The sequence below is a fragment of the Polypterus senegalus genome, chromosome 4 (genome assembly GCF_016835505.1).
Source record: "Polypterus senegalus isolate Bchr_013 chromosome 4, ASM1683550v1, whole genome shotgun sequence".
Lineage (NCBI taxonomy): Eukaryota > Metazoa > Chordata > Cladistia > Polypteriformes > Polypteridae > Polypterus > Polypterus senegalus.
This window is the reverse complement of record NC_053157.1, coordinates 40,385,190-40,529,368: the sequence shown is the minus strand read 5'-3', so window position 1 is coordinate 40,529,368 and position 144,179 is coordinate 40,385,190. Positions and strand designations below refer to the sequence as shown.

Sequence of the window (144,179 nt, the reverse complement as noted above, 5' to 3'; positions counted from 1 at the left end):
TTGGGTGGCTGGCATGCCCCCGTAGAATTGTCACAGCAGAAACTTGTTATGTTTAATGTATGTGCATCCACACCATACTAAAACTGAATACAGCGCCTTTTCAGTCAGCTAATGGCTTTCACAGTACAGTAGGCACAACAGAGTGGAGGACTTAACAATAGTTAGCTAATATAAACTGTCGAAAAACCAAAAAATGTAATTTACTGAAAATGTGTAGCATTGGCCATCTTAAGAGACACATGATAATGAATCAGTGATATAAATTATTATATGAGTGAGTGGTCATTTAGGCAGATTGGTGGCTAGGGATCTGCACTGGCAATTGGAAGGTTGCCGGTTCGATTCCCGTAAATGTCAAAAGGGACTCTGCTCTGTTGGGCCCTTTAGCAAGGCCCTTAACCTACAATTGCTGAGCACTTTGAGTAGTGAGAAAAGCTACATAAATGTAAAGAATTATTATTTAGCTGGTTTGACTGCATTTGGCTGTTTCATCAATGGTGTTGTCATTTCCCAGTTTCTCTGAAATGTTGCATAAGTATGTGTCAGTGTTGTTGTAAATAAACACTTGTTCTTCCTTCAAGTTTTCATTTATAAATCCTGATGTTTGCAGGGCAAGTTGCGTTCGCATATTTCAAGACTCTTTTTTTATAAATGAGGCCCCTGAAGATAGTGGCACGACATTCCTGCCTACCCTCCTGTACTGGGTAGTAGCAGTTTAAAATGAAAAGGGAATCAGGAGAAGTCAAAATAACCAGTCAAAGGTCAAAACTGAAGACATGACATAAATGAAGAAAGCTCAGAACATGAATCAAACATCAAAGTTGGGATATAGCACATGATTTTGAACCAATTGGGGACCAAAAACTAGAACCAAATTGACCAGACACTAAATGATTTCAAGGAATAGAAGAAGGCTTTTTAATGGGGATCAACTAACAAGAAATATCTATAAAGGATTTTTTTGGAGGACTCTGAAATCTCAGACGATCAGGGAGTTCACCCCAATTTTTATACATTCCCATTGCTGACATCAAGCATCTCACACTCCTGATTATTTGCAATTCCTCGGGTGCCTGCAACCTTGGGCCTCTTCTGTCTAATGGGACATTGAGGACACAGCAGATATTGTGCAAAAGTGCATTTATTCAAATCAACAAAATGGCAAACAGCGTCCAAAATGATGTGCTAATGCTATGCTAATGCCCACAGAGAGTAATTAAAAAATTAATAAATACATAAAACCAAGGATAGAAATCACAGTCTGAATTAGCTCTTCTGTTTCTTCTCCATTCCCCAGTGTTCTGTCTTGCTTTAGTCTATCCTGCTAACCCATCAGCCTGCTTAGCAGGGTTGAGACCCCAGCAAATATGGGCCTCCAACTGCCTTTAGTGACTGTTGGAACACACACCGAGCCCGACTCCCTCATCCTACCATGTCTGTCGGTACTCACTGGATCCCTGGTTGCCCATGATCTTCCATTCTCCAACCACTCACCAAGAGCACCGCGCATCTCACTCCATCATGGGGCATCCGTGATCACTTGTCTCATTTAACCTACACCAGCTTGACTGCCCAGTTCTGCTTTCTTGATCTCTTTCCTTTTTCAATTTTCCTTCCACTGCTCCTTCTCCCTTGTTTCTTCCACTCATACTTTTTTTATAGCCCTATGAATGAAGGTGCTTTCCTAACAAGCCACAGAACACCAGTGAGGAATGTCCATGTTGATTGAGCTCATGCACGTGAACCAACAATCAGCCAATTCCCTATTAAGCATTCTGCAGCCATATGGCTTTTGCATTGCACAGCTGTACCCATGAAGTCTGAGCCACACTATTCTTTTTAAAAATCCTTCATCTGTTCTGCCCTGTAAATCATACCATGGACCACATGATCACATGATTTTGCCTGATAATTTCATAGCAACAACCAACAGAAATGATGAACCCATAAAAAAACAAATCTTCTCCATGGGAGACTTTTCAGCACTTTTAACAACATTTTAAAAATAGATATAACCAATGGATTTCTTGCTCTTCGAAACCTTGAAAAAAATGTAAAAGGCCACAGTACAGACAGAAACAATGTAAGTTGCCAGCCAAATCATGACAAAGTCTACTTGCACCGCCCTCATTGATATTTGCCAATTAAACTAATCCTTGAAATAAAAAAATTCTGCCAAAGAAGAGTGAAAACATGTTCTCAGAACAATTTGGAAACTTATTAAAAATTAAAAACCAAAATCTCTGATTCATATAAGTATTCACACTCTTAATTCAGTACTTTGAAGTAGCTACCTTTGGCTGCAATTACAGCTTCGAGTCTTCCTGGGTAAGTCTCTAAAAGATTTGTTCATCGGGATTTGGAAAGTGTATCCCATTTTTGCTAATTGATCATCTCAATGTCCATTAGATTGGATTGGAAGTATCCGTAAACAGCCATCTTCAGGTCTCCCCATAGATGTTCAATAGTTTAAGTTTTGGCTTTTCCAGGGCTGCCCAAGGACAGTCAGAGACTTGTTCAAAAGCAAATCTGATGGTGGTATGCTATGGGTCACTGTCATGCAGAAAGGTAAAATGTCACCCTAGTCTGAGGTTGCATGTGCTCTGCAGCAGGTTTTTTAAGGTACCTCACTGTATTTGGCTTCATTCAAAATACCCTCAGTTCTGAACAGTCGAACTCCACTTACTGCTAAGAAGTACAAAAATAGCATGAGACTACCACTCTCATGCTCCACTGCAAGAGTGGTATTAGGTAGGTGATGAGCAGTACCTGGTCTTTACCAGACATAGTGCTGGGAGTTCTGCCCAAACAGTTAAATTTTTGTCTCATCAGTCCAGAGAACCTATTTTCCTCCTGCTGTCAAAGTTCTTTAGATGTAACATGACAAACTCCAAGAGGGCTGTCTTATCCCTGTGACAGAAGCGTGGCTTCCATCTGATTGATGAAGTGCTGCCAAGATGGGAGAACTTGGTGGAAGGATGACAATCTCAACAGCACTTCTGAAGCACCATTAGAGTGACAATTACCTTCTTGGTCATCTCCTTGACCAAGGCCTCTCTTCCCTGTTTACTCAGCTTGGCCAGATGGTATCCTGGTGGTTCCAATCTCCTACCATTTTATAATTATAATGGTTTTATACCCTTTGCCTTATCTGTGCCTCACCACAGTTTGATTGCAGAGGTCTACAAAGAGTTTTTGTCCTGCCATGCACTATTAATTGTGGAACCATCTATACCTGGGTGTGCGCCTTTCTAAGTGATGTCCAAGCAATTCAACTTGCCACAGGTGGACCCCCAACCAAGTTCTAGACATATATCAAGGACAATTAGAGCAAACAGGAATGCCACAGCATTACATAAGTGGACCCAAAGGGGAAAGAGAAGAGAAGCATACCTGTTGAAAGTTTCTGTGAAGAAGACAACTTACAAAAATTAGAGATTTCAGTTTTTGATTTTTAATAAATTTGCAAACTTTTTAGAAAACATGTTTACACTATTGAGTACTGAGTTTAGATCGATGGGCAAAAATGACAAATTTATCAATTTAAATTTTAATCTTCAACATGCTGTAGTACAGTGTGCAGAAAGTAGGCATCTGAATATTTTCTGTAACCACTGCACTGCTTTTCTGAACCTTTCTAAACTAGCTACCTTGTTGGGTGGCATAAAGAAATGAGTCACCTCTAAATCAGACTTAAAGATCTTACACACACTTTTGTCCCATCCATCTCCTTACTCCCCCCCTCTCTTTAGAGCTTTAGAGTTTTTCCTTGACCTCCTGCCTCTGCACTTGCTCGGCCTACATGCTCCTTCTCAGACTCGTTTCTGTCTGACTCCTAATTGTGGTAAACCTGTGTCTTAATATTATTAGAATTGTTTTGTTTTTAATTTGTTTGAAATTTATTTTGCAATTGCAATGTTTCTTTTTTTTTGGCTTTGGAGTGGTCACTGCTAATTGGTGCCTTTCCTTCTACAATGGTGGCCATATTATTTCCTATTGCTATGTTGGCTTCAGGATACATGTCAAAGAAGTCACATAACTTCAGATGACCAAGTTTTTGATTCATTATTGATTGACAACCATTTCTAGGTAAAATGAAGTGAAAGGGTTTTAAAATTAGAATTGGTACTTTATCTGCTACAGATTTTCTGACTATGACTTCAGTTTTGTGTTTTGCTTTAATAATCAGCTGTGTTTATTTCCTTTAGTATTCTGACCTCAGCCTGTTTAAAGACCATGATTTATGGCTGCCTCCTTTTGTAATTTCCATCTGCTGGTCATTTTTTTTTCCGGTCCTAATTCCTCCCGGACATCTCCAAGGTGGTCATAACACTAAGTTTACTCCCAGGGTTGGGGCAGCTTTTTAGTTGTCTGTGTACTCAGGAGCATAAATTTGGCTTTCACGGGCTAGGCCTGCACATTAGTTCACTAGTTGACTGGACTGTCGGAGGAACAGCATTATCCAATATATTCACAAATGGGAACAGCATAGTTTCATAAATGCCGAGTTGGGACCTGACCCTATTTAGTAAGAGAGTGTTAGGTATCCCTGCTGGATATTAAGATGTTTGCACCTAGTGACCCACAGACGCCTAACATGCACTCTGCATCCTAACCCCTAACCCTAAGCCTAACCCCTGCTTGTTGCCCTCCTGAGGCATGCATCTCACGTGTACATTATACTCTCCTAAGGTGCTGCCCTTCTTTCCTGTCAGCATATTTTTATTCCACACCCTCACTATCTCACTTTGTTACGCACCTGCCATTTATAGTGTCGTCCTGCTTGCAAATCAGCCATTTCCCTTTGCACTGCTCAACTTGTTGAGAAAACAAAAGTTCCTAGAGGCCACTGGTTAAATTATACCAGAAGGACTGCCAAATATATGATATAAACAAATAGCCTGGGGATATTTTGAAATGCACTCTCATAACATGCGTGGGACACAATTTATGGGCTCAAATAGTGTTGTTTCTCAGTTGGACCGGGGGTTGGCGCTGTCATCTGATCCTTTCTCCTCTTCCTCTTTTCCCTCTGAAGACCAGCTCTCTCAATGATATCATCGCTGTCCCACCCAACTGATGATGTCACTTTCTGCACCCTCTGATGACATCACCTCTGGTACCCAAAACCCACTTACAGATGACATCACTTCCTGTTCCAGCCTCCCTAATCCCACTTCTTGCTGTTTCTGCCATATTTATAGACCAGTTGGTGTTCCAGGTCATCCCAAAGGTGTTGAGCTCAGGGCTCTGTGCCAGGCCACTTGATGTCCCTCTATGTCTTTATGGACCTGGCCTTGTCCATGTGAGCACAGTCATTCTGGAACAGGAAAGGGCCTTCTCAAAATATTTGCCACAAAGTTGGAAGAACACAATTGTCTAAAATATCTATATGCTGTAGCAGTGACAATGCCCATCATTGGAAACTAAGGGCCTAGCATAAACACTGAAAAACAGCCCCAGACCATTATCCTACCTGTAGTACATTTTACAGTAGAGCACTATCCAGTCTGAAAGGTAGTGCTGTCTTGATAGCCTCCAAACCAGGTTTGTCCATCAGACTGCCAGGTAGTGAAGTACAACTCATCACTCCAGAGAATATGTTTCCACTGCTCCAGATGGCCACGTGCTTTACCTCACTCTAGCCGACACTTGGCATTGCACATAGTGATCTTAGGCTTATTGTGCAGCTGCTTGGCCATGGACACCCTTTTCATGAAGCACTCAATGTACAGTTCCTGGGCTAATATTTCTTCCAGAGGCAGTTTGGTAATCTGTTGCAAGTCATACCACAGACGATAGGCAGCACCGTGTATTTCAGAACTAATAGTCTACCATTTTGTGGCCGAGCTGTTGATGCTCCTAGGTGCCTCCACGTCACAACTTTAGCAGGACAGATCTAGCAGGGTAGACGTTTCATGTACTGACTTGTGGCAAAGGAGGCATCCTAATACGGTGCCACTTTTAAAGTCACAGCTTTTGTGTATGACCCGTTCTACTGCCTATGTTTATTAAGAGACTGCATACCTAGGTGTTTGATTTTATGTATCTGTCAACTACGGGTGTAGCTGAAACACCTGAACTCAATAATTTGGAGGGTTGTCCACATACATACGACCATATAGTGCCAAAAGTATTGCCATATATCTGCACAGCATTCACAGAGTCATCATTTTTTGTTTTCAAGTCACTTCTTAGGACTTCGAGCAATCCTTCAAATTGCTAAGGCTCCATTGGAGACATTGTGGTTCAATGTCATGTGTCGAGGACATGAATATAGTTTTGTTGGCAATAATTTGATTATGCAAGTCAGCATACACTTACTAGAGCAACAGTCCCTTCTGGCAGGAGCCATGCATGGATGGGGTAGCTGTTTATTATGGATTACACTCACTCACCTTCATTTATAATTGGCCAACTTGGAGTTGCCAGTCAACTTAGCATGCATGTCTTTGAGTCATGAAAGGAAACTACAGTACATGGAGAAAATTCAATAAAGACATAAAGAGAACATACAGACTCCATAGAAATTATACCTGGATCATGACTTGATTCTGGGACTGTAACTGCTATGCCATTGTAACACCTGCTCTCATTTATGAAATGTGACATTCTGGGCCATTAACCAAAATGAAGAAGTGAAAAGGTCCCTTCAACACATTGAAGGACCTATTCAAATGAGCAATACCATAACTAGTGGTCTAGATAAAGTCTCATTATGATAAAATTCAAGTAGTTGTTCAGAATGTTTATTTGTAAAGTTGTACAATTACATTAAATATCATCCTTAACAAGTTCAAAGGGAACATTCAATAGTCAGATTATCACAGATCACAGCTGCTATCATTTTATCCTAGTGTAATTTTAGATTGCACAATGAATGAAGATTTACATACTGCCTTAGAAAAAGGAAGTTAGTAAACAATAACATGTTCACAGTCTGAATAAAAATGTACAGCATTATTTAGAAATGAAAGAAAAACTACTATTTCATGTAATTTTGACATACAAATATAGAACATTTCATGGATGGGATATACTGCATAGCTCTTGATATATTTTATTACTGAAATTTCAAACGTACACTTTACAAAAATATATTTGGCTTTTGTCTGAGTTGTAAACAGGCATAATGGTAAGCTCAGAACATGTGTCATGATGAGTTTCAGTTTTCAGCTTCCATCTTTTTTCACAACTAAAGGGGAAGGAAATGTTAATATTTTAAAGAAGTCTCATGTAATCCCTATTCTAAAGAAACTCACTCTCAACCCATCTGCTATTGAAAACTACCACCTTGTCTTCCTTCTGCCACTCCAGTCCAAAACCCTAGAGTGCATAGTCCGTAAACAACTCTCTTCATTTCCCTCTGATAATAATCTACTAGATCCACTACAATCTGTATTCTTCAAGCATCACTCTACTGAGAATGCACTTCTTTCAGTCACTAATGCCCTTAGATCTGTTCGAGCTGCTCCTCTCTATTCTGTCCTAATCCTCCTTGACTTTTCATCAGCCTTTGATATTGTTAATCACTCTCTGCTTATCTCTTCCCTCATAAATCTACTACCAGAATCTTTCTACAGGTATGCTTCTCTTCTCTTTCCCCTTTGGGTCCACTTCTCTTTTCTCTGTATATTCATTATTCACACAATTTCATATCTTCTCCATGCTTCTCCTACCGCCTCTGTGCTCATGATGCACAAATCTTCCTCTCATTTCTTTCTTAAAGTCTAAAGGTTTAAGCCCACATATTTGGTTGTCTCTCTGTCATCTCTTCATGAGAATGATCACCACCTTAAACTTAACCTTTCAAACTCATGCATCTTGTACTTGTCCTCTGATTCTTCTTCCTGGACTATTGGAACTCTCTGGAGGGACTTCCTTCAGGTTCAATCAGAATTCTTGAGCTCCTCCAGAATGCAACTGTTTGGCTGGTGTACTCTGTTCCTCTATACACCCCTCCTACTCTATGTCCGGTCACTATTCAATGAGTGGATGTAGAGTTGGTCCACTTCTCTAAGTACTAGGGGGTCCACATTAATGACAGGTTAGAATTGGACTCTGAACACAGAGGAACTATATAAGAGAAAGCAGAGCAAGTTTTTTATTTAGAAGTCTGTGTTCCTTTAATGTGAGAAGTGACACTGAGTACTTTCAGACAACAAACGATTCAGCAGAAGTGTGTTAAGAAACACTACTGGGGCTCATTTATACCAACAGAAATATGTCTGTATAATGCCTCACTGTGTCTGTGACAGCCAAACCAGAACCATTCTTTCTTTTGAATTTTCTTCCTTTATAGTCATTCTACTATCTATCTATCCCTCTCCTTTAGTCTCCCCAATTAGCTTTCTGTTGCTGCAAGATGCAGTTGAAAACTTGTCTTAACATACATGTTTTGTCTTGGTAGAGTATTACTCTACTTTACCCTTTTGTATTATTAATATGTAGCCTTTGATAGACAAAACATCCAAAAACAGGAAAATCAATACTTACAGTAATACAATACAATACAGTTTATTTTTATATATTTATGTATAGCCCAAAATCACACAGGATGTGCCGCAATGGGCTTTAACAGGCCCTGCCTCTTGACAGCCCCCCAGCCTTGACTCTCTGAGAAGACAAGGAAAAACTCCCAAAAAAACCTTGTAGGGAAAAATGGAAGAAACCTTGGGAAAGGCAGTTCAAAGAGAGACCACTTTCCAGGTAAGGTTGGGCGTGCAGTGGGTGTCAAAAGAAGGGGGTCAATACAATACAATACACAGAACAGAACAAATCCTTAATACAGCATAAAAATAAAAATTTTAGAAGTACGGAGCAGAATTTAACAGTAGATGATATCACATAATAAGATTTGGATATTTTAGAGTCCTGGAGACCTCATCCATCAAGCTGCCTCCCCCATTTGGCCATTCCACGGCTGAAACGTTGCTTGGCCAGCCAATCCGATGAAAGGACCCCTCTTTCCCATGATTCCTGTGATCCTCCATCAGGGATGACTTTACCATAGGCAGGCAAACAACTTGGCAGGTGGGCCGTGGCACCAATTGCCACATTTGAGTACCGAGAACAGAAACAGAATAGGTATGGGTTAGTATTCAATTATAACTATCATGTTACTTATGTTTTAGTGCTTTTAATTAACAACAGAGATGCAGTCTGTACAGTTAATCAGCAGCTCTAGTCAGGGTATGCTAAACTGAAGTAGTGAGTCTTCAGCCGGGATTTAAAGGCTGGGACCGAAGGGGCATCTCTTATAGAAGCAGGAAGACCATTCCACAGTTTAGGGGCCCTGTAACTAAAAGCTTGACCTCCCACTGTTATTTTATTAATCCTTGGAATCCTAAGCAGACCGGCATCTTGAACTCTTAATGTGCGCTCAGGTTTGTAAGTCATGATAAGTTCAGACAAGTAAGCCAGACCTTGGCCATTTAATTGTTTATATGTTAAAAGGAGGATTTTGAAATTTGCCCTAAACTTAACCGGGAGCCAGTGTAAGGATTTAAGAACTGGAGTTATGTGTTCATATTTTCTTGTTCTTGTAATAATTCTTGCAGCCGCATTTTGGATTAACTGGAGGCTGTATAGAGAACAGTTTGAACAGCCAGTGAACACGCGTAAATTAGTTTCTCAGAATCCTGTTTATTTAGAAAGCGCCTTAATTTCCTAACATTTTTAAGATGGAAGAAACATGTTTTGGACAACTTTGTAATATGTGCTTTAAATGGCATGCTAGAGTCAAAGATAACTCCTAGATTGCGGGCTGATTCAGTAAAATTAATTGGCATTCCAACTGAGTTAAATGATGACAAAATATTGCTGTGATCAGCGTCATTCCCTCCAACAATTAACATCTCTGTTTTATCTGTATTTAAAGACAATTAGTTATCATTCATCCACTCCTTTAATTCGCTAACACAACTAATTAAAGACAACATCGGAGAAACTTCATTTGATTTAAGTGAAAGGTATAACTGGGTGTCATCTGCATACGAGTGAAAATTAACATTATGTTTCCTAATAAGAGTAATAATAATGCACTCTCTGAACATCAGTGACCCATCAAAGGAACTCCTTAGTCTCAAATATATACAGTACACTAAGGGCAGTCTGAAAAAACACTGAGTCTAAGTCTAAGTCTTAGTCTCAAATATATACACTGAAGGCTACCCCCAAAACACAAGGAATATAGGAGAACAACAACAAAATACACAAAAAATTAATTTTAACTACAAGAATATTAACAATATTTACATAATTATTGAAAGTACATAAACATAATACATCAGAAAAAACGGAAAAGGCCAAAAATAATGAAAATAAAAATAAGCCATAGAGCAGTCTGTTTACTTTGACATCACCAGGCATTTTAACCATCGGATCAAGAAATTTACAGTATGAAATCAAATTGCACGTTATTTGCACAACTTGCTATATATTAAATAAATTGCTGTGCCAGCACATTTTATCTTGTATTTTTGTGTTTGATCAATGTAGGTGATCAGACAGCAGTTTCTGTAGAAATAATAACTAACATGGGCTGTCATTTTGCCTGCTTTGGTAGGTATGTGTTTTTCAAGCATGCCATGGCCCTTAATCTCTTTACTGACAACTTTATGAAATCATAAGTGTGTTTTTAAGCTTACCAGGTTCTTTCCCCTTTAAATGAGTTTCACAAACCTAAACGTCATGTTATTATTTCTGCTGTGGTTCTTGTTTCCGTTATTGCCATAGCAGTGGGTCCATGTTCAAAAACGTGTTCTGTCTAAGCAAGGCAGTTAGCAACTGTCATGCTCATGAGTCTACACAGATTTATAGGGCATAGCCGATTAGTGAAAAGTGCCGGCCAGTCAACAGCAATGTTCTCTATAGGGAAGAATGGTGTGAGAAAAAAATGACCTGTGAGCAGTACTTACTATAATACAATTCAAATGTAACTTTTTACAGCCTCAAGTCAGGATTTGTACCTAGGTCACTAGAAATATGCACCATACTTTGCTTTTTCTATCTTTTATAAATTTCAAACATCCAGAGCCATTTCCTTTCTATTTATAATATCATTTAAGTAATAATTATCTGATAATGATATTATCTGCAGAGAATTATAGACTGTAACTTACTAAAAAAATTGAAGTACTTTAATGAATTAAAATGTTTGTTGGGTGCCCTGACATTCTGGGTTACAGTATGATAGGACACATTAAGGGTCTAGACTATATGTTTCTTCTGTGTAGTATAAAAAAATAAAATTCACTAAAAGATGATTTTGGTATACCTTCATTGATTACAGAAACATACTGTATGGATGGTAAGAATGATGTCTGCAGTTAATCGTATGTTTTCCACTGCAACAGTGAGGTGTGAGTGATGTAACATGTCATGCCACAAAATGTACTTCCTACACTCCATAACTTTACAGATTTTTTTCTCTGAAGTTGTGCTAACAACTGCCAGATGGCTCTTCTTGGTTAAATTAAACAGATACTAGACTAAGGCGTTATGGAACTGTCAGAGCTTATTGCTCATGCCATTTTGCTTCCTAAATGTTACAACATGAACCTGTTCTAAAATGGATACTGTAAGTGCAATAGGACTTGATTTTAATGTCCACCATGAGTCATTTCCCAACTTGGCTTGGAATCCAGCCATCATGCTTAGAGCTATACAGTGGAGTGGAAGCACAATCAGCCAAACCTGGCTGAGATAAAGAAGATCACCCGTTGCCTGCAGCCACAGCCTATTCTACCAGCATTATGAGCAAAGCAGGAGCCATCCATCCCTGGGTGAGGCAACACAACACTATGAAAATATAAATGATTATGTTTTTTTGGAAACTGGAAATATTTTTGTCATTAAGAAATCTCTATAGAGCTAGCATTTTAAACATAATGCCTTACAAAACAAATTCAACAGTGCAAATTTATGGAATGCCCAAAAACTTTCAAACACTTTATGTACTTCAATCCATCTTTACAGAAAAGGCCCTGCACCATATTCTGCCATCCATCCATTTTCTTAACCTACTTATTCAAGGCAGGGTGGTGGGACAGATGGAGATTGTTATCGTCCACAAGGCAGGAACAACACCTGGAGAAGGTGCCAGTCCATCGCAGATTCTGTAACATGTTCTTTTGTTAATCAGAAATATAGCAGAACAACCTGTTTCCTAATGCATGTGAAGCTATGGTGTGTGTTTCAAACAACAGGCTGTTTACTGAATTTATTATGACAGAAGAGGGATCTGCAACAAACAATTTTAGGCTGTAGGAAAAAAATTGTGTTTGGGGAAAAAATTGTTCCACCTAAGAGATGCCATTCATTGGAAATGATTTCTCAGTGAGAGCAAGGTTGCTGAGGAAGTGGTTGAAGTGAAGGTATGGCTGCAAGCTGAGAATTCAGTGGGGTATCAGAACAGGATACTTGCTTTTAGTTGTCATTGGGACAATCCTGTTGAAGTAAACGGTTATATAGAAAATTAGAGTGGTAAGTACATTTGCTTTAAGGTTTTTAACAGTTGAGAGTAAATTACAAGTATTCAGAACATTGTGCTACAAAACTGTAGATTGTGTTGAATATGTAAATGGTGGGCTTGTGATGGGATTGCATTTTAATTGCTTTGGTAACTGCAGATTTCAGTATTAAAGCTAAATGCAATCTTGTTTTGTAATGATACATCTTGTTTGTACTTTGTACTTGGTTTTTTGCTACCAGTTCACTTTTACCTGCCTGGCGGTTTATTTTCATTATGTTTGTCATCATCCTATGAAAAGGTGATATAAAAAATCTGGAGTTATTATTAAAGAGCCAGTTATTAATATTTTATTGTATTCTAGCTGTACCCCATGGCTGCACCCATATAGTAATGAAACAGGACAAACTTTAAAAATCAATAGACATTGGCACTATATCTGATCATGTTCAGCTCTGACGGGAGAGCGTTCCCCCGTAGTGTGAAAAGCACATGGCCATGATATCTCTGGCAATCAGCAGCTACCCTCTAAAACACATTTAGCTCTAATCTCTTTCTCAAAAATGTCAAAGGTTACTCCTTAACAATCTGTAGATGATAATGTATGTTGAACAAACTGGTATTGCTAGCTAAGCGGAGGCAAGGTGCACTCCAACACGTGGCGAGACGTAGACTAACTTGAACAGAGGCTGGCGCATGAATGAGGAAGGCTTCGCCCCCCTGATCTCTGCCCATGGCCACTCTGTTGGATTTGCATAAATACATCGGTACTGCAAGCGAACTATGGTACTTAGTGCGATGAGAGAAGTCGCGAAATCAACCGGAAAGTTCAAGCAAATTATGGAAAACAACCAGATTTAATTCTCTCGTTAAAAGCGGACAGACATAAAGCAAATGGACATACAGACAGAATTCGCTTGGACCACGAAATTTTTAAAACCATTTCTTAGCAATCACCTATGGGCCATGGGTAACCTACATTCCAAATTTCATGTCCCAAATCCTCATGGCTCGGGAGATTTTGTGATGAGTTTTGTGATGGGCTTTTATATATACAGATTGGATACTACTACTGATGTTTGCTTCAGCCAGAGTGATTCTATTCTCTTGCTTATGTGCATTTTCCCATTTTGTGCCTTCTTTGTGTATTTCACGTTCTTATTTTTTATTATGTTTATTGTAATTATGTATTTTAGGTAATATTTTTCTGTTTATTTATTGTCTATGTGTACTGTGTTGTTCTCCTATGGTGCTAATGCTCTGTGGGTGGTACCCTAACAGACAAGCCACCCTGACATCACCACTCTTGAGACCTTCTCCTAATTATTTCATTCCTAGAGAAAATGATTTCAGGAGAGGCGCATTGAAGTTTAGTATGTATGTATTTCTTCCCATTTGATTTTCTGGTTTCTTGATTATTTTTCTGCTCTGGTTCTTGAATTTTGCTTTAGATTGTGATTTCACTGCGGTGGGTTGGCACCCTGCCCGGGATTGGTTCCTGCCTTGTGCCCTGTGTTGGCTGGGATTGGCTCCAGCAGACCCCCGTGGCCCTGTATTCAGATTCAGCGGGTTAGAAAATGGATGGATGGATGGATTGTGATTTCAGATTTGCTGTCTGTGGATTGCCTTTCAGGCAATTCCTTTTTGCTCTTGTGAACATTTTTGCTGTTGTTTCTATTTTTTTGTAAATAGATTTACTCATTTATAACTTCCTCTTTTGATGCATTTATGACATTTTTGGACTTTAAAATATATTTTGAAGTTTAAAAGTCAATTTCAAATTTTTGTGGCCTGCTTAGGCTGTGTACTATCTCCATGGAAATAGGACATTTGAACAACGGGACCGGGAAAATAACATGGTCAGAAAACAAAGCTGAGGTCAAAATAACCAAGGAACTGGTTATTGAGTTTCATCACACCAAAGAGCCTCTGTGTCCTGTCAATATTCAGGGAGTGGGTGTAGAGGGTGGTACATTCCTACAAGTACTTGGGGTCCATATTAAATGCAGGTTGGACTGGTCTCCCAACACAGAGGAACAATTAAAGAAAGGACAAAGCATGCTCTTCTTTCTTAGGAGACTGTGTACATTTAATATGAGCAGTGGCATCCTTCACATCTTCTACAACACAGTGATGGCCAGTGCAGTTTTTTATGCTGTGGTGTGCTGGGGTTGGTAACATTACTTCAAGTGAGGCCCACCAAATTAACAAGCTAATTAAAAGGGCAAGCTCAGTTATAGGACAGGCTCTGGACCCCCTGGAGGTTGTAGCAAAGGAGAGAATTAAAACAAAACTGAATGCCATTATGAATAATGCTGCACATCCTCTCTTTGACACACTAATACTGAGGACTATCAGCCTACAAATCATTCAGCAGAAGTGTTAAGAAATTATTTTGGGGCTCCTTTATACCAACAGCAATACGTCTGCATAATGTCTCACTCGAACTGGGACAGCCAAGTCAGAAGTTTTTCTCTCTCTTTAGTTTTTTTCTTGTTCTTTGGTCACTCTGATGTGTGTGTTCAGACTATAGTGTGTCTCTGTAGATATGTTTATTTCTTTAAAGAGTTTCTATAAAAAGCCAGATTTCCCACTGGGGCAAATAAATTTCTAAAACCAGAAGTCAAGTCAAAACCAGTAATGCAAAGCTAAAATTGTGAGTCTTATTTCAGTAGGGATCAAATGCCAAAATTGGCAATAAGTTTATTCAATCTTAGATACTTTGGGGCTTACAAGAAGCAACTTTTTATGCCATCACTCTGGATCATGCCCAGAAGTTCAAATAAGGTGACATTAAAAATAACATTATTGAATTAACAACCTTTAAATAAAGTTTCCAAACACAAAAAAAATGAACCTCATAAATTGATTCACTGGTTAAGAAAACCGCAGAATATATGTAAAGAATTATTTTAACTTAAGGAAAACTCCAGAAAAATTCATAAAAAGTCCATCTAAACAAGGTAACACCTGAAATTGGGGAGCTAGCTAGTTTAGGATGAGGCTATTTTGGATAGGCCAGTTTAGATTGTGGCCTGCTCTGGTGGGCTTATGTGAAGCCCTCACAGCCTTTTCACTATGGTCCTGACTTTGAATTACAACAGCTACACACTGTAAGACTTTTGGAGTAAGTTTTTCAAGTTAGTTTCTGTTACCTAGTGTTGTGGAGCGGCAATATAAAAACATGGCAGAAGAAAGGAGTCAGAGGAGTTTGTCTAAAAAGGAAGCTCAGAGCAAAGTCCCAATATAATATCTAATAATCAAAGATCAAATACAGAAACAAATAAGTCAAGAAACCAAGGAAACATTACTCGCAAAAATCACACACTTCAAACTTCAATAAACCACTAAAGAAGTATTTCCCACCCTTTCTGATGTCACAACCAACTTTTTTCCATGAAAGTGTCTTTGCAACCTACTAAGTGGGGAAAGAGACTGAGTGCTATTTTTGGAGCAACAGACTTCCATTATAAACAGTAGCAACTTGTAACCCACTCTCGGCAGTGGGTAGTGATCCAGTGATTGACAAGCGCTGTGCTAAAGCAGCGTTAATATGGAGGCTAAAAACAGTCCTTCAGCAGTGATGTCAGGGTGCTCCTGCCTCTTAGGGTTCCACCCACAAGGAACTTAAGTACACAATACACAAACACTAAATAATAAACAAATATAAATTACTGAAAGACATGAAAAATAATAATTCAAAAATAACAATTAAAGAGAAAATAAATCATAAATTCCGACTGTAACATAACACCTACAATAGTGGCACAGAAGTTTTAGGAAGATGGCTTCAAACCCTGGCTTACTTATTGTCAGAGCAGAGTATTCTGTTCTCTGCACGTCCACATGTGCCTTCTTTAGGGACACCACTATGTCACTTAGGTACACAACCTCAGTTGACTGGTGACTATGCATTTTCCATATATGGTTAGTGCTCTGCAATGTACCCTCACCAGAATTGATTCATACCCTGCAAAACAATGTAGCTTTCCATAACTGTTATGCCCCTCATGCTGTTAGATGTTACTGTTATTTGTTGAACCGTGCTCCCTCTTTGTCTTGTCATTTATTAACACACCTGTCAGTCACGTCCCACACTAACAGTGGTGTTATAAATGTCTATGAAACTCACGTAAAGCATGTAGGTCCCATAATAAATATTTAAATACAATACACCCCATGTGTCTCACGTAGGCACCCCTTTATCTCTTGTTTCGGTCACGTCCGAAATGTATCTCTAAGGTATATAAACACCTGGGTCTGGTTAGTTGTGGTACGCAGCAATTTGGACCTCTGTCTCTGTCCAACTCTGTCTTGATTCGACTGTGGAACTCACTCACCACGTAAGTGTCTTTTAAAGCTTTATTGTTTAATGTATACTGTCTATATGTATTGCTTTGAAAATCATTATTTATTGTCTTTGGTTCTACACTTTTAAATACCCATTTGTTTCTTTACAATGAGGTACGTACAGTAAAAGCCTTAAAGAAAGCTCACCCTTGTCATTTTTATGTGGATGTGCCAAGTTGTTTAAGCTCTTGGCAGGCGCACTGCAGAAACAGTGCGGAGTGAGGCAGAAAAATAACACATTCTTGAAATGGATGTATCTGTTCATGACATGTCATTTCACTCTCTGCTATGTTTTATGTATATTCTTAAGACTAATAAAACAATATTCTGAATTTGTAAAATAGCTAACTCATTGCTTTCTAAGACGTTTGTGACATGTTGCAATATATAAAAATTTTAAAGCACACATTGCAAGGTAAAACACTTTGTAAAGTGAGGTGTAATTACATGTTTTATTGCAAGTTCAGAATCAAGCTTTAACTTAATTTTTTATGAAACCTACAGTAAGTGTAATTTTTCAGGGCTGTCACTAAGTCCTCTAATGTGCTACTGGTGTGAGACAGCTGTGCAGTAAATCAAAATACGGAGTTTTAGAGTATGGCAAGCCTTGACAGGCTCCTGTTTTTGTGTATTTACAACTTGCCATATGCATTAACGGACAAAACATTATAACCCAGCTACTGAGTAAAATGTATGCGATCATTTTATTTTGGGAACATATGATATAATACCTCAGCAAATTCTTTACAAAATGACATGTAAATACATTGCTCTTATGGTATAATACAGAGATACAGGCCCTATCTTATACCCCTCACACAGTCATTAATATCTCTTAGAGTTATATCGGACATCTGTATCTTTATTTCAAACTTTAACAAGTAAATTCATAATCAGAAGATTTCAAAAGATTTTTGGAGGTTTCCCTTTTTATATTGAGTGTTATCTTGGTACTATAGTTTCCTTTCACATCACCAATTTACCAAGCACACTTTGTGAGGAGACTTAAAAGACGTGTTTCAGAAATGGTGGTGTGCAACACTGGGGAACTTCAGTGGACCATCCTGTCTCTCTTCCTGTTTACCCTCTACAATAATGAATGTCCATCTTCAGAGGGTCTCAGATGACTCCTTCATCGTCATTAGTTATATTGATAATGAAGATGAGTTGGAATGCAGAAGGCTGGTAGAGAAGAACTACCTGCAAATTATCATGAACGGCGCTGACAAAACAATGGCTCTCTATAAGAAGGGCCAGAGTAGACTGTACTTCCTGGCTAGACTCCGGCCTTTTGATGTGTTGACCAAGCCGCTGGAAATGTTCTATCAGTCCACTGTAGCCAGTGTGTTATTCTATGTGCTGGTCTCCTGGGGAAGCAACCTGAGTTCAATGAACAAACTTATCAGTAAGATAAGATAAGATTCATCATGGGAATGACTCTGGACACACTGGATGCTGTTGTGAAAAAGAATGATCTTTTTTGGAATACTTTTAGCCACAGGCTTATACCTCCATGGTGTAATAAGAAGCACCTATGATTATCTTTTTTGCCTACTGCCATTAGGCTTTCTCACAACATCCCTTCCTTCAGTCCAGCCAGAAGCCTTTGGAAAACTGAATAAACTTCAATTACTTTTTTATCATGATATTTATTGTCTGTTGTATATTCCACTTTGAGACACTGTTACAGTATTTTTGGTTTTATGCTTTTTATTTTGCTTCGCTATACATTTGAATTTCCCCTGTGGATTTAATAAAGATATCTAATCGAATCGAATAAGAATGTGCAACGATGTACTGATATCTTAGGTTTTCTTTTGCAAGTAAATATTTGTAAAATCAGGATCAAAAACTGAATGGAAGTATGCTGACACAATTACAAAGGTATAATTTAAAACCAATTTAGCTATATATACTGTATATATATATATATATATATATATATATATATATATACAGTATATATATACATTGTATATATATATATATATACTGCATATGTGATGCTTTATTTGTCCTCAAGGGGAAATTAAAACTCTGCATAAGATTCAACAAAATACAAGTATTATAACAAACCACAGTCCCGCCAAACACACAAAAGAACTTCTACCTTGGATAATAAGAGAGCTATTCCCATTTGAAATCAACCTTGTATAATAGAGTAAGATGTAGTTTAAACTATCCAGTTGTATCACATGTTTACATTTAAAGACAATAACAGTTGGATAGAGCAGGTCAAGCTTATTGTGTCCAGAAATGGAACATGCTGATAAAGGTTTGTTCCATCCAATGTTCCCCTGGTTAAAATCACCAGGATTCTAGGTTCAGAATGATCATCATTAGGGTGTAAGTAACAGTGAATCATTTCTCTTGCTAAGAATAATAAACATTAGCAAGGATGATGTAGCCCATATCCCTAGGAAATAACGTGAACAAATGCAATAAGTGTTTGAATTTATGGATTGTATATTTTAATTGTAATTGTAATGTGCTTTCCTTTTCACCCTTGCTTATTCACATAGATGTCCAGTCCCCCTTTCCATTCAGACGAAGCCCAACCAGCATTAAAACAGAATCTGAAATAAAAAGTTTATGTTGGTTTTCCACCATACCCAAAATGCCACAGTACATGAATAAGCCACGACTCACTATGAGACGTAACAGTTCATACAACTTCTTTAAAGGCGATTGGACATTCCTCAGTTACTTTTACTGCACTGTGATAAATCTCTGCTATGTGATACAGTATTACTAGTGGAAGGAATACAGTGAACACTTTTCTTAATTTGCTACCTTTAATTCTATAATATGTGGAATTTCCCTGGCCAATTTATTAAATGTATCTTTCCTTTGAATGGTATTCGAATGCTGATTTATTACAGTAAGATGATCGGTAGACACAGCCTGATATCAGAATTATGAGTGTGCAATTCAGAAGTAGAATTGGCGATATTCACATGATTTTGAACACACAGTTCATCACACGGTACACTTGCACAAAATCAGCTCATCTCATATGGGGCCACGTACAAATTGCCAACTAAGCTAATAAACATCTTTGGAATGTGAAACGAAAAAATGGAGCAACTATGGAAAGTCCCTGCAGGTATGACGCACTTTCCAAATAATAAACAGTCTTTGAAAAGAAACAGAAGTCTAAGGAAATCAGTTCTGATACATTTATATGCAGTATGTTATACAAAGTACTTTATAGTATGAGACTGGAATGAGAACTGTGAGCTCAAAAATGAAGAGTTACTATCTTGTAATATTTAGTATTTACTTGATCAATTAAAGGCTATAATAAATTGGTCAAAAAAATCAATAATGCTAAAGCTAAGTAAAATATAGGCCTAAATAGCAAGACAGTAATCAGGAAAAGTCCATGAAATCTAAAGGTCAAAATATCAAAAATGCAAAAATGATGAAAAAGCCAAGAAATACAAAAGGCCAAAATACAAAATAGGCCAATATACAAAGATACTGTAATGAGTAAAAGAACATACAATGAGAAATACTATTTGTTTTGCAGTATGGCTCAAAATTAAATAAAAAAAAAAACTTCTGTTACACAAAACTGTTCAATAACTGGAATAATTTACCATACATAGGCAAGTGCTTGTTATAACTGTTTTGAATGAGAAATTAATCACCATGTTATTTATGCTTTATAGAAAAATAATACGCTTGAACGAAATACTTAAAATTATAATATGTAGTTAATTTCTGTAAAAAATTGTAACCATGTAATTAATTGCGATTCAACTTTTTTAATTGAAGAGCAGCCCTAATTTTAATACGTAAGACTTATTGCATTAGGGGTTGGCTGCCTGGCATGAGGCCTGTTTATGGGGCTCAGATCTAGTGAGTCTTTGGTCAGGCTTGTGATACTTTAAGGTCTGCTCACCTGGGGCCTCATGCATAAACAGTGCGTACTCACAGAAATGTTGTGTAAGAACGTTTCCACGTTCAAATCGCGATGTATAAAACCTACACTGGCGTAAATCCACGCACATTTTCACGGTACCTCATACCCTGTCGTACGCAAGTTCTCCGCTCAGTTTTGCAGACTGGCGGCACCCAGCGTCAAAGCAGTGCTACTGTTTCTGTGTGGTTACTCTTTATTTTCCTGATGCGGCTTTATAAATACACTGAAACTAACCGCATATTGTTTATTAGTGTAATGCATCTGATTGTAATTAACTTGTAACAATATAATGGTCCAGGGAATAGCCATAGTATTCCAAATACCATAACTGCTTTAGCATTGTTACTCTCACTGCACCTTTTTTCCCTTCTATCAGCTGCTCTCGTTAGGTGTTGCCACATCTTTTTCCTTATTACTTACTCTCTGTGCACCACTCAGAGTATTTACATCACTGTATCTGAGTGGGGAATCACAGCAGCAGTTGATCGGAACGAGAATTATCGGTATACAGCATCAAGCACATGCTGCCTCAGCCACGGCAAAACACTTCAGAGACTTTCCTGTACGGACCTCGCAGTTCAGAAACAGTTTCATCCCAAGAACTTTAAACAATCAATCAGTCCATCAAGTGGCCCTTCCTTATAGAACTGTTTGTACTTATAAGTACAATCACCTCACTGTAAACTTGCACTACCGTTATAATATTGCACAACCTGCACCACTTTTAAAGCGCGTATTTACATATGATAACGATATAATTTTTAAGATGAAATACAGCAAAATATGTTGATTATATTATATAGATAAAATTTAACTTCATTTAAATAATCTGTATTGTTAATAATTAAACATGTGAGGACACGGTTACGCAGCACTAGCTAGTTTACGGATTGATCCTACCTTGTGCTGTATTCTTTCTGGGGCTGACGTGACACTGGAAGGATAGATGGATAGAATAATTAAACATGTACTACAAAGATATTTCAATGTTCCTTAAGATGTTTTGAAGAATCGTTGTATGGCTTAACGTTTATTACAGAGCTGATTGTGTGGCGATTAGGTATTTGGAGAAAGAAAAGTAAGGACAGGAATTGAAGATTAGTATGTTTGAAAGAGACAGTACTGCTACAATAATTTCATTGAAGGTGGCACACAATCACGCACCGTGTTCCCCTGTTTAATGACATGCTTTAACTCCTATCATCATGAAAAAGATATCACATATACATCTCAGTATTTTAATTATTCAGAGCGCTGTAATATCACGAATGTAATGGATTCTGTGTCCAGTCAGAGAAAGAGAAAGCGGAAGCATGTAGTGATTCACACACATAGAGCAAAAGATCAAATACAAAACAAAGCATTTAACGTGCTACTTTAGTTATGATGGGATTTGAGAAACTACTAAATTAAACGAGTTTAAGATTAAGTTTGTGATGTTTTACTTTAATGACAAAATAAACTATGTGATTAAAGTGGAAATTTCAAGATTGAAGTTAACATTTCGTGCTTTTTTCCTACTTTGTGCCTTTTTTTTTCTGTACCCTAATAAGCTTTCATATGACACTGAGATGGTGGGCTACGTCTCACCTTTTCACGGCGACTTTGATATGTGACAACTTCTTTTTTATGCCGGGCACTGTGCGACTTTGTGAACTGGAGCTTTCAAGTTTCTCCAACACGCTATGTCACTCGATCAACTTCCTTTTGTTGATTATAACATTGTTTAAACCAACAAATAGTACGTTTTTCTTTGCCTCCACTTAGTATTCGCTGAAATTCTTATATTTTTCCCTCTTGCTTCTACCATTGCCTTTTCACAGAACGCTGAGCTTAAGGGCTATTTATATTGATTTGCATATTCAAAGAGGCATAATTCTGGGAGGAGATGGGGTGGGACAGAAGGCGCGTTCACGTGCGTTACTTTTCACGCTGATCGGGATTTATAGAGCGGAAGAACGTGGAAATGGGCGAACACACAGATTTATGCATTTGGATTTTTCTGTGCGTAAGCACATTTTGGCTTTTATGCTTATGTCATGTTATAGTGCGAATTCTACGCACGGCCTTATGCATGAGGCTCCTGTTTAGTTAATTTTGTGTTGCATTATCACAGCAACATGTTATTTCTAAACATTCCCAAAGTGTTCCTGCATATAACTTTGGAGATAAACTAAATTCTGCAAAAACATCAATTTGTGTAGACATAAATGTAATTAAATCTTCATCTGCTAGTATCAGCAGTATTAATGAAGCATATTGAGGTGAGTTTCAGTATAAGAGAAACATGGTAAGAGAGAATAATAGCATCACTCTTTTTAGATTACATAAAAGCTCATTTAAAAAGCTCAGCTCATAAGTAACTGTGACAAGAAAAAAGGGATATTGTCTTAAACCTGAAAATTGTATGGCTGACCTAGCACATCGATCCCCAAAGGACATGTGACAAGACCATTTTTCCATTGGGAATGAATAAAATATAATAAAAAGTAAAAATATGAATTGAGGAAACTCAATGTATCTGAGAGGCTGTGACTCTTGATAAAACATCAAATTAGCAAGACAGTTTTTAGGTTTGTAGTTGCATGCTGGTCACCTATCTAAACTGGGATTTTGTACAAAATGAAAAACTTTTGCCTTTATAAGTTTATGAAAGCTCATATTTGGAATTACATTTTCACATTAAAATCTTAAGCAGATATATGTTGGCTACATTTAATTTGTATTGTCTTCTTACCAGAATTACAGAGACAAACTTTGCCAACTCATTATGTTTCCAACCAAACAAATAGGATGAATATTGATATGAGGAGATGAGAATAATAAAGTTCATTTATATAGCTCCTTTCCCCTGCTTAACAAGCTACACACCAAGTCCAGAAACATCAAGAGAAATCCAGTCCAGCTGTCAAGAGTCCTAGTCCTGACAAGAAAATACTGTATCAGAAACACACTCATACCCCCACACAGCACATTGTGAAAAACCTGAAATGTCCTATGAAATCCAATGTGAAAAAAAAGATTACGTGCAAACTACATACAAATGGTAACTGGCCCAGGGTTTTCTAGAACTGCAAGACAGTAGGGCTGCCGCCAAATTGTCTTTTGTCTTAAAATGATGCAATTCTTAACACTTCTACTGAAAAATATAATCACCATAAATAAATGAAAGCATAATTAAAAATTATTGTATTAATGATGCAATTCAATATATAATGTCAATTCCAAAAAAGTTGGGACAGTAAGAAAAATGTAACATAAAAAGTGATATATACAAATTTACTTTGACTTGTACTCAAACAAAAACAGTATAAAAACAAGGTATTTCATTTTTACCTAATCAACTGCAATGTTTTTTGAAGATATAAGCTAACTGACTGCAACACATTCCAAAAAGGTTGAAAAAGTGACATTTAAGGACTAAAAATGATGTGACAGTTGAAATAATAAGGTGATGTGAGACACGTGATGTTAAACAGGTAGAGCAATCGTATTATTGTATATAAGGAGCCTCCACTAAAGGCCTTGTCCTTCAAGAGCAAGGATGGGTCTAGACTCATTCCTAGATAAATCAGTAGGAATTTTGGCGTTTCAGTCTGTATAGAGCACAATAGAATTAAGGGATTTAAGGAATCCAGCCATATCTTGGTGAGTAAAGGGCAAGTCCAAAAATCACTTCTGGGTGCATGTGATCTCCAATCCCTCAAATGTTGCTGTCGTAAAAAAATGCCATGCGTTTGTAATAGATATCATGACATGGGCTGGTGGATGCTTCCTTTGCTGGCAAACCTTTGTCAGTCAACAACATTCACTGCTGCATCTACAGATGCAAATGAAGGCTTTACTATGCCAAGCAGAAGCCAAACATCAACACTGTCCAAAAGAGCCACTGACTTCTCTGGCCTTGGTCTTAGAGATGGGAAGCAGCACAACTAAATCATATTTTTTAGTAAAACGATTCAACATTTCAAATAGTTTTTGGGAAAAAAAGTCATTATGTTCTCCAGGACAAAGAGGAAAAGGACCATCCAAGCAAGTCAACAAGTCAAGATCTGTCATGGCATGGGCAATTTACACATTTGTGAGGGCACTACTAATACAGAAATATATGTACAAATTTTTCAGAAACATATACTACCATCCAGACTCCATCTTTTCCAGGGAAATCCCTGCATTTGCAACAGGACAACACCAAACCAAATTCGGCCCCAATTACAAGTGCAGGAGATTGGCCTGCCTGCAGTCCTGACTGGTCTCCGCAGGAGAAGGTGGCAATAATTCCCAGTACAATTGTGCAGCTGAAAAAAGGAAATTTTTCCTGCTAAACTTAACCAACTTGTATCTTCGGTACCCAAAAACAATTAAGTGTTGTTAAAAGAAATGGCGATGTCACACAATGGTAACCACTCGAATGTCCCAACTCTTTTTGGAGCATTTTATAGTCATCAGATTTAACATGATTGAAGTTTACGAAAAAAGCAATTAAATTCACAGGGTACAACATCATGTGTTGATATACCATGTTCAGTATAGTACAGAATGAACTGAGTTTGCAATCACTCCTTTTTGTTTCTATTAGCATTTTCCAGCTTTTTTTCAAATTTGGGGTTGCATTTATAATATAAATATTACAAATGTATGTAGGTTTCTGACAAGGTTATATTTTCAACTAGTTCCCTTTAAATGTTTTTGAGGGCAAATACATTTGCACTAACTCATACAACTTGGTATTCAAACCAAGTCTGCGGTAACGGAAGTGGGATGTGTTAATACCGCAGGGGGTAATAACACATACCAGTATAATCAGTGCTCTAGACCATTAACAAACGAGCTCAAAGCCTCTAGGGTTAAAAAGGTGAAGTTAGAATTGTAACAGAATTTAAAATCTGTTAGCATTTACAATATAATACAACACGGGGGGTTTGCCATATAAAAATTTAATAGCCAGCCTAATTGGACCTACAGTACAATAGTCTCAGAACACAAAGTAATGGTACTGTAGCTTTAACACACTTGCAACTCTTATTTTCAATGTGGGCACGCACTGGGATAAGTAAGGATTTGCAAGAAAAAGAAAAGATGTTAAAAAAAAAGAATACGTGCTATCCAAACAAAGAACTGTTTTTTGAGAATCTTAATATCTGAGGTAGAGGTGCACCTATATTATTGACTTGTAACAACTAATGTCTTTAAGCATAGGGTCTGCAATGCATATACTGTATTGTTTAATCTTATTTCATCTCTCTGAAGTGGTTGTGTTTTACTATTTTAAATAGCACTGGATAATAAAATGCGTCTGCTTCAAAGTCACAAGAATAAAAGGAAGTAATGCCTAATTCATATGAGCACATTCGTTAGGCAGCCGATAAACTTAATTGTATTATATTTTAAAATTTCAATATCCATGTTTGGAGTTAATACCGTAAATTTAAGGACAGCCAGAATTTGCATTACCATGTACACAATACTACAAACAAGTAGGGTATGGAATAACTATATTTTACATTTTTAATGATTTTCTTTAGTTGAGATTGGTGAAAATATCACAACACAAATCAAAGAGGTGCTAGTCATGGCAAAAGAAAACATTGACTTCTCACTTGTTTTTATCCTTTTAAGTTCAATTCTACAGTTGACAAAATGCGTGTGTACCATACTCTTCTAATAATATACACACCAACTGGAAGACACCTTGATTCAATACCAAATAAATTATTTATGTTAACTGTGGAATAGCTGAAAATAAGGCAACAAAGTATTTCATACTGTAGCTAAACCTATACAGGATGGCGAAGTGTCAAGGCAGGAAGAGCTGCCGACTCGTAGCTCCACCAATCCACGTTCAATCCCTAGTACAGTTACTGTCTGTAATAATTTGAACCTTCTGTTTTACAGTTCTTTTTTTTTTGAGGTACACTGGTTTCCTCTCAAATGAGGGGCTATTTGGCAACACTGAACTGAAGTGTGGGTGTATGCACTGCAAAGGACTGCCATGCCAGGAAAAGCGTAAGTAGAAGCCAAAACATCAGGCTTGTATATATCTAATGGCCCTGTCATAGGGTATGAAGTATGAAATGGACGAGAATATCACAGATACTTGAATTTCTGAGAAAGTTAAGTTAGTAAAGAAATAGTATTTAAAAAAACATTCATATTTATACAAATGGAATAGAACATGTCATAATATTAATTTTGTTCTATTTTGATTTTATTAATGGCACACCAGAAGTTGGAGTAAAAAGGAAAACACTTTCTCTCTGTAGGCCTATAAATAGCCAAACAAAAGAATACAATATTTGGAAATAATTTTGCCAAAATGATAAACATAAAAATGCAGAAATGGAAAAATGAAGCTAAACAATAAATAGAGAGATAAAAAAGGACTGTTTCCAGCCATGTACATTATGCTGCTGGGATTGCCTCCCATCCCTACATCCACACTTTGAAATTAGTGGGCTTGGGAAATGAATGAATGCTAATTTTGAAGTTAATTGAAGTTATGCTTTACTGTCATATTTAGTTTTTAACAAATAAGCAGTTTATATGCATATAGTGTGTGTATATATATATATATATAGTGGACTGTACCCGGCAGTTTATTCCGGCCATGTCCCCCAAGCCGCCAGATGGAGCCCTCCCTGCAGTATGGAGGTGCCCCGAAGACCAGCAGGGAGTCATGGACATTGTAGTTTTTATCCTCAGCCCTGCGGGATACCACAGGGGCCGCAAGAGGGAGCTGCAGGGAGGGCCAAAGACTTCCAAGTACTTCCAAGTCACATGAGAGGGATGATGTACTTCCGGGGTGAAAAAAAGGACTTTTATCTGACCCAGAAGTGATAGGGAATTATGGACTGAAGGATGAGAAACACTTCCGGGTCAGGAACTATAAAAGGATTGTGGGAGCTCCCAGACGGCAAGCTGAGCTGGGTGGAAGGGTGGAAACGCGTCTGGGAGTGGAGGATTGTGATTATTGATTGTTGGTATTATTGTGTATTGATTTATGAATAGTGTGGAGTGGAGGGTGCTTAGTGCGCATTATTATAATAAAAAGAATAATTGTAGCACTTTTACCAGGTGTTTGGCGTGGTATCTGAGGGTTCAAGGAAGCGCTACTGCCCCCTACTGCAACAAAAAAAATATATATATATATATATATATATATATATATATATATATATACATACACTGCTCAAAAGAATTAAAGGAACACTTTTTAATCAGAGTATAGCATAAAGTCAATGAAACTTATGGGATATTAATCTGGTCAGTTAAGTAGCAGAGGGGTTGTTAATCAGTTTCAGCTGCTGTGGTGTTAATGAAATTAACAACAGATGCACTAGAGGGGCAACAATGAGATGACCCCCAAAACAGGAATGGTTTAACAGGTGGAGGCTACTGACATTTTTCCCTCCTCATCTTTTCTGACGGTGTCTTCACTAGTTTTGCATTTGGCTACAGTCAGTGTCACTACTGGTAGCATGAGGCGATACCTGGACCCTACAGAGGTTGCACAGGTAGTCCAACTTCTCCAGGATGGCACATCAATACGTGTCATTGCCAGAAGGTTTGCTGTGTCTCCCTGCACAGTCTCAAGGGCATGGAGGAGATTCTAGGAGACAAGCAGTTACTCTAGGAGAGCTGGAGAGGGCCATAGAAGGTCAATAACCCATCAGCAGGACCAGTATCTGCTCCTTTGGGCAAGGAGGAACAGGATGAGCACTGCCAGAGCCCTACAAAATGACCTCCAGTAGGCCACTGGTGTGAATGTCTCTGACCAAACAACCAGAAAGACTTCATGAGGGTGACCCAAGGGCCCCATGTCCTCTAATGGGCCCTGAGCTCACTGCCCAGCAGCATGCAGCTCGATTGGCATTCGCCATAGAATACCAGAATTGGCAGATGCACCACTGGTGCCCTGTGCTTTTTACAGATGAGAGCAGGTTCACCCTGAGCACGTGACAGAAGTGAAAGGGTCTGGAGAAGCCATGGAGAACATTATGCTGCCTGTAACATCATTCAGCATGAGCACTTTGGTGGTGGGTGGGTGGGGAGGCATATCCATGGAGGGTCACACAGACTGCTACAGGCTTGACAAAGGTACCTTGGCTGCCATTAGGTAATAGAATGAAATCCTTGGACCCATTGTCAGACCCTATGCTGGTACAGTGGCTCCTGGTGCACGACAATTCCTGGCCTCATGTGGTGAGAGTATGCAGGCAGTTCCTGGAGGATGAAGGAATTGATACCATTGACTGGCCACCACACTTTCCTGACCTAAATCCAATAGAACACCTCTGGGACATTATGTTTTGGTCCATCCAATGCCACCAGGTTGCACCTCAGACTGTCCAGGAGCTCAGTGATGCCCTGGTCCAGATCTGGGAGGAGATCCCCCACAACACCATCTGTTATCTTATTAGAAGCATGCACCGATGTTGTCAGGCATGTATACAAGAACACAGGGGCCATACAAAGTTCTGCATACAATTTTGAGTTGCTGCAATTAAATTATGGCAAAATGGACTAGCCTGCCACATAATTTTTTCACTCTGATTTTTGGGGCGTCTTTGAATTCAGGGCTCTGTAGGTTGATCATTTTCATTTCCATCAAACGATGTGGCATCCTTTCGTTCCTAACACATTACCCAGTCTATATCAGTATAGATATCCAGGAGGATTTCTTTTTCCCATTGAGATCTGATGTGTTTTCAAAGTGTTCCTTTAATTTTTTTGAGCAGTTTATATATATATATATATATTGTCAGGGATGCCAGGGGCCACGACCTGGCCGGGACGCCATGAGGGACCGGATGTGGGTCTGCGCCCACCCTGGATCATGTGGGGGCCACCTTCCTAGTTGTTTTGGGGGCCACGGGTTGAGGGCATGGAAGCCCCTCCCTGTAGGGGCCCGTGGTCACCACCAGGAGGCGCCCCAATGGCTTGGGGACCTGTTACCTCAGCACTTCCGCCACACCAGGAAGTGCTGGGAGGAAGACTAAAAAGGACACCCGGAGAGCTGCCAGGAGAACAGCCGGCACTTCTGCCACACTGGGGCGTGGCCAACGGGGGAGTGTCGGAAACACCTGGAGCTCATCCGGGGAGTCCGGTGGAAGGAGGACAAGGCAAGAGAGGAGAGTGGAGGCGGCCCGAAGAAGTGGCATTTGTGGCCAGGACTGTGTTGGGGTTTGTGCACTGATTTTGGACTGGGTCTGAGTGACCATTTAACTGTAAATATATTTGTAAATAAACACGTGTGGTGGTGACAAACAACATGTCCGCCTGTCTGTGTCCGGGTCAAGTCCACAATATATACATATATATATTATGGACTGTGCCCGGCAGTTTGTCCCGGCCAAGACCCCCAAGCCGCCAGATGGAGCCCTCCCTGCAATGTGGAGATGCCCTGAATTCCAGCAGGGCATCATGGACTTTGGAGTTGTAATACACAGCCCTGCTGGATAACGTTGGGGCTGCCAGGGGACGCTGCAGGGAGGCACAGAGACATTTGGTGTTCCTACAGCCCGAAAGATGAGAACGGAAGGAATAAAGTGCTTCCAGGCTGAAGAAGAAAGAAGAGTTTTGATTTGACCTGGAAGTGCTAGGAAGTCACATGGACTGCAGGTAAAGGAGCACTTCCGGGTCGTGTACTATAAAAGGACTGTGGGAGCTCCCAGACGGCGAGCTGAGCTGGGTGGTAGGAGGGCAACGCGTCTGGGAGTGGAGGATTGTGATTTATTGTTTAGAATTGTTTATTTGTGAGTATAGTGTGAAGTGGTGGTGCTTGGTGCACTTTATTATTATAATAAATAATAATTATTGATTTTTACCTGGTGTTTGGAGTGGTACCTGAGGGTTCGAGGGAGCGATAGCGCCCCCTACTGCCACTATATATATATATATATATATATTTTTTTTAATGAATTTCCCAAAGGGATTAGTAAAGTCTAATCTAATACAATAGAGTGTGGTGTACCAAAAATAGTTTGCACTAAGTCAGTTATTTATTTATTAATTGTATTTATACTCTGAATCTGTAAGAAACAATGAAAAAAGAAATTAATCCAGCACACTGTTCTCTTTCAAACTCTTGACCGGACATGTAAGTACATTAAAAATGATGTCTTAAAGTGAACTGACCATGATGATAGATACTTTAGAAAGAAACTTGCCAAGCTGAGCTAACGATGAAGAATATGTTCCTGGCAGTCTTTAAAGTAATAATTCAACTACACTCAAGACAACACTGTCATTTAAAGAAAGAAGGCAAGCCACAAATTTTTCCACAAAAGTGTTCCAGCTTTTGCTAAGGATTCTCATTACTACTTGCAAAATTCAGGACTTAGTGATTTGTAATCTTCTGTTTCATTACTCAGCTCTACCCACCATTTACAGTATCTTTCCCTTCTCTCCAGCACCCTGCGCTACCCCTTTGAAAGCAGGGTCCTCCATAAGAGTGAAAGACTCAGCTGTGCCTAAACTTGAGACAGAGAAGCTGGTAAAATTATTAAGGGATAGATTCAGACTAGTGAAACAGGCAGACACATGACAAAGAAGTTTGGTTGAAAACGAAGAACAGTGAGAATACTGACATCAAATTAAAAATCCAAAACACAATTCAAATTGTCAAGCAAAGCCAAGGTATTTAGCAAAGAGTCATAAAACCAAGTCTAGAAAATCATGGTGTTTATTTCTTTGAAGAAGGCAATGTTTAATGTTAAAACTATGCATTGCCATGGACCCGAAACACATTATCCTTAGTTAAAAACAGTAAAAGGTACTGAATCAGTGTCATGATTTTTGTATTTTGTTTAAATCTTTTTAAAAATAATTACTCACTCATAAATAACAACCATAAAAATCACATGCTGACGTGTTCATATCCACACCTGGCAACAAATGCAGACCACCTGTGTATAACTGCAACAAGTGACCCTTAAAAGAACAAACAGTAAACAAGTAAATGGTAAAGTGAATTTGTCAAATTCTGACATACTCGTACCTGTCCTGGCTCTGTCTTTGGGTAACTTCCTTACAGATTATTTCATTATCTGTTTACAGTATACCTTTAAAGCTACTTTGTATACCTTCATTTTGTTATACAGTAGGTCTTATAGGAGTAATAGAGGATGAAACACTTTTGTTCATGAGTGTTTTGACCTTAGTTACTGTTAACTGAAAGCTTACAGTATTATCATTCTCAGTTTGAAGAATCTGACTAGGACCCTGAACTGTCTGGCAAGCAGACAGCTGAGAAGTTGTGAAAAGGACCATAAGATGGAAAAACTCTGCACAAAGTTTAGAGACTGGACAGGGTTAAGTACCAGGAAGCCAAAATAATAGTGCACCTAAATCAATTTGTTAACCAAAATCAAAGTTCAGAATATAATTCTCTAGAACAGGGATCGCCAAATCCAGTCCTGGAGGGCCCCATTGGCTGCAGGTTTTTCATTTTAACCCTTTTCTTAATAAGTGACCTGATTTTGCTGCTAATTAACTTTTTGTGAATTCTCTTAAATTGAATTGCTTTTTTGAGATCTCTTCATCGTTCCTCTGAATTGCTTCCTATTTTCCCTTAAATGGCACCCAAACAGAAATGGAATGGAATTACTATTGCTTTTCCATATCAAAAGGAGCCAGCTGAGATGGTTTCAACATGTTAATATAATTCTGCGTGCCTCCCATGAAGCGTACAAGGCATGGCCCACAGGGAGAAGACTGAAGGGGAGGACATTCTGAAGAGTTATATTTCTCGACTGTCCCGTGTGAGGATGGGTATTTCTGTGGAAGGGCTGGAGGAATTTTGTGTGGTTAGGAAAGGAATGGGCACTCCATGACAGGGTGTTGCTACCACTTATCCACACCAAAACAGCAAAATGAAAATGTATTTGATGATAATGAATTAATTTGTGAATTAAAGAAACTCACTTATGTTTTTTTTGTTAGTTGTTTGTTTACAGTGATGAATTAATTTGTGAATTATAAAGAGCACATTTGAAGCTTTCCCAAAAACAGAATAGGGTTCAAGGCTAAGGAGGTGGATGTATTAAATATAAAATATTTATTTAAACAAAATAAGATGAAGAAATGAAGGAGCAAAAGTAATATTGATAACAGACAAAATGCCCAGCAGTCTATCTTGGCTTTTCTTCCTTAACAGCTGGAGAGACTTTTGTACTTAACATCAACACATCCTTAAGTACAGCCCTGACCATTCTCCCACTTGAAAATCTAGTGACTATCTAGACCAAACAACAACTGCTCAGCTCATGACAATTTTTGGTGGAAAGACAGGAGGCTGAGGCACATAAATGTAGTATTTCAGCAGCTGGCACAAACGTCACAGAGTACAGGCTACCTGACACAATATAACACTACTTTATAGATGTGAGTCTATATATAGTACATTATGCTGTCCTTTCATTTACTGTGTTTGTTTTTTGTGCAAAACATAAGAAGGTGATGAAATACTAACAGGTAAGGGTTGAATATGAAAGTTAAAATCAATAATAAAACTGTCAACCAACAATAATTTAGGCAAAATGATTATAAAGTACTTCATTTCATTTACTAACATGTGCTATGTATTCAGTACTAAAGCAAAATAGTGCTAAAAATTTGTTATAAGCATGAACAGATGGCCAAACAAAGATTTAATGCTCCTAGAAAATTGATTTATTTTGTGCAGATTTATTGTGCAGGTTTTGTTATCATCTCTACTGACACTCCAATCATGGCTTTCCTCATCATTAAAAGGTTACTATATATATCTAAAACATTTCCATTTAAATCAGGAAAAAAATAAAATATGCAGGGCAATTAAAAATATAATGTAGCCAAACAAATATGGTGATTTTATGCAACAGCTAAATTTACTCTAGTAAAGTTTTAAAAGTGGAAAAAGTTGAAAATAAAAAGAATTCATTGATAACAGATAATGCAGTCTACCATACAAATGAATCATATGGTGAACTGCAAAAAAAAGCATTATAACAATTTTGACCAAAATTGGGCCATTCAAACTAACAACCTCTTCAATTGTATTCACTAAAATCCACCAAAATAACATCAAGTCGAGTTTTTAAAATCCCCAAAATACTACTGTCTATAACACTACTTTGATATAGTGGATTCTTCTAAATGATTACCGAGTCCCATATGTGCCATCTGGTAAATTGTACCCAAGATGCAATGTGAAGCTTTTTAACAGTGTCTTTATCTTTGCCACCCCATAAAAATGTGACTGGTGAAGCACCTGCACAACAGTTGGTGTTCGCACAGTCTCTCTCCAGTCTCAGCCGCTGCAGCTCGTAACTCCTTCCGAGTTCTTGTAGGTCTCTTGGTAGCCTCTAACACTGGTCTTCTTCTTGCAGGATCACTCAGCCTTTGTGGACAGCCTGCTCCAGGCAGATTCACATCTGTGCTATACTCTTTCTATTTCTTAATAATGGTTTTAACTGAAATTCAAGGGATATTCAGTGATTTGATATTTTCTTGTCTCTATCCTCCTACTTTAGTCCTGGGTATGACGTTAAACTGCAGAGGGGACTGGGCGGTCTCTTGGTCTGGAATCCCTACAGATTTTTTTTTTTTTCTCCAGCCTCTGGAGTTTTTTTTATTTTTTCTGTCACCCTGGCCATCGGACCTTACTTATTCTATGTTAATTAATGTTGACTTATTTTTATTTTTTATTGTGTCTTCTATTTTTCTATTATTCTTTTTGTAAAGCACTTTGAGCTACATTTTTTTGTATGAAAATGTGCGATATAAATAAATGTTGTTGTTGTTGTTGTTGTTGTTATCTGGCGCTGCAAGTGGTCCTCCAACTTGCAGGGAAATCATGGGGGTTGGTGGCAGGATTGGCACTCCAGCCACTGTAAAATAAACTTCACAAAGCTCCGAGACTACACAAAGGACTCCTTTTTTGGTCACCGTTGGAGTAGCTCTGCTGCAGCCGCTCATAGGAACGCTTTTTGCATCATGAAGAGGATGGGGGAAAGCCCTCGGGAGCCACATCCCCGGAAGAGTCGAAACCTTTGGAGATCCAATAGGGTCAGGTCTGTTGGGGATCGGAACTGGTGTGGTGCTGGGGCGTCACCCGCTGGATGGCACAATCGGGTCCCAATTTAAGGAGGCCCATATAGATAGATTGATAGATAGATACTTTATTAATCCCAAGGGGAAATTCACATAATCCAGGAGCAGTATACTGATACAAAGAAACAATATTAAATTAAATAGTAATAAAAATGAAAAAAATTTAAATAAAATTAATGTTAGCATTTACTCCCCCGGGTGGAATTGAAGAGTCGCATAGTGTGGGGGAGGAACGATCTCCTCAGTCTGTCAGTGAAGCAAGACAGTGACAAAAGTCTGTCACTGAAGCTACTCCTCTGCCTGGAGATGACACTGTTAAGTGGATGTAGTGGATTATTCATGATTGACAGGAGTTTGCTTAGTGCCCGTCGCTCTGCCACAGATGTTAAACTGTCCAACTTTACTCCTACAATAGAGCCTGCCTTCTTAACAAGTTTGTTAAGGTGTGAGGCATCTTTCATCTTTATGCTGCCACCCCAGCACACCACCGTGTAGAAGAGGGCACTCGCCACAACCGTCTGGTAGAATATCTGCAGCATCTTACTGCAGATGTTGAAGGATGCCAACCTTCTCAGAAAGTATAGTCTGCTCTGACCTTTCTTACATAGAGCATCAGTATTGGCAGTCCAGTCCAATTTGTCATCCAGCTGCACTCCCAGATATTTAAAGGTCTGCACCCTCTGCACACATTCACCTCTAATGATCACAGGGTCCATGAGGGGCCTAGGCCTCCTAAAATCCACCACCAGCTCCTTGGTCTTGTTTGTGTTAAGGTGTAAGTGGTTTGAGTCGCACCATTTAACAAAGTCCTCCTCCTGCCCACACATGATGCAGCCCACCATGTGGGTGGGCGCATGGAACGTCCTGTCACTCCAGCAAGATAATCATCTTCCTCTGCTGTCGGAGGAGCTGCGTAAACTCCGCATTTCAGTGGCGGCACTCTCTGAGGTGCGCAGGCCGGGGACTGGCCAGATCTCTGTAGGTGGATACACCTTTTATTGGTCTGGTCGCTCTGATGGCTGTCATACTCAGGGAGTAGCGGATTGGCTTCTTCCGATGGTGTCCGATGTCACTCCTTTTAACAAGCATATTATGAGACTCAGATTACGGCACTCCCATTTTAGTCGCAGCTTCGCTCGGTGGTTGATGGATGCCCATGAGGTGACACTCCTCTGGTCATGGGTGACTTCAATGCAGCCACTGGCACTGACAGGGCTGGCTGTGAGGATTGTCTCAGTCCCCATGGGTCTAGTGACCGTGGTGAAAGTATGTTCCTTGACTTTGCAAAAGGTCAGGGGCTGCAAATTGCTGGATCCTGGTTCCAGCGTCCTGAACTGCATCGTTGTACTTGGTACTCCAGTACTGGTGGTTTGGTGAAGGAGATCAATCACATCCTCGTGGGCAGACGCTGGAGGCTCTTGCAAAACTGCAGGGTCTACAGAAGTGCCCAGTTTGTGAATTCTGACCACAGACTTGTTGTTGGTACTTTTAGGATCCAGCTTACAGTAGGTCCAGTAGGTTACCACCTACTAGGAAAATGAGCATGGACTTGGCCAGACTCCAAGACCAAACTGTTTCTAATGAGTTTACACGCAGTTTGTGTGAGGAACTTGCAGATTTGGCTATGACTGCCAATCCTAATGTGATGTGGGATACCTTCTGTGACAAGACCCTGACGGTTGCTGAGGGTTGTGTTGGTGCTACCGGTGTTCCCAGAAGAAGATGTTTCATCTCGCAGGGCACCCTGAATATCATCGCGAAAAGTTGCAGCGCACGGCTCAGTGGCAACTCTGGTCTGTACCGGGAACTGAAAAGGACAGCTGCGAGGGCTCTGAGGGCAGATAAAGATGCATTTGTTAGAGGAATCTGTGAGCAGGTGACACATCATCTGTGGTCTAACGACCCACGTTCCTACTTACAGAGGAATCGAAGCATTAAGCACATCTGAATCTGTTCCTCGGAGAGTCACAGTCAGGGCGGTTGATGGAACGGTCCTTAAGGATGACACTAGCTACTTTGCAGATTGCACAGGTGGTGAACCAGCTGAGGGGGGAAAGGCTTCAGGGATCTGTGGTATCTGGGGTGAACTTCTCCAGGCTGGTGGTAAGGCTGTCATCCTGGCATTGCAAAGCAATCTTTGTTTCCATTTGGGAGACTGGCATCCTCCCAACTGACTGGAAAACGGGACTTGTCGTCCCTATCTGGAAAGGGAAGGGTGATTGCCTGGATTGCAGCAACTACAGGGGGATAACACTGCTCTCGGTGCTGGGTAAGGTCCTTGCTAGGGTCATCCTCAAAAGGATCGATGATCACTTGCTCACCTACCAGCCACCAGAACAGTCTGCTTTTATGCCTAAGAAGTCTACCATCGACCACATCCTGGCACTCAGGGTTCTTATGGAGAGCAAACGCTATTATCACCAGAGTTTCTTCAGAGCCTTTGTCGATTTTCGCAAAGCGTTCGACTCAGTTAATCGAGCTGCCCTGTGGGAGATCCTAAGGGTTCGCGGGATCCCCTCAAGGTTGCTGGATATCATGGTCGGCCTGTACACTGGTACTGTGAGTGCTGTGCAGAGTGGAGGCAGGACCTCTGCGTTTTTACTAGTTGATTCTAGGGTTTTTCAGGGGTGTGTTCTTTCTCCTACTCTGCTCAATGCTTGTATGGACTGGGTGTTGGGCAAGGTCGTGGGGTCCAGTGACTGTGGGGCATCTGTTGGTGAAGAAAGATTTACGGATCTTGACTTTGCTGACGATGCTGTGATCTTTGCGGAGTCAATGGAGGCTGTGTTCAGGGCGCTCAAGAGACTGAGTGAGGAGTCTGAGTGTCTGGGCTTGCGAGTGTCCTGGATAAAAAATAAGATCCAGGCCTTTAATGATCTCTTGGGCACAGCCATTAGCAGTGTGTCTGTCTGCGGAGAGAGTGTCAACCTTGTCGAGAGGTTTACTTACCTTAGCAGTGATGTTCGTGGCTCTGGTGACTCTTCCTATGAAGTCAGTAGACGGATTGGGAGAGCATGGGGGGGTTATGAGGTCGCTGGAAAGGGGTGTGTGCCGCTCCCGATATCTATGCAAAAGGACGAAGGTCCAAGTCTTTAGAGTCCTGGTGCTTCTTGTCTTGCTAAATGGTTGAGAGACATGGACGCTATCCAGTGACCTGAGGCGAAGACTGGACTCCTTTGGTACTTTGTCTTTCTGGAAAATCCTTGGGTACCGTCGGTTTGACTTTATGTCAAATGACCAGTTGTTCATGGAGTCCCGAAAGAGGCACATTACCTGCATTGTGAGGGAGCATCAGTTACAGCACTACAGCCATGTGGCGCGTTTCCCCGAGGGTGATCTGGCTCGTAAGATCCTCATTGTTGGGGACCCAAGGCCAAGGGGCCACCCACATAATACCTGGCTGCGGCAGATAGAGGGTCATTTCCGGTGGGTGGGACTGGACTGCGTGTCTGCCTGGGGGGTTACAAACTGGGATCGTCGTGTAGTGGGTGCGGCAACACACTGTACCAGTGCATGCTCCCCAACTTGACTTAATCCCCCAACTTGTGATTTTAAATCAACTTAAGTGTTTTTTGTCTTTATTGTATAGGTTAGCTCATGATACTGACTCACCATAAGCTGGACCTTCCACGCACAAGTACATTTATAGTATACAGGGTGGTCCAGATCTAATTATGCAATTTTCATTACGGTATAACTTATTAAGTTTATTACTCCGAGCCTGTATCCAACTGAATGGAGGACAAGTGGGACATTACATGGAAAATAAGTGAATTAATTCAATGTTACGTCCATTTTCGTTTATTACAAGATATTTCAAACAATTCTTTTGTCTTGTATTGTTTCCTGCATTGTATTAAAAGTTGCATAATTAGATCTGGACCACCCTATACAGCAATCACCTGAAACCCTTTTTCCAGGAGATAATTTAAGTATGTCATATGAAAGGGGGCGAATAGTTTTGCGATCAACTATTTTGTGTTTTACATTTGCAATTATGTAATTGAGACCACTTTGCAGAGATCTATTTTCACGTTGACATTTTTTTTTCTGTGATTCAGTGTTGTTTACCAATAAAATGTGAAAACTTTCAAGGGGGTGAATACTTTTTTAGGCACTGTGTGTAATTGTCTTTGTAAATTCTATAGAGCTGTTTGTTCAAAATTAATATAAGCTTTTTGTAGCCAAAGCCTACAGCAAATGGAAGGAGGTTTTTCTATCGGCAGTTTAAGTACTTTGTAATCAGTCACACAAGATTTGCCATTTGGAAATCTGTTCATTTAGGGTGAAGGGAAATTGGGACCAGAAAAGTGTATTTTTGATAAGCTGCTATTACAGTGTATTATACTCAACTTTAGATAGATAGATAGATAGATAGATAGATAGATAGATAGATAGATAGATAGATAGATAGATAGATAGATAGATACTTTATTAATCCCAAGGGGAAATTCACAAATTTTCTTTATTCAAGAAAAATAGCACAACATATACTCCAGTATGAAAAATACCTACATATATCAATTCTTTTTTTTTACTTTAATGTCAATGCATTTCTGTGCTTAAAAGATTAAACAATGTACACCTGTATTTTTTGCAGGTTGGCACACATACAGCTTACACTCAGAAGGTAGACTAGAATGCAAGAACCAGATAATAAACACTGACTTCATTGAGATTTGGGTCGTAACAAAAATTTATACTTAAAGATAAATGTTAAAAATGGTTTGTGGCATGACAGTAGAAATTGTACTTTGAAAACATCTCTTCTCAATTTTTTCATGACTTTATTATGCGGAAAAAAAAATCTTGGCAGATTTATTACTTAAACAAAATCACACTGTAAAACATTCTGTCTGTCACGCCATTTTACAGAGGACTTATTTAAATGAGGTAATTTTCCGTGTGGTTACATCTGGTAGGACATATTCAAACCTTTCATCCAGTTTTCCATCAGATATATTATGTATGCTTTAATATTACAGCATGCATTTTTTATATATTGGCAAAGAAGGACAGAACACTTATGCAAATGACAAATGTTGTAAAGTAAAAAATCTTGTTTATATTCAGTTGCCAGGCAGTTCTTTGTGACTCCTAATAAAAAAATGAAAAATTGCATGATTCGAGGTGGTACGACTGAACAACTGAGATTATGGCTGCAGTAAGAAGTGCATATTTATTATTTAAAATTAATATTTTTTTAACCTTTTAGATATATAAAGACAAAATGATTTTATTGGTATTAAACTGGCTACAAGTACACAATTCTTGTCTTTGCCATTTTTTGCTATATCCTCAACGTATGGTTTTTTGGCACCTTCATGTGCAGTAAATTGTTGGAAAGAAGACACTGTCAAGGCATAAAAAAGTATTTCAGACTTTTTATGTCCAAATTTATTATTGTACTAGGCTGACCCGCCTTTTAAGGTGACCAACTTTTAAGTTGACCACTTCTTAAGGCAATTCAATATGTAGATCAATTTGATATTTTATACAAACTCATTAATTTGGTTATATTGCATTTGAGCGGTATTACTTTAATACTCGTAGTTTCTGTTATTTTTTTGATTAAATTTAAACTTGTTTTCTATACTGAGGTCTCCCTTTTGAACCCCCCTGATATTTACTACGCGGTGAGGCATTTGTACTCCATCAACATTAATTATTTCCAGAGACATAATTTTGTCTATTTTTCCAGCGCATCGCGCACAAAAGCAAGGGAACGATGGGAGCACCAGAACTCTGCTCACATCATGTCGCTTCGTACCGCAAGCTGCAAGTAGTAAGTCTGTGATAAGCGGAATACCGCTACGCTTTCCACTCACGGGACAGAAGGACAATCCCGACCGCTTTTATATAGTAAGAAAGAAGAAGAAGATATTGCACAGTCTGCGGTAGAAAATCATCTTTTACCTGGAAAAACGAAACTACAAATCCCATCGTGCATTGCAAAATGGACGGGGTGTGTGTGAAACTCCGCGCCTGCGTAGCACTCACGGGACGGAAGGACAATCCCGACCACTTTTATATAGAAGGATTTCTGTCTAAAATTTTGCTTAACTTCTCCGACTTTAGTCTTCTTTCTCTCACAGTAAATCTCCCAGTTCATGAAACTGAGATCTTTGTGCTCAGAAATTATTTTTTAGACTGGATTGGGCAAATACAGCCTCTGGGGGGTATTTCCCATATGTGTCTTAAATCATCCAAGATCAGATGCCTGAAACTAATCTGGGATAAGTCAGCTGTGTAGTAGATTAGTCTAACTGGATCTAATCATCCGAGATGACTATTCACTGCACTGATTGAAAAGCCCATATATATTGAGTCTAGAAAACATGATCAGCAAGTCTTTGATAGGCTGCAACAAAATGATGAAAGAACGGGCGCATTTTTTCACACAAGCGGAGCAGGACCTTTTTTTCTAAGGATATGAAGAATTTCAAGATTTAATATGCACAAGGGGTAACACCGCAAAAGCAGCCCAACCAGAAAAGACGGCTGGCAAAAAGTGGGCGACAAATTAAATGCGTAAGTAGTGTGCATTGTATTTACTGATTGCAGCGTTTCATTTCCTATGTGTCAAATTAATTATTATTTAATATGTCATAATCCCAGATTAAATGTGAGCACAAGAAGAACATGGGGACAGGTTAAAGTGAAGTACCTGTACCAGAATATACTTCAAACTGGTAAATATTGGTATATAACTATTTAAAGAATTATTAACATAAAGAATCATATATAATATAAAAAACATTAATTTTAAAGCTAATAAGAAGGCAGACAATCAAAAAACAGGTGGAGGTCCACGTAGTCCAGGCCTAACCCCTGCAGAAGAGTTGGTTCCCCGGCAAAATGCCCATCACCCTGTTTCTGAGGGCATTCCAGGGGTTAGCTCCTCCTCAGAACCAGTGGCAGGATGCAATGGTCACTTCATTTCAGGTAACGAATGGTCATTGCATATATTTGTCCTCAGTGTGTGCCATAGGTATGTTCCATATAGTCCTCTTTTTTGTTGGATCAGTTGCAGGAAATGTCATTTCCCTAGAACCTGTGTCTGATCAACGAGATATTGATGAAGGTCAAATATTTGATGAAGACACTGTGTCTGATTATTCATCAGAAGGAGAAGTAAATTTTCCAAATAATGGTTGATCAAACTCCACTCTGCTCAGTCCCATGTGCCCCAATCATTGGGAAATCCTGGGTAATGAGAATGTTAGGCTGATTATGAGATTCTTTATGGAACTGTGGGTGTTTTTGCCTGTGTATTACCTACCTGCAAGTGCATGAAATGCCTCTTTTATTGTCTGCACATGCAGGTATCCAGGAAACACTATGAAAACCTGAAGGAAATATTTCAGAGCCAAACAGACTTTACGAATTGCCTGGCAAACTGTACTTTTGAATAGATTTTCCACATCGCCGACAGTATATAAAAAAACTGCTGCTTGCAAAAAACCTCAAAGCAATGCATACTGTCTGTGTGGGTGTGAGAGCACGATTTCGCTTAGTTTGACTTCAAATATAAGGTGCTAATAAATCAGAGGTACAATATTCCCCCCTGGCTAAAGCAGTATCTTTCAAAAAGAATTTCCTCCGGGAGCAATAAAGGATCTTGCAGATCGAGCAAAACCCTCTCTATATGAAATTCTCTTCTTATAATTTGCGCACCGATATCAATTGGTCGCTCATTCTTGAACGGCGAAGGCATGACTGAATTAATTCCATGCACGGACACTGATTAAGTGTGTGACCTAATCCATGTTTACATAGAACAAACCTGCACCGAGCAGGTTTGAGGATTTGGATGTGCTGCTATGACAACACATCTTGCAAGAGTTTTGAAAAACCGACAGATCCAGGATCATGCCAAATCGTCAACAATTAAATCTGGCTAAATGAGTAATCCACGTACGAAAAATACCCCCTCTAACTGATTCATTGGATATCTTCTGGGAATGGTTGTGTTATGAACTGCATCACACAGGATGGTGAAAGGAGATTCAATCCAAAAATCAATGAAAAGACTAGACCTGGGTCCTCATGTATAAACGGTGCATACGCACAAAAATGTTGCATAAGCCCGTTTCCACGCTCACATCACAATGTATAAAACCTAAACTTGGTGTAAAGCCATGCACATTCTCAAGCCTCCTTGAACCATTGTGTATGCAAGTTGTCTGCTCGGTTTTGCAAACTGCCAGAACCCAAAGTCAAACTAGTGCTACTGTTCCTGTGAGGTTTCCCTTTGTTTTTTAGATTCACATCCCTGAAGTGGCTTTATCAAATACACTGAAATTAACCACATATTGTTTATTAGTTTAAAGCATCTGATTGTAATTAACCTGTAAAAATATAATGGCCCACAGAATGGCCAAACCATTCCAAATACCATAGCTGCTACCCTGGATGGATAGATGGATGGAATAATTAAACATATACAACAAAAATATTTCAAAGTTCCTTAAATGTTTTGAATTTTTAGCATCTAAGCTTACAGATGGCTTGACATTTATTACAAAGCTGATTTTGAGGCAACTGGTTACTTGGAGAAAGAAAAGGAAGGACAGGAATTGGGGGGGTTAGTAAATTTGAAAGAGATAGTACTGTTGCAATAAAGTATTTAATCGCGGGTCGCGCACAGAGCAGAAAGCATCTTGCAGGAGGCAGGAACAATCTCTGGATGGGGTTCTAGCTTGTCACTACCCCTACGCCACCATGCCTTCAATTTTTTAATACATGCTTTAATTCCTATCATCATGAAAATGATATCAAGTGTACATCTTAATATTCAAATTGTTCAGAGAGCTGTAACATCATGAATGTAATGTATTTTGTGTCCTGTCGGCATAAGAGAAAGCCCATTTAATAAGCATGTACTGATTCACATACATTGAGCACATAGAAAAACACATACGTGGAATAAGAAGCATTTAACGTACTACTTTAGTTACGATGGGATCAGAGAAACTCTAGTAAATTAAGCATTGATTTTAAGATTGAGTTTACGATGTTCTACTTTAATGACAAAATAAACTGTGAGATTGAAGTGGACATTTTTACCTTTTTTTCACTGTGTTCCCACTTTTTTTTTCTTTGCACTTTATCCTAATACGCTTCTGTATGACACTCAGACAGTGGGTAACAACGCGCCTTTTTTATTTTGGGCACTGTGCGACTTTCTGAACTTAAACTTTCGAGTTTCTCTGCACTCTGTATCACTCAATCGACTTCCTTTGGTGGATTATACCACTGCTTAAGGCAACATATAGTGTGTTTTCCTTGCCTCAACTTCACATTCGCTGAAGTTCTTTTTTTAATGTGCTTTTTCCATTGTCTTTTAACCAAATGCTGAACGCAAAGGGAGTGGCATGGTGGCAGAGTGATGCCTCGCAGTTAGGAGGCTTGGGTTCCTCCCTGTGTGGAGTTTGCATGTTCTCCCCGTGTCTTCGTGGGTTTCCTCCAGGTGTTCCTGTTTCCTCCCACGGTCCAAAGACATGCAGTTTAGGTGCATTGGTGATCCTAAATTGTCCCTAGTGTGTCGGTGTGTGTGTGCCCTGCGGTGGGCTGGAGCTATGCCCGGGGATTTGTTCCTGCCTTGCACCCTGTGCTGGCTTGGATTGGCTCCAGCAGACGCCCGTGACCCTGTGTTGGGATATAGCAGGTTGGAAAATGACTGACTGACTGAAAGGAAAGGGCTATTTTTATTGATTTGCATATTAAAAAATGCTAAATTCTGGGAGTAATCGGGATGGAGCTTACTTTTCACTCTGACCAGAATTTATGTAGCAGAAGTGCCTGAAGATTGGCTTAAGCACTGTTTTGTGCAACTGAATTTTTTGTGTGTATGCACATTTCCACTTTTGTCCATTCGCCATGATTTAGTATGAATTCTGCTTGCGGCATTATGCATAAGGCCTCTAGACCTCACTAGTCTGCCCCAAAATAAGATTCACCCCTGGCAGTCTGACCCCAAACTCAGCTGGCAGATTGCAAGGCCTGCACAGGCCCAATATGGGGTCTAGGCATTTACACTTCAAATATATACCTTAAATGTACCAAATATGCAAAAAGTCACATCAAGTGACATGAATGTGTAAAGCCTCTGGGTTAACAGAACAAAGGAAAACAAAGAATCTTTATAAATATTCAATTAATTAAAATGAATTAAAAATGAAAGAAAAGGCAGACGATAAACACAAAAGGTATTCCTAAGAAAGCAACCCATAAAAATTAAATCCAAATACAAAATCAATTGAACAATCACAAGAATATAGCAATGACAAAAAACATGAATGATACCAAAATACACAAAACAATATTTAAAAAAAGCATAAAATAACACATCAAATAAAAAAATGACATTAGCCATCCACAACATTTATTTCTATAGCACATTTTCATATGAAGTATGTAGCTCAAAGTGCTTTAGAAGATGTCAGAGAAATAGTTGCATGCAAAGAAAAACAAATTAAAATTAGACGAGAATATAAATAAATGAATGACATACCAAAAACTGTAAACAGTAAATCAATACACACTTAAATAATACAGATTATACAAGAATCGTTATTTATAGATTATACAAGCAATAGATAGAAATCCAACTAATTAATGGTATGATGGCTGGGGATGACAAAAGAATAATGAAGCTCCAGGATTGAGATGCTGCAGGGAAAAACTAAATCTGCAGGGGTTCCAAGTCCAAAAGACCACCTAAATCTATATATGCTATAGAAACAATGAACTTATGCTAGCAGATTTACAACAGAGCCAAGCTGTATTATGTTAAATATTCTTTGTGCATTCTGCTGGGACATGGAGGTATATATACTCTGTATAGTCTGTCATATCTGAAATGAATTAGGTGTACATGAAAATCCTCAAATCATGTTCATATTTTACATGCTTTCCTAAAAATGAAAAGTGCATTTTTAAGATAAACTGAGGAATTTGTACAGCTCTGAATCTAGTTAGAACTTTTGCCATGACTAATCATATTAAGTGAAACCTTTCCTAGTTGAATTTGATCTCAGTCCTTTTGCTTGTTATACAGTATAGTATTATTTGAAAAAATATTGAACGTTTGATGAAGCACAATTACAAAGAAAATCTCCTTCCTTCTTTTCTCTTCTCTTCTGTCTCCATTCACCTCCCTCTAGTGAGTGTTGCCTTCATTCTTTCTGAATCTGACTCAACTGGACGAGGCTGCATGGCTTCCTTTTATGTTAATAATAATAATAACAATAATAATAATAATAATAATATATTTTATTTATATAGCACCTTTCTTATGCTCAAGGTGCTTCACAGACTCTCAGAAAGCAGATCAGTGTATATGTAACATTGCATACAAATACAAATATTGTCATGCATAGATCCCTAAACAGATAAATTCAGGATATACAAAGCATTAAATAGAACAAAAGAAAAAATAAACCAGAGTAAAACACTAAGTTCAATACTAAAATGTCAGAGCAAATAACATAATGTATGATATAACACACACACAAATTATCCTCTGCGGTGGGCTGGCCCCCTGCCCGGGGTTTGTTTCCTGCCTTGTGCCCTGTGTTGGCTGGGATTGGCTCCAGCAGACCCCCGTGATGGATGGATGGACAAATTATCCTGAGCATCTGAACAGAGAAGTAAACTGAAAGAAGCATCAGAATGTTAATTTGCATTAAAAGCCTTCCTGAACAGTTGAGTTTTAAGTTGTTTTATCAAAGAATAAATGGGGTCAAGCTGATCTTATTAATTTAAGGAGGTTATTCCAAACTCTGGATGCTATAAAATTGAAGGCCCTGTCACTCACAGAATCCAGGTTACTGTAGGGCAAAATAAGCCAGAGCCAGAGGACCTTAGCGAGCGAACAGGACTATAGTAATGGAGAAGGTCACTGATGTAGTCCTATGCGAGGGCATTTAAATCCTTATAGATTATTAATAGACTTATATTCAATCCTGTAAGACACAAGAAGCCTATGAAGGTGAAGCAGGATGGGTATTATGTGCTCACCATTTTTGGTTTGTGTAAGGACTCATGCAGCAGAGTGTGGAAACAGCTAGAGCTGTGATATAAGATTCGAAGGGGCACCTTCCAGCAGTGAGTTACAATAATCAATGCGGGATATGATAAAAGTATGGCAAGTTTCTCAGCATGAGAAAAAGAGAGGAATAAGCGAACACAGGATATGTTACGAAGATGAAAGTAACAAAGTTTCTTAATGTGGTTTATGTGGGCGCTATAAGAAAGGGAGGAATCAAAAATGACACCAAGGTTCCTTGCATCAGAAGAAGGTCTAATGAGATCACCGTCAAAAGTGACTAAAAAGGTACTCTTTTTGTGCACTTTAGTACCAATTTAATTTTAAAGAGTTCTGCTACATCAAGGTTTTAGTTTGACTGAGGCAATGTGTAAGTTGAGAAAGCTCTGATGAAATTTTGTTTTTACATTGAAATAGAGTTGAGTATCATCTGCATACAAATGATAACCAAAGCGACAAATAATATGACCAGGGGGATTGATACAGAAGAGGAGAGGGCCGAGGACAGAGCTCTGGGTAGCTCCTTGTGTGACTGGTGGTGATCTGGATCTGCTGTTGTCAAGACTAACAAACTCTTGCCTATCAGACAGACAGGACTTAATGCAGTGGAGGGCAGCGCCAGACATACCCAGAATGTTCTCCATGTGCATAGCCCGATGGAAACACATCAGGGCCAAGCGGAAGTCCTGAAGAACTGGGATCATGAATCCCAAAGCACCCCCTGGCGACACCCATGGGACCCAGCAGAGCAGACTCACGGCACTCCAACTCCCATCATGCCCTGCAATCCTAGGATGATGTCATCTAGGAGATGGGGATTAACCTTATTCCAAAACAGGAGTCTTCCTCCACTGCTCTGTTGTTTTGTCTTCCTGTCCAGGTAATATGCATATACAGTAATCCCTCCTCGATCGCGGGGGTTGCATTCCAGAACCCCCCGCGATAGATGAAAATCCGCGAAGTAGAAACCATATGTTTGTATGGTTATTTTTATATATTTTAAGCCCTTATAAACTCTCCCACACTGTTAACATTATTAGAGCCCTCTAGACATGAAATAACACCCTTTAGTCAAAAGTTTAAACTGTGCTCCATGACAAGACAGAGATGACAGTTCTTTCTCACAATTAAAAGAATGCAAACATATCTTCCTCTTCAAAGAATGCGTGTCAGGAGCAGAGAATGTCAGAGAGAGAGAGAGAAAAGCAAACAATCAAAAAATCAATACCTGCTTTTGGGCTTTTAAGTATGCGAAGCACTGTGATAAAGCAGCATTTTTTAGAGGAGCGTCCGGATCCTCTAGGCAACCAGCCTCTGTGCAAACAGCCCCTCTGCTCACACCCCCTCCGTCAGGCGCACAGAATGTCAGAGAGGGTGAGAGAGACAGAAAAGCAAACAATCAAGCACTGCACAGGAAGCATATCTTATATCATTGAGGAGTTTTAGTTAATATGTAATACATGCTCTGATTGGGTAGCTTCTAAGCCATCCGCCAATAGCGTCCCTTGTATGAAATCAACTGGGCAAACAAATTAAGGAAGCATGTACTATACACTAAAAGACCCATTGTCCGCAGAAATCCGCGAACCAGTGAAAAATCCATGATATATATTTAGATATGCTTACATTTAAAATCCGCGATAGAGTGAAGCCGCGAAAGTCGAAGCGCGATATAACGAGAGATTACTGTATGTTGTAAAAGAAGCCCGGACCACAGACAGACACACAGACCAACAATGTCCAAAAAGCATGCTCAATTTATTATTTTCTTCTGCACACACAGCACACAGTGTACCAACCCACAATAATTGCTCAGCCTTTTACTTTCCTCTTTCTCTTAAGTCTTCTGCCGCCTCTACTCCTCTCCTCTTCCACCTGACTCTGGCTCCCTGAATGGAGTGAGGCAGCTCCAGGTACTTCCCAATTAACTTCCAGCAGCACTTCCGGGTGTGGCGGAACTGCTGCAGACCTTTTTTTTTAGCTGTCCAGGCACCCCCTGGTGGTGGCCATAGACCCAAACAGGTTTGAGCTTCTAAGCCCCAAGCCCATGGCCATGATGCAACCCAGGGGGGCTGCCTTCTCATGTCCCGGGCTATAAATTGCTCTTCTCCTGGTCCCCTGCTCCTCCAGGTCTCCCAATAGGGCATGATCCCCAGCCATCCGTCACAATGTATATGTAATATATGTATATGTATGACTAGAATGTTAAATTATAAATATATATACATATAATATTGAAGTAAAGGAAATAGATACATCTTATATTTTTTAGTTTTATTATTCAGATGTTCATTTAAACAAGAAAAACAGCAAAATCAATAATAAGCATACAATCACTCAGTTAGTCAGTCATTTCCAAACCTGCTATATCCTAACACAGGGTCACGGGGGTCTGCTGGAGCCAATCCCAGCCAACACAGGGCGCATGGCAGGAACAAACCCGGGCAGGGCACCAGCCTATTGCAGTAACAAGCATACATTTAGTTTAAAAATTAAATTGTTGACGAAGACTCAAAGAAAACCTAATTTTGTTTGCCACAAATTTGACATTTTTTGTGTGAAAGACGTTTGTCAATGTCAGGGGTATGCTTTTGTGATGATGTAATTTTCACTATAGATGATAAGTGTTTAGCTATCAGTCTTTCTGAAGCTTTATTTGCTTTCAGGACAGAAAATAGATTGCTAAGATTCTTGCAATAAATATACTCATTTCAAAAAAGTGGTTTGACAAGTAAGAATAAAAATCAGGAATCCCAGTGTCACCAAATTTTTCTTCAATACTGTGTCACTTTGCTTTCTCAACATCAAAATAAAACGGAATGCTAAATAAGGAGAAATCATCTTCAGAAGGACTGAAATCCTCAAATTGGCTTTCAAAGTCAAAACGTATCTCAGTTTCATTGGAAGAATCATGGCAAAAATTTGAAGCACTGGTATGACTGTTAATAATTCTGACATGTAGGAAAATTAGTCAATTTACAACTTTTCAGCTGCCTTTCTCAAAGGCTGTAGTTTACTTTAAAAGCCATAACACAGTCGTGCAATATTGCCACAATCTGATCTCACCTCTGAAGTTTTAAATTCAAGTCGTTTAAATGTCCCTTAATGTTTATTATGAGTTCCAAATCCTGAAGCCAGCAACTGTCATCAAGTTTATCTAGTGACCTTCCTTTCAGTTCTAAAAAACACTTTAATTTTTTGATGTAGTAGCCAAAACCACTTCAGAACATTATTACAAGAAATCCAACAGGCTCTGTGTGTTATGGCAAACCTTCAAATTCAATTCTCATTTCAAGAAGTAAAGAATAAAATTGATGTTTATTCAATCCATGTAAATATATGAAATTTACTCTTTTTTTTAAAAAAAAAGTGAGCACACGCCCCATTTTTACAGCTTTTGAGCACAACACTTCTTGTTGTATAATATGGCAAACATGGTGGAACTTACAGTCAGGAGCAATTTCACTCTGCTTAGCCCAGTTACAGATCCAATAGTCTTTCTCCTCACTCCAAGAACTCTAACCCTATATATTCATTTTGACAATGAAAAATTTTCCAGTAGCTCACTTACTTTTTTGAGAATGTCTTCACCTGTCGTTTTTATGAAGAGTAAGAAGATCAAGCATGTTTTCAGTCATCTTAAGATTTCCATCACATGCACAAATAAAGACAGTTTACTGAGCCAAACCACTTACATCAGTAATTGAGTCAGCTGCAATGGAAAATGTGAAGCAATTTTGAAGTTTTTCAATTACTTGTCCAGTTATGTCAGCTGCCATTTCATCAATCATTTCAGTGACAGTGATTCTTGACAAAGAAATATTCTGAAAAAATGTAACTTTATCAAGGCAAAGAATTTCAGCACATTTTACCATGCACTTCTTTGTGAAGTCACCTTCAGCAAAGCATGTCAAGTGTTTGGCTACTAGTTCTGCAACGATATACAGTTTGGCCACTGCCTCACTGTCTTAATGAACTTTGATGGTTATTAAATGTAAATTTAAAATCTACTCATATTTTACCTGAGTACTGCTCATATTTAGAATGGTGCAGTTCTTAAAGTATATTCCTTTTCAACGCTAATATTCTGTATACGGTTTACATGCTGAATCTTGTTTGCTTCACAACACAAGTAATGTAGCTCCTATTTCTTCTGAAAGACTTTGTGTTCAACTCCGGCAGACCTTTTCCTACTACTGTATGCCTTAGAAAGCAACATAGTCATTTTTTTAGTATGGTAATTATGTTTACCAAATAAATAGGTTAATTAATAACTTCCTTGCATTACACTTATAATAATAAAAACCATCAAATTTATAGGTTGCATGTGTGTATCTGTCCTTCAAAAGTATCATTTGTTGATTACAGTCACTCTCATACCACGCCACTACAAGTCTTACTGCTCAGTGATGCAGGTGGTGATGGACGATTTGTGCCCGATGTGGATGCCCTGTTAGTAAATCCAATGCATCAAAATAGTATGCCGCCAGGGGCTGTAGGTGTTTTCAGCTGCACAGAAAAACATTTTAATTCAAATTAATATATAAATTTCAGGGCGGCACGGAAGTACAGTGGTAGCGCTGCTGCCTCTTTCCTACATTTACGACGTGTGTATCTGTTGTGTAATAGAAACCACTGCATAGAGAAAAGTGTGTGCATTGCAACAGGAAGACACGTAGTAAATGTAGGAAAGACGGTTCTTGCAGCACAAAGAAATCGACAAATATATGGGACACTGGGTATAAATTTATAGTACTTGTAAAAGTTAGCTTTTTTCAGTTTTATTCCCTCAATGACGATCACGCTCTAACACCCCTCCCCCCCCCGCCTCTCCTGTTCTGACTGTAACAGCGGCAGCGTAAATTCACACTCAATCTGATGCTGTTTGTTTTCAAATAATATTGTATTTGTGCAATGATGTTTTCTGATTGGTACTATTCATGTCATAAAATGGTTTCTTCAAAATATCATATATACCTACGTCTGTGTTTTTTTTTTTTGACATCATACACCATAAGGTGCATACTAATTCTGTGTGAGCAGGAATACTCAATAAAACTAAATAACAAAAAATCAAGTGATGGCGAGATACGAAGAAGGCAGATTCACCAGCATTTGTGTGTCAGCTTTTATCCCTCCAGATCAGAGAATGTCCAGTTCCATTGCCTCAAAACACCACTCACATCTACAGTTATTCCCAGTTTCAAATAAAAACTAACAGCGTCAGATCCCTAGGGTGGTAGTATGCATCGTGATCGTGACTGAGAGAATAAAAGTGAAAAAAAGGTAACTTTTACAAGTACAGTACTATAAATGTACACGGTCTGTTACAGACGCGAACCAAATGTATGTTTGTACTGTATAATTTTAACAATAAGAGCAGCTAACTATTGAAAGTGGTAAATACAGGAGGCAGTGAGTATTGAACCAGTGGCCTCTTGATTACAAGTCAGCAAATCTTACCACTACACCACAGAAGCTGTTGTATTGGCATTGATCCTTTTGTGAAAGTGTTCATTTGATCTTTGGACTTCAGGTTTTGCACATTCCATAGTTTATGTCTACATTTTGTAACTTTTATTACTAAATTATGAAAAAGTTTCTGTTTTAACAATGTGTTTACAGATTACTGTAGAAACGGAATACATATGAAATGTTGTATATGTGTTCCAAATAGCGATCTATTATTTCCATTCTAAAACTCCAGCTGTACACTCCCAGATAATAAAACAAGGCATGAGCTGGTAGAACTTTGTGAATGGTCTGTGATGGTGGGGGGATGGAATAGCCAGCAGCTTACTGCTTGTCTTAATTGGCACATTTACAGGACAAAAGACGCTGACGGAGAGGTGCGAATGGATTTAAGGTGGGCCGGATTTGCAAGTTTTCTCGTAGGCTCTGGTAATTCTAGTGTTAAGCTAACCAATGTCAATATCCTTATTTGTCATATTCACACTCCCTGAATATGTCATAACTACTGTTCCTTTGATCCTATGAAAATAGATTTATCAGAATGACACAGGTAATGTATGAAGGTTTATTTAATTGATTTTATATGACTTTCTTGTTATAATATTTGGTTATTTTATGGTTATTTGTTTTTGGATGTTGCCTTTCTGCGTTTTGGTTTGTCCGAGTGCCACCATTTAGAGTTTCTGTATTTTATTGATGCTGCCATTTTGCTGTTGTGATGCTGCATGGTTTCATGTGATGCAATGCAATGTGACCCATGACATCACGGTGACCATATTAATGGAGACAGATGAATGATTAAAATAGTATTTGAAATTTGTTTAATAATAAAAGCAAAAACTGAGAAGAAAACATTTGTTTTTAAGTAGTATTTTAGCTAGACTCTTCTGGTTATGAATATAGTTTCTGTAACATCTTTAGCTTTTCTAATTTCCCCTAAAATGTTTTGCCAGAAGGAATGAGGTTAGCAAATAATTTAGAATGAAATCAGAAGATAAGATTAAATAAGTTGCAAAAATAATTCGAATTTAGTAAACAAGTTTTACATTAAAATTGAAAGAAAACGTCATGTGTAACTTCTCTTCTGTAATGCCCATAAAGAAATCTTTGGCCCTCTGAAATAACTACCAGTCTACAGAATCAAAGCACTTCTTCTTACCTTCCAGAATTCCTTTTCCACAGAAGCACTTTTTTCTCCACACTATATACACCAGTGTTTATCCCCCTCTCCTGATCTTAAACTCCAGGGTTAAATCAGTTTATTCTTGCAAATGCTTTGAGCACAACTGCAAGCTCCTGTGAAGCATTTCTGTGACAAGCTTGATCCTTCAGAGAATTCAGCAAACATTGCATTTCCCAGAAACCATTGAAGCTGAGCAATGTTGCTTCCCTCTATCAGTATGGGTACTTTCAGAGCACATGCCCAGCTGAGTGATGGGTTATGTTGTATCACATTTGGGATGTGTAAACCATGTAGTTCACTCAGCATACTGATTTCCTCTACCAATCCTTTAGAGCAGTGTTTTTCAACCTTTTTTGGGCAAAGGCACACTTGTTTCATGAAAAAAATCACGAGGCACACCACCATTAGAAAATGTTAAAAAATTTAACTCTGTGCCTATATTGACTATATATAAAGTAATTCTCTTGAATAGGAATCAAATAAACACAAAGAAAGTATTTTATAATTACTTTATTATGAAATATTAAGTAAACAAAATAGTGAAAAATTATAAAATTCAGTGCGCAACCTGGGCCTGTTTGGCTGAACACAAAGCTGATATTCTGGCTGGAATCGAAGAAAGACACACACGTAGCTCTTCGTCAACAGCTCTCAGTCTCTCTCTGTATTTGGTTTTTATAGCAATCATGCTTGAAAAGCTAATCTCACACAGATATGTAGTGGAAAATGGGAGCAATGTCAAAATAATTTTATTTGCCAGAAAGGGGAACTCCTTGGCGGTATCCAACCAAAAACTGTCCAAAGGTAGATCAGCAAATCTTAGCTTGAAACCACGATTTTGTCTCAGTTCAGTTAGTTCCTCCTGCTCCTGTAAAGTCATGTCCTTTCCACCAACTGATGCTGAGCTATAAGGGTCCCTAACCCAGTCAAGGCATTCAGTGGAGACTGAAGAGAAATAAAATGACAACTTCTCCTCAAGAGTTTTTAAATGTTTAACTATTATCTCACACAGTGCAGCAGTGTGAACACCTTGCCATTGCTTGGTGAGTGTGAACATTTCAAGATTGCCACTTTCCACGTGTTGATGCCAGAGTTGCACCTTTGAACGGAATCCATTTATTTTATCTGTACTTGTAAGCAGGTTTTCACTTGCCTTGCATTCGTGTGTTCAGTTCATTCAGATGATAAAATATATCTGCCAGGTATGCCAGCCTTACACACCACTCATCACTTGCAAGCTGCTTTGCGTAATCTGACCTCTCATTTGTCAGAAACACTTTAAGTTCCTCCAGCTCATACACACGAACCAAGACCTTGCCACGCGACAACCACCGGACCTCCGTATGCAACAGCAAGGTTTTATGCTTCGCTCCCATCTCCTCACACAAAGCTAAAAATATGCGACTTTTCATGGGTCGTGACTTTATAAAGTTTACCATGCGCACAACATCATCCAACACATGAACTAGGGCTGCTGGTAAAGTCTTGGCTACGAGGGCCTTGCGGTGTAAAAAACAATGCGTAACAATCACATCTGGATTTCTTTCCTTCACTCTGCTTACAAAGCCTTTGGTGCGCCCGACCATGGCTGCAGCTCCATCGGTGCAGACACTTGTGCAGTATTCCCACTTAAGTCCTCCTTGTTCAAGGTATTCTGATGTGACCCGAAAAATTTCTTCTCCTGTTGTTTTGTCTGGCAATGCCTTGCAAAAGAAGTTTTCTCTAATTGCATCACCATCAACAAAACGCACATTGGCCAAGAGTTGAGCATGTCCACTGATATCAGTAGACTCGTCAAGTTGCAATGCAAATTTCTCACTGATACGGATCTTTTCCAAAACCACACTTTCGATGTCTGCAGACATGTCATTAATACGTCTGGAAATTGTGTTGTCTGAGAGAGGGACTTTGGCTATTTCCTTAGCTGCTTCAGGTCCGAGCATCTCCTCTACAATAGCTTTGCAGGCAGGAAGTATTAATGTCTCTGCCACAGTGTGCGACTTTTTTGACTTGGCTATAAGTTCAGCAACTTGATAGCTAGCTTTAAGAGCTCTTTCCTTTGTGGTTTTTCTCATGAAAGTTGCCTGTTTCTCCATGTTGTCACGCAGGCGAATAAAATAGTCCGCATTCTTGTTTTGAAGCAAAGGATGTTTCGTTTAGAGATGGTGTTTAAGTTTGCTTGGGACCATAGCACTGTTAGCTAGCTTTTCACCACACACCACGCACAGTGGAGTTGGTTTGTTTGTATCTCCAGTGCAAGTAAATCCAACTGAAATATAGCTTTCACTATATTGCCTTGCGCCAGAGAATTTGCTTGCGTTAACCATCTTTGCTTTCTTTTGACCCCCACTCATACTTGGGCTCTCATCTGCCTCCAAATTTTGTTCAGAGTCCAGTTCTTTCCTTTTCAAAAACTTGTCCATCACTGCAGTATCTCACTGTCACTGACAGCTCCAGATGACAGCTCTGTCTGTGCATGGGCCTGGCCCCTGGTGGATCTGGTCTGTCGGGGCAGGGCCTGGGCAGTTGCTCCCCCCGGTCGGGTTGTGCCAGGGCAAGATAGTGCTGCCTCTCCTCTCTGGTTGCTACGCCCTCCTGGATCCGATGCCGGATGACGTCACAGGCAGTGACGATTTCCGGGCATCAGGGAGCCAGGAAGTGGAAGGTGTCCCAGAGGGGACCGGGGGAGTCTAGGTGTGAATTTCAAAAAACACAAAAAAAACACAGTCTGTGTCAGTGTCTTGTCTTGTCTGCACCTACGGCACACTAGGCAACTCGCTGCTTTAGAGTAATGGTTCCCAAACTCAGTCCTGGAGACCCACTGTGGCTGCAGGTTTTTGTTCCAACCAACTTTTGTTTTTAATTGGACTCCTGTCCCAATTAAGTGAGTTGTTATTTCCCAGTTTCTGTGGTTTGGAGTCAATAGACAAATTATAAGACTAAGTAAATTTTTATTAAAATGTATTGAGCACTAGGGATAGATTTTTTTTGCTTTTTAACAATGTTCAGCCTGATTTTCATTCTGCTTTTCCATGTGTTCTGTTTGTTTGATTTATTATCTAATAATTAGTGGGTCTGATACTGAAGTTATTGCCGCCTTTCATCATTCATTGTTGTTTACCTGGTTGTTAGCTCTGTTTGTTTTTAATTATCATTATTAAGATACAATGAAAAATACAAACTGCACAAAAATGACAAAACAAAGAGAGGTAAGTGTTTAAAACAAAAGTAGAAATATTTCTAAATGTCTTATAAATGCGAAAATCACACTACTTTACTTTTCTAAAGGCAGAATAAGAGAAGGGATAAAACCATCTAAATATATGAAATCAGTTATTATCATTAATTGTAAATTTGGCTGGAACAAATACCTGCAGCCACAGTGGTACCTGCAGCCTTTAGAGGAACCAAAACATCAATGTAAATCACAATCCAATATTCTGTGTGGAATATTAAACTAGAAGTTGCAGGAAAGGTCTTAACTCTACCATATAGATTATTGTGTGAAGTTCATATTGGTCAGATGTCACTTTCTTATTCGCTGAAGACAATGTTCAGTCAAGTTTTCAAAATTTTTATTATGAAAATCTTGCATGGACCTTAATGCTGAATTCAATATGCAAAATTATATGTAGACATCAATGTATGACTGTGCATTCTGTACTAATGTAATTCCCTATTTTTTTATATTATTTGTTTGAACATAATGTTAGTTTCTGCTTGATTATTTTAAAGCATCAACAATGAGATACTTCAATTGTTAGCTATAGTAAAGACATTAATAAATTGCAACAAATTAAAACCAAGAATATTAAAGCATATTAAAGTGCATCTGAGGGAGAATAAACATCTCTCCAAAGATTACAAAATCTGCTTGCTCCTATTTGTAATTTATTCTTGGCAATTCCTTCTGAAAGGAAGATTGAACAACTTTTCAAAAGTTAATAAAATCTGCTTTCTCTTACTTGTAAACCATGATTGATATTTCTTAATAAATGAAACATCTAACTGTGTGGCTCCTACCCTTGTCAGCAGTTCCACATCTTTTAATACATTTGAGAAATACAGTACAATTATTACTGGCTTGAAATGTTGACTTTTTAAATGTGAGTGCTTGGGCAGTTTAAATGGGTCTAATGATGTGACAGATCTCAGATGTTTTGATTTAATTCCAGAAATAAGCTTTTTCTTTTTCAGACAGCTTAGTATTTTAAACAATAATTTTATGTTTATTTTATTACTTTGTTTGTCTTTTTGATCTCATACAATGTTCATGATTTGGTTCCAGATCACATTAATTTAATAAAGAGGGGAACATTCTTTGTCTTTATGCAAACAAATACATTTTATCAGAAAAAACACGTTTTTTAATAATATGTCTATTGAATATAGACCCTCAAAGTATACTCAATGACTGAATAAACGACAAACTTGGCCACATTTGTTTTTAATTAAACTTGCAGATAGCCCACTCACCATATGCAAAAGATTATGGAAATCTTGCAAAATGTTGGTGGGGTGAGGGGGTTAAGGACTGGGAAGCCACATCCTGGTACACTTTTAGGGTACTTTTGACAATATTACTATTTTATATTTTGGTTTGAAATTACATTTTACGCAACAACATCAACAACACTGATAATAATATGGATTCCACCCAAAAGAAAAATGAAAATGGGCACATGTGTTTTGTAATTTATATTTAGAAGTTTGTACTGTAAGTGACGTAATGTTTATTTCATCTTGTGGTTTGCTATAAAAAGTGCATTACATTTTTTAAACTTTTAACAAACAACTGGAATTTCACACCGTGAAAGAATGTGTAGATATAAGTAATAATGTTTTTTGTCTAGAAATAACAAAGATTAGCTTATTTCTAATCGTGGTAAAAGTATTTTTTTGCAAGTGCCTTAAATCATATGTAGTTAAGAGTATTATATACAGAATAATATGTAAATGTGTTAATACATAACATTTCTATTAGCTAAAGCAAATTGTGCAAAAAATGTTCACATGCTAAATGCAAATGTTCAAATGTTCAGTCTTCATGGGTCTTTTGCTGCACAAAATGGAACAAACTACTGTGAAATTCACAACATATGCTGCACAGACATCTCTCTCTCTCCTTCCTCATCTAACTCCATCCATCTTCTTCACTTCATTTTGTTTTTGCTTTACCACAATCAAGGCTGTGATGGTAACATACCGACCTGAACAAGCTGACCATGCTATCCTCAGTTACCTTTAACCTTCTGGTGAATTCCCAGAGGCTTCTGGGACAGTCACGTGATGTAATCCTTTGTCATAGATGCACATTCCAGGTTCCTACCAGGTGTGCGTTTCCACCACAAACCAAGAGAGGGTGCTGCCGCTAACTATCTTCTCTTCTTCAGTTTTCTTCCACAGTGCAGAGAAACCGCCCAATAAGGGCAACTATGGTCCCTGCGCCATAAAAGCGAGACTGCCCAGAAGGTGGCGTCACTTCTTGTTCAAGCGACCTATGCAGAGAAGCTCCACAGCATAATAATCAAGAAAGTCATTCAGGTTAACCTCACCAGAGTGTTACGGTGACAATAGTTTTGTTTATCTTTGAATACCATCGTGCATTGTTTTTGTTAAAGCATTTCAGTAAACTGGGACAGCCAGATTGACGCCCCAAAAAATCCATTCCCTTGGATGACAACACCTTCTTGTGAGTCGTGGGTCTGCCTTAGTAGGCTGTGGCTGGTTCATAACGATATACCCTAACCTTTTTAAATGATTTGTCACCCTATCTACCATTCTTCAGTTCCTGCCCACAGTGTAAACTGGCTCATCTCTTTACTCATGAAGCCACTTGATGCATGTCCACAGAGGCCCTCTCTTTCTCACACAAACGTTCTCACACACACATACTCATCTGTATATCTTTCTCATTTAAATGCAGTCACCCTGCAATGTAACACAACCACCTACGTCAATATTTTTTGTGGTACTCTCTTTTTGAACAACATCTTTCTAAACTACACAGCAATAATCATTTAGGAGCTAATATTCACTTAGGCCATATCTAAGAACATTACACTCATGTAAAATCTAATATGCGTAAGGGTCTTGGGAGTGTCCCGTATGCATCCCCTATGCATGTCAAAAACCTTTGTAGCAGTAAGAGACAAACATCACTGTTAATACTTTATATCCATTTAATAATTGTGATTTTGCTGCTCTTACATTCTATCCATGGCATAGTTTTCTGAAAATGGAACCTTTGACAGGGGACCCTTTTCTCTGTTATGACACATAAGGTAGAAAGTTTGTTACTTTGCAATACAAAGTTTGCACATTCAATGTGCACACTCTACACAAAACTGAAGAAAAGTCTTTATTTACTAAAAAAAAGAGCAGACTCATTTTAATGGGTGGGTCTTTTTTTATTATTTTACTGTATAACAAGGGGAAGTGCTGGCAAGAAATTACAATAAAATAACTTATGATAGATAAAACAAAACCAGCAATCCAAGAACTTAAATATAACTGACTTTCCAAATGTCTTTTCTCTGTACCAAAAATACCGCTTCCAAACAATAAAAAATAAAACATTCACAAACAGAATTTTGAAGTTGAAAGGCAGCATCAATATAATCTCATAGAATTATTATTTAGTGTACTCATTACAAAATAATATTCATCTACTACTTGATCTTTTTAAACTACACACTCAGAGGAGACTTAATGCAGTAACAAAGTGAATAGGTATTTTTTTTATCAGAATACTTATTGGATATACTCTAACAAAATGAGCCAGCAGGCTGCAGAATGAGAAGAATTCCCTTTAATCGAGGAAGAGTATGCAATTTAAAATCATAATCATAAAGGAGCTACACTAAATACTACCATTAATAACATTTTGTTTTTTAAATAACTGGGTGGATTATTTTTTCTTTGTAAAAATAGCACTAATTTACAAAATCTACCTTTTATCCAATTCAATATTTAGACACAAAGTTAGTGTGATATGACGGTTTCAGATATATATTAATTTTGGTCCTGTCTTGATCGATAAATAACTATGGACAGATGGAGCCCTCGGACTTAAGCCTATAGTGGCAATCATTTTGTTAGAGCATCTTGATTTGTGCATCCTTCTCTTTGTTATAGTTTGCCTTTCCTATTTCACTATTCTTGTGATTCACCTTCATACTTCCTATAAATGTCTGCATATCTAGCTGTTCAATAGATCATATAGCTTTAGCACAAATTTAAATGTTTGATGTGAATAAAATGACATAAATAATATCTCCCATAGATCACACATGTACATTTAAACTGCACCGTATAAAGAATGTTAATATCATCTGTGTTGAATGTGGTTTCCGTCCCTTGCCTTTTGTCCATGATTTGAATCACATGCTGAGGCACAGAAAGCTGGGAAATGTGCCAGTGTGCCAGTTACAGCTATGCAGAAATTCAAAAGGCTCCTGTTTAAGGTAAAGATTCAGGGCAGTGATCTACAGTGTCACTGCTAAAAATGAAAAATCCAGCTTGTTCAATAGTGCCTCTCTTGCGTTTGTTTCAAAGTCAAATTTTATTTTGAGGTGAGCCTTAGTAGATCCAACTCCCTTCAGTGCAGCAGTATTCCAAAGACAAGTTTCTTTTCATGCATGGCCCAAAATGGGCAGAAAGTGGGAGGCTGTATTTTTCCTTCGTGTTTTCTGTCCCTTCTTTGGAAGTCCATTGCCATTCAAAGCCACAAACATTTGCTTTCCTTTGTTTTTCCATTGTAAGGATGCATAGGTGTTATATCCATTTTCTTCTATTCTCTCCTTCAGTTTGCAGTCAACACCAAATTCTTTCTTTAAAAGAATGATAAACAGGAAAAAGCAAATTAGAATTAAGCCATCATCTGATTATTCTTCTAACAAGGTTCAGAATGGGCAATACAAATTAAAACCATACCATACATACCCAGAGGACAACCAAGGCAGACACAGACAACAAGTGCAGGATTCAAACCCAGACTGCTAGACTGGGCCAGACTCTGCTGTTTTGTGTTTTCCTCCCACCTCCCCAAAGTTTAATTGGCGACACTTCACTGGCCCCATGCCCTGTGTTTGACAGATGCCTTGTCCAGGTTTGTTTCCTGCCATGCACCCAATGATGCTAAGATCCAGACCATTGGCTTCCTGAGTTGAATTGAACAACTTTGAAAATGTATGTGTGTACAGTAAATATGCATAATAGATCAATTAGAACTGTAATAAGTGCACCTGCAGTATACTGTGTAGCTGTGCCATATATTTATCACTGTACTCTGCAAAACAAGGCCATCAAAATGAGCAAAGCTATTTCTGTCAAACTACACTAATGTCTAAGTGCCATTATTTGCAACATAAAGTACTTTTTAACAAAAAAAAAACCCCAAAACTTTTAAGACTGTTTCCCATATGATTATTACCTCAGAAATCACATTGACTAATCCAGTTTTATATTTGTGGTATAAAAAGAATTCATCTTTTTTGTACACAGATTATAGTGAAAATGCATGAGAGAACTAAAATTAATTGAAATCTAATGAAAATATAATTAAAACAGAAGAAAACATCAACTTGTACAACTTTTAAGTAGCGTACAAGAAAAGATTTGTGGTAAAGAAAATAAGGAAGCGATTATGTCACTGACTGTAACTTTTGCATGGTTTTTATTTAGAGTTCTAAACAAAGCGTTTGAAGTGCCATAATATTAATAAAAAAGATGTATATGGGTTGCATACAAAAAATATGAAAAGAAACGAAAAACACGTGAATGACTTGGACTCGATTGACTATTTAGCTTTGAGAGTGAATCGGATGGTAATTTTTTTGGTCCCTTTTACACTCTGAAGAAGTCATGTGCAAAAAACATGAGGGAAATAAAAATAAATAAATAAATAAATAATAACGAACAAATTACTATAAATTTCCAGCGACATACAGCATAAATTCTTTATTCTTTATTAAAGATACATGTAATGCGAGCATAATTGCTTGGAAATGGTTGAGTAACTGCTCAACAGCCAAGACTACCAGCTTTTCGACAAAGTCACATTAGTTAAATCATTTGTCGATCTTCTTCTAGGGGTTACACTGCCCATTAACTCCACTGTTTTTACCATTCCATTCAAAAGACGTTATTAATATTCATCAGTCCTATACCAATGAGGTAGCAGAAACCTACTAAAGCTACTGTAGTGATTGTGGGGTTTGTTAACTCCAATTTAATGGTGACAACCACAGAAAAGCTCATTACCACCTAAAGCTTTGAATGTCCTGATGTGAACAAAATTGAGCACTTGTTATTCAGTGCATGTTTCAAGTACAAATCCATTATCATAGAAACATTCATTTTTAATCATGGTTTATTTGCTGAAATGGGTAAAAGTAGGGTTAGATTACGATGAGTGCTTAAAATGATTCATGTCTTGTTCTAAGAGGAATAATCAAAGCTAAAGTTATGTAATTAAGAAGGAAAACTAATTTTTATGAGTAGCCTACTGTAGTGAACTCCACTGGAATGATCTTTACAAGCACAGGCAGTACATGTATTTTTTTTACTCATGCCTAATATGAAGAACCTGCATTGTAGCTACCTTGTAACCTTTTCACTATATTTTTGGAATTTTTATAATATTTATTTTGTTAATTGTTTTTAACATTATGAAGGTGACATTATCACAGTGCCACTTTGGAATGTTTTCCATCACAATTGCTAACATTTTCTGGTATATTTACTTGATTGTGGGTGCTATATTTGTTGCTCATTGTGTGATGAGAGAGATCACATTCTGCAGTGTGTTATCATGCTCCTCCTATATAAGATGGTGGCATACCGTACAATGGTTTGTATCCTAGTGTTGGAATTTCAAATTTACTTCAGTGTAAGTTATAAGAACAATTATTTATATTGTGCATTTTCATACAAATACAAAGATAACAGAAATTTACAAGAAAAACAATTAAGATTATGCCTACATTTTGTAACATTTATTACTAAAATATGAAAAAGTTTCTGTTTTAACAATGTGTTTACACAGATTACTGTAGAAACGGAACACACATGAAATGCATGTATTCCAAATAACGATCTATTATTTCCAATCTAAAACTCTAGTGAATGTTCTGCGACGGTGGGGAATGGAATAGCCGGCTGCTTGCTGCTCGTCTTAATTGGCACATTTATAGGACAAAAGACACTGGCAGAGAAGTGCAAACGGATTTAAGGTTGGCTGGATTTACGTGTTTTCTCGTAGGCTCTGGTAATTATAGTGTTAAAGAATAAATAACAACAAAAAAGGGTAACGTCAGATGACCGGGAGGACAGAGAAAAAACAAAATCTGCAAGGATTCCACCCACCACCCACTGGGCACTTAGGGGGGGTCAAACTCAAATTTGTGTTCATGATGTTTTAAAGTTTTGATTTATTTTACTTTGACTATATTCTTGCCTTGTGCTTTCACTTTTATCATTAAGTGTTTTGAGTTTTTCTGGTATTGGACCATTTCCTCCTTCATCTGACTGCATCTCCACTTGTTCCGTAATGATTTGTTTTTATTACAGTTCTTAAAATCCTAGACTATTATTTCCTTTCACATTATATCTTAAATCAGTGCACCTATACATTAGGCTAGATGGGTGGGAATTGAATCAACAACTCTGTAGTTTAAAGACAAATCCTGGGTTAGGTGTTATTGTGAGACAGTGTGTCAGAATTTCTGTGAGTAGGGGAAATGAACCAGGAGATGCAAACATACATCAGAATAGATGTCAGAAAACAGGCAGAGGTCAGAACCAAGACCAAGGGGCACCATTAACCAAAGCCAAAGTGCAAAGCAAAATATGAAGTTAAGGAATAAATTGGATTTCTGTAGGCCTAACACTAGGGCCTACTTAAATTCAAGTGAATGGATGCTAATTCTTTGAAAGATTTGTTACAATTATCCACTGAGGAACAACAAAAGATAAGATCAGCACACTATTAAAAGTGTTAAGTCCAATTATGTCAATGATGCAACTGAATTGGTCAAGTGACTCTGCTTGGAGCATCGTATAAACAGTAACAACTTAGTAGAAATAAACGTTTTCAGTTTACGTCACAATACCAACTAAATAAAATACAGTATATGCATAACGCTGCTCTAAAAACGCTGCAGGTTTAAACAATAATGCTATAATGTTTGCAAAAAAATAAACTTACTGAGCTGTCTTTGGCACTTAGCAGTTGTTCACTCTTATTAATAATAAATATTTGATTTCACTCGTTACATTGCTGAGAATAAACCACTAGTGAGTGCCCATTAACCAATTTGTATAAGACTGATGTGAATGGACAGAGTTCATATGATTGAGTGATAGCAAAAAGATTGGATCACCAATTTCAACATCTGAAAAATAACTAAAGTTAGGTGATCAGCACTTGGAAAGTCACAGTTAATGGGAAAAAAAGGAATGAACTTTACACACTGCTCAACATTTGTTTTTCTTTAATAACTTTCAAAGTTTTAAAAAACCTGAAAGAAACTAGCGTGTCACAGGGCTATTGGAAAAATTAAGAAATAACTCACGCTGGGTTTGTTACACAATGACTAAAATTGATGTCTACAATATGCAGAGTTTATAGATTGAGCTAAATTCATTGCAAAACTGAACATTGCCTGCCATTCCTTAAGACAATTTTACAGAACTTGTCTAAATTTTGATACTAGGAAGAACATGTCCATGTTCCTCAGGTTGTATATTCAATACAATAACTACAATCTAGCTACTGAGAAACACTACTGTCACTTATTCTGTATTATGGCAGCTTCTGAAACTCTGTCCTTACGTGTGTTCAAATGTTTACCCTGCCATCCATTACAAAATTTAAATTACCACTTTTGTTAAAATATATGTTTTTAATTTACTTGTACTGTTTTTACATTGTGTACAGAATGTGATTCCGTAAAATTCACAGTCAAATATACTGTATATTATTTTGTAAAGTCAACTGGTACCAAAGAAATTGAACACCAGGAATTAGTTGTTGCAAGTTCACCTGTCAATGTCTATGCTTGCATTTAACAAATATAACCTGCCTAATAAGAAATCATTATAAAGCTCCTAATTGTCACTTCTTTAAGCAAAAATTCAATGTGTAAAAAATAGTGATTAGTATCTGGGAACAAAATTAGGAAAGTGAACTTTGCCTCAAAGTAAAATAACAAACAAGTGAGCAAAAGAAATCCTAACGCTTGTGTATTGCCCATTTCTATCTTTTTTCTAAAGAGTTAATTCACTTAGCCCAGAAAAAGACATGATAAAATGGCTCACAACAATGCTTACTGAAAGCTAAGCTCATTGTCTGAAGACTTCTGAAAGGTGCAGACAGACATTTAAAAATTGTGTGATCTTGAACAGCGACACTGCCAGCATTCATGCTGCATGAGCTCTTTTAATTTTGTTTCAGCCTGAATGTGCATTTGGCGAGTGCAGCGGTCTCTCCTTTGAAGCCCATTTGCAAAGAGCGAGAGCTATTTATGTGCGATGGAGTGTAACTGTTCCCTATAACCTGACAGTATTGTTATATATGAGGGGAATGAGGCTTTTTTTCAAACATCGAGTAATTCTTCCATTTCAGAGTTGTGAGTAGGTTGCGGCTGACTTCAAATACAAGAGCGATAGCTAATATCACGGATAACATTACACACTCAAGTCGGTCAGCAGAGGCTCAAGTATTTTCTAGGTTGCATTTGGTTTGCAACAAACATCTTCTCTCATAAAACAGAGAAAATGGTGTTTTTTCAGTTGTTCAAACATTTTTTTTTTATATTTTGACAGCAAAAGAGATAAAAAAAGCAGTAGTGTTCTTTAAACAGTTATATCTGCCAATTACAATGTGAATGACATATGTTTGCAATCATGTTCTAACTTATTGGAATTTGTCAGGAAACCAGACTGGGTAAAACTTAGCCAACATAATCCCAAGCCAGGGCAGGGCAACATCAGGTTGACATTAATGATATGACTGGCATGTCAAAACATGCCCCCATTGTGTTATCAAAACAGTTTTGTGGTTTGTGTCCACAAAAAATATTGAATTAAAAGATGAGTATAATGGCGTGACGACCCCATAACCATGTGTGCATGCAGTGGTGTCGGAGATATACCAGTATGTGGTATATGTTCTTTTTAAAAATGATTTAAATGTACTGTAGTTTAAAAACCTGGAGTTCACTCTGCCCATTTCTAGCATACTTGGGCCAGGTATATGGCAACATATCTCACCTTTGCAGTGTCCACTGGGAGATAAAGTTTCTGACAGAAACACAAAGAAAAAGCAGAAAATAAGAGATCACTGGCCATTTGTATTTTGCATACTTTGAGAGATCTTTTAAAACATTAGATACATTGAAGTCCATATTTAGAATTGGTTATGCAATGAAAAATGAATGCTTACATATACATGCCACTAAGACGTTAAGGCAAACAGAACTATACTTACTGCTCCATATATTTTGCCATTCTTGTTCATTGCTAAGTAGTAATTGCTATGCATTGCCTTGATAGCAACAACACCGACATCCACTGATTTTATCTCCAATAAACCTGAAAAAGATGAGCAAATAGTGTATGAAGGAACAATTCCTTTGAAAAATAAAGAGAACTAATTCTAGTAATGTCAATAATTGAGTTTTATACAGTATACACCACAAACAATATTGAAAACATGACATGGCTTTATTTTTTAAATATTATACTCTTAATGTGTTTTAATTTAATTTGTGTACTTTGTTCTTTCTTACATACTGTATCTAATTTAGCTTTGGAGGGCTGCACTCTATCCCTGCTAGAGTATATTGAATGAAATGCAGGAATCCACCTTATATGGAAAGTCGGACCACCTTTGACTATTTAATTATATGCATAAAAAATAAAAATGAACAATTTATAAGGTCTACCTATAACTGCACTTTATGAAAATGAACTTCAAAGAGTTGCTATACAGGCAAAATGCTGTGTCTCCAACTTCTTTAACTATTATAATAATATTATGCATTAACCTTCTTTTTTTACCATGGAAATAATTGCCCATTTTTTCTTCCATCCATTAATAAACCCGCTATATCCTAACTTTTAACAGAAAATGTAAAAATATATAAGAAGTAACAGGAATTTCTAAGAAAATAAAGAACACTAATTTAATGTATTCACAAATTTTATTAGGAAGCATTTTTGGGAAGTGACTCAGGAATAATCATTCCAGACAAGATAATTTACATCCAAACTACTAAACCACAGTAATGACATTTTCCTCTCTGCTAAATATTTCCATTGTAAAGGACATGTACTGTAAAGTCTGAACCATTCATTTTAATTTATTCATCTTCTCAGTTATTTGTAGTGCAGTATGTGGTTTTATTTGCATATTACTCTTCTATTGACCGTTTGTTTGAGACATCACTTTACTTTCTAAATAACAAATAATGACCCACTTTGATGTACACATATCTATCTATCTATCTATCTATCTATCTATCTATCTATCTATCTATCTATCTATCTATCTATCTATCTATCTATCTATCTATCAACATATCAACAACCCCTGCTTAGATTTTATAGTATATTATATAAATAAGCGTGCAATACTAATATTACTTTACACATATACTCATATATTGGATATATTATATATTCAAAAATAAGACTAGGAGACTTACTCAAAAATAGGAAACCCAAGAAAGGTTTGAAATCTATTAACTGGTCATCGTTCCTCTAATTACAACTGACTCCATAATTGATATGTTAAGGCCCAGTAGGGTTCACCCATTTTAGGTGGAATAACAAGCAATTTGCAGAATAACATTTATTGAGCAATGGTGGCTTAACTTATTCAAAAATGGTCTTGTTTCTTAATTTAGAGAAAATTTTCTTTAAGTAGGTAGGAAAACAGTATGCTGTCTGCAAAAACATGTTGATTATTTGGGCAGTTATTTTGAAAAGTTGACTTCTTTTCAATTCTGAACCATTTTTGTTCCTATTGTTAGCTTTTCTATGGCAGGGTTTATATTTTTATTTTTCTGATCAATCTTTATACATGTAAAAAGATGGTGTGCACATAATACAAAATGCTTGGAACTGTTCAAAATCTATAAGTGTTCTCAGGAAGATAAACCCTGGGTTTTGTGATAATGTTTATATAAAGTAGCACGATATGATGAAATAATTAATGATGTGTGAATAAAAGACTAGATTGAGAATTTCATTTAAAAAAAGACATGTTGTACTGAATTTTCCCAAGAAAAGGCAATTTCCTGTTGTTATTTGTCATAAGGAATTTGGAAAGCCCTGGATTGGTATTTTAGATGAAATTCAAAGATATTTGCATAGGGGATTGAAGAAAGTCTAATGAAGGCCTAAAGCCTGAAGTGAATCACAAGATTAGACCTCAGCTTGAGCAGTGGTGCTCAAAGTCAGAGCCTGGCCTAAAAAATTCTGCATGAACTTGGGCTGGATACTAGGGGTTTTCCTACCCTACTAATACGTGGAGACATGCTTACATGTCTAGTGCAAGGATAGTCTTTCCCACTCACTCTCCTGCTGCCCACTCGTTTACATACCAGCACAATTCACCGTATCCAATAACTTGTCTTTAAGACAATGGAAGAAACCACATCTCTAAGGTAAAATCAAGAATACCCTCAGTACAAAATCAATCCTAGGACACTTTTAACAGCCACATCACTGAATGGCATACTGTAATAAACCTGGACATATATTCCACAGATCCATTCATTTACAGAATTCACTTATTCAATTTATTGGTAAAACAGTAATCACAATCTTGCACATATTTAGCAAGCTAAAAAGATTCAGCGTCATTTGTAACCTGAAAAGTAAATGAAACAGAGGCCCTTTATCTTGCAGTGATAGTGCAATATGTGAGTGCAATTAGCTGCATTTTTAACTTACTTTCAGTAAATTGTATTAAAATGTAGTATCAAAACAGTGTCAGATTAACAGAAAAAGGAAATGTGGTCAAATTAAAACAGTATACATGCATGAACTAGAATTTGTAATGTGCCCACTTTCTTCATTTCTAATACATTTTCACATCAATTTTATTTCTCTCCCTTGTGTCACAAAGCAAGATTTACTGCTCAAAGGCTGCTTCAAATTTTCCTGTCAGATATGCTAACATTTTATCATATACTATTGTGTGAAGAATGTTTTATTTGTCATATAAAAATTGTTTTGTGACCTTTGAGATTTTGGAGAGCATATCTGCACCTCACATTCTTAGTTTGCTTTAGATTGGATAGCATTTGTTGACAGCTGCAACTCTGTGAAATACAATTACAGTTAATCTCTGCTGACCGCATACACTGTAATTGCATATTTTGCAATGCCAGAAATCGTTTCCTACAAATCTTAATTAGAAACATCCCATAGAATCCAAGCTGCATATCTGTAGTACGCACGGAAGAGCCATTCTGATTTGAGACTCATCTGTTAAAATACAGGGTCTCAGCATCAATTCTTGAAGCTCTTACAGCTCTTATAAATGCCACATGCGCAGTTAAAAAGTATCAAACGTAGGGTACTACGTACATAACTGTATATTTAATTGTTTAGAATCTGTTCAAGGCATATGTCTCTGGAACAAATTATAGATCTAAATAAGACTGAATAGCAAGTCTTATTTTTTTAAAGCCTATAATTGATTAATATCAGGGGTTAATATACGGGAGTTAAATGATCAGACATCCCACATAGACAGAGAAACTGCGGTCACCTCCTACGCCTGTTTATTTCAAGCTCATTAAAGATATCGCCTTACTTGTTACGCACTGGCCCTTGACAGCCAGTGGCTTTATTGAGTCACTCTTTGTTGTTTGCACTGTATTTAAGGGATCTATGACAAGTTTCACCCTTTCTTCTTCGCACCTTTTTGCATAGTAGCCACATCCTGGATGGTGCAATTTAACAATGTCTTAGAAAAGGGTCTGTGATGCGTCTTTGATCAGAGTTTAATTACCTCTAGTGTCTGCTTTTAAGACCACATCATTTAATTTAATAGGGCATCTTTACACCATGGCTTGAACCATGTAAGTGGGAAGTCTTTTAGAAGACCATGTAAAGTGAGAGGACTGGCAGCTACTTCCTTTTTCAACATGTGCATCCCATTATTCCCAACATAAGCCTTTGGCCTTCAATTTAGGATTCTAGTAAGGTCAAGGCCTGTGAATCCCATTCTGTGATTAAGCCTGGCTTCCCGAACACCACAGATTGACTAATCCAGATGGGAAATTGGGATGTGTTAGCTGTCACACCTTTCACCTTTGCAAATATAAAGTACTAATTTAATTTTATGGACTCACTGAATTGACAGTTCAACCTAACTGGGTAAAACAAGGAGCTTGCACATTAACAAGTCATTTTATTTTACTGAATCTCAAAAACAAACATATCCTGTGAATCTTTTTTGTAAATTGAGTAGAACAAGGTGGAAAAATTAGAAAATTGAGATCATTTCTGTTGTATGTATAGGATATTGCATGTTTTAATGGGCTTTACTAGCTCATGACCCTATTAGACAAATATATATATATATATATATATATACACAAATATTTGCAGCTGGAGATCCACAAAGGGAGAAAATGAATCACGTATCATAAAGTAGTTTTTATTCCTGATCTTTCAGCCACTACCAGGAGCCTTCATCAGAGGATAATGCTTAGACATACAAGAATCAAAGGCAATATATAGCAAAAATTAGGTGGGGGGAGTTAGGTCAGTGTGTTTGTTTGGGCGTTGTAGTGGTCATAACGTTTTATTTATTATGAAAATGTTCTTTTTAAGTTTGCATATGCTGGGTTTATGTCCAAATGTCTGTTGGCATGGCATTCTCATCTGATAGCCAAGTTTCATCACAACGCCGCTAGAAGGAAGGACTCACGATCACTGATCTATACGCATACAAAATCAACCGGACATACATTTAACTGGGACAATGCACAAGTAAGATTTAAGGCCAGTACTAAAAGTGCCAAAGAACTGGCTGAATCTTGGCTATCAGACTCTCCCTAGCAGCAAACATGTGAAGCAGGTGTGTCTTTTAGATAGGATGGCACTCCATTGAAAATTATAAACACACACGTCAACTGGTCTAATGGCATGTTTGTGGAGTGTGGGAGGAAAGTCTAGGTCCTAGTGGAAAATCTTGAAAATATTCTTTCTGAAGAGGATAATGGGATGAATTACATGGTAGAAACTCTGTGTTCCATTAGGACATAATAGTGTGCCACTGGCAAGCAACAGAAAGAAAGAGGGAAATGTAAATTATAAATGATCGAAATAAATAAATAAATATATATATATTATTATTTATAATATATATTCCCCATGACACTGCCCAGGATAAAGCATGTTTGCTCTCTCTCTCTCTCTCTCTATATATATATATATATATACACAGATATAGATGGATGTGTGTGTATACTGTATATATATATACTGTATGTATGTATATATACAAAGTATATATATTTCGGTTTTGCACATGCAGTTCACAAAGGCACAAAGGAAACACTTGTACATTTGAAATGATGATCATTTCTTCATGGGAAAAGTGAAAAATTCAGCTAAAAAACTACATTTTCAGAGAATAAGGTACCAGGGGTTACATCTTTTTATATTACATTTATTCATTAAACTGTCTAATTTGTCACCAATACATTTATATAGAAAATCAAGGGGAAACACATACAGTTCATTTTCTAGCATGTACTTTAGTTATCAGCGATTCAAATAACAAAAAGCATTTCTTCATAGCTTTTATAAAGAAAAAGTATCACATTGAATATCATTTGTTTAAAAGTCATAGTATTGTACACGTTATCCGCCTACATCGAGCAATGACGCAACTTATAAATTAGCTGATTTATACTCATTAGCGTCACCTCACACATGGATGATGATGACATCACATCCTAAAACAAGTAGTCTTGCTCATAATACATTGACTATTCAAGACTAAAACTTGGAACGTCTCCTTGTCTGTCAACATATTTTTTTTGTTTGTTTTAATGTCAAATATCCAAGCATTAGAAAATGTTTCAAATTATACACTAGATATCAATTACTTTTTCATAGTTAATTTGCATATTACAGCAAAATACAGATATATAATCAATCTATTCAGCTATGACTGAACGCACTTAAGCCAATCCAGTCACAACAATTATTTATTGGTGTAAAAGTGGGAGACAAACATGAACAAGATGTCTATATTTATTAAATGTTGAAGATGATCGATACATATGATGAAAGCCAAACCATGCTCCCGTAGCTCAGCTTTGTTTGTAGCATGAAATCATGTCATTCTACTTCTTAAAATGTCAAAATGAAATGAAAGAAACTGGCAAAATAGAGGAATAACATGCAGAGTAAGATCATGCTTTTGACAATCCCATGCCATGGGTGAATGAATTTTAAATTGTGATAGAAACAAGTAATCTATCTATCTATCTATCTATCTATCTATCTATCTATCTATCTATCTATCTATCTATCTATCTATCTATCTATCTATCTATCTATCTATCTATCTATCTATTCTTCTGTCTGTCTGTCATTTTAAGAAGTTTTTCTTCGCATAAAAATTCAAATATCAACTTATGTGAATAGAATATAACAAATTGGAAAAGAAAGAGTCTTAAAAAATGGTGAACTTACATGATTTTGAATCATTAAGCTGAAACATGACAGTTGTATAATAATTTTGGTTACAATGACAGCTAAGTAATTCTTTCCACTTTGTATCAAGCCTGATTCTGCCTACTTGAAAACAGAGGTTAAATATTTTGTTAATTATATTGTCATTTTAAAGTCAGTGAACAGAGGCTGTAAACTAAGTCCCTGACAGCCTGTTTGTTTATACTATGAATGCAATGCAGGAGGATTAAAGTCCATTTTCTGAGAGATGAGACACTCCAAGGTTTCCGAGCATATCATGTTCCTTGTATCACTGGAGATGTAAATCAATAGCCTCCCGCTCCCAAGCCTGAGGTTCAAGAACAAGAGCAGAGAAGAGGAGGAGAGCTGAAATGAGATGACTGAAAGATGGTGGGAGATTACTGAGCCTTTACAGATCAAAGATAGCAGGATTCAGGCAACAAAAGAAGTGCATGAAAAGCTGACGGGACCACCTGATTTCTGCAGAATGTAAGAACAGAAGCTATTTTCTAGTAATAGTTGAGACAAGATGTTGTTGCTGCATTTGGAGATTTGAAAGATAGATATAATGCAGGTAACAGAAAGCACCTGTCCAGGGTGTTTCTTCTTTAGGGCTTTGATGTGGTATTTAAACCATCTGCATTTTTCTTTTTTCATTTCCTTAACTGTGATGCAAGCTGAAAGGAATACCACTGTTAAGAAATATTTTTTATAAGAAACAAAAGTTTATTGGACATGGAATATTGCTGTATTGAATAATGATTTAAGAGCAATATCATGGCATGCTAAATATTTAATGCAAGAAACAAAAAATCATTGGGCTTTGGATGTTCTTGATTTAATCAGGCATATAAGAGCAATGGCCACCCAGGACTGCTTACATTGTCTCATTATATTGAGATTTTTATAATGAAATGTTCCTATTTGTACAAAGTATGTGTCTTTGCTATAAGAAAGGAATTTAAAATTGACCCAACTTTAATTTTTGCTGGTTTTATTATTCAATTATAGTCTGCCTGCATTTTTTTTGTGAACCTTTAGAGCTGCAGATCATTGTATTAATAAATATACAAAGTTAAATACAGTTGTATGATGTAAAATAATAATTTGAGAAATGCATAGAATGAAGCCAATGATAATTTACAGTGCCTATAAAATGTTTTACCCCCTTTATTATTAAATAATATTGAATCCAAGTATAATAATAAAATGAATATTTTTTATAGGCACTGTATGTATAAATTCTTCTTTTAGTTGCAATGTGTGGTAATGCCTGACATTTTCAATGTTTTTCTTGAGCTAATATATAATTTATTTCATTACATCTCACTGAGCAAATAATTGAAACAAAAGCAAGCAAATGTAATGTGTCTTATAGACCAGATCTAAAAAAAAACTTTATAATACATGGCTCATCTCAAAAAACAATATCCAACAGTCTAATAGAGTTGAAATGTACTTTAATTCTATATTGACTTTTATTTTATGAAATGTAATATTTACCCATCCTTCTGTCCATATGTTTATGCTTACTCTGGTCAGGGGTCACAAAGAGCTACTGGCAGCAGCAATCATAAAACTGGAATCCATCATCTAAGATGCTTCCAAGTATATTCAAAATGTTCATTTAAACAAAACAACAATCAGAACTCATTTGGACTGTGGTGGAAAACTGAATGTCATTTCCCATCTTTGCACCAAGCAGTCTGTACACTGACAACACTTGTGCAGTCTTCCACCCCGGCCCTATAACTGGTTTCTGATTTTCTCCATTAACATCTGAAGATCTAGTCAAAGGTTAAGATTTCTGTCACTTATGATTGAGGTGTTTCTGTGTTAGTTCTACCTGGGGGATGAAGTAAACCCAGTGCCTGCCATTTAATGATCCTTTGAATCTGTAATTTGCCTCGATAGATGATCATTTTTATATTGTCCTCCAAAAATGTTGTTGTTTGGGGCTTACTTTAAATTTGAGATATTGGGCAAAAAGAATTTCACATGGTGTATGGCTTGGGAGATAATTTGGCCAAAATTGTGTGGCAGGGTTTTTTAAAATGGTATATTGCTAGTGGAAAATGCATTGGGGAGGTGTCCACCATAAAAAAAGCTTAGAAGACTGGATCAGATTCCTGTATATATAAAAAGACTTTATTATGAATTTCTGCCATATCTAATCCAACTAACAAGGTTATCTTTGGATAGTGGAAGAAAGGAACAGCATCTGGAGTAAAGCCAAGCTATCATGATTAGAACCTGCCAACTCCACGTGTAAAGCTTAAAGTTAGAGAAGAGCGTATTGGGCATAACAGATGTTAGTCTGCAATAAATTTTATCTATTTTTTATGCTTGTCCAATCAATTTCAGGGTCATGGGGGTACTGGATTTATTCAGGGAGTTTTGGACAGAAGGCACAAACCATCCTTAGGTGGGATAACATTCCATCACAGGACACCCTCATTCGAATTGCTAATTAATCATGAGGATAACATCTACCCAGTCGAAGATTGATCCGGATTTATGCTTATTGACCTAGAGCTGAGAGGCTGCACCAAGTCTAACTACTGCATCACTACAGCATGTCATCCATGACTACAAACTGAAGTAAATTAAGAACATTACAGAAAAATATAAAATAGTGTGGAAAATGTTTGACCAAAATTACATATTAATAAACAAATAATACTTCTCTATTGTTTAATTTATTAAAGGTTTATATTCTGCAAAGAACTTGTGATTTCTCATGATTAATCGAATACTTCCTACTTCTCCAATTCTTTCACTTCAGTAGATTACACATAATTGCTTAATAAACACTTCCCATAATTCATTCATGTCCTCAGTTTTTATTATCAGATCAGGTCTGCCAACACCAAGTTTCAGGATTTTTTTGCAGGGTATGCAGAGTACATGTGTAACTATGGATTACGTGTTATTGTTTGCTTTTGCTTCTTGTTTTAAATGATTAATACAGTCTAAGCAAAAAGAAAAATGAGAGGTTTAGTTGAAGTACAGTTCTGGTATAACTGGAAGCTAAATGCATTTTTAACATCCATCATGTAATGGGGATACTGAGAGATTGATACTGAGTTTATATTTCATCAGAGTATGGAAGAATAAACTTATTATTTGTCACTGTGGCAGAACATGGGCTCACTTGATACGCTTCTGTGCCAAACTACAATAAACGTCTTTTTTTTTTCTCAAGACAACACTCACCAGTAAAACAGCAGCAACCAGAAAAAATTGTGTTGTAAAGTAGATGACATTCCTGGGCATCCACCTTCAAACAAGTATACCGATTTACTGTATGGACAACTCACAGCTGATTGTAGTAGAATACGCTGTGTGCTCTAACTAGATATATTTATATCTTGTAATTGTGTTTTTTATCTAACCCGGAAACAGGTAGGTCAGCTAACCAAGGAATCCCAAGGTTTCTTCTTCTCCTCCAAAAAGAGAGCTGTTTTTTGTTTCTTTGTTTGTTAGCAACAAAACAAATAGAGCACAGAGACTTCAAATGGCATCCACTAGCCTATATTGTTAATATTATCATCATACTTTATAAAAGCAAATAAATATATCAGTAGTCTAAATCACAAGCAAGTTTTAGAAGAATCTTCCATTTCCTTCCACTTCTACACTTATAATTTCCAATTATAATCAGCCTTGTCCATCCTCTGTCCCTTATTGGCTAATTATCTTTTTTACCCTTTCACCATCTTATAGCTTATTGTGGTAAGTGTAGTGTAGTGTAGTGTGGTTAGTTTATTGTTATGATTATCATTATTATTATTATTATTAAATATGCTTTTTCCACACATTCAGGTTCATAGTCTTAAATTCAAGGCATTAACATTTCACATTAGTACAGATCATCCATTTTTAGTTCCATTTAGGTATTACTGTTACAGTGGGGGGTTACAGGCAATTTTGCAAATTGGCCTGGTGGTTAGCAGTGTAGCCTTCCAGCTTCAGTAAACTGGGATTCAATCCCAGAGTGAGCACTGTCGGTGTGGACTTTATTCATTCTCTCAGTGTTGCATGGGCTTTCTCCAGGTACCTTGATTCTTTTTATACTTGCTAACTATGTACTAAAATGTCTGGTTGTTCTAAATTACCCTATATAATGCATTATGGGTGGTAATGTCCTGTGATGAACTTTCCCTTCCACCATCAAGGACTTGTTCTTACCTTGCACCCAGTACTGTCAGGTTAGACTCCCAATGGTCCCAGAATTACATTAAGTGAACTGATAACTGTTTAGTATGGTGATCTACGTACATACTTATTTAATTATGCTTTATTTTTCCTGTTAAAGTTCCACAGAGATTTAATCGGAGACAATGTATTTTTTTAATTGGTTCTAAAAATATTGAATGTCCTACGAAGCCATTTATGTTTTCTTTATAACTCCACACTTAATGTTTCATACACTGGAGGAAAACTCATACAGATGCAAATATCACACAGAAAATGCCCAATTACGGGACTTGAACCCAAGAATTTGAATCCGGGAGCTGTGCAGGTAGAAGTTATGCAAAAGTCTAAATAAACAAAGTCAAGTCAAGTTGGTACAGTGCGTTTCCACACCTACTACATGACGAAACAACTTGGGATCAACCCTCTAAAGATTTGATAGCTCCGCAGCCAATACCTTTATTAAAGGCTGGTCTATGGAACATAAGTACATAAACAATATGAAAATTAAGAGAATTGAGATCTACAGTAGTTTGATTAGATGATGGCTGTGGTTTCACAACATCTCAACCAAATACTTTTTAAAAGTTGCCAGGCTTTATGCCATGATTATTGCATATGACTTAACAGTTTGTTTCAGAGTCCCACAACTCTGCTTGGCTTCATTATTAAATATACTTTCCCTTAATTTCTATCTATTGAAATTATTCTGTGGGATTAATGTTATGGATATCATTGGTAATTTTGAAGACATACTGTACATCTGGCCCCAACACAACCTTCTATGCTTGAGACAAAAAGGGATTAATTTCCTGAGTTTATCAGAATAAGACATACTCTTTAGTCATGGGACGAACTAATGTACAAAGTTTCTAATTCTGCTTTGAGAACCCACAGTTCTTCAGATGTGGTTTTATTAGTGCATTATATGATTTGAGCATAACAACCCATGACAGTTTTTATAACATAATCTAACATTTTATTTGCTTTTTTAGTTGGCTCTGATCAATGCCTTAACAAAAAGAAGATTTCAGCAACATAACTCATTCTTGGGCACTGTAACTCAGTGTTTCCCTCCTTGTATTTATAATTAATGTTCTTTTGCTTACATGTAGTACTTTGTACTTTTTATATCAATATAAATTTTCCAAATGTTTGTTGTCTTTTGAATATTGTCCAGATGTTTCTGGATTGTTTTTGTTACATCCTTAGTATCTGTTATCTGACTGATTTTAGTACCAATCTGCAAATTTCAGAAGTTTATGAGAGGAAGGTCAGTGAAATGGTGAGGATGCAGGGAGTAGAGTTAGCGAAGGTGGATGAGTTTAAATATTTGGGATGAACAGTACAGAGTAATGGGGATTGTGGAAGAGAGGTGAAAAAGAGAGTGCAGGCAGGGTGGAATGGGTGGAGAAGAGTGTCAGGAGTAATTTGTGACAGACAGATATCAGCAACAGTGAAAGGGAAGGTCTACAGGACGGTAGTGAGACCAGCTATATTATATGGGTTGGAGACGGTAGCACTGACCAAAAAACAGGAGACAGAGCTGGAGGTGGCAGAGTTAAAGATGCTAAGATTTGCACTGGGAATGATGAGGATGGATAGGATTAGAAATGAGTACATTAGAGGGTCAGCTCAAGTTGGACGGTTGGGAGACAAGGCGAGATTGAGTTGGTTTGGACATGTGCATAGGAGAGATGCTGGGTATATTGGGAGAAGAATGTTAAGGATAGAGCTGCCAGGTAAGAGAAAAAGAGGAAGGCCTAAGCGAAGGTTTATGGATGTGGTGAGTGGACATGCAGGTGATGGGTGTAACAGAACAAGATGCAGAGGACAGAAAGATATGGAAGAAGATGATCCGCTGTGGCAACCCCTAAAGGGAGCAGTCGAAAGAAGAAGAAGAAGAAGAAGAAGACTAACATTATCAGAATCAATGTCACTAATATACATTAGAAACAGTAATGGCCCAAGCACAGAGCACTGCAAGACCACACTGTTAACCTCATCTCCTCGTGGAACACTCTCTTCTTGTTAGTAATCTTTATTTCTAGCCAATCAACCAGCCTGAAATACATTTTTTTAAGTCATCTCTGATGCTAATAGTTCCTACATAGAATTAATCTTGGATGTGAAACTGTATCTGAAAGTCTAAATAAATGATTTTATATGCTTTGAATACTACTCTAGTCTAAGAGACTGGTTTGGTGACATTTCCTCTCATAAACCCAGCCATACACATAATCTTCTAATTGATTTCATATTAGTTTCCATAATATTGCATGGTACCAAAGCAAAGTTTATTCTTCTGTATAGTAATTTGTAGTATGCATTTTGTTCCCGTCTTGACGATTAGATCCAGCAGTTTTCCACTCATCAGGTAGTTTTCCTATCTGTACTCACTATAGACACGTGCTTACCAAAGTTTATAAATAACTTCTTTCATTTCTTTCAGTTAAACGGGTGAAATCCTATCAGGCCCAGGGGTTCTATTAGTCTTCACTGTGTCAAGGGCCTAAAGCACATCTAACTGTTCTAGTTTAAAATCTGTGGTGCTTAGTGCTTATTTAATTCTGTCTGACACATTCAGTTTATTACTTCTTTTACAAAAAAATGTGTAAAATATTTATTTAGTTTATTCACTGTTTGATTTTAATTGTTAATGATTTATCCTTCAGTATCAGTTTTTCAAAATCACTTTTATTTTATTTTAGTATTTGAAATTTTTTTTGTTATTCTGACTTCAGAAGCAATTTGATTTTCAATTTTTTATTGTAAACTTTCAAATATGCTTTTGGCCCCTTGTTTTGTGTTCACTGTACCTCTAAATGTGAGTTTTTTCTAATATTTTTTCTTTTCTTTTCAGTCTTACCTTTTTGCCCAGCCCATCAATCCATATATTAATTTAATTAAAACTTGGAATCTCAAACCTTTACTAGCAGCCTGACAGAAGTTAACCCTGGACATGACACCAGTCCACTAAAGATGTCACACATATATAAAAACCATATGAGGATCAGAGGTACAACAAAATTGACAGAGATATCTAAGAAAGTGCAGGAAAGTAGACAGAAGTGGTATGGACATGTGATGAGGAGAAACAGTGAATATGTGGGCAAAAGAGTGATGGGAATGGAAGTACATAAGAAGAGAAAGTGAGGGAGGCCAAAATGGAGGTGGTTGGATAAAGAAAAAGAAGATTTGAAGGATAGGGCGGCACGGTGGTGCAGTGGTGGCGCTGCTGCCTCGCAGTTAGGAGACCCGGGTTCGCTTCCCGGGTCCGCCCTGCGTGGAGTTTGCATGTTCTCCCCGTGTCTGCGTGGGTTTCCTCCGGGCGCTCCGGTTTCCTCCCACAGTCCAAAGACGTGCAGGTTAGGTGGATTGGCGATTCCAAATTGGCCCTAGTGTGTGCTTGGTGTGTGGGTGTGTTTGTGTGTGTCCTGCGGTGGGTTGGCACCCTGCCCAGGATTGGTTCCTGCCTAGTGCCCTGTGTTGGCTGGGATTGGCTCCAGCAGACCCCCGTGACCCTGTATTCGGATTCAGCGGGTTAGAAAATGGATGGATGGATGGAAGATTTGAAGGAAAAGGGTCTGACAGGGGAGGAGGTGCAGGACCGAGCTCTTTGGAGAAGGTTGATTAGTCACATAGAAGTAGGAAAGAAGAAGAATTGCTCCTCCTAAATATCAACAATCGACTGAACATCCACATTATGGGGTGACCAGAATCCCTGGGAAAAACAGGGGCCAAAGGAGGCATCAGCAATCACAAAGACTGACTATGCCAGAGTCAGCAGTGCTAACCATTATGCTGTAGTGCTCAATAATTATCTACAATTAAAGAACTAAACTCAATTTTTACCTTGCACTTTTAATGCAAACCGAACAAGGAATCTTATTTGAAGTGTGTTAGAAACATCAGCTTGGCTACCCTATTCTCTAAAAGTTTAAAGTTTAAGTGCTTGCCTAAGGACTACCTTGAATTCTAATCTATAGTAAGCTTAGATGTAACAGTAAGTGGCAAACAGCAAAACCTGTAGAAAACATTATGTCTAAATTGAAAATTAAAAAAACAACACAAATCGTGCTCTACATGACACTTCTTCTTTTGCCGTTCAACCCTTCAGGTATAAAGCATGCAAAACATAAATGCATAGCTTTTTTTAAAATAATTTCTTATTGTTATCATTTTATATATACAGTATATAAATATAAATACATAGATACAGACTCTATATTGTATGGCATTACTTGTATAAAGTTTAATGGATAAGGTGCAGTAGAGTTTTAAGGCATAAATAATTACACTGACCTGATTATTTATGTTTAATGAAAACAGCAAAGTAAATGCTAAGTAGACATCTTTCAAAGTAACAGACAGACATTAAGCAGTTGGGGGTTTAATATAGAATCTGTGAAGGATAAAACCCAGGACTAGTTGTTCAGCGCCACCTGCCCTCACTAACACCATCCTTTCATTCAGACACGTGTAATGCATTAACAATGCAACAATTAGTACACATTCCTGTCTGATCCTTAAAACTTTGCTCCCAGATGCTGTTTTCAGTCTAATCTTGTTTCTATTACCTTTGATGATTCACAAAACATTGTGATGCCAGTCACCATTCCTGCTCATTAGACTTAACAGCACTGAAGTGGGTAAGCGAGCTTTTGAATGCTCCTGGACATGTTTCATGTGGTCTACCTCTATAAATTATGTACTTTTTTCACTGAGGGAGGGATGCAATCTGTTTGCAAGCCAGCCAAACATGCCTTGTTGTTAAGTTCAATTTTTTTTATCTTTTTTCCTTTATGGTTCATTGAAGCAGCTTCATTCCCAAAGGAGGTATTTGCAATTACCCAAGCACAGAATTAAGGAATTTTTAAATTCATTTTTTTTTTCTTTTCTGGTACCTGATCTGAACTTTTCACAATTATTTTAAACAATATAATCTCTTGTATTTTGGCGAAGATGTGGTAATGGATGATCTAACACAAGTGTAGTTTTCTGTTCATCCATAACTATATTGAGAAAGTTTGGATAGCAACCAAAAGACTGAGATCTTGGGAGAAGTGGTGAAATGGGGTGACTCCTCCGCATTGATGGACTCATTATCTGCAACATAATGATCTTGGAATGTTTTATATACATACATACAGATTTTGAATCCTACCTTTCTGCAACACTTCACTAACAAAAGAGGATTCATAAGAGAAATGTATGAAATGTGTTTATGGATATGCATATAAAATGTACTTATCCATGGTTATTTTTTTCACACTACTTGATTTTTTGACATACTTTATACCATTTAAAAAAAGTGTAAATTAAATGCATTCCTTTTTTTTCCAGAGCAGGTTTTCAGGTAGTGACAATCAGTGGATAGATGACAACAGTCAACTCTGGGCAAACACAAGTTCATTGCAGAGCACACTAAGGCATATATTCAAGCTCACATACCCAAGCCTTATTTAGAATATTTACTCAACTTTACAATGTTTTTTTATTGACTATGTGATGAAGCATAAAAAAGTAACATAGAAATTGGGACAACCTGATTGCTTTTCACATGATACACCAAAGGGGGGAGACGCATCAGGGTCTGTGCTTCTTGTATGCCGTATGAGATTTATAGCCTGAAAACTACAAGTATTAACTGAAAGAAAGAACAAAAGCTTAGCTATACTTAAAATGGAATCTGATATCCTAAACTGCTGAAGGTAAATTTGTTTTGGCTGGCACAATACAATAAATGCAATAACTGACACATTGTAACCTCATTTACTTCAAATACAAAGAAACCACAGATGAAAAAAAGGAGGGAGACATGGAATTCCCTAACTTTTAGTTTCAGTACATTTTGGTGAATATATATACTATGTAATTATGGAATGAAAGAGACTGAAATGAATTTCTGTTTGCTTGGTTATCCTGATGAGTGTCTACACTAAATCCACATTATATTCTCTTCTATGTGCATCATTTATCAGTAGTTACAACAAAATAGAATTCTGGTGGTAATGCACTTACTAGGAATATGTTACCAGTGCAAAAGGTATTAACAGACTGGTATCCATCCATCCAACCCACTATATCCTAACTACAAGGTCACGGAGGTCTGCTGGAGCCAAACCCAGCCAACACAGGGTGCAAGACAGGAAACAAACCCCGGACAGGGTGCCAGCCCACCACAGGGCACACACACACACACACACACACACCAAGCACACACTAGGGACAATTTAGAATCACCAATCCACCCAACCTGCATGTCTTTGGACTGTGGGAGGAAACCTGAGCACCCAGAGGAAACCCATACAGACACAGGGAGAACATGCAAACTCCACGCAGGGAGGACCCAGGAAGCAAACCCAGGTCTCCTAACTGTGAGGTAGCAGCACTACCCACTGCGCCACCGTGCCACCCTAACAGACTAGTATGTTACTGTGAATTGCATTATTACAAGAAAATCATATATTTTACCCTTAATATAACTCATATTTAAAATTTGAAAAATATACGATACATGGTATTGAGACCTTTACAAATTTGAATATTTACAATGTACAGAGGGTCATACCAAAATTAATGAGTAATTCTTTTCTTAAATTGGGAGCTGTGATGCTTGTAAAAACAAGCCATCCTAATGTACATGTCTTGGTATATTTTTCTACAAAATTCCCATTTCTTTGGACACATTTTTCCCATCGTTCTGGTAGTTTGAAGATTTTCTTATAGAAGAGCTGTGCTCCACACACCAAAGCAACTGATGTACAGTTTGTGGGATTGCCTCTGTGCTCTTGTAGAGTCTGCATCCCATCTGCACCTTTACAGTCCCAAAAAGATGGTAATCAGAGGGTGTCAGATCTGCACACAAATGAGAGAGTTAACCCTTTCCTTGTGTTCTGTAGAGGCTGCTAGATGGTGACTGCTGTGAAACTGATCTTGGATGACAGTGTAATCATCTTTAAAAAGCTCTCAGTACTAATAGTCATGCATGAAGCTGTATATGCCACTGAAGTTTATGGTGAATGTCAGCCATGGCAATTTCCTTTTTAACAAGAAATTCAATCATACTTGTCAGCCATTTTGTCTAATGTCTGAGTGGTCATGTGATTTAAGGTAGTGATGTCATTAGTAACTGAAGGGTGTAACAAGAGATGGCACAATTATCATTCTTCTATTCAGATTGGCTGGTCAAGTGCTGTCTCAGCTGTGGAATGGCCAATAGGGAGAGGCAGCTTGATGGCTGAGGTCTCCAGTACTCCAAATAAATTCAAATCATAGTATGTGATATAATCTACTGTTAAATTCTGCTCTGTACTCCTAATATTTTTATTTTACTATTATATAGTATTGAGGATTACTAGTGTTCAGTTGTCATTGTATTGTATTGTATTGTATTGTATTGATCAGTTTCTTTTTGCACGCCCTACCTACCTGGAAAGAGGTCTCTCTTTGAACTGCCTTTCTCAAAGTTTCTTCCATTTTTTACCTACTAGGGTTTTTTTGGGGGAGTTTGTTCTTGTCTTCTTAGAGAGTCAAGGCTGGGGGCTGTCAAGAGGCAGGGCCTGTTAAAGCCCATTGCGGCACTTCTTGTGTGATTTTGGGCTATATAAAAAAAAATTGTATTATATTGCTAAATGTATAGGTGCAATGTGGCTTAATTTTGGTAGAACTCTCATATTTGCATCCTTGAGTAATTGTGCTTAAAAGACAATATTTTATTGAAACATTTCCTTGGTTACATGCAAGTCTGAGAACCTGCTTAACCCTTTCCTTATTAACTACTGTAGAAATTATACTTTTTAGTTGTAGTACACAGTGGTTCCCAAGTTCAGTCCTGGGGCACCCATATGGCTGTAGCTTTCATAATCAGTGCATCATTATTACTTTTAATTGATCTCAGTGTTTAATGAGGTATTTTATTCTCTTATTCTAAGAAATTCTAAAATATTTTTTTACTGTTTTTGCCAAAACTTTAAACGCTTAAAGGTTCCTTTATCAAATTTAATTATCCCCTTTCTATATTATTTATTATTATTATCCCTTAATGGTGTCCAAATGTTGACAAAATTGATTGCTAAATGGGAGAAGTTACCTGAGTGCCATATTCATTTGTCTCCTCATTTATAAGAAAATCAAAATGGTAATTATTTCCCTTTAGCATTTACTATTGTTTGCACCTTTGTTGGCACTGCTCATTGTTAATTAATAACATTTGGATAAAATATGGGGATCAAACTGTACAGCAAAGGGAAACTTGAAAACAAAATGGACAGAGAAATGTAAGCAAGTAAAGCAAAGGTAAATAATACAGATTTTCTCAGTTTCAATATTTGTAGGCCAGATTAATCAACAAATTAAAAGTAGAAATGAAGCACTAATTGTAGACGCATTTGCAACAAAAATCTGAAGCCATGGGGAACTCCTAAGACTGGACTTCAAAACCTTTAAAAGATGTGAGATTATTTCCAACCTTTGCCAGTGTTTTCAAATGTCAGCCCTCGATAAATGTGTTTCTCAGTCTCTGAGAATGTACAAAAGTGTACATGGCCCACATTTATCTCAAATCAATAAGGTCAAGAAGTTCTTTTTGAGAGATCACTTCAAGCACCTGTTTCCTTGGGTCACATATTTCTTGAATGTCTCTTTGGCTAGTAATATCATTCTTCCATTAAAAAAAGAGTTCCTGCTAATATTTTTCTTTCTCCGGGGTGGCAAAAACTAGAACAATCTAAACAGAAGCAATAATCCAATAACCTCTGTGACAAGGTGAGAGTGTTGGATCAGCCAATGTTTTGTAAAGAGGGAAGCAGAAATGGTACTTAGGAGTGCTTAGCATCATAACCTGCTGCTGTTTAAGATCATTTTGGAGTGTTTTCTGAGTAGCTACTTATTTATGTTTTTATTTTCACTGTTTATTTTTTCATGCACTTTTTGGTCACCAAATGTTGTGCTGCATTGGTCACTCTGGACACTTTCTTGTTAGTGTGCTCCCTGTGGTAAGCAGCTGTGCTAATGATGTTCTTAATGGACCCCAAGATACTTAAAGGTAAGTTGTTGCAAAGGCTGTTTTGTAAGACTCACTTCCGTAAAAATAAAAGAATCTCGAATTAAGCTTAAGCTTAAGTTTTTGTTTTGTCCCATTTCAATAAGCCTCACTTTTGATCATCCTACTTGTTTGTTACTATTCAGTAAGTAACCTGAAATTCATAATAAAATCTAATTTGTACCTAATTTGTGATTTTTTTTTTGTTCACAGTCTTTTCTTTGTTTTGTTTTTTTAAGTATAAATACTGTAGTCTTAAATAAAGTAGTGTCTTAATATGTAATCAATTAAGACATGCCCATAAGAAAGTGTCTTTAAATACCAAATTCTACATTAAGCTCAAAATGGCATTCTCAAAAAAGGAATTAAAAAAATTAGAAGAATTATGCAGAATGAATTAAAATAAATTTAGCTTGCAGGCAATCCCAACAGTCCCCTGCTTAGACTCTGTTTTTACTTCTCAGACAGTTCTGGCATCACAATCTTCTTCTTCTTTCAGTTGCTCCCGTTAGGGATTGCCACAGCAGATCATCCAATCATCCATAATCCTCTGAGAGCGCTGTGATAATACCTGATTTGGCATTAATGCTTAATGCACAATCTATTGTGATAATGTATGCTACACTGATAACATCTTAATTTTCACCAGAAAGATTCCCAACCCATCCTGCAGACCACAATAGGGAAACCATGTTCTACTTTACTGCAAAATAGAAAGAATGTAAATTAAGCTAATGAGGAATATGGAAGACATTTATTAATGTTATCCTCAATTAGTTTGAACATACTGCACCATTCCCAGGCTTTTGGATATTTTCAGCATCTCCTACTGATTACTTATATTAAAACATTCCCTTTCTTTGTTTTCATGGTAGGTAGGGGAGACGTTATTGATTTGATTAAGATGTAGTACTGTATGTAGTGATGAGTCAAATGGGTACAGTTTTGCAAAACTTACACGTAAATCTCTTTCATAATCAATTTTACAATTGTGCAATGCAAAACTCACTAAAAATAGTTTTATGGGGTTTTTTCATTCTTTTTGGGGTTGGATAAATAAGGGATATTGCGCCCTAAAGCCTTGTTACGCAGCAGCACAATGCAGGTAATTCTTCGATTGAGATCTTTATTTACATATTAAATGACAAGGAGATGCATGTAGAACAAATGCATGAAAACTCTAAAACTAATGATATTGTTGACAGTGGCACAAATTTCACTGAAATTGAAATTCCATTTGTATCATTAATTTTTTTTTTTTTGTGTGTGTGAAACTAAATACTAATTTTTACCGCAAATTCAATTTCCCAAAAATAGTTTCTCCCCTCACTGATACTGTAGGTATCATTTATCTATATTGTATAGACTGTAATGAATTCTTGAAGTAAATAAAATACATGTTCTCATTATCTTTGTAGAGTTAATGTAATAATTCTAATAATAATAGAAGAAATGTTTTCTCAAGCTACAGTATTTCATTTTCACTCCATAATGCACAAGAAAATATGTTGCATGTACAGTATGTGAAGTTCTCATTACAAAACTGTACTTGGTTTACAGGAAATAAAACAAACATGCAAGTGTATTTAATATCTGCCTTATTAACTGAATTTTTTTTCTCTTTGCTTTTATGTGCTAATACATGTTGTTATGAGGTAATTACTCAGAAATAAGAACATAATATAATGAGTTCTTATTGATGCAGTCTCTGAGTTAAAGTGTCAAATGTTTTGTGGTAAGCAATGATAAACTGTATGGCTTACCATAAGCCTTTCATTACTTTACCACAGATTAACTGAATTATCTTAGGTAATATGTGTTAATCTTCTAGGTTCTCAAAAGAGAAAATATACATTCTGCATTACAGGCTGTCTGTCTTCTTAAATGCTGTACTTAATGATATACAGTGGCTGAAATCCATTAAACAGGGGTCCCAACCGGGGAACATTTACAGGAAGGGGGGCAATTTAGCCAACTAAGGGGAAAAATTGCATGAAGATCTCGATTAGTTCCCAAAGATGACATGAGACTTGCTCTTTCAACAACTCTGCCAAGAATATCCAAAATCACAGGTGGAAAGAAAGAACAAGCATCTCACTGATTGACGTGTTCTCATGGACTCAGTGTGGTCTGTTCTGGAATACATCATTACTTGTTTTTAAATAAGTGAAATAGCATTATTATGTGCTATTATTATTGCTATTGTTGTTTGAATCTAAAATGCTAATGTTAAAAACATCATCTTAAAATTTCTCATTTGCCGATTGGTTTATTATGATAAAAGTATAAACTGAAATTACTGAATGAAAAAGATTGAGGGTAAGTTTACTTCTGAAAAGTTGTCACAGGGTAAATGGGGCAAAAAAGTTTGGGAACCCCTGCCTTACAACCTCCTTCCATAATACTGTAAGTGCAATACATTCAATCAATGGCAGTAATGGAATGGCAGTCCAAAGAGTGTAGTTGTTAAGATAGCTGTTTTCTCTCCAGAACTCCATTCCAGCCTTGTCACTATACATTGGCCAAAGAGAAAAAAAGGATCAGACTGTACATTATTCACTTTCTCCAGGCAGGTACAACTCACTCATTATTTGTGTAATCAAATACGCTTTTTGTTTTTTGATTTCATTCATAATGCTACTGCTTGATGAGTAATTTATACCTCTGTCCTCTGCACAAGTTAAAAAGGAAGGAATGATCCTGTAGGCCTGAGGGTCAGCTGGTTTGGACGTCAAATTAGCTTTTGTGTCCTAAAAATGTAATGTCTGTATATATATTTTAAGATGAAACTTAACACACAGAAATCATGCTTGTTGAGAAAGTGTCCTAAAACTATGCAAAGTTGTAGAGAAAATGCATGAGTGTGCTTAGAAAATCCTTTTTACTTTGAATTGATCTTTTTAAGTAAATAATGACACGTGTATTCATTCAAAATCAATTCCAATATAATATTAATTCATATATAGAGATATTTCAACTTATAAAATATCCAGGTTGTCCTGCACCCGACTGAAACATGCAACATGCCTATGTGCGTTACAATGAAAGTTCAGTTAATATTCTCTCTTCCGTATATCACCTGTTATATGAACAACAATACTGCAACGTAATATGCTTACTACAACAGCCAGATTATTGTTTCTGTTCAATTGTATAAGAGCAAAATTTTACAATAATCAAGGTGATTATTTGGAAATGTGCAGCAAAGTTTCCATGTGTAGTTTCAAAACTACACCCAAAAATGTTAGTCTTTTTTTAGCTGTTAGTCTTTTTCAACTTAAAAGGCCTGCTCTTTGTGCAAAAATGTTCACATTGCAATAACACATGCATATATGAGAGTAACTTAATCCTGAAGACACATTCAAATAGTATACTGGAAATAATTTCAGAGGTAGATATTTATAATTGTAATACTTTAAAAGAAGTCACAACAGTAAATGAATACACCAAAGCAATAAGAAAATTTTAATTAAATCTCTGTCCAACATCTCTTTGAATTGGCATCATCTGTTACTGAGTTTTTCTGAGCAGAGAAGTGAACAGGACACTTGTCCATCACTGGACAGACATAGTCCCTCCAAATTATTAGATGTTAATGCATTTAAAAATACAGTTTAGCATCAAAAGAAGAAACTGGGGAAATGCAGGGGCTGAATATCCAACCTCCACAAAGAGGGCACACAATCTGGGGTCCAAATGCTATGAGCTGCCAGCTCTAGCCACATCATTACAGCGTCAGTTTAACATGTACTTTAAAACAGAGTTAAAATCGTTTATCATGATCAAAATGTCTGTCTTTATCAAATAATGTATTTCACGGTCAGGAATTATGACAAAAAAGTAATACTGTGGCTAGGAACCATAAATATCTGTAGTGAAATACAAGACTCTGATTTCAAGCTGGTTATTAGGCAGGAAACGGAGTACAGATAAGAGAAGAACAGAGAATGTAGATAAGGAGAGAATGCTTAACCTAGGTTGATGTTATTAGTAAAATCTTTCAGGGATCTCTGCTAAGACATTTGCTGTTCCTTGTTTACATCAACAAATAAAGTAACCTTTAGGAAATAGGCAGAAGACATCTAAATAGGAGAGAATGCAAAATGAAAAGTCAGGAAAATTACTTGAAAAACTTGGAAAAGCTTAAAAACACTTTCAAAATTATATTTCTTTTAGTAAATGGATAGTTCTATTCAAGAAAAAAGTAAATTATATTCATAAACTTAACCAAAAAGTAAATTATGCTTATAAACATAACCAGACAAAGTGAATTACTAAGAAGAATTCATGTTTTAGGTTAATGTGTTGCTACTGTAATTGTTTGTAAAGTTAAAAACCTTAGTTAGGCTAAAAAATAAAATAGTATACAATATATGTGAAGAAAATCTACTGGATGCTAGATGCTAGATATTACAAGAAATAATGTTACTTAGCCAGTGTAGGATCTGCCCCAGCAATAACAATAAAACGCTTGATAAGTTAACAGATGTTTCACTTTTCAACTTTCAATAAAAATTAAAAATGGAAAGTTGGAAGCAACTCTGGCCAAAGACAATTCAGCAGTTACAAATAGTAAATTTTATCAAAAATATTAAACATTCAAAAAATGCCCAAGCAAGAAAATAGGAAGGACAAAAATACGGTAGATACTACAAACAATTAGAAGAAAGAAGAAAATCTCAGTCCCTGTGAGAATTGTCTCAGGCTAATTATAAAGTTAGCTTTAAGAAAGCAAAAAAGAATGAATCATCAAACTCCACTAAATACCATTTCAAACTAAATGCATGATATACATGCAAAGTGTGTAACATATAACGTAAGGTTTAGAAAGCTAAAGCAAATGCACCACCAGATTGTCATACACGGGTGTACTCTTAATAATATAGTCTGTTATGATTTGCTCAGGCTTCTTGGGCAAATCTTGCCATTTAGAAAGGAGAAGCCAGTAGGAAAAGTTTTGAGAATAATAATAATGCATTTGAGTTATATAGTGCCTTTGAGAAATCCAGATAATAATAATAATAATATATTTTATTTATGTAGTGCCTAGATGTCTCAGAGCGAGTTCTTCTCTTCTTTTCAGGAAGGAACCAGAAGCCAGAAGTCAAACCAAAATAAAAAAATTAAAACACAACAAAAGAAGACTGCTCATTTTCTTCATATGATCAAGGTGGATGATAAATGAGGTTAGGGCAGACAAAACAGAAAACACTCAGTCAAATAGACTCCTGACACAGGACGCTGAATACTTCTGCTTTTGAAAAGAGATTCATCTCTCTCCACACTGTAATATCCGGGGCACAAGAGTGTTTATATGTCCTTGTAATTATGGAAATAAATACCATCAGTACATATGGTATTTAACATAATTTCAATGGTGTTGAGTCCTGGCTTTCCTTATCTAGTGAACTTTTTCTTTGACCAGCATGATTTCAGTAATTTTAATAGCATTCCAATGGCCCTAATTAACTGGTCAGTTTCTGGAGAATTGCTTAAAAGGCCTCAATGGTGTTAACGTAGCTGGGTGACAGAAGGAAAACAACCGACGAAATACTACAGAATCAACCAGGAAGTATTCATACAGTCATCATGAACTCAAGAAATGAACACAATGGTACTGTATTTAAAATGGAAATAATGGGAGAAGAACACAGAACAACGCTAAAAGTGACTACAAAGTCCTGTTATTGATACAGATATCATTCTGCCTCTTACTAGATGAGGTATAATAATAATATAATAATAATATAATATTATGAGAAATAATATTGCATTACATAAGTGTAAATATACATATATACAACAAAGCAAGCAACAGTTTGTAAAGCCATGACTCACATGCTCAATTAAGGTGGTAAGATAGCGTATAATAATGTAAAAACAGATGAAATACTTACACTGTATTTAATGAACCAGCAATTTAAAAGCCACAGTGTATTGTGACTGCTGTGTCTTTAAACTGATGACTGAATGTCCTCTCTGTTCCTTTATGTGTTTGCACTAAGAACTCAAATATTTCTACAGTCCATGTTCTGAGATTAACAAGTTATTCCTAAATGGAGTGTGCACAAGTGTGACCTGTTCAAGGTTCTACACTCTTAAAAACCATCATTCTTTAATGGCACTATGTGGTTCTTTACTGGGTTGTGTGGTTCCTCATAGATCCAATGCTTGACGAAGCACCATTTCATTCTGGGAAGAAATCTTAAATACAAAATTGGTTCTTTGTGCTATGAACACTTCCTAATGTGTAGAAAAAAATGTCTTGTAGGTTAACTAGCAGGACACTACCAGATTTAGAAAACCTGAACTTAGCCTGTGTTACCGTACGTAGGTGCAAGAGTCCTTTTAAAGTCATGACCCATTGGTATTTCATAAATCTGTTACTATCAATTCATGGTTATTTACTGGATGGAGCCTGTTATGGGTTTAAATTAATAAAACTTCTTTGTGTAACTTTCATAACGTTGGGTCTTTTTGGGAATCACAAATATTTGCCCTATGGCATCGTCTGAAGAATTTTAAGAGTGTAGGATGGGCTATGTACTGGAGATAGTGTATTTTAAAAATGGGCGGATAAATGTAAAAGTTCACATAAAAATTTGATATTGAGCCATAATTTAAGCAAACCTAAATACAAGATCATTTTTAGTGTTCACATTATATACTGTATTGTTACATTTTCCTGAGGTTAAGTTAGGAATAGAAATAAATCTACAAAAAGTAAGTATTGGCCGTACTGAACCATAGGAGCATTAACATATCAGGTGCTATGATCATACTTCATTGTTTCAACTATTTATGCAAAATTCACAATTATAGTATGTGTAGTAAGACTAATATAGCAGAGTATATAATAAAAGATATACTGTACGGTACAAAGATTTTTGTAATTACTTTTTAATTAGGAATTATACAATTTTCCATAATTAGAGAATTATCAAATCAAATGTAGTTACATTTTGCTATTTTTCCGTGTTAGCGAAAGGAAAATTTACAAAATGAATGTAATAACCCATTGCCACATTGGAAGTTAAATCTAAAATAAGTGTTTAACGAAGAGCATAAATGTGTCCTAGTGTTTTGTATTCTTATTACAAAAACACAGTAACACTAAGTACTCTGTTCCATTTTAAAAGCTCTCTGTTTAGCTAACTTATGTCAAGTATAAACAAAAGTAAATTAGTGAATGAGCATTGCAGTCTGTTTATTCCAGGGTTGCAGTACATGAACCTAAAAATAAATAGTTAAATACGATAGTATGTATACATTATTAATGATAATTGCCAGCATTAATTTAATGAAAAACAGCAATTTAAGTATGAACTGGAGTCAGGGGTGTTTTTAATTGCCAAGGAAGCAATTAGTAATAACACCCTTTTCATTTTAAATCTGGTAAATTTTGTCTTATTGACAAATTGTCCACCGAAAGATTTTATTGTTGTTAAACTGTGTGAACGGGAGAATCCAATTATTCAACATTGTTAAAGCATAAACTGAAAATCTGTACGCACACATCAAAATTTTTTTTAATAACTGACACACAAAAACAAATTTTATGAATTTATGTGAAGTTACTTTATTTAACAAGTCATTAGCACATAATCAAAGTGTAAAGCTCATTTTTTTCCCTTGAGTGCTAGGTAAAATCATGTTAGCTAATAAACCACCACATTCTGCCTTTTCCCCATTTTATGGGCCTGTTTTCACGCCTTCTTTAGTTTTAACACTTCCATTACTCTTGTACTGGCTAGAGTGCCCATATGCAATGGAGAGCAATATTCCGCAAAGACAGGAAGTAACACATCGTTCAGAACAGATTTCTATCAAAAAAGCCTGATCTGCATGAAGGGGGACTGAAAGCACTGCCAACATTTTCACTTCTTGACACAAACCCTTCTAATAAAATAGTTTAATAATTGCTGTTTGTTTTATGTGTTATAACTCTGGAAAGGTTCCATTTTTGCCAATAATAATAATAGAATCTGGAGAATTAATTGATTGCAATTCTTGAAATTATTTCTGAAAAGTAAAATAAACTACATTTGCTATTGTTATATGGTTTATCTGTATAAGAAAGAAAATGGCAATGCTACACAGAGGGATAGGGGATGTAACTCACAGTCTAATTGCTTTTCTGTTAAATATTTTTCTAATTATGTAATAATTTAAAGTAAAGTAAATTCATAGTGGCTTTGGACTTCAGACCCTGAGGTTGTGAGTTCAAATCCCACTAATGACACTGTGTGTCACTTAACTTACGTGTCACTTAACTGGCCTATGCTCCGATTGGATAAACAGAAAAGAACCATAAGTAATTGTACCTTTCAAAGGTTTTAAGACACCTTGGATAAAAGCATCAGCCAAACAATAATAATAATATTCAAGAAATCTTAGGGGTGATTGTTGACTGTAATCTGAATTTTAAATCACATATTAATCAGATCATTAGGACAGCATTTTTTCACTTAAGAAACATAAGTAAAGTTAGACCTCTTATATCACTGAAAGATGCTGAGAAATTAGTTCACGTGTTTGTTTTCAGTCGACTAGATTATTGCAACGCACTCCTCTCTGGAATACTCAAAAAAGATATAAATTGTTTGCAACTAGTGCAGAATGCAGCTGCTAGAATCCTAACTAGGAAAAGAAAATCCGAACACATTTCTCCAGTTTTAATGTCACTACACTGGTTACCTGTGACATTCAGAATTGACTTTAAAATTCTGCTTATGGTTTATAAAGCCTTAAATAATCTCGCCCCATCTTATATATCGGAATGTCTGACACCTAATATTCCAAATCGTAACCTCAGATCCTCAAATGAGTGTCTCCTTAGAATTCCAAGAACAAAACTTAAAAGAAGTGGTGAGGCGGCCTTCTGCTGTTATGCACCTAAAATCTAGAATAGCCTACCAATTGGTATTCGCCAGGCTGATACAGTAGAGCAGTTTAAAACACTGCTGAAAACACACTACTTTAACATGGCTTTTCTATAACTTCAATTTAATCTTAATTTAACTTAATCCTGATACTCTATATGTTCAATTTCCTCAAAATAACTATTCATGGTGGCTCTAAAATCCGTACTGACCCCTACTCTCTTTTCTGTTTCTTTTTCCGGTTTAGGCCACCACCACCTACTCAAAGCTTCATGATGCTCCAACAATGATGGATGGATTAAAAGGCAGAAGTCTACGTGACCATCATCATCATCAAGCCCTTCCGTGAGAATCCTAAATCCAAAGAGGACTGTTTCATTTATGTTAGGTAGAATGCCCAGAGGGGACTGGGCGGTCTCATGGCCTGGAATCCCTACAGATTTTATTTTTTTCTCCAGCCGTCTGGAGTGTTTTTTTGTTTTTTCTGTCCCCCCTGGCCATTGAACCTTACTCTTATTCGATGTTAATTAATGTTGATTTATTTTGTTTTATAATTGTGTCTTTCATTTTTCTATTCTTTAATATGTAAAGCACTTTGAGCTACTGTTTGTAAGAAAATGTGCTATATAAATAAATGTTGTTGTTGTTGTTGAAGACATTTTACATAATTGTTTTACTTAGTATATTAACTTTGACACTAAATAAAACCATTTAACTAGTGTTAAAATAATCAAAAGCTAAATTGTAAAACAGATTCAGATGTACTATTAGATATGAATAGTATGGGATTTATAAAGTATCTATCTATCTATCTATTATTTTATAAAGGATTGAAAAACTGAAGACTAAAACATTTATGTTATTTAAGAATGGGGCAAAGAATAAAACTTTAATTTAGTAATTTTAATTGGCTGATGAAAATTATCGGAAAGCTTATTCCAGCAATACCAAAATATGCATTTTCTATTGTGGTACTGTTTATGGCAGTTTCCTTTGATAAATGTGTATTATAAACAATTAATATTAACAGGAAGAATGTCACTTTTGGATTCATTACTCTCAAATTTCAAGACAGGGAATAAAAAGTTAAGTATTTTGAATTAATTCTTTATTATTTCTCATTTATTCCAAAAAAGGGTTGTGAAGGAGCTGAAAGTATCTTGGTAGCACTGTGCACAATCTGGCTCAGTCTACAACTGGGCAAACTCAGCCACACACCTACAAGGGGGCCTTTGTAGAGTAATCAGTCGACTTAATTCACATGTCTATAGGATTTAGGAGGAAACCTGAGTACTAGGAGGAAAACACTGTGAAAACAGAAAGAACGTGTAAACTACACACACTAGGAAAGGATTTGAACCTAATCTGCTACAGATCTGAAACAGCAGCGCTACTCCCTATACGACAATTTTAATTCAAGCAACTGGTTTTGTATAAAACGTAGCTATGATGAGCATACATTTTTGGCACTGAAGAATTAATATATAGTATTTTGAATATATATATATACAGTATATCGCAATTGTATATAAAAACCGATTAATTATGAAGTCATTCACTTAAGCTATCTTAAAATAGTTTTGTGTTTTGACTTTTGTCTGATTATGGCATATCGGATATTTACCTGTTTTTTTCTCCAGTACTGTATCTGAAAACCATGAGTGATTTGCCCCGACATCTACAATTTGAATGCACATTTAAGGTTCCCTGACCGCACGCATCTCATGTCACTCCTTAAGGTCCTTTTGTGTCAGTTCTGTAGTGCCCTCTCAGCACTTCAGTTTCTTATCTTTGTGACCTTGCTTCTCACTGAACATTTGAGCATTTGATATTTGTGAATGTTTGCCGAAAGATGGACTATTGTCTCACTATGAGTTTGTTCCCACTTTATGGCGAATGCTGCTGAGACAGGCGTTAGCTCCTCATAACACTGTAATGAAAAACCAGGTTAGGAAATGGATAAACAGATTTGTGCAGAGAATACGTTAAAGTAAATTAACTGCAAAACAAGATGTAAATGAAAAGATTCAGGTTAGCAATTATTGAATTGTCTTTTGAGTTCCTTTTAAATTATTATAAGATATTTCATCGTTTTTGCTATTCAAATAATCAGTTGTATTGCTGTTTATTTACTTTAGGAATACTGCTAGATGTCTTGGTGACTACGTTATTGAAGCATTGCTTAGACTCCGCAGGTTAATCAATTACAGTTTCTTTAATTTTTTATCTCATTTTTATTGAATTGTTGTGCTTTTATAGTTTATGTATTTACAAACAATTTACTAATTCAATTACTCATTTAGGTATCTTATAAGGAGATATTCCACAATTTATATTGTGTAGTCGCAGGTGGAAAAATCTGAAGATTTGTAGATTCAAATGGTGCACATTTTGTATAGATCAAATCAAATAAAAGTATATTAGCAGTAATTTAACTTTGATTATATAATTGAATTATTTAGAGCAGCTCCAACTAATTCATCCATTCATCCATTATCCAACCCATTATATCCTAACTACAGGGTCACGGGGGTCGGCTGGAGCCAATCCCAGCCAACACAGGGTGCAAAGCAGGAAAGAAATCCCGGGCAGGGCGCCAGCCCACTTCAGACCAACTAATTCAATTTTGTAATTTTCCAACCAGAACTACAATGTAGTGTTTCGTTTTAAATTTAAAACATATGATTTCACTTAAAAAAAAATTCATTATTGTAGCCAAGGAAAGAAATTCTCTTGTGAAATGATAAAAAAGGAAAATTGCATTTCCCAGGTGGAGCCCAGGTAATTTTAACTACCGATAAATTATTAAAATTAATGTAATACATTTAAGTAAATGTGGCCACCTCCTTTTGTGGATATTGATATCACATTCTTACTATGTTCATCATTCTCAAATTAAAAATGTGTGTTTGTACAGTGTATCTAGAATACAATAAAACATTAAAAGTCTTTGTGTTTCCGGTACCTCCAAGTGATCTAATTGGCCAGTTTGGCTTTGGTGTGATTGGTCAGTTTGGTTTTGGTGACATGATTGAAAGAGGAGGTGCCAGTGTGAAACATACAAGGAGGAATAGAGGTTTAGGAGGCACACTGAGAGTCATCTTCAAAGATGAGAGGTATAAAAGTGGGCAGGAGGTGAGCAGTGCGCTTTGAAATAACAAAGTGTGAGAAGCAGGCTTTATAAGGCTGTGTTAGAGAAACGGAGCACCAGTCAAGAGCGGTACAGACACATTAGAATACTGAGGAAAGCTGATAAAAGATAACTTAGGGGAAAAGTCATTAAAAAATTATTATAATAGTTATTCTGTTACCTGTCTTTGACTTGTATATATAAATATACCATATAGAGTTTATGTAGGGCTGTGTCAGCATGCAAAGGAAAAAAATGATTAAGGTTATTTCCATACTGAAATGTAAAAAAGGTAAAAGACACAAAGCTTTGGCTGTATAGCCTTCATCTTGAAACCAAAATGTTACGTCTTTTACCTTCTTTCCTTTTCAGCATAGAAATAACCTTTAAGTTTTTATATACCGTCTATATATATATGAGGGGGGACCCAAAAATAACCAGAATTTTGTTGTTGTTAGGTTGGTACTTGTAGTACGTGGTTGGGCCGCTAGGGCGATCTAGTTACACTCCTCACAAGTCAGTCTGCCAAGCGCCATCAGTCTGGAAGGTTGTGCTTGTGTTCAGTGAATTGTGTAAAAGTAGTTTTGTGCAAGCGTCGTTTTTTTACGATGGCCGATTATTGTGAGCAACACGCGGCAGTGAAAATTTGTTTTCTTCTTGAAAAAAGTGTTGCAGAAACTATTGTTATTGAAATGGTATGACAACCCTGAACCACCCACCCTACTCACCGGATTTAGCTCCGTGTGATTTCTTTTTGTTCCCTCGGATGAAAAAAGACTTGAAAGGAAGGCGTTTTGCGGACGTCGAAGAGGTAAAACAAGAAACGACCAGAGCATTAATGGGCATTACTTTAGACGAATTTAAAAATGTTTCGAACAATGGAACAAACGGTTAGATAAGTGTATTTCCGCCAATGGAGAGTACTTTGAAGGAGACTAATTGTAGTTTGTACAGAAAATTAAATTAAACACGTTTTAAAAATATTTCCGGATATTTTTGGGTCCCCCTCGTATATATATATATATATATATATATATATATATATATATATATTAATCCATTAATTTTCTAAAAATGCAGAATGGGCCTCTGGTCCATTGTACAGTATGACACACTCAAGAATACACACAGATGAAATGTTAGGGGAAATGGAGGAGCAGGAAGAACTCTGATGGATGTAAAAGTTGCAAAACAATGGCGACCAGTTACAGTTGCTTATATGTAACCATAATATTTATTGTTTCATACTACTGCAGAATATTAATATATACAGTATCAAAGTAAAACTAGTCAGCTGTAATGTGAGAAAAAAAAATTGAACAGAAAAAGATAAATGTTTGCGGAATGTCAATATTACATCCATCTATGTTGCCTTTTTCAGTCCTCCTTATTCTGTTTATGGGTGTGAGACTGATAAAACACGCAAATACTAATTTAGTTTATAGGAACTTTAAAGCAGTAAGAATCGGCTATTATAAAAATCAAAATTCTGTAATAATAATTAAGTTAAAGTTGTTATGATATCGATAAAGTAATCAAGTTAATCTGTTGTATACAACCCATGCTGTCCTGTGTAAAGTCTAAATCCATATTTGTGTGCCATGTACAGTATATTAAATTATAAAACATGTACATATTTCTGGGTTTTTTCAATGCCAGTTCTGAACACATCTAAACCTCAGGTTTTTTCCACACACTAGAATGTTTCAAACGAAAGCCAATTAGAATAATGAGGGCAAAAGGTTATACATACATCTGGTCTCCCACACTTCTGACACACGGATTGAACTTTCAAACTTTGTGTTTCCAGGGCCAGAAAAAATATTGGAAATGTGAATGAAAGAAAAAAAAAAAAAGAACCGGGTGCCTGTTTTTTCACCTGCATCACCTTTAGAATGAGTGATGCATGTGTTCTGTGCAAAAGCGGGTGTTAAGTCTAGGTTTTAATTGTTAGTTAAAGAACGCAAGGAGGTGAGGAAAGAAGGCAGAGCTCAAAGGGTCGGCCTTCTCTCTGGGGTTCTGCAGGTTAGGTGCAGCCTGGCTTTCATTACCTTTTAGTGGATTAGCCTGTTTCCTTTATAGACAGGGGATAATAACAAGCCACAGCAAAGTCTGCTGTGGGATTCTGACACTTTTAGTGCCTTGTGACATATGAGCTGTAGAGGCCACTTCTTCTTCAAAAGCAGGGAAAGAAAAAACAAAAATGCAGAGGCCAATATAAAAAGAACAGGGGGAAATCAGCAGTGGGTTGTTGTTTGCTCACCTTCATTTGCACGGCAAGTGATAAAAGGAGAGGTCTTTTAATCTGGAAAGTAAGACATTGCTCTTGACTGAAATAACAGGACCTGGGCTATACTAACATTTTATAAAAATAAAAATTCTACTGTAGTATTTTGTTATACACAGAAACCTAAAAGTAAAGCCACCCTGATCATCTGTCTCCTAATTTTTGACACTGATTTTAAAAACCTTCTTGCTGTATTGTGAGGATGCAAAATGTCAGTTTATTCCAGGAACACGTGGCAGGAAAGAAACCTGGTGCACACACTCACAAACACTCATAAAGGAAGAACACATAACTAATACACACATTTATAAAATGAGAGTACCCACAAGCACAAAGAAATTATGAAAACTCAACAAAGACAGTGACTGACTGACTGAGTTTGGAGATGTAAGGACGAAGCATTTAGTCACTTTGTCACAATTTTAAATTTCATTTTAAATTTATGATTTCATTTAATTGTCATTGTGCAACATTAAAATATCCTCTGACTAATTCAGCAGTGTACTCAGTACCGATGTAGATGACATTTAAGAAAAGGTAAAGCCAAGTATCTATCCTGCCTAGCCTGCCCATAGAGGGTGTTGTCCACTGATGGGTCAGTGCCTTGGATTTACAACCTTTGGATGTCATGGTACAAACCAATGCCAGTCGTTGGGTGGCAGCAATGAAATACAAAGGCTCTGTTGTCAATTACCAACTTTAGACAGCCCAGGAGCCATTCTGGTGGTCTGCACCTTTACATATGTATCGAGGTGTAGGGTCAAGAGGTGTCATTATATGGCAGTGTGGCTTGTTGGCCCCAGAACTTTATGAGGAAACTCCCAACCTCAGACATAACTGCTGTGAGGTTAAATATGAGGCAGAGAGCGTAGCCTTATAGTTGGAAACAGTTATCTTTGGTAAAGATTAGCAGAGGCTGAGGGGCAATCTTTTGTTTTTAAAACAATCGTTTTGTTTTATTTGGAGGCTGGTGTTTTATATTTAATTTGAATCAAATACGTTTATAATAACTCAAAATTGTGGAAAGCAAACTGGAAATGAACAAAGCAAACTAAAAAGCGTAAATTAAGACACTGGTGTCCTTTGTCTTTGTATCTATTTGGGCATCACATAATCTCTGTTAGTTTCTCCTTGGTAGCAGTGGTAGGTCCAAATCTTGCTAATTGTATGCTGGAGTGACCATTGTGACCTCCCGGAGGAGGTAGTGGTGGGTGTTAGAGTGCTGGTGGGGGGGCTGGTTTGAGTGTTTTAAATGCTTTAATCTAATGGATAAGGAAAAGAGAAGCAGAATGGCTATCTAACATGTAAAACGTAAGACCCAAAATACAGCTGAACTGCACAAGCATTATAAATGTACATTTTTAATAGATGAATTTACAACTATGGTTAGACCCAGTCATTAGTAGTAAAGTTTCGACTGAACTCCTTGTTTTATTTACTTTTAAGAATCAAGGGCTTTAAAGGGTGAGTAGTGCACATCATCTTGGACATTTGATACATCTACAGTAAATCTGTGGATCTGGTACTCTATATACTGTAAATTAATTTAAATTTGAGTGTACAACACCTTGAAGACCACCAGTATCTCCGCAGACATTAAATCTGTATGCATTACCTGGAAACACAAATGTCAACAGGTATTTGCAAATCTAAAAAAATAACTGAATGTTAATTATTTGGGCAATTCCAAATATCCTTTTATTTTCTCATCTCTTGTCGATTTCATGTTTGGAAAATTCCTTCATACCCTCAAACTCCACAAGGACATTTTAAACATAGGTATTATAAGAGAAGGAGAAGGTGAAGATACGTTGTAGAGGGTTTTGTTAGTTCACAGTAGATGGTGGAAGGAGTACAACATTAATCCCTAGGAAATTGGGCAGCCCCAAAATGGAGTTCATTTATCTGGAGATAAATTAATAAGTTAGGTTCAACCATGAACTGTATAGGAATGTTCGTATTAGACATAGAGTAATGCACTTTCCTAGTAATACCAGTCAGTTTTAGGATGTCTAGTATCCCTTGTAAAACATCACAATCTTTGAATTGCAGCATTCTTAATTTTTTGGAAAAATAATTCTTATATAATTACTCTTCTAAACTGGAGGGACATTACTCAGGATATTTTAAATTTTGTGGAAAAGTTGATACTTTTCTTTAGTTTAAAATCTGTTTTTGATATGCCAGAAATAAAGGTCGCTAATTTCCTAAAAGTGGTTAAGCCTATGACAGGCTAACAACATAATTTCAGACTGTTTTCAAAACATTAGCCACTGACAGAGGTAGCAGCCTGGAGGCTGTAATGTTTGTTTTTATGAAATTAAAAACTAAACAGCATGTTGTGACCTGCTCACTGATTCTGGTAGTTTAAATGAACTTGCTGTTCAACATATTAAAGAAATTGCAGGTAAAATGGCATCGACTTGGTTATAAGGCAATTGACAACTTCATTACAGTACCTATACAGACTGGGCAGGCATGTCATTATCTTGAACATCATCTTAGCTGATGAAGCTTAGGTCTGTGTTTATATTGTGGAGCCAGGGGCATTTCCTGGAATCTTTATTCTAAGGAAGACTGTCAGGGTCGTACACATTTTAGTAAGTGGTCCTGAGCTGAAATCTCCTCGAGTGTGTGGCTATCTAATTTTTTAAAGAGAAAACTGTGTACCCCATGATTTCTTTTATTACTTCTCCTCTTGGTGCTGTTCAGCTTTGTGCATCATAAACAGCTTTTCTTGATGGTGCACTACTTAGCTCTTTATCTGGTTTAGACCTATTAAGATGCATTCTATGTATTTTTTTCACTTTAGGTTTTGTTTCTGATGCCCCTGTGCTCTTTATTCTTCTTCTGGTTCTGATTCCAGCTGTTCTTAGTTTCAGAGGTTAGAAGCCCACGCTGATACAGCACATTGCCGCACCCAGCACATGATGAACCAGCTCAGGATCCCAGATTGGGACCTGAGTGTGGCCATGCAATGGGTGACACCTCAGCACCACTCAAATTCAGATGGAATGGAACCAGTGTGATGTTTTTTACGGTGGCCAGGGTGCCAATTCTGCCACCAACCCCCTCCCTGCAGGTTGGAGGGCCTACATGCAGGGCTGGATGCAGATTAATGTCATATCCAGGACAATTGCAGGTTAAGGGACTTGCTCAAGGGTTCAGTGGAGTGGAGTCACTTTTGGCGATTTACAGGATTTGAACCGGCAACCTTCCAATTACCAGTGCAGATCCTTAGCCTCAGAGCCACCACTCCACCTACGCTTTAGTTCAGGTACTGCAAAAATGCATCTATTACTCATTTACTCTTATGTAACAACAACTTAACAAAGGCCTCTTTGGGTCTTCATAACACTTATAAAACATCAGTAGATGGGTTATTCATCTTTGCGTAATGTGTCATATTGACATGATGGTACAATTACAAGTCCTATACAAAATATGCAATATCAAGAGAAATGTGTCTCTCAGTTGAGTTAGTAGGTTTGTTAATAGGTCACATTGCAGCAATGAAGAAACACTTTACTGATGCTTTGTAAGTGTTATGAAGACCCAAAGACGTGTTTGTAAAGGTTGAGCTGCATAATATTAAATGAGTAATTTAATGCATTTTTGCAGTATCTAAAATAAAGTGTTCTCAAAGTGCTATTAATGCAAACAAGGTTTGATCCTATAGGTGGCTCTGAGGCTGATGTGAAGTTTTTGTTCCCATTCATTGTTGATACACCTGAAGTTTGCACCTTGGGATAAGGGTACTAAAATGTACGTGTGGTAGTCTGTACTTTCTTTGTTGGAAACATTTTCCTCTGTTAGCTGTGGTCAACTCTTGACTCTTTTCTAGTCTCTCATTTAAGCATTCATTATTTTTGTGATTTCTGCTTTCCTAAATCTTTTCCTTTTTCCTTTCAGTCATATAGTATGTCTTGGTCTATCTTTTGCCTCTAGTCATTGGCGGCTTTCGTCTCTTAACGCCTAGTGACAGCCTTCTTGTCAATGCATGGCCTAGGGCCCAAGAGATGGTTTAAGAATGAATAGAAGAAAAGAAGGTGAAGAGTCCAGTATAAAGAATTGCGTTAATTCAAAGTGCAAGCTAATACAGCTTTTCTATTCATTCCAAAAAATCCTGCTGCAAAAAGCAAGTTTTCTGTGTTATAAAGGTTTACATTATATTAAAATATTAGCTGCATGAGTTTATATGTTTTTAGCAATGTATTTCATAAAATAAGCAAGGTCTTACTATATAGTAAATATAACAGATATAAAAATTGTAAATATATGTCATTTTTTCCTATTAGTAAGCTATCCAGTTTCTTTACCAAAAAGGTCTAATGGCCCTTAAGACTATGTCACATTGCATGACTTTTCCAGTTGTAGCATTTCTTTACATAATCTTAGCGAGTTAGAGGTAGTCGATGAGGTGCTCCTGTCAATTCATGTAATGTCATGTAATTTGATATACTCGGTGACACACTCCAACTAGTCAAATGACTTGCAAACAAGTTTGATTCTGTTCAGTTGTAGGGGTGGGCTCTGAGTGCATGAGAGCTGGCAACCAATGAATGCTCATATGGGCGTACAATATATAGAATGCAGCAACAAGGAATAAAGAACTCAAGTGATTTGGACCACACAAAAAAGAAGAGAAGCTTGTCTGTCTGATGTTGTGTGTTTCACATATCACTACAGAATAGAAAAAATGAAAAAAGGGCTGAGATTGTGGTTGAACTCACTTTAGCTGTTAACCCTCTGCGCAGCACTGGTTCTGCCTGGCAGCACACTATTGGCTCTCAGAAAAAATGTAAAGCACAACTAGAAGGTCAGCTCTCAATCTGTAAATGAGGCATGGGCAGCAATTATAAGTTGTGTAAACTGACACTGTCCGGTGATGAGATCAGCAAGTCAGTTGGCATAACTAACAACTAGAAGTCGTGTAATGTGACATCAGTTTTAGTTCAATCCTTGATGTAGTAGACCTTGACCAGAGAATTACAGACAGCATAAAGTGTGCTACCACAACACCACTGCTTGTAATTCATCAGAACAAAAGTACCCTAAACCTTCATCTGTAAGCTGATTTAAGTAGTACTCTACAGTCATTATATAAGACAATTTATACAGCCACATCTAAGAATTTCACATTTTTTCATTGCAATTTTATAAAATCAGCCCACACAAGGATACTAATTAAAATTTCCATCCATTCTTCCACCTTATCTAGGTAAAAGTGCCTTGATTATGGGGAAGGAGCTATATAAATAAAATGTATTATTATTATTATTATTATTATTATTATTATTATTATTATTATTATTATTATTATTATTATCAATGTCATAAAGGCAAAGTCTTATTTAAGCAATGATAAGGACATGATGCAAATCCAGAAGTTTTACTTTCATTTAGCATTACAGTTAATATAAATGTGTGCATTTGGATTAAAGTTTAAAAATACCTAACATGTAAAATATAAAAATATTTTAAAATTTCATTGACTCTTTTGGTTTTCTGGGTTTAAAGCACAATCACAATACTTACTCGTTTTTTCCCTTGGGTGTTGTTAAAGAATACCTCATATATTCTGTTAGATGTTCCCTTTCATTTATGCTGTATACAAAATTACACTGTGGTGGGAATCTCTACTATATACTTATATTACTGATGCAGAATCTAGTAGCTACACGAGTGTCAATATCACTTAGAGTGGGCAACAGACTTCTCATTAAATGAGACATTTGATCACTGTGCTTTGGTTCTATTAAATCCTTTTTGAGGCTTTCTTTGGCTCTCGTGGTCATAGGCTCAATACGTCTGGCACTGTATACTTATTTTTTAAATCATTGAACCTTGAACAAGGTGGAAATTAAGTATAATATTTTATTTCAATGCAGATCAACTATTCATAATTCATCTTTATTATACAATGTAGTTAAAAGTCTAATAGCCCACAAAGCCATAAATTCTCAGTAGTAGCCAAAAAGGATATAAAAGGAGAACTATGTTTCAGTGAAATAAGGGCTTCCTCTCACATTTTCTCATGCACGGTATTTGGTTGTATCTTGACATGCATTATGCAATAAATGCTTTCTTCTCTTTTACAGGACTTCTTCAGATCTGTAATTTTTTGCATAAACCTTTCCAAATTCAAAAAAAATCTAAACAATTGTAACAATAATAGTAGAGAAAAGCCAAGCAAAATGACACCTTTTATTGGCTAACTAAAAAGATTACAATATGCAAGCTTTCGAGGCAACTCAGGCCCCTTCTTCAGGCAAGATATAAGAAGGGGTCTGAGTTACCTCGAAAGCTTGCATATTGTAATCATTTTAGTTAGCCAATAAAAGGTGTCATTTTGCTTGGCTTTTCGCTACATTCTTAATGGCTAAAACGGTACAACACCCTAGTACAATAGTAATAGTACAAACATTCATAAAAAGGTAAGAATGTAGGCCACTTTTATAATGTGTTGACACTGTGTAGCAGTGCTACCGTAGGGAGAACTTCACTTCCCAGCAGCCCAAAGGGGTTACCCGCATAGGATGACAGGAATGGAAGTAAGGGCTGCTGGGGATGAACACAGCCAGCGGGAAAGTTGAAAGGGAGGCCTGACGGAGCAACAGGAAATCGGTGTTTTTGTGTATCCTGTCCAACGTGTCATCTAAAAGGTCAATTGTGCCCTGGATCGTTTCACGTTAGATTAATGGACTATCTCATGCCTGCCTGTCATGTTATAATGGTGGATTAATTGTTTAATTGTTGTTTTCTTATCGGTTGCTTTTTTGTCTCTGCTTGTGTGTATGGGTCGGACCAAGGCTGGGTGCGTCCCTGGAATCTCCACCAAAAAAATAAATAAATTACCATCTCTTCAACAGTGTGAAACAGACCGCTACAACTGAAAATGTTGAACTATACATGCTTTCGGTATATATAGTATATTTTTAAAATATACCATTGATTAATTACTGTTCAACAGCTAACATAAAGTAAGCACAGAGGCTTATTGCACGGATTCTAAAGAAGTTAGTATGGAAGCAAAAGAGCAGCTGGGCTACAGTATACCCTTTATTTAACCAGCATGCCCAGCAGGTACATTATTCAGGGTGCCAATGCAAGTGCGAAACTGTTGCACTATGGGTAGAAACATTCAGTGCTCATTCAGGACACTGGATAAGCCATTACTGGGCAGAGTGCTTGGCAACCATGCTAAATAGAATGGGAGGCCAGGGAGGAAAAAGCAGCAGCTCCTGGCAGCTATAAAGTGCATGGTTCCCGAAGGCAAACAGGAAGTTCTATCCTGGCGTCCCTCTAGAAAACTAGAGGTCATCCCTAAACCCTGAAAATAATTTTTGTGATGGGGTTTAAAGATGGCACTCCATTTATTGTAGAGACAGCAGAAAAACTGACAAATGAACAGCAGGCGGGAGCAGGCTGAGAAGCAGAAAGAAAGATAGGGACTCAACAGAACGATAGAGACTAATTGGCAATTAAGACACAGCCAGAAACATTGTAGATTTATTGATTTTCTATGTACAAGGGACGTTTAAAAAAGTTTCCACACTTTCATATTTTCTTTGGATTTGGTGAAGGTGGGAGGAGTAGTAATTAGGCATTAAAAAGTTGGCACGACGCTGGGAAAATTGCATCGCAAACGAAGGTGACTGTATACAAGTGATGTAATTTGTTTTTGAAATCCTTAATAAATAAAGTACAGAAACTTTTTGAATGTCCCTCATATTGTACTCATCTCTCCCTTAGATCAACTTTTGTTAATACATATAATTTGAGATTGGCCCTTGACAAAAGCAGAACCTGACAGTGAAGTGTGAATTTTTGTCTTGAAAGCTGAACTGACTTTTTAAATCACAGATTCATTTCTTTAGTATACTTTTCAATAATAATAGTTTAAAACAATTATCAAGTTGACCTCTTCTTACAGAACAATTTGACATCAATTTTAGAATATTATTTACATAAAGGCCTAGAAATGTACTTTTTATGATAAACTACAGATTAGAAGTACAAAAATTGTAATCCAAAATGCTTTATTTTAGACAACTGAGGGTAAATTCATCTAAAAAAGCATAATTACGTTAGCTCATCTGAATAAATTCCTCTTACAAAAGTCTGAAATAGGTTATTCTAATTCTTATACTTGAAAATCATGAAACTTCAAAACTTTAGGCAAAATGTAATCATTTTAATGATTTTTATATAGTTTTAAGTGTAAAGTGGTATAGCTGTTCTAGTTTATTTATGATTACATTTCTATTACAAAGATGAAAGTGAGGATAGTACTTAGAGCTACATGATGCCCTATTGTTAATTTTCATATATTGTTATTTACTGTGTATTTTTATAAGATTTATTTAATGCAGTCTTTGTATTTATAAAATTGAGTTTTTACTATTTATTTCCTTTTTATATTCTTGTAATGCACAGTATAAGCATTTCTTGACACATTGTGTGTATAACTGAATGCTCATCAAAAATGTGATTTGATTTGAACTGAAAAGTAGAACAAAAAGGGACACAATTGCTGGGTTATTAAATTTGAACAGAACTATGCTGGAATATTCATATATCTTTTTAGTGCAATTACACAATGCTTTGAGAAGGAAACAGAGTGCAGTTACTTCATTATCTACTAACATCTTATTCATCAATCCAGTACCAATATAATAACAAAAGCATTTCACGTTCTGAAATGAAAGGGGCAACATGAATCTAAAAGTCTAACCATTTTTTCACTAATATTTTAAATTATTGGATTTAATATTTTTAAAAATCACTAAAATCTATTTTATTTAATCATTGTAGTCATTGTCTTTGAAGTAAAGTTTCCTAGAGGTAGTAATAATAAAAACTAAAAAAGAAAGTGCAAACAAAATTAGCACATCCGCTTTTATTTATTTATTTTTTATTTTTCTTTAACAAAGTTAAATTAAGTGTATTGTGCATCCATGTTACGCTTATAAGAGCATTAGACATCAAACATTCCACTGTTAAAAGCCATAAAAGCATGAAAAGAATTATCTGTAATTTAAGAGTCCTCGTTCAAGATACCCCTGGGGTGCGACATGTTATTGTTCCGAATTCATTCATGTAATCTCATCAGTCAGCTCTGTGCTATGGTTTCATGAAGGCCATCTACAGTCAAATTACATGGCCATGCAAAATATGGAACAGCAAAAGCATTTTAATTGCCAAGCAAATTTCTTCAAACTTTCTTTAATCCAAATTAAGGGTTATAAATAATTGCTCAGCAAAGTGTACATTTTGGATCCAGGCAAAGCAGAACAAGCACAAGGTGCTTTCAAGTGTGCTGAACAAATCCTATTAAGTCTGGAAAATACTGCGGCAGTGTCAGTTACAAACCAAAATCGGCCGTAGGCCAACTAGAGGTGGGACAGTGTTGGGGGTTTGTGGAAGGGAATAGAAGTCAGAAGTAGGAGTTTACAGCAAAATTTTGTCATCTCTGAACTTTGAACTACAACTAGTTAACAAGTGTGTTCAGTGCCTCGGGCACATGCAGCGTGACATTGTTAAGCAACCGTTTACTCAACTTCATGCTATAAAACCTCATCATCTTTTAAACATAGTTAAAGACTTTGATGACATATACAGTAAATATTGTTTATATTTCACTCGATTTTTCTTTATTTTCTTTTAGATAATAATAATATTGTATTGAGTTAAAACAAAATTTGGAAAAGGAACACTTGAGTTGTTGAACCTTCATTCGGCATGTGCCTGAATGATAATATGGTTGAACGCCGGAATGTATTCTCGGTTTATTTAAACTTCAATCACATCTCCCAATGACAGTTTACTTGTCGAATTGTTTTTCAAAATTTTTCCTTTATTTTTCACAGCTATCTTCTTTTTGTAGGTGAATGTTGAGGCAGTTCTTCTGTTACTTTTAAATATTGAGAATTAAAACTTATTTCTTTACTGAACATTACTTTCAGCAGGACCTAGTTTTAAAAGAGGAATAATGATTTATTGTTTACTGTAGAATCTCACAACAAGCACATTGCCTAGGGAGAAAGGTAAGCAAATTGTGCATGCCTCTTAAAATCACAAAGCTTTTTTTTCTTTCAGATATCAAAAACCTAAAGAATGGAAACTCCTCAAGCAAAGAGTTATGCTTAAGCTGTCAGAGTTATGGAGTGTGCAACTGAATGACAGATTATGAATTATGTTGCACTGATATTTCTCTCTAATTTCTCATGGGACATTTTTTTAAATTGCTGTTGAGTAGTATGATGTTAAAGAGAAAATATACCCTTAAGGGATATGTTATTTCTTAACGTTTTAAGGTACTGGTAGGTGGGGGGGAAGATGTATCGTCTTGATTCATTTTCACATATTGCTCTGCATGCAAAGGTTTCCTATGACCTCATGACCCAGAGATTAGGTCAAAGTTTAAGATCCTCTGTAAAAGAAAACAGAGCAAAAGTTTGAAACCATAAACACAGCTATTTATGCACCTGTTGCTTGCCACTTGTAGATATTTCATCTTAATAGGTCAGTTTAAATGCAGCAAAACTGTTTTAAAGACTATGGTGCGGCTATTAGAACTTCATCAAAGTTTTGTCACTATGTAAATCATTATGCAGGATTGTATAGCATGAACGCAAGCAAACACAACCCTTAAATCACTTGGAATAGCAGCTTTAGAGTGCTTTAGTACAAAAACCATTACTTTCACAGTTACCCCTCTCCAAATAGTTCATCAAAGCCAAGCCAAGGATGCAGCTTACTGAGGTGTTAATTTATATGACATGGCATAATGACGTTTTAGTAGCATTCCTAAATCTTTTGGGAATATACTGACCTAAGAAACTGATTTTTTTGAAATTTTCATTTACCATGTTGTATCTCCTCAGCTTCAGATTCCTAACTTTAACTCTTAGACTAGTTACTATTTATATTTGTTTAGCACTTTATTCTGCTTGTCTGTTTGTACTTTGTGAATTTTTATCCTTCCAGATCCCACAGATTTCTTCTTCCTGATCCCACAGACATGCACGCTACGTAAACTAGAAATTCTAAATTGGCCCAGTATTAAAGTTTAGTTCTTGTGTTGTGTCTTAATGTGCCAGTGTCACTTTCTTCCATTTCATGTAACAATGAGTCGCAGAAAATGAATGAATTCACGGTTCATAAAATTTAACTTAGACTAAACTTGCTGTTTTGGGTAATCAAATACAGACCTAAAAACAAAACTACATTATTACACTTACTGTGTGTAATAATTGAAACTACAAGAGTGCAAACACATAGTTTAATGATACATTTTAAAAGAAGAGATTCAAAGACATAAGACACAGAATTCCACAACACAAAAAAACTGCACATAGAGGACCCAGACAGATATTTATGCACTTCTTCACAAACAAAGCACACATTTGAGGTTTTGTTGAAACACCATAGAATCTGCAGACAAAACCTAGACTTTGAGAGGGCAACATAAACTCTAATTTCAGCACTATGACAGGCAATATGAAAGGCGATTCCTGAGAAATATAACAAAAACATATTTAGATTAAAAAAGTGTATTGGGGCAACCAAAAAATGATCCTACTCATTTCCACTTTTTCACACTTAGGCACAAGTAGCATTAGAAAAATAAAACAAAACTCCATGCTTGGGGGAATAGCTGTCAAACGACCAAGAGTGATTCTGACATACAGGTAAAAACCGAAACTAACAAAATCTCCTTGTGAAAAGTTTACTCCCACCACTCCACCCCTCGCACTTTGAACACATTGACACGCTTTGAGGTGCCAGTGGCAACAGAATTTCACAAAAGCAATTTCCAAACTGCATAAACTGTATCTGTGCAATGAAGTCCAAAAAATGCAATCTGTTATACATTGGAGAATTTAAAAACTAAGATTAAAACCAGAATGGCTCAACATACATACAACATCAGAAATAGAAAAAGAGGCTCAAACACCAGTGGCGGCCCAACTCGTAAAGCATGGCTTAGACGTCCTCTTAATCTGCAGAAGAGAAAAAGTTCCACAATAGACAGATAAACAACAGAAGCATAAAGAGAGAGAATGGATTCAAAGACTAGATATGCCATTTCCTAAAAACGTAAATGTTAGGAACACACAACAAGACCAGCAAAACAGTTCAGATGGATAATTCCTCACTGTCTTCCAAGGAATCCCCAGGTACCTTAGGAATTAGTGTTCTGACATATGTGTGGTTGTACAAAAGTTATGTAAAGGAAATAATTAAAGCAGTGAAGTTGGTGAAAAAATGTACAAAAAAGTAATGAAATTTTATTTTTGACAGTGAGCAATAAACATCTCAGTACAAACTGCAGGGTCATTCTAAACATTTAGATTCTTGGAAAAGTTGAATACTGAATTTAGATACATGCAAGTCATTGTTATTAAATTGTTCAAAGCCTAATAAAATTGAACAGTACCATTATGTACAATGGAATGTTTTTTCCATTTGGTATTCTATTTGTTGCTGTTATTTATATGTCTTCTGTTATATGTATTTCCTACAATGCAACACTCGGAAATGTAAAGCTTAATGCAAACTGACATGTGGCAGCTGTTTATACAAACCTCTGTTTTATCTAAAGCAGCAGATGAATTAGAACCTCATTAGAGAAGGGTTCACACATTACAGTTGTTCCAGGCAGCTGGAAATAGGCACTTTTGTGGCGAGGGGTAACTATAATAGCTATAATCAGCAAAATCTGAACAGTTTTCCCAACATATGATAAATGTTATCACATTTCCATTTTTTTATTTTTGGGTTAAAAATATTATTGACCATAATCTGAAATGGAAAATTACACAAAATTGCAGAAATAAGTACAACATATAGAGCTAGGGATGGAGCTGCCAGGCAAGAGGAAAAGGGGAAGGCCTAAGAGGAGGTTTATGGATGTGGTGAGAGAGGACATGCAGGTGATGGGTGTGACAGAGCAAGATATGGAAGATAGAAAGATATGGAAAAAGATGAGCTGCTGTGGCGACCCCTAACAGGAGCAGCCAGAAGAAGAAGAAGAAGACAGAGCAATTCAATGGCTCTAATCTATAACGTCTACATTTACAGCTTTACTGTAAATGTATTTTTTTAGGTCATAAAGGTGTACAATGTTTTATGGCACCATTCATCTCCTGTTTGAGTTCTTGCTGTACTGTCTCAGGGCCGTCTTAACATATGGGCACAATGGGCACTGGCTGGTGGCACCAGAAGCATAGGGGCCCACAATGGTTCTGATGCCTATGTATGTTTCAGTTTTGCTATCAGCCTGGGGGCCTATAATTCTGTTAAAAGGGCCCTGTGTTATCTATGTTATGACACTGGAGTGGTCTCCCAGTGTTTACCCACAAGTAGTTAAGTAGTATGTCCTAACTGCCTCAGTGTGTAGTTCGGCCCAGTCTTGTGTCTGTTCCTAGTAGAATTGCCTCTGTAGGTAAAAATGCAAATAGACATTCTAATTAATCATTTTACAATGCTATTGTCATAAGAACTACATTCTAAAACACCAGCCTACCGTGCCTATCATCACTGCTTGCCATTCTAAATAATCAAGGTCAACTGACTGTCAACTGTTAATGCACAATGTTTTACTGAGACACCAGATCTAAGGATCTCTCTCCCTAGGTTTAAAGACCCAACCAACAAAATGTCAATGTGCATTTTAGAAATTACACTTAAAAATAACTTTTTCACCTTTAAATGTTTGGTAGCTTTTGTTAATAAAGAAGTTACAATGGCTGCTAAACAGATTCAGGGTCTGCTGTTCAGTTCTTACACATTTGCACATTTTCTATCTATATAGGATTTTATCCAGGGACTTCAGTTTCCTGTCACTTCCCAAAATGTTGTGCAAATTAGGTTGATTGACAATTCAAAGGTGTCACCTGCATGAGTGGGCGATAGACTGATCCTAACCCTAACCCTACTCTGAGCTGTTCCCTGCCTTGTGTATAGTTTTGCCAGGATAGGTTTTGTTCCCTTGGAAATCTGAATTGGATCACATAGTTTTAAGAATGTTATGATACAATCACAAAGTCCAAAGGCATGCAGATTTGGTGAAATGGCATTGATAAACCGACCCAAGTGTGAGTTCATACTGTGTAGGACTGATGCCATATCCAGGGATTGTACCTGCCTTGTGAACAATGCTTGCTAGGATAGACTCTAGCTTACCCGTTACCTGGCCATGAATAAGATGGTTAAGAAGATGAATGGATGGGTGGGTGGATATTAATAAGCCGACATACTTGCTGTACTGATGCTGACTCTACTGTGTTGTTTTACATCTTATTTTCAATTACTTATATGCTATCAATTCATTTTAACTTTTGAATTTTCTTCCCTTTATTCACTGTTACCACAGCATTCTTTTGCTCTCCGAAAAGTTCCTTTCAATGATGTACAATTTAAAATAAGCTATAAATGATCAGTTCATTTTGTAGTTTTCCTGATGATCTCTTAAACAAAAATGTATTATGCTAAATATTTTTGTCTCGGTTATCAGGTTGTTTGAAATGTGAAAGAGCAAATAAAGAATTGAAGGAATAACTCAACTAATCTGTGTCAAACAGCTCGGTATTGTGCGAACCGCAGACTTTTACAGAATATGTTTCGTTTACATAATGGATATGCAGATTTTGCTGATTCAATAACATTTTATAGCATGGCTTGCTGTTCAGTGGATAAAAAAAGAAGTTCAGGGATGTTGTTACATTTTTCAGTTTGACTACATTTTTGGAGAACCCAGAGGTTTAACACTTTTGGTTTGGGTAACGTGCATGCCGAGAAAACTATGTCCTGTAATAAATCATGCAATGGTTTCTGTTTGGTCTGCTTTTAAATGCAGCCACATAAATGAAAAACTATCCATTATTTCTTTATGTGGTCAAATTATACTGGCCCGCCTTACCAATTTTGTATATGTTCTGTACCTTAGACTAAAAATTTTATAGCAAACAAAAGGAAAAAATCCCACCCCATCACTCCACGAAAAAAAAAATTTTCTTTAATATTAATCTTGATTATGACTGTCATGCAAGATTTTTTTGTCTTAAAAGCATATGTATTATTTTAAACCATGCATTTTGTCTCATATTAGATGTACTATCAGTAATTTTAAAACCAAATTAATATTTTCTGCTAGTGTTCAATGAAACATGAAAGTATATGACCACAAAAAGAAACCTCTTGTGGTTTTAGGTACACATTCCTAAATTAAGTAGCCCCACATAATGTATTTGAAGATAAAGAAAACTAGCACAGCTTAATCTTGTTTTCTCATTCACATTGATTTAGTCAAGTATTGGGCTGCCCAGTGGCACAGTGATTAGCCTTGCTGCCTCACAGCTCCTGAAATGAATTCATAGTCTGGTTAGAATGATTTGATTTTACAGGTTCTGTAATTTTTTTTTCCACATCTCAGAAATGTACATATGAGGTTAACTGGGAACTCTCAATATGCCCCAAGTGTGAGTATAGGGTGGTCCAGATCTAATTATGCAGATCCAGATCGTCTGGATGACTTTGATTTATGCGAAGATGATTCCAGTTCGGCGCAAAGACGATTCTTCATGTCGTCAGTTCGCACACTTAGCGATGGTCCGGGATTTTTTGGGTGATTGTCTATGTAATAAACTTAATAAGTTATAGCGTAATGAAAATTGCATAATTAGACCTGGACCACCCTATATGTGCAGGAATACCTTCTGTGATGGATCAATGGCCCATCTAGGGATTGTTCCAGCTTTGTCCCCAAGCAGAGAATGGCTGGATTCAATAATGGCAGAAGTGGGTTCAGTAAATAGGGACGGATGGATAGCCATATGTTCATACCAGTTGTACTTCCTAACAAGGTCAATGTGTAAATCAGTGTGTTTCAAAGTAAGTACATGCCCTAAAAATAAGAAAACAAATGACATTGTCAAACTTTCAATTCAGTAAAAGTACACCCTTTCTTTATCTGTTTTGAATGAATGTATTTGCTAATAGCAAATAGATTTCTTAATTGTGTTTGACTGCAGCCTCATGAAACAATAGGTAATTATATCCAGTGATTTCAGCGCTTTTAAAGATTCCATTTAAGTATAAGGCAACTGGTCCCATGGCTATCACCTGTGTGCCACCTTTGTTCATCTGTTTGTTCACCAGTGTGCTCTGGACATCCACATTCTTTGAAGTTATCCTTCAAAAGCCCACATTCTTGACATCATTGACGGCTGTCTTCCACCAGTGCCTCTGCTAATTAACGTCCTGTCACTTCGACACCAAGGCACGTAACTTACAATGTGTCTAGCCTGTCATGTGACAGGTCTGTCAAGGATTTTTTTACTTCCAGTCTTTTATTTATATACTGAAATGTCTGCATTAAAGCATCAGTACCTTGTCAAGGTTTGAAAAGTGTACTTTCTTACGCTACAACATATTTCATGTTTTATATTAAAAAGTTTTCAGAAGAGTTTGTCAACATTATTTTATCCTCATTGACCATCATTTATTTTTTGAATGGCAGCTGCAAATCCACAAGCACATTAAATCTTCTGTACATTTGAAAATCTGACACCCACTTGACAATTAATCTTAAAAGAGTGTATAGTTGGCAGTTATAACTCTTTAATGAATTTATCTGTATAGCATTATTAACTTAGTGATCCTGGAAACACAACAAAAGGAGAAAGTAAAATAATTGCAAATATCTTGTAGTGAAAAGTGAAGCAAAATGGCCTTTTTAAGTGACTTAAGTTTAGGATTTTTTTTAATGCTATTCAGAAAAACATTATTTACAAGATGAGATATATTTAACTGTGAGCAGTGGATTTCACCAAACGATCCTTAGGAGATGTCAATGGAGCTAACTCTTAAAAATGTTTATTGAGACTAGCCCAACGGTATGAAATAGGTGGACTTGTTTGCAGTGCACAAGTTTCTTCATTATGGGATTTTTCAGAGCTGTTGAAAAGCTCTAATAATAGTTATTGGTCTCATGTTGTTGCCTTCTAAATAAGAAAATTTGTTTCTGATTAAGTTTAGAAGGCTTGAGGTGAACTCTGCTAGCCTAGTGTCACAGATATTAAGTATTTTATCTCTATCCATGAATTATGTACATTTTCTGAACTCCGTTTTTCCAAGTATGAGGTTACAGGGAGCCAGAGCCTATCTTAACATCAATGAGTAGAAAGCCGGAACTGACCGTCAGCAGGGTTGTAATTTGATTGCGTGACACACACTGACACAGACTGAGCCAATTCCAATTTGCTGTCACCAATCAACCCCACAGCATGCCTTCAGAATGAGCAAGCAATCCACAATGACTGGAGGAAATCCCCACAGACACAGGGAGAACATCAAAACTCAACACAGCCAGAAATCAAATCCACACTGGTGCCACCCTGTTTCATTGTTAAATTAAAAAAAATGCTGCTTTCCAAAGTTCAAAACCATTTCTTTAAAAATGTGATCAGCTGTAAGAAAGTTCTTATTATAAGTATTAAACCATGTTTGTTGTTATTTTTATAACAGTTATTAGGAAACTGTATATACAGAAGTATGACCATATAGTGGCCAGCCAGTTATTACTCATCTGCCCCTTTCTCTTTTTCTTTGGGTCTTACACATAATTCAAAAAGTTTCTTCAGCTTTGAAGTGAACAATCTCCAGCTAAAACCGATAGACATGCATTGTAAAATATGAACTGGGCATCTTTCATAAAACTAAGTACTAAAAAATGAATTGTGTTTTTTCATTCTCCAGATAAGATAATCAAATCATGATTTATTACACTATAATGCTTTCTTAGCTTGTAAATCTTATTACCATACTGTATTTTGTCTAAAACAATATCCACTAAGGTAATGAGATTAGATAAATGTTGTTAGATATCCATCTGCTTAGTGATTCTCAGTATCTGCGTACTCCAGTTCAGGGTTGCAGACGGCCAGACAGTTTGAAGAGCAAGGCAGCCACATCCCTAGACAGGATCCCAGTCTATCACAGGGCATCATTGATAAATGAGAAACGTATTTTGTCATTCATCAGTTGTTTTCTTTCTGTGACATCATGCATCATGATAGCATATGAAAGAGTAATGATACAGAATAGGCTAACAATACACATTAATATATAACATTCTGAGTTCAAAATAATCATAGATCAAAGTCCCAGGTATATTTTAAGTGTGATCAGTACAACTAACCTTCTAAGGCAGTGATCACATGAAAAGGATACCTGCGGAGTGAATGTGCACTCAAAGGAAACTGAAACGAGTGGCCAGAGTTTAGAAATAAAATGCTTTCAGGAGCGCTGCTTTTAAAAACGGAACAATAAGCTTTCAGCTACTGGTTGATTAGAAGTGCCCTTGTGTCCCCGCTCCCACACAGTCTGCTCTTTGCCTGTACATGAGAATTGATATGAGTTCAGAGGTTAAAGACCATAATAAGCTACAATTTAGTGGGGAGGCTACCCCATGGGCATGACAGAAGTTTGTTCCCATGTAATTACAAAGCATTAAGACAATATCTTAATGACACCATGTAACTGCACAGAGAGAGCACAGCTTACAATTATGGCAATGTTCTAAATACCCACACGCATGTAAAATGATTAGCAAACCTTTACTTTTCTCCCGCTGAGATTTTGAACTGAAAAATTTAGCTGAATGGAAAGAACAGCAAAACTGATAAGTAGACAAAACTAAGTGCTGATTTGTATTGTTGTTCTTTTTAGCGTGTTAAACCTTGGATAGAAATCCAATTAACTAAAGGAAAAGATTACAGCTCAAGAGAAAGCAGCACTGTGTTTCAAGTAAGAAAAAATCGTGAAACTTACTTTTTTTCTTGTTATTTCAGGTCTTTTCCCACACATATTTGCTCCTTGCTTTGTGTATTTGTTGCCTAAAGTTTTGAAACTTACTTTTGCTAACCTTTGAGAGGATATGATTTGTTCTTTAAAGATTTTTTTTTCACAAGTGAAAAAAATGAACAAGTGACCCAGTACACCCTTTAAAATGAGCTGCTTTGCGCATCTCATTTTCTTAACCGCTTTTCCTGGTGAGGGTCACAGTAGAACAAGTTATATAAGTATTAACTAGTTATTATATTGGATTGATAATTGAGGGAGAAACACAAAAATGTTTAGTCCGTTACTAGTTTAGGGATAACTGTTAATAAACAATAATAAACTCTATATACACCATATATAATACACACTAAGCTGGTCACCGTTATTAATAATCCTTAATAACAATAATAATAATAATAGGAAGAAGAATAATGTTATGATTGTTTAGTTACTTTTTGTCGCATGCTTGTTTTCACATTAATATGCACCAGCTCCCCTTGGCTAGAGTCAGCAAAAGGTGGCCCAGAAAAGTAATAAACGGTAAAGTTATTAGAATATAAAAGTGCACCCATTGCAAAATACTGAAATAAATAGCAAGTTGCTAAAGGTGCTGCTCCCAGACTTGATTTAATGCCCTTATGTTACATTAGCTGTTATGCTTAAGGTCACCATTATTTTATTTACTTTTATTATATACTGATATATATGGTAAGCTTAGTTTATTAAAAACATATATTAACTTTTATTATGACTTGCACTATCCATCTGATTACCTACTTATTAAATATTAGCTACATTGAAGAACTCTAAGGTGGATTAAAATATGTAAGTGTGTACTCTTATCAAAGGGTAATTTTAAAGACTCTGAAGTGCTGCATAGTTTAATAATCAAAATAGGGAGAGGACATCATGATTTTCACAGTTTGCATGGTTATTTTATATATATATGTTTCCCTCCTGTTAAAATATCCAATTATCAAACACTTAAACATGTTTCTTATTTGGAATGTTTTCAGAATAATAAGAAATTATTTTTATTTATTGATTCAGTCATTTGTCTTTTTACAGAAAATGTGCAATTCAACAAGTTATAGCATAAAAATCTATTACACATTTACTGGGTTGCAGAGATTCAAACAATTTCGTATTTTGCATTTCTGCTTTATTCCTGGGGTTGGCTTCTATAATTTGTATAATTCGTCTGATATTCGTTCCTTATTTTTTTTAGAGAAAGGATTTATGTGATGCTAAATAACACATTAGAATTGGGGCCAGGATCGACATTTTGATACAAGCTTACAGAAAAGTGATGGTTTTTCTGATGCCTTTCAGACTGTGAATAACACAAAATGCATCGCCAGTCCCAACTGCATGACAAAGTGCAGCAACTGTGATTACAGTACGTCTGTACTTTTTCAGACACTCCATTCTGCTACAGATTATTATGGTATAGAATAATTACACATTACTTGCAAAATGTGGTTCATACATTTAAATGAAGGAGCCCCCAATAAGCAGCAGAAGACACCACAGTGCTACATATGTTATTGACAGCAGAGACATCATATTGAGTTACCACAGGGAAAGTCGACTGAAGAAAAGATGTTAGCCTCACAGTCTCTTGATTATTGGAACCAATTTGCGAGACAAAAATGTAAACCGAAACAGGCAGCCTCTTCTGCGCTTTTTGTTAACAAATGCCTGTTTTTTGACTTGCGTAAAAAAGTACTTTCATGTCAAGAGGTAATCATTTTCAGATTTTGGTTGACATTCTTTAACAATGCATACATTATGTGTCAGTTTATCTATAAATATTATCTGCATTAGTAACTCCTATCTATCTATCTATCTATCTATCTATCTATCTATCTATCTATCTATCTATCTATCTATCTATCTATCTATCTATCTATCTATCTATCTATCTATCTATCTATCTAATTTTCTTTAAAATAAATAAGCAATTAAGTCAAACATGAAGCAATGGAAAGGCATAGCAAAGGTGTTTTGCATAGTTCATTGCCTAAAATGGCAAGGAGTTAATCTATCATAAACGAGGAAGGTTTTCATGTGATAAATGGCTTTGCTTGTTTTTATACAACGAGCCAAAGATATTAAGTACAAAAGACAACAGGATTAATTGCAGATACAAAATGTTGTTTTTAGCGTTGAAATATTCTACTTACTCATTTTATAAGACTTTTCAATGTAAATATTTATCTCCATAACATCTGGACAAGATTTAAGAGGATCAGTTACTTACTGAAGGGATCACTCTCCTTCTTCGTTCCGCTGACCTTTCCATTTTTATCAATCTTGAGAAAGTACTTGTGGAAGGAAAAAAGCTTTCTCCTGCGAACGTCTCCTAGAAGGTGATCATAGCTGCGCACGTGTCTCCCAACGACAGAGGAAGAATTGGTGACCTCCAGTGAGTGCATATCTCTGGTGGTGTCATTGCAGGTGACGGATAGAAAGCAGACCCAAAACAGCAGAAAGAAATAAGGCAGGTGTGAAAAGCCGGAGGAAACCTTTGTCAGTATCCATTTCCACATTGTACTGAAGCTCTCGGCACTGGAAAAAGCTTCATAGAAAGAAACATGCTGAAACACTGGGAATGAAAGAGAAACAAGCCAAGGTTTTCCGGCTGGTTATCCTCTTGGAGACTCTGATCACTGCTGAATGAAGCGTACCAACATCCATAACTCAGGTGACAAAGCACCTCTGGAAAACTTCTCAAGCCTCTGCCTCCAAAAGAGTCTGAATTTGCTTTTTGTTTTTACTTGAAAAAGATAATAATTCAATGAATAAAAAAACAAACAAAAAAATCCCTTAAATATAATCCATCAGAAGTCTGTGAGTTTATTCATTCCAAGATCCTTCTATGAAGTGTGTGGTTGTCTAGACTTGTGGTTAGCTTTTAAGGCTGCCTCCTTAATTGAATCGTTCAGGGCTCCTTGCATGCTGCATATCTCCTCTGAAGTGTCCGAGTTCTGTCAGTCTTCTCACCTTATTTATTCTGTGAAGGAACACGGTTCCCAGATGTAATCTCCTCGAGCTAATTGACAGCCTATGAAAAAACGGCAGCTTTGAAGACGCAAAAGTGGTGTGTGTGTGTGTGAGTGTGTGTGAGTGTGTGTGTGTGATTGTTGGCTTCTTTTTTTTTTTGTTTCTCTTTCCAAGTTGTAAACAGGTCAGAGGCTACAGAACACTGTCAGTGATCACACCAGAGAGATGGGTTGTGCCTGTGGTGGTCAGCCCGTCTCAGGGGTCAAGCAGCAGGAGACATCTGAAACCACAAAGTGGAGCTGAAAAATTCCTTCTGAGTTCAGCGGATCTCTGACAGCTACCCCTTGTGCTGCAGCCCTGGCTAATTGCTTAAAGCGTTCTTCTTCTTCTTTAAATGCTGGCCACCAGCAGCCTGGGCTGTATACTCATGCTTTACTAATCTTGCTGTCTTCCGGGCTGAACCCAGCTCCCTCCTGGGAGCCTCTTTTGTTGGACCTGCTTCTCAGTGCAGCTTTGTTGGCAGTGAAGTGCTTGAGAGCCACCTGGAGCCTGTTGCTTGCTTGCTTGCTTGCTTTGAGTGTGTGTGTTTTATTTCTCCCCTCTCTGCATACAATGTCGAGTAGAGCATTGCACTCAAGCCCTGCAGGCCAGATTATTGGCTGGTCAGGAAGAGCAGAAAAGACATAATTGGTTTCCTTTTCTTACATGTTTCCAGTTTACAAGAAGGTCCTAATTTAATGAATCATTGACCTTTTTTTTCTTTTTTACTTTTTGGTTTCCGCTGTTAAAAAAAAAAACAAAAAAAGGAAAAAGTTCACACTTTAGCCTGTTGTTCATTTCAAAGAGTACAAGATTTATCGGTACCCTTAAAACCCTCAAACCCAGCCCCTTCTTTCCCTTATGCCCCCCACCATTGCCCTAACTAGAAAGAAAACAGAAGACCTCCATAAACAATTTGTAATTGCTAACATGAGTCATTTACTGAATCACGCGTTTGACTTCAAAGCCAGCCATTTAGTATTACAAAGGATTTCACCATAAAAAAAATGCTGCTTCTAAAGTCTGGGGTCTGAATTGTTTCATTTCCTTTTCACATTGCAGTCTTAGACTCATCACTGCTCGTTTCCAAACTACCTGCACTTTGACTTCTTTTTAAGGACAAGTGAGGTTTTGGGGGGATTTTAAACTGATACGTTGCCAGAGCTGTGGATTGAATTACATGGCATGTGTAAGAGAGGTTTTTTTTTTTTTGTCTTTCACTGTCTTTTGGAAGTTTGCAGCAGCAGCTCTATTGCTGTATACAATATACAAACCTGCCTGGGCTCTACAGTAGAGTAAAGCAACACATCAGCTGCTCAGCCGGGTAGCAGCCTTTTGCTAAATTCTTCGATGAAATTTGAGAAAAGATTTAAGATTGAAGAAAAAAAATTGTTACAAATTGCTCACAGCTGTCAAAACATCCAGTAGCTAGTTATATCTGATCTAAAATAACACGGCTTTAAGTGCTAAATAATTCCCTTAAGTGATTTTATCTATTCTGAATATAAATTAACTACAGAAAGAGAGCGTGCAAGAGACGAAAAATCATATTGAACGCAGCCCATTAGCACAGGAAGAGATTCTCCCCAGCTTTTCTATATTACACTATTAGTCATATTTGTGTCTTTATTTATATTTTGCAAAGTGTTAATTCAAAATTTCTTACAATTCATTCCCCTTTCACCGCCCCCCTGACTTTTTTTCTTCTTGTAGTATATGCAACCATTTTTGTCTAAAGTTTCAATCATTACACTTTGATCTGCTGCATAGACAAACATCTGGTGTTGATTCTGCAATATCCAGCAACTATTCTGTTTTTGACTTGATTGCTGGAATCTACATTGAGCTTCATAATCAGGTACATTCTAGACGAAGCAAAATGTTAAAAAAGAAAAAAAAATATGCACACACACACACACACACATACAAACATGTGTACACGCACATGCACAAGTAAGACAATTTGTAAATTGCACCAGAAAGCAAAAACAAGAGGGAGCCATCTGTTTCGACTTTATTCTGGAAACTTAACTGCTTTTTTGACCTTATGTGACAAGGGAAGGCAAGAAATTATTATGCTCTTTAGATACAGAAAATATAATATTTCCGATACATGATTATGATAAAAAAGACACCTGTCTGGCCTTTCTTGTTTTATTAAAAATATTTTTTTACCTACCTGCATATACAAAATGCAGGACTGATATCTTTGTTTCCTTTTCTCTGATGGATGTAAAGACAGATGTACAGTACAAAGACAGGGAAACCCTGCAAGAAAAACAAATTTTTAAAAAATGTGAATGAACTGAAGTAGCTCCCCCTGGTGGCATTAAGGGGTCTTTTCAACTTTTTCCAAAAAATGGGTGGGCATCAAACATTTTACTTTTACACATGGAAATCTACAAGCCAATGAAAATGCCATTTTCATCTGTTATTTTGTTTTTTTTCTCATGTCTGTTAAAAGACAATCAAAACTCAGAAGCTCTTATCATTAGTTCTTGGTTCACACTATGCCTTGATTTTAATTACTTAATTATAACACTGTCTTTGTACTTAATTTGTTTTTCTCATTTTATTTGGTGGCTTATTTCTGGTCTCTCTCCAGTTTTTGAAATGAATTATAGTCTAAATCAGGCTTCCGTTTAAATAAGAGTGACACCCTATGTCTCAGGCAGGATGTGTCACCTTTGTAGGGCAGTACAGACTCAGTGATAGCTCATAGCACAAACAGCCAACAAGACTACGTTAAAATGAGTAGTGAAGTGATTAGTGCTGCCACTCTCCTGTGATCCACCAACCCGGTTTCAGTTCCATGCCACGTCTGTTCTTAAGTAACTTACACATTTTCCTTGTGCCATTGTGGGACCATTACGTAAATTAATAGTTTAAATAAAGAAAAGTCAAGACCACTGTTGCAAATAATTCCACCTCCTGGATGTCCTTTATTGCAACAAGCTCAAGGGACTCTACCATATGAACTGCTCAGCTCTCTATGACAATACTGGAGAGTATAACAAAGCAACAATCTTAAGTAAGCTAGGTTCATTTGCATAACATAATTAAGAGGAATCTCAGTTTGCACCAATCAGAATACAGATAAATGGTATCATCTTTAACACAACTATAACTTAGTATTACCTGATGGTCCTAGAATACTTAAAAGTTTTAAAGTATTGGTAAATATTTTTATCTATAAATGAACGTCTGATACAAGGTGTGATCAAAAAATACGATGAATGTTTTAAAAAAGAAACATGTATTGCAGTAAAAGATTTACAACTACTAGTCACCCTCAAATACTCTCCTCCACTTCGAATGCACTTAGCCCAAAGCTCCTTCCACTTTGCGAAGCAGTTCTGGAAGTTTTCTTTCGAGAGTGTCTTTAGTTGGGCTGTCATAGCTGCCTGGATGCCCTCAATGGATTGAAATCATTTCCCTTTCATGGTCATTTTCAATTTAGGGAACAGCCAGAAGTCGCACTGTGCCATATCTGGAGAATAAGGTGGATGTAGACACAGCATGTTATTTTATTTCGACAGAAATTATTGTACTAGGAGGGATGTGTGACAAGGAGCATTGTCATGGTGAAAAATGAAACCATTTCAACATTTTCCTCGGTTATTGATGTTAAAGGACATCCTCGTCTTCAACCGAGTCAGATCCATTATGAAATCGATCAAACCACTTGTAAATAGTCTTAATTGTCTATACAGTGTCACCATAAAACGATTTTAACATCTAATGGGTTTCCTGAGCTTTTTGCAATTTGAAACAAAATTTCATGTTAATGCGTTGCTCGATATCCATTATTAACGACAAACTTGAAAAACACACTTGAACTCAACAGTGGCTCACAAACGACTGACAGTATCAAGCAAGTTGAATGTCACAAATTAGGCTGTAGGGTGGACATGTCAGAACCTGTATTGAATTGTTCTGCGTTGCTCTTGGATGGTACTCTGCATCAACATTCACCGTACTTTCTGATCACACCTCGTAAATACATTCTTATATAGAACAAAATAAAAAGTATTAATTGTCATTATATCATCATTCCTTTGGTAACTCTACTGGGTACAAATGATACAGGATGTCTTAGTTAAACAGGCAGGCACATTTAAGTTCACACAAATAATAAGACATACAAGAATACATTTTATTTTTTGGTTACAGGACTCTAGTTTCCACCCTCATATCTAACTTTTGCATGTTAGTAAATCTGAACTGACTTTATGAAAGAGACTGTAGGTGTATTTGTGAATGTGCCTTCTGACAGAGTGCCATTCAGTTCACGGTCTGTTCCTGCCTTGCACCCGATGCTTCAAGAATAAGTTGTGGTTCTTCACACACTTATAATGGCATATGTGCATTCAGAAAATGGAAGGATGGTTATTCAAGGGATTGGGGTCTAATGCAGCAGTAGGAAATCTCTTTTGCAGATGGAGATATTTTGAAAGTGAAATGTTGATGGGGAAACTCCCTGCTTTATAGGAATCTGGGATTAAGTAATCAATTATGCAGGTGAAGAAGGAGCTATAAAACCTTATCAATTAGAGGATGATTAACTATGATGGAGTTTTAAATATGATGTCCCAGGCAGCATAATTTTAAGTAACTTCTTTAGCAGTAACTGTGTTGTATTAATGGAATGGCCTTATGATTTAGATGCAATATCATTCTTTTTATTTTGCAAACATGTTGACGACTAAGGAAGCTAATACACATTATTTCAAACAGTACTTTGTTGATTTTTGTTTAATTAACACACATACTAATCAAAATTTGAGATTAGAGGAAGTGAACAGGAAAAGCCCTCTGATTGCATTTAATGTTCCTGTATATTTACATCAAGAATGTAAGCTGTTACACAGGGCCAGGTCTAAGAAGGAATGTATGACATGAATATGCTGGAAGAACATAATAAAATCTTTTAGATATTAACAAGCAATTCTACCCAAAATAACCTGTCATTTTAAATTACCTACTGTATTATATTGAGGCAAACTTTAAAGTTCCCCAGGTTTGTATTTTCAATCACTTTGCTACATGACAGGTTCTACAGTCAGGTCTGTAAGCATTTGGACAATGACACAATTTTTATAATTTTGGCTTTGTACGGCACCACAATGGATTTGAAATATAGCAATCATTGTGTGAAAAATAGGGAGACCATATAAACAAATGGCTCATACAATATTTTTGGTAAACCACTTAAATTAAAGCTGAAAGTCTACACTTCAATCACATATTGATGGCTTTATTTCAAATCCATTGTGGTGGTGCACAGAGCCAAAATTGTGAAAATTGTGTCACTACCTAAACACTTACGGACCTGAGTGTATACATCACCTATTCTCTCAGCAAAGAAATATTTACATGAAATTTATACTCAACCAGTTTCCAACTGTGTCTTTGTGTCCAAACTGAAGAAATTATTTTTGTGGAACAATTGCTGTGAACTTGACTTCTTAAGATTAAATGTATCTGTCCTGTCTTATCCATTAGTTTAGACTCCAAAGATTCACAGTATATTGTCACATGTAAAGAGTAAAGTGAAATCCTCAGCTGCATGTACTACATGACTGTCATTCAACATATTGCAATGCTAGAGTATAATGAGGGGGCCTAAATAATCCCAGAATGGGTCAATAGCATGGAAGTAGAGTGTCGTTCTTGAATATGCTGCAAGCTATCATTTGCCTACAATCTGATTACTCAGTCTGCCAAACAGCATAATGATGAGTTGATTGTGTATTTCTGGTTTATTCTACAGTTGTGCACGTGACATTAGTGTTTTTCTTCTCCACGCCACCATAACAATTTTTCAAAGGACAATGTTGATTCCATTTTTCAACCTTGACGGACTTTTCCACAAAGAGTTTGTTCCCTATGGGCAGACGGTTAAATTAGTGACATTACATTAAGCTGCTGATGTGTCTACAGGGAAAGCATTTGGAAAAACATCCGGAGAAGTGGCGCAACCAAAACTGGATTTTGCAGTATGAGAATGCATCAGCACACACTGCGTTGTCAAAGAGTTTTTGACTAAAAACAATGTGTTTGTTGCTTCACACCCTTCCAAATTCACCAAATCTCACTTCCTGTTAGTTCTTTTTGTTCCCAATTTAAAATTGAGCCCGAAGGGAAGAGGTTTTGTTACAGTGGAAAAAATCCAGGAAAAACGCCGAAGGCTGTAGACATGGTAACAAAATTTGAGTACAGGAAATGTTTCCAGTATTGGCAGAAGCACTAGGATGAGTGTATTGCATTTAATTGGGAGTATTTTGAAGGTGACTAAAAAGGAATTGCTGCAAGTTTAATAATACAGTTTTTTAACAATTTCTCCCACATATGCTTAATATTAGTACAAGGATGAAACCTGCACAAAGTAGATACTCAGTTACATTCAGTATCTTAAGTATGGGAGCAATAAACTTGTACTACACACAGTGAGATTTATTTTTACTTGTGTTTTTAATTCTGAACACTGTCTGCATGTGTTAGGGTACACTTTTTTCTTATACTTTTTCCTATAATTGTATTTGACTGAGTTTATTTCATGGCATGATATGCAATATTGAAACATTATTGTCAGTGTCTTTTACTATTAGATCAAATTTTAGGACAGCACAAAATATAAACAGATTTAAAGGACAACAATATTTATTCTTGCTGAGCAAAAAGAAGACGTCTATGGGTTTAATCAGGTTATGAATCCCTTTAATCAACCAGCTGGAGGAAGAGTCCATTGAATAAATCTGAAGGCAATGAAAGTCTTGAACCTGACAAAACCAAATTGCTGCATTACTCATTAGTTCCTCTTATTCAAAATGAAGTTTTAGAATAGTTAGAATAGTAGAATAGGATTTTGCTACTTGTATACAGTTTTTTTTTTTTTCAAAGTTATAAATATGATTATGTATATTAGAAAATGTGTGACTGGGCACAAGGTGACAAAGAACAGTGTAAAGGGTGCCAGTACATTACAGGGTCCACTCACAACAGTATTTGGAGATGTTGAAGGAGAACTGGATGAAAATTAACATGCAGAGAGGGGGCAAATGTATGGGCTCCCCTGAGGTAATGAACAATTCGAACCAAGGATGCTAGATCAGTGAGGTAGCAGTGGGAACCATTATATAACTATGCCATCCTACTCTTCAGTTAAAGATAAATATATGAATATAAACTAAGAATGCTGCTTCCTTTAGAGTTCCAGGGCATAGGTTCAATTCCTGGCCTGATCAATTTCTCTGAATGGACTTTTAATGCTCATCTCATATCCAGTGTGTGGGTATTAAACAATCAATGATTCAAAACTGACCTTGAATTGGAGACTGAAGGTGTGAGAGTCCTTCAGTGAGCTGTCTACTCTTTCATAGCTTTTGCTTTTTCACTTTTACTGATCAGTTTTGGCTCTCTGTGTGAACCATTAATGAGTAAAGAAAATGTAGCAAAAGTGTACGGTTCCCCTCTGGTTTCCTCCCACAGTCCAAAAACATGCAGGTTAGGTGGCCCTAGTGAAAATGTGTGTTTACCTTGCAACTGCTTGCTAAGATAGGCTCCAGTTGCCATAAAGATGGATAGATGGATGGATAGATAGATTAATGGATGTGAGTTTATAGATAGATAGATAGATAGATAGATAGATAGATAGATAGATAGATAGATAGATAGATAGATAGATAGATAGATAGATAGATAGATAGATAGATTCATGTTAATAATGATATAGTGTGACTATATCTTAGTTGCCATGGGGAATGCTACCTAAACAAGAAATGTGTTACTAAACACCAGGACAAACCGATCCTTACCCTGCAATGTCCCCACTGCACGCACAGTTAAGATGATTGCCAGACATTCTCTGTGGCACTCCTCACAATTCCTTTTCATGCATTCACATACTGCCCCCAGAAACCACCTTGAACCTCGGGGCACTCTCGTTTAAATAACCTGGGCCTCAAAAAGAGTGGAATAGACAAGACGCTTCTTGAGAGTTAGCTCTAAACCATGTGGCAACACTGCAGATACTTGGCCACAAATGATTAATAAGTACTTGCTACTACAATAATAATAATTATACAATTTCATAGTAATGTAGAGCAGGGGTTTTCAACATCGGTCCTGGGGACCCTTTGTGGCTGCGAGTTTTTGTTCCAACCAGCTTCTGTTTTCAACTGGACTCCTGGGCTAATTAAGTGAACTGTTATTTCCCAGATTATGTGTTTTGGGAACAATAAAGAAATTACAAAACTAAGTTTGGTAAAAAAAAAAAAAATTAAAATGTACTAAGCAGTAATATGAGAATAAATATATTTTTTTCTTTTTAACAATATTTTCATTTTGACGTTCATTCTGTTTTTCCGGGATGTTTAATTAATCCATCATTGTTTTCTAATTAGTGAGCCTAACGCTAAAGTAGTTGCAGTCTTTCATGATTCAGTGCTGTTTGCCTGGGTGTCTGCTGAGTCCGCCTACAGGGATGAAGTGGAGTGGCTGACAACGTGGTGTAGGAATAACAACTTGCTCCTAAATACAGCCAAGACCAAAGAGCTCATTGTGGACTTCAGATAGAAGGCAGACAACATCCAGCCACTCATCATCAATGGGGACTGTGTGGAGAGGGTCTCAGACTTCTTGGGAGTCACCATTAGGGAGGACTTGACCTGTGGAAGACACACTGCTAAGGTAGTGAAGAAGGCCCAAAAGAGACTCTACTTCCTGAGGGTGCTCGGAAAGAACACCATCTCTGAGAAACTGCTGGTGTCCTTTTACCGCTGCACAGTAGAGAGCATCCTGGTCTACTGTCTCTGTGCGTGGTTCTCCAGCTGCACAGTAGCAGAGAAGAAAGAGCTCCACAGGATCATTAAGGTCACCCAGCAGATAGTCGGCTGTCCTCTCCCCTCACTAGAAGAACTATATAGTTCCTGTTGTCATAGGAACGTCAAGAAAATTCTTTAGGACGCATCACACCCAGGATATGCATTATTTGAACACCTGCCTTCAGGCAGATGTTTCAGATCCATAAAGACTAAGACAAGCAGACTGAGAAACAGCTTCTATCCTTCAGCCATCACCATGCTGAATGCTGCTAAGTGGTCATTCTGACCGAGTGCACCTTCATTCTAAGTTAACATAAGATAAGGAAGACAAATGCAATATAATGCATGTATGTATGTATGTATGAGTGGAAAACATTGTTCTGCTGTCATGGAAAATTTTGGATAATTTATTCCCTTATTTTAGTTGTAACTGGAGTAATTGTGTTTTGTTTTTGTTTTTTTGTTTTTTTTTTCTGCACTGGAAAATTGCACCTAAAAATTTCGTGGAACAATGTCTCATTGCTACAATGACAATAAAGATTTTAATTGATTGACTGATTGATTGCTTTGTTCATTTTTAATTGTCATTATTAAGATAAGATGAAGGGAGTAAACTGCATGGAGAAATGGCAAAATAGAATGAAAGCAACAAATGTGAGTTAAGCATTTAAATTTATAGCAAAAACAGAAATATTTATAAATGTCTTATAAATGTAAAAATCCTGCCTCTGTGCTTTGTTAAAGTAGAATTAGAGAAGAGAAAAAAATACCTGCTAATTAATTGAGATCAGTGTTAGCAGTTGTCACTGATTATGAATCTGGTTAAAGCAAAATCCTGAAGCCACAGTGGGCCCCCAGGACCGACACTGAGAACCCCTGACGTAGAGCATGAAGGTTGTTAGGCATAGCTAGTATGTGAAAACAATATAATAGGGTAAATGGGAGTCAGAGAGCTGTATTAACACCAAGTGTTCATAAGTCAGGGTCAGTATTGTTTAAGAAAAAAATGCCACCCAGCAGATTTTGCCACTCTGGCTATAGCCTTGTTCACTTAAATAGTAGCACTGTGCCTGTTTATTGCTAGTTATTTTCTGCCCCTTCTTTTCTATATATGTAAATTTGAGTTATTTTCTTTTGATATGTTATTGCTTTTTTGAGGAATGTCATACAAAATTTCATTGTAGGCAAGTATAATGACAAATAAAATTTTTTTTCCTACCGTTTTATAGTGCTGGACCTCATAGCAACCTTACCTATTTTTTTTAAAGAGAAGACCTTACTTCAATATTTTAATTTAATAGTAGTTTCAGTCTTTAAACACAGTTTTTTAACTAGAGAGACCTGTAACTTGACTATAGGTTCAGTTCTTTGTGCTCCTTTGTACAGTTCACAAATCATAGATTAAAAAGTAAAATTCATTTAATGATGTCCATAAAGACAAGATGTCACACAGTGGCTGTTAAATAAAAAAGGTCATTCTCAAAGTTAAATATTAACTTATTCTTGCTTAAATTATCTAAATTACATATTTCTTTCCTTGATTTTCCATTCCTGCCATTTTCTCAACACTTTGCAGGGGGTACGTGTTCCGTGGAACATGCTTTTTTTTTGGTACTCCCAGCTATCAGCCCACATTGGACACACGTCAGAACAGGTGGTGAAGGACAAAACACTCAAACAGTAAACAAAATTAGCACTTAGCTTGCCTTTTATTGCCATTTTAAGCTTTTCAAACAAAGAGCTCTTAATGCCAACTTCACACTTCATGTATTCAAGGCTCAACTGTCTGCAGTACTCTCATGTCAAGCACCAGTATTATCATTATCTTGCTTGAAGGCGATGACTAATGTAGTTCTTTGGTACAAGAAACATACAATGTGTCTCAGCTTTTGAAAACAATGACCACAATTACAGGTTTACCTTCCAACTAACACTGAAGAAACACCTTCAGTATTTCTGATCTTTTTACACTTGGGACGATGAGACTTCTCAAATGCAGCAGTAATCTTATCCATTGAAATGTACCTTACACAACCAAATATTTCTCACATTGCCTCCTTTAAGGTCAGTGTGTCCACTGGATTCATATATTTCTCAGTGTTCTTTCCACCATTCACTAATATAACCTGTCAAGGTCACTGTGCCTCTACTTTTTCTAAAAATAATATTTGTAATGTCAAATGCTTCACCTAAATCTTTTCTATATTGCAAAACTGTAATTGTCCACTTCCCCCACACCAGGGGCCTCATGCATAACACCATGCGTAGAATTCATACTATAACATGGCGTACAGACAAAAGCGGAAATGTGCTTGCACACAAAAAATCCTGATGCATAAATCAGTGCGAACACCAACTTCCACGTTCTTCTGCTACATAAATCCCGGTCAGCGTGAAAAGTAACGCACATGCATATTTGCATATTGAATATGCAAATCAATTTAAATAGCCCTTAAGTTCAGCGTTCTGTGAAAAGGCAATGGCAAAAGCACGGGGGTAAATAGAAGAATTTCAGCGAATACCAAGTGGAGGCAAGGAAAAACGTACTATTTGTTGATTTAAACAATGGTATAAACAACAAAAGGAAGTTGATCGAGTGACATAGAGTGTCGCTGAAACTCCAAAGCTCAAGTTCACAAAGTTGCACAGTGCCCGAAATAAAAAAAAAGTTTTCAGATATCAAAGTCGGCGTGAAAAGGCAAGCCGTAGCCCACCATCTGAATGTCATATGAAAGCTTTTTAGGGTACAGGAAAAAAAAAATAGGCATACAGTGGGAAAAAAGCTGAAATGTCAACTTTAATCTCTAAATGCCTACTTTAATCACGTAGTTTATTTTGTCATTAAAGTAGAACATCATAAACTTCATCTTAAAATTGTTTAATTTACTAGTTTCTCAAATCCCATCGTAACTAAAGTAGCACGTTAAATGCTCTGTTTTGTATTTGATCTTCTATGTGCTCTATGTGTGTGAATCACTATGTGCATCTTAAACAGGCTTTCTCTTCCTCCGACAAGACACAGAATCCATTACATTCGTGATATTACAGCTCTCTGAATAATTAAAATATTTAGATGTATACTTGATATAATTTTCATGATGATAGGAGTTAAAGCATGTTATTAAACATGGGAACATGGTGGTGCAGTGATTGTTCATGCCTCACGCCAGATGCTTGCTGCGCCGTGTGCGACCTTCGATGAAATAATTTATTGCAGCAGTACTGTCTCTTTCAAACGTACTAACCACCAATTCCTGTCCTTCCTTTTCTTTCTCCAAGTAACCAATTGCCACACAATCAGCTCTTTAATAGATGTTAAGCCATCTGTAAGCTTAGAATGCAGATTCTTCAGGACTTTTAAGGAACATTGAAATATCCTCGTAGTACATGTTTAATTATTCCATCCATCTATCCTTCCAGTGTCCCGTCAGCATCAGCAAGAATACAATCTGTAAACGGAGCGCCAACTCCTTGCTAGCACTGTGGCACCGTGTCCTCACATGTTTAGTTATTAACAATATAGATTATTTAAATGAAGTTAAAGTTTTATCTGTATAATATAATAAACATATTTTGCTGCATTTCGTCTTAAAAATGATATTGTCATCATAAGTAAATACGCGCTTTATAAAGTGGCTCCGGCTGTGCAATATTTTAACTGTATCGCAAGTTTACAGTGAGGTAATTGTACTTATAAGTACAAAGCGTTCTACAAGGAGCACTTAATGGACTGATTGAGTGAGTTTAGAGTTCTTGGGATAAAACTGTTTTTGAGCCGCGAGGAAAGCACATGGGAGACTTTAAAGTCTGAAGGGTCTATGCTCTGATGAGACCAAAATTGTGCTTTTTGGTCATCAGATTAAATGCCATGTTCCAATGCTGCATGTTGTGCAAAAACACACCATCCATACTATAAGGCACGGTGGTGGCAACATCATGCTGTGGGAATGCTTCTCTGCAGGAGGCCCTGGAAGGCTTGTACGAGTTTAGAGGAAAACGAATGCAACAAAATATGGGAAAATCCTAGAGAAAAACCTGATTAATTCTGCAACAAACCTGTACCTTGCGAGAAGATTTGTTTTCATGTAAGAAAACAACCCCAAGCGAAAAGGCAAAGTTAAACAGGAATGATTTAAAATCAGCAATGTTAGTGTCCTGGAATGGCAGAGTCGATGTCCAGATTTTACTTTTCAATGAATTTAGAATTTGTGGCTGGATTTCAAAAAGGCTGTTCACTTACGATCCCCATGCAACCTGACAGAGCTTGAGTGGTTCTGCAAAGAAGAATGGGGAAAACACCAGTGCACAGATGTGCAATGCTAATAGAGACGTGTCAACACAGACTCAGGGCTGTCATGGCTGCCAAAGGTGCATCTACTAAATTCTGCCTTACAGGGGTGAAAACTTAATGCCAGAGATCTTGACTCACAGTCCTGAAAGGCCGCAGTGGTTGTAGGGTTTTGTTAAAACCAGTTTCCTAATTAAAAGACAGTCCTTGCTGATAATGAAACTTGGAATTTAACTGTACAGCTTGTTAATGTTTTCATTCATCCAATACAAATTTGTCTTAGCTTTTAGACTTTCTTTTTATGAGAATATTACCCATGTTATGTGGAGCAGAATAAATTTACACTCCTCCCATTTTATTTATTTGGCTGGTGCCTTTATCCAAGCCAACTTACATCATTTATGATACAATTAATTACAATTCTTTTGGAGCACAATTCCAAGATGACGTGACTTGCTCACGGTCACACAGTGTCAGTGCCAGGATTTGAACCCACAACCTCAGGGTTTGAAGTCCAAAGCCTTAACCACTGCACCACGCTATTCTCCCGCTCATTGATTTCTAAACACTTTATTAACACATATGCTTTAAGATGCACTTTCATATTTGTAAATGGAGCCAAGCTAGCTGGAGAGCTGGTGGTTTCTTTGTTATTTGCATTTCGTTGTTAACCATGGCTCTTTAAGAAAACAAGCAACAATTAAAACCTTAAGTACAACTGCTTAAAACTTAATTAGGCAATTAAGTATTCTGAATCGCGACAAGTGAATTAACTACAATTAAGCTCATATTGCTTTGGCAGCAAATAAATGGGTTCAAATGTAGAAATTCATTGAGGTGAAAACCTGTAGCCATTGCAACCCTTTAGGACCACAGATGTCAATCTCCAGTACTGGAGGGCCACAGGTTTTCATTCTGACTGTCTTCTTAATTAGTGACCAGTTTGTGCTGCTAATTAAGTTCTTTTTCTTTAGTTTTAATTAACCTGACTCAGGCCACTTAGTTGTCTCTTTTTCCTTAATTAGCAGCCAAACAATGATGAGACACAAAACAAGCTGCCACATGACCAGCTCGTCTGTGCCCATCACACAATATCTGAAAATAAAGAAAAGTGAAGGTCTCAGTAAGATTGATCTCTCAGCTCACTAAAACATTTTGACGATGTTCTTAGAAAAAACAGAAAATCAACAGTTTTGGAAATGTCTGCTGTGGAAAAATGAAAGCAGTAACAGGCCATGGAGTCAAATAATGGGTTTAATTAACAGCAAAAATTGGCTTCTCGTTAAGAAACTGGTTGGAGTAAAATTGGTTGGAGTTTGAAGACCCAATTTAGCTGGTCATCTGTTGGCTCATTTCACATCTCATTTCTGTTTGGTTGTCCTTTAATGAAGGAATAAATCAATTCAGAGGACTGGATCCATAAAAATAGGGCTATTAAAATGAAAGGAAAAGAAATTAAATAGCAGTGAAAACTGGTCACTGATTAGGAAAAGGGCTAGAATGAAAACCTGCAGCTACTGCTGCCTTCCAGGCCTGGAGTTTGATACCCCTTCTCTAGGACTGTGAGTGTGGATCCCTGCTCTAATGATGTGGAGATTTGACTTGGATGAATGAAAGCCCTTACAGTATAAGCAATATACTTAAATTCCAAGCCTCATAATCAATAAGGATTATCTTCTAATTGGGAAACTGGATGGAATGAAAACCTACAGCCACTGTGGTCCTCCATGACCACAGTGAGTGAGGATCCCTGGCTTATGTTTAATATTTATAATTAAGTTAAGACTACTTTGCATAAATCTGTTTTCACTCTTACATTGAACAGTCTTTTTTGTTGATTAATTTAAAAAAAAATGTATGCAACTACCAATCAAATGTGAAAACTTCTAAGGGGGTGAATACTTTTCATAGGCACTGTATACATATATATCTTTACAGTCTGTCCATTTCTCATAGCGATTAATACTTTCTCATTTTTCATTCCTTGTGATCTCATTTAATTCACCTTCCTGAAAAAAAGGATATAAATATTAAAACTGACAGAAAAGAGCTTCTGCCAGAGATCCAAACATACCAAGACGTGGTTACATAAATCATTAGCTGGCAAGGCTACTGTGATGTTCAGTAATCCATTGCCACTGTAATGCATCAAGAGATGGGGAGAGTAGATTTACAGTCTAAGTCATTTTTTATTCCTCCCTTTTTCTGTAAATATTTTCTTGCCTCTCCTCTTTCTAATAAACACAGATTTCACCATTTATATCTGTCTAGCAGTTACCACATTTTTTCATTCAGTCTGATCTGCAAAAATCATATAGTCAGAATGCGTGGATATTTATACATTATTTTTGCATGTTTAGATTATTTTTTATGTTTAGATTCCCCATATTTGTTTCATTTATGTTTGTCACATTTCTAATGACATTTTGTTTGTGTCACTCTAGTCACTCCCTGTCTAACTGGTAGGGTGGCTGGCCCACTTACATATCTTGCCATACTATTATTAATCTCTTTCAACTCATTTCTTCCAACATTTTTTTGGCCTTCCCTTTCTTCTGCCTGTGATGCACCATATCCACCACAGTCCTTGCAACAGTTCAACCATGTGGCATCGTGTAGTCGTCACAAGGATAAACTAGGGGGAGTGAGAGGAACACAGACAAGATGCTACATATAATTATCAGTTATTTATTAAAAGTACAAGGTGATATCAAAATATCAGTTTTTATCAAAAGTTGAAGAAAGTGAATTCTGTGCAAATCGCATTAGTATGTCCATCATAACAAAATCACAGTTCATGTATGTGAATAAATATAAAAACAAGTCAGAAATAGGTAAAAACTCAGTGACTCGTGTCCTATTCCCTTCTCCCTTGTCCTGGTTACTCAAAGTCCAAAACACATTAAACACCCCAGTCCTTTTCCCTGCTCCCAGGACCACCAAGGACTTCCTCAAAAAAAATAAAAATAAAAAAAAAAATAAAAAAAAAATGAAAGAACAAGCAAAACAGATATCCAGATCACCACATTTATCCTCACTTCTATGTGCTCTAGGGGATAACTTTGAGAAGTTCGCTCCCTCCTATTCTTATCCTTAGATGTTCCATGGTGCAACCACCACTAATGACAGACTTCACTGCCAAAGAAAATTACATCTGCTGTCCATCCTCCCCTTATACACTCTTCGGGAACCTTCCACCAATCCTGACAGGCACCTCACCCTGCTTCCTCCAATCGCAACCCTAGGTAATCTGTTGTATGTGTTGTAATCCGGAAGGAAGCCTATAAATCTGTGACCCACACTCATGCACATGTGTACAGCCACAAACAGCAAGTAATCACTTTTTCATCTGTCTCTATCAGAACCTTTTCTCACTCAGAAACTGCTTCACTAACCTCTCCTCTTTCAATTGCAGCTCCGGACCTTGCGCTCGGATGCCTATTCATGTCTCAACTGAGCTGACTTGCGTTGCACATTGCCTTCTGCTGCATCACCGCAGATGTTTACACCTGCATAGCTGCCTCACCATCTCTCACTACCTAAGTTCTCATGGCACCACCTCACTGCCCTCAAGGTATGCAAGGTAAACTACACAAATTCTACAAATAGTTACACTCGCTCATGTACAAGTGAACACTTCAACTGACTCTAAGTTCAACTGTTATATGGATAGGAGTGCCCTTTGCATTCCTATAAGGGATTCCTTCAAGGGGAAGCCTAGCTACCAATTCCAGGGTCAAAAAAGGGCAAGAGAACTTCTGGGTTCAGAGTCCCTTCAGAAACTTCTAAGAAGCCCTTGGTTTCTCTGCAATCCTGGACCTCAGCCTTTCTCATAAAGGGCCAGACAATCTCTATTGGGACACCTGACTATCATAATAGGAAGAAGAAACACAATTATTAGCATTCCTGCCTCCACATAACTGCATGGAGAATGTCACTGCCACTCCCCATTGTCTTGGACTCACAACACTGCAGCAAGTCTAGCTACCTCTAGGATTCCACACACAGTTTTAAAACACAGCATCCTTTATCATCAGTAGTCCATTGTCATTAGCAATGCTAACAATGCAAGTATACTTGCCACCTAGGCACCTTATGGCCCCCATCCTGTCCTGCACTACTGCAGTTTCATTACCAGGGTGGATGAGCCATCAAGGCATTCCGTGTGCGCGCCCAGGGATGCGTGATGGCAAGGGACCTTTAAACCAGTATCCCCTCCTCACTTGATGAAATGAACGAGTATCTGGGAATAAAAATGACAAAAGGGGTAGATGAAGCAATCGAGTCTTGTGCCAAAATGCCGCAGTGCTTTAAAAGACCTAGTATCCATGTGCTGTGTTGTTAAAAATATGATCAAATCTCTGTTAAGGAGCTATGTCACCTGGGGGCCTGTGGTGCTCTTAATCTGGCCGTGTTTCATACACTCAGCACACAACCCTGCATAGTCTGTTCTACACGCCGTAACTTGGAAGAAAGCCTAATCTGCTCGAATATTGTCTATGCCAAAGAGCTGTATCCTCCCTTCTTATATGGCGTAGCAGAAACACTCTTGTTGTCTTACTTGATTACACATGGATGAGATGCTTAAGGGAGGGGACACTTTTGTAATATACAAATAGATACATTGGAGGCATACACAGACCCCAGTGTGGTGGCCATTCTGCATCTAGCAACCAGTTGAGTACTAAAAGGTCATTAAATTTTGATTACAATATATTTATATTTGTTAGAATATAAGTAATTTAACTTTTTTATTGGCTACAGTTACAGAGTAAATTCATCTCAAGGTCATCCAAGGCAACTACGAAAATTAACAATGAGCCAGGTTATTTTTTGTTCTTTTCAGATTTTTTTTATATTCTATTTAATACAACATTGTGTTTTAAAAAAAATCAGAGAAAAGCCACAGCCTGTGATTGTCATATTTAGCAAGTGCATTCTGTTACAGGCATAGTCAGTCTGTGAATGTCCTCCAGTGTTCACCATTGTTAAGTCACCTATTGGATTAACCTGAGAAAGCCTGAGAAAAGTTTTTCAGTAAGGATGCACTATTTAACGGAATTCAATCTGTCCCAATAGATTTGAATCACTAACATAAATGTATGAATGTAGATTATATCTCTGTAATAAGGCCTGATTCATTCTCAGTTACTTCAAAGCAGTGAAATTCAACCTTCCTTTTTAGCTGTAATAATCAGCCCTTAATAGGATCCTTTATTAATTGTTTCTTCACTGTGTTTGCATAGATGTGCCTTCAGCAAACGACTAGACACTCATCTTTCTTTTGACAATATTTGCTTTTCCATTAAACATAGAACTGTTCTTTATGTATTTATTTTATTTTCAACTTTATTTTATCAACTTATTACAAAATTACAATTATGAAAACCACTAAGCCAAAACAAATCAAAGCAGAAATTAGATTAGGTAGGCCTGTTTAGAAAGAAAAATGTGATTACACGGTTGTGTAATTTAAAAGAAAAGATCAGAGTAGGAAACATTTCAAACACACAGTTCAAAACCATACATGTATTACTTAAAGTTAATAAAATTACGCTATGCTACAGTATATTAAAATTGTAAAAATGTGCTAAGTTAGACCACCTGGACCTGTAACTGCACTGTGCTGTACATATTATGTGTCGTTAAAATGCAGTCATAATGAGTGTAAAAATCGAGCATTTTTATTACCCCTATTTTTTCTTTTATACGATAATAGAGAGCTGGAGCCTAACCCTAACCCAAACAAGATTAGGCGCAAGGTAATAACACACCTTGGATGGGATGCCAGTAAATTGTTTGACACGCTGACAGAATCACACACACATCCACTCTATCCTCGGTCACAGACAGCTACTTTAGAATCACTAATCAACCTAACATGCAAATGATTTGGGATATAAAAGGAGAAATAAAAAAAACCCTCTTGGACACAGCGAGAAGATGCAATCTGTCATGTCTCAGCCAGGGTTCTTCCCATAGATGGGGTGCAAATTCATGTTTTATGTCCTAAACATGTTTTGTTCATTTTTGATTTACTGGTTTATGTTTATGTACATCATTCTTTGTAAGTTTTGTCTATGTATGTAAATTGCCACTGTTGTGTTCCATGTGTTTTGCTGGTGGTCCCTCAAGAGGTGGGGCTACTCGCCACCAGGAACTGTCCTATAAATATGGAGGGTCTTCCACAGTTCCTGCCAGTTCATTGTGAATGCGCTCTGGAGTCAGTGAGTTAATTAGGCTTTTACTGTGTTTGTGCCCTGGTATATTTTTGGAAACTGACCTTCATGCTCTGTGTCTATGTTTCTGGATTGCTGTATTCAGACTTTGTTTGCAATGGAGTGCCTTAGTGTTTTTGCGCAATTCATTTGTTTCTTGTGTCCATGGAGCTTCATTGTTATTGAAGAGCAATTTTTCTTTCATAAAGATGTGGTGCTTGCCCTTGTTAGTTACTGGGGTTTGTCAATGTTATCCCCCCTCTAGTGGGCATTTTTGGAAGTGCTTTTGAAGTAACTGGGTCTTATGTACTCTGGGACTCCAAGTTCATGACATAATCTCAACCAATACAATGACTGAGCTGGGAAATGAAGCCAGAGTTTTGAGACAGTGCTACAATGCTGTGCATCTCTGTGTCACTATGTTGTAACAATATTAAAATTGTACAAGAAAACATGTGACCCTCCGATCCTCCCAAGTTCAAGGTGTCAGTCCCAGTAGTTTTCCAGTATTAACAGGTTGGCACCTAGCAGATGGCAGAGCTATCATTCTTCTTCCTCCTATCACCTAATTGGCTTCTGCAATTTGCTTCATGTTACTGCTCTTCTATTCCTTTCTGCCATGTCACCTTCTCAATTAGCCCACAAATCTCCATAACTTTGTGGAGGTGGCAACTGTAATCATTTTTTGCTTCATCAGAGTAAGAAATGTCATATTCTTTTGATTAAGACCAAGATCAGTGTTCTGGCCCTAGTGGTTTGTGACTAATCACGTTAGAGATGCACACTACCCTTAGTATTTAATATATAGACTAGAAGCTGCACCTGGTGTTGCATTGGTAAGTAATTTTAAGGTCTGGCTAGTATGTCTTCTGTCGTGGCTTTAGTGTGTTCTGATGTTTCACTTGCTTTGAGTCACCAGGTGACACTGTCATTCATAGTAAAAAGGAAAAATGATCTAAAAGGTGCCCCCAGGGTCAACATTTTTGGTAGGACATAGTCTGCAGTCTTTGCTTGATCAAATCTGGGAGGTCTGCAAATTTTGACAGCAATGTCGATTTGTATACTGAACATACACACACACACACACATATATATATATTTATATATATATATAGTCACAGACGTGCGCATGGTAGACGGTTTTTGAGCTCAAATAATGTTATGGCTCTTCCAGACTAGGGGTTGGCATTATTATCTGATGCTTTCTCCTCTTGTTCCTGTGCAGACCAGCTGAAGACCTGCCAGTCCTTTACCTCATTTCCAGTACCTGAAACTTGCCCACCAATGAAATAATTTCTGGTCTCTAGAACACTCCTACAGATGACATCACTTCCAGTTCCGGTTTCCCTGAACCTTCCTCTTCCTGCTGCCACCATATTTATATCTCACATCCACTTATGTTAGTTACTTCTGTTTTGGACTCCTGTGTGCAAAGACAAGCTTATTTTGACTTCTTCTTTCAATGTTTTTTTTAAGTATATGGGTGGCCATCCCCAAACCTTTTTGTGACTCACCTGTCTTTATCACTATATACTATATAATCTTTGCTTGATCAGCTGTTGCTGATCTTGCGTGTCACTTCAAACATTTAAAAGCCTGTACAACAGCTGTCCTACTCTTTGTCTTTTAGTTCCGGCCCCGGGCGTGGTTAAATCTCTTGGCACCAACTCTTGTCTCGTGAGATGTGAGTTCTTGATATTTTTTAGTTTTTAATTTAAAAATGGAATATAGAATCTGAAAATCTAACAACATCACATTAAAGTTCGATAAACTATGAAAAGAATGATACCAAACATATATATGTAGGCTTTAAAATAAGCTTGATTTAAAGCATGACAACAAAGAGATATATAAACATCACATAAAATTGTTGCACAAAATCGTTGCACTTTTAGGCTTAGGATTTTATATATAGAGAGTAGATTACATTACAAGCAGGGTTTCAAAATGATATGGTGTGGTACAATGTCATGTTCTTTACTTTTTAGCTTAACAAAGCCTTTTCTGTGACAATTAATACAGATATGCGTATAATGTTTTTCCATTTATGCTTGCAATTGACAGGAGAAAGATTTGCATCTCCTTTACAATAAAAGCATGGTGACCTGGGCTGTTTCTACTGTAAAA

General features: G+C 36.9%; 1 protein-coding gene across 1 annotated transcript; it reads right to left on the bottom strand.

Annotated features, from left to right (window-relative positions):
• Positions 1–59,940: 59,940 nt before the first annotated feature.
• Positions 59,941–124,989, bottom strand: LOC120527274 (fibroblast growth factor 10-like). Its single transcript, XM_039750503.1, has 4 exons — positions 124,901–124,989; positions 121,940–123,463; positions 67,044–67,147; positions 59,941–61,383 (listed from the first exon to the last, which is right to left on the bottom strand). Exons 2-4 carry the CDS (start codon positions 122,226–122,228, stop codon positions 61,186–61,188), a joined length of 591 nt encoding a protein of 196 aa, XP_039606437.1. The 5' UTR covers positions 122,229–123,463; positions 124,901–124,989; the 3' UTR covers positions 59,941–61,185.
• Positions 124,990–144,179: the final 19,190 nt, after the last annotated feature.

Excerpts from the sequence above, each read along its gene's own strand:
- LOC120527274 (XM_039750503.1), bottom strand. The coding sequence starts at position 122,228 with ATGTGGAAATGGATACTGACAAAGGTTTCCTCCGGCTTTTCACACCTG. Across the intron at positions 67,148-121,939 it reads GAAGGAGAGTGATCCCTTCA|GTTTATTGGAGATAAAATCA; the intron begins GTAAGTAACTGA and ends CATCTTTTTCAG. Across the intron at positions 61,384-67,043 it reads ATGGCAAAATATATGGAGCA|AAAGAATTTGGTGTTGACTG; the intron begins GTAAGTATAGTT and ends ATTCTTTTAAAG.